Here is a 144,179-nt window from a genome sequence, read left to right as displayed (position 1 = left end):
TTACACTTGCTAAGAACTTTGAACACAGTAAAGCTGTGTTGAAGAAATAAAGAAGAATTACATCACACTAAAAGAAGAAACGGCACAAACTGTTTCTGTGCACAAAAAGAACTAGAATAGCTTTACTTCACGTCTGCTGCAGAAAGACTTTAGCAATGCTCCACGTCTGCTGCAGAAAGACTTTGACAATGCTTCACAATCTAACTCTGGAAATGTTATAGGTGTGGTGATGTTGGACATTATGCAAATTTTAAGGGTTGTGTAAGTTGGAAAACCACATGTAAGAAATGTGGGCAGAAAGGTCATATTTCAAGTTGTTGCAGAAGTACTAATACTTCTGATACAAAAAAAAGAATTCAGGAAGTAACTTGTGAATTTGCTGATGATTCTTCAGAAGAAGAAATCATCATGCATTTCAAGATGGCACAGGAGGTCCCTGGGAATCAGTTCAAATTGATGGCGCCCCTGTTTCCATGTTATTTGATTCTGGTGCAAAGATAACTTTGATTCCCAGGGTTTTCTTTGAAAAAAACTTAGCATGTAAAGTTAAGTTGTTAAAACCTTACATTTCTCCCAAAGACTACGGTGGTCAACCCATCAAACTTGTGGGGTATTTTAATGGGTCGATTCACTTCAAAGAAAGATTTACTGCAGGAAAAATGTATGTTTCTGTAAGGGGAGACTCCCTCATTAGTTGGATCCACCAGAAAGCATTAGGTGTATTTCTAGATCCCAATGAGACTCCCTTAGTCAAATTGAGGCAAACCCTACAAGTGAATAGTGTAGATTCCATTAAGCCCAATTTTGAGGATGAGTTTACTGGAGTGTTTAAAAAACAACTTGGCTGTATTAAGAAATATGAACACAAAATAAGAATCAAAGAGGATGCCAAACCAGTTGTGAGCAAGGTTAGAGGTGTGCCCTTACTTGTCAAAGAAAAGATGGAAGTTGAATTGGACAAGTTAAAGGACTATGGCATCATAGAAGAAGTGAACGCTACCCAATGGTTGGCTCCAGTAGTTATGGTGAAGAAGGCTAACGGTGAAGTTCACCTATGTGTGGATTTGCGCAAATTAAATTAGAATGTCATTGTAGACCACTATCCCCTTCCAATGAAATTCTTGCCATGTTGAAAGGGGCAAAGTGTCTTACAACTGTGGATCTTGCATCGGCATATCACCAAGTTAGACTTCACCACGAGTCTCAAAACCTAACTTATTTTGTTACTCCGTTTGGCACTTTCAAATTTGTACGCATGCCTTTCGGATTAATATCTGCTGCTGCTGTTTTTCAGCGTTTAATGGAAAAATTGTTGGAAGGTTTATCAGGAATTAAGATATATCAAGATGATGTTCTTATATATGGTGAAGATGCTACTGTGTACAACCAACGGGTATGTGAGGTGTTACAGAGGTTCAAAGAAAATGGTGTTACTTTGAAAGCCGGTAAATGCAAATTCAATTTGGAGGAAATAGATTATCTTGGTCACAAGATAACTCCAGATGGAATTGAACCAAAAAAGGATCTTGTTGAAACCATTGACCATTTAGTCAGTCCGTCATCCAAAGAAGAGGTGATAACATTTTTGGGAATGACCGAGTATTACAATAAGTTCATTCCCAATTTTTCAGAGAAGACTAAAAACTTGACGGCTCTTCTCAAGAAGGGCATTCCCTTTGTTTGGAATGGTGAGAGTGAGTTGGAATTTTGCACAATTAAGAAAATGCTCAGAGGGGTATCCAGTCTTCAGAGCTTTGAGCTGGGGCATGGGTCCATAGTCATGTCCGATGCCAGTTAAAGGGCCTTGGGGCAGAATTGTTACAAAGACACAATGGCTTAGAAAGGACTATTTTGTTTACCTCCAGAAGCCTTAGATGGGCAGAACTGAATTATTCAGTTATAGAGAAAGAGGCTCTAGCTGTTTCCTGGGTGGTGCAAAAACTCAGAAAGTTTGCGCGGGGTAGCAAGTTTACAGTGAAAACTGACCATAAGCCACTTAAAGAGATCTTTGAAACAAAAGGTTTAGATGCAGTCTCTGCTAGGATCAGGCGCTGGGTAATTGGGTTACAAGAATTTCACTTTGATGTGGAATATGTCCCTGGTGCCAAGAATTGAGTTGCCGACTGTTGTTCCCGTTTGGTCAACTTAACTGATGCTAGTGAGAATTTTTCTGATGAAGATGAGAACTTAGATGTTTGTGTCATTAGAGAAAGTATAATTAGAGAGGACGAGTGGTTGGCTGAAGTTGCTAAAGAATATAGACTAAAGTTTTCCTTGGTAACTAAACACACCAATATACACCATAACACTTATTCCACAAGATAAAGGTCTAAAGCATATAAAACCGACAATAAAAGAGTTAAAAGAAAAAAGAAAAAAGCCAATACTAAAAAGGAAAATATCAAAGGTAGAAGTTGATGCACAAAATATATATTTATTAAAAAGTCATATTCATTCAATTAAAAAGGTATATTTTCATAAAAGCCAAAATATAAAAACATAATACAGCAAATCAATATTGTAACACTTACAATCAAGAGGCAAGTTTATGCACAGTTGCGCCCCTGTTAAGTCCTTGAAAGCAAAAACACAATTCTAATCATAGCCCTCCGAGAGAAAAACATAAGACAGTACACTTTGTCATAGATTGTGACACATCCGTAGTAAAACATATGTTGTTGACTGGAGGCCGATACACACTTGTCTTGACGTATCTGTTGAACTACTATCGAATTGTGTCATAGGTTGCGTTGACGCGTTTCGATGGTACTCATCTAATCACACCATCTTTATCAAGACAATCATTTGGTCTCTCGATGTAGCTTGCACAAAATATTACATAGATTAAAACCTTATAAAGAATGAGGGATATTATAACCAATCTGCTGTCCCGGGCTTATACGATTGGTAAGTAATAATTCACCTGGAAGGGGCTTTATACCTCCACCTCCTCTATTTACGAACCCTCATAAGGTCGCAGGTACTGCTCAGGAAGGTAGTCTCAAATAAAATAGCACATTTAATGTATGTGTCAAAGAAGTATGCTTGTTATTCTTGTGGTTAAGATACCCAGCTTCTTGCTGTTGCCCGCAAAACGATGGGCCGAATAACAATGTTGTCTTGTTTCACACGTTGAGCTTATTTAAAAAGGGGCAGACCTTGGTGACTTGGGCCTCAAAGATACAACTTCTGCCTCTACCCTCCTGGCATACGATGCTTCTCTTGCCGTCATTTAGCCATGTTCTCCACAGTTATCTCTTGGAACATCACAGGGTATAACCAAAAAAAGACTAACTCTGACTGGCTATCCTTGCTAATGGGCTATGACATCTTGTGCCTTCAGGAGACTTGGGAAATTAATCAGGTTCATTGAAACGTTTACCGCTCATTTCACACACCCGCTATTCCCTCAACTGCCCCTAAATGTAAAAACATTCCTAAGTACGTCAACATATTATCATATTATTCTTTTTGAGCTTCACAAAGATAGAACTTGGATTTTTGTACATTTTTACAATAATGATTTTGGTGGCAACCAAGCAGTGATCTTGGACCCTTTGGAAAAAGACATTGCTAATATGGAGAAAGTATATCATGAAACTTGTGATATAATCTGGATGGGCAACTTTAACGCCCACCCTTGCAATAGGGTTAATTCACCAGCATGTGGGCTAGTAGATGAAGACGGGGATCCCCTTCCCCATTTTAGCCATAATGATTATGGCAATACCCTTAATAGGCTATTAATAGTGAACACCTTGTAATGTTAAATACTGTTGATGCTGCATTGGGGCAGTTAAACTTCACATTTTCTACTCGCTCCTACTTCTCAAGCCATGACTAAATTTTAGTCTCAGATCCAATAAGGAAGTTTTTTACCAAAATCACGAACAATTTTTATTCTTTTAGTGATCAGGCTGTAATCATGTTTCTTATTCCATCTTTACAAAAAAGGAACCTTGTGTTAACCTACCTATCAAACCGGTGATTGCAAGGGAAAATGGGGTTGTTTTAAAGTGGGAAAAAGTGGATACTGTGAGGTTTGTTGGGAATATAGTCTCCAAACTGGCAGCAGAGATAATGATCTGTTTAGATAAAATGATTGATAATGGAATAACACCAGCTTCTGAGTGAATTTTACTAGAAAATAAAAATAATCTACTATGCTCTATATCTAATGGGCATCGAAAGGGTCCCGCTTGGTTTGATGATGAGTGTGCGAAAACACTCAAAAAGCTTCGCATGGCCTTGAAGACAAAACCTAGAGGCCATAATTTGGTGAAGTTTTCACGGCGGCTATATAAAAAAGCAGGGCCAACACGGCTAAAGTTTCTAAAGAAGGAGTTGTGGGAAAGATTGCCAAAGGGCTGCTGTACTAAAAAGCTCACAGGATTTTTGGTCATTAATCAATGCCCCTTTTCTGAGAGATGAAAAAATGATGACAACAGATACCCATGTGGACCAAGAGGCGTGGGTTACACATTTTGAAGGCCTGTTTGGTAGCACACATGAGGTAACTGTCCACCCCTCCTTTGTTATTACCTAGTTTAGGAGATAGGGTACACTTTACTCTCGAAGATACAAGACACGCTCTTAACCAGTGCAAAAGAGCAAAACACCTGAACCTGATGGCGTTCTGATTAACTTATTTTTAGATAATCAAGATCTTTGGGTGCCACTCCTTGCAAACGTCTTCAATACAATTGTTCGAACAGGTGCGCCATCTTCCTGGAAAATGACCGTAATTGTACCTATTTACAAAAAGGGGGACAAGGCAGTTCCAAAAAATTATAGGCCCATATCCTTATTGGACTAAACTGCGAAACTAATGGTCTGGTTACTTTTAAACAGGCTTGAGGAATGGGTTCAGGAAAAGAATACAATAATCCCATGCCAATATGGCTTTAGAAAAGGAAAGGGAACAGTGGATCAGTGTTTGAATTGAAATTTTATAATAGCCAAATACACAGCGGCCAAGAATGGTCATTTATACCTTGCCTTCATGGATCTGTTGCAGCCTTTGATTGTGGGACACAATCTAAGCTGTGGCAGATCATGGAGGCAATGGGATTCGAGATCCAGAACATTAATGTAATCCGTGATCTGTATGCCGAAGCCACGGCCTGTGTTCGATTTGGGAAGAGAGGAGTTTGCACGAGACACTTTAGAATTACTAGGGGCGTGAGGCAGGGGTACGTGCTTGCCCCCTTCTTGTTTGCCTTATATACTAAGCCATAGAATCTGCATTGCTAGGGTCTACCACAGATGTTCCCTTTATTAATTTTCTTCCTGTCCCAATACTCCTCTATGCTGATGACGCGAAGACCCTCGCGCACACAGGCAACGCGCTGCGTCGACTCATAGAGGAGTATACAAAATTTATGAACAATTTGGATTTGAAAATTAATTACACCAAGTCCTTTGTTCTTGTGGAAGTTCCAAAGCAGCAGAAACAGCCTTGAAAGTAAATTGAAGGGGTTAAGCTAGATGTTGTAGATTATTTCAGCTACTTAGGGATCGTTTTAGATGGAGATAATAGCTGGAGAAATATGGTCTCTAACAGGGGATTATTGATGGAAAAAAATATTGAGGCCCTTTTTAAATTTGTGAAAAAAACTCAGGACTAAACCAATTGAAGTGATAAAAAAGGTTTACGAGGCGAAAACACTACCTGCAGCCTCTTATTGCGCAGCTGTTTGGGGCATCTCTGATGCCTCTAAACTGCAGCGCATAGAGGATGAAAAACCTGGTTTCTTCTTCCCCAGCCTTGCTCTAATTTTAACTGTCACTTGGAGTTGAGAGTTCCTTGTATTATTGGTAAGATTTATGTTGCACCAATTCTGATGTGGCATTCCATTTGGTGTAAAGAAACCCTTTCACTGACTAGAGATATTATAAATGATGTCCTGAAATTAGATGGTGTAAGTAAAATAACATGGCTAAGATATGTCGAATCTGCAGGTGGTTGGCTTACATAACCTATCTAAGGATCCGAAGTTGTGCCAGTAATATCTAAGAAGGAGCTGAAAACTCCCTTATTGAACCATCTTCAGGCGAGGAGGCATGACTCTAATCTTAAACTTTCCACAGTCAGACTATATTACGCTGCTCCAAGCATAATTAATATGAACTCCTCCTATTTATCGTTTGTTACGAATCTCCAACATAGATTTATTTAATGAGATTTTATCTACATTATATCCCCCTTATGGTAGGCCACCCACCCAAAGCCAATGCGATTACTGCACTCCCATTTTGCCCTTGTGATAAGCGATCAACACAATATGACCTTCATTTTGTATTCTTTTTTAAATTCTATAGTGATGAAAGAAAAAGATTCATTGTCCCCCTTATCCGGAAAATACATTTTAAATAATGCCGTGTAGCCCTATATTATCTTCAGTCACTGTCTGATCCTTTTACAAGTTTTTCTTTGGCCTTGTTCTTTTGATCTGTTTTAAGCAAAAGGAGATCACTTTTTAGCTTATGATTATTTTAAAACAAATGTTTGTCTCTTACTCATAAATTATGTTTTAATATATGTTATTCTAAATTTTAATGATAGTTTTTATCTATTGATGTATATGTGTTTGTACAATACTTTTTATGCCGATATTGTATCGGCAAAATAAAGTTATTTCTGACTGACTGACTGACTGACAGTAAAAACATTTTTCAACTAGAACGTTATTGCAAAAGCAAAAACAAAACTAGCCTTTATGATTTTTAGCAGCAAGAATAACTGCTCGGATAGACTACTCTCCACCACAAAGAAGCTTCTTACACTTTAAGCAATGTTGCTCTAAACCTGAAAATTCAGGTACGAGAAAGGTTGTGTCATCAGTTCAAGTAGAAGTTGCAGATGTTCTAGGTCCTGGAACTTCAGCATCCTGAGATTGCTCTTCTAGTTGTCTCCCATGCTGCTCTCTGATGAGACGGTTAGGGTGTATTGTCTGTAGATGTTTCATCATTGATGAAGTTCCACAGAAGTACTTTTTCTCAGAGCCCCGAGATAAAACCTTATCACACAAAGTGCATTTACTTTTTTTCCCCAGGTGGAATTGAAAAAAAAATCCAGACAATGCTATCTTTTCTTTTCTTGACAGGCTCCTCCTCGTCCTCCACATCTTGTACTTCATCTGTGGGTGGATTTCCAGATGACATTTGTAGTGTTCAGTTCTAACATTCAAAAAAGAAATTGAAGACTAAGAGAGAACACAAGAGGTGTTTATTCTCAAGAAGCTCTAGAAAGAAACAACAAATTAGGTGGAGCCCTCCAAATAGTAGGATAGAAAGATTCTTAACCAATGAAATTGTTTCTTTTAAAGTCAAATGGGATTCACGCACCGGACGTGAATCCCATAAATATATGAGAAAACAATATTGTAAATCTATTTCAGTTACAAATATAGTAGATTTACAAATATGAAGGCAAATCTGTTGGTATAAAGTATGATATAAAATTATACATATATGTTTATTAGAAGTACATAATTTCCGCTGGAGTCACAAACCTATCACGAACCTGGAAATACGTGCTGGATGGGTAAGGGGGAGTGACGTGACTTCCGTAACTTCATCAGAAGAAGTCAAATATTCAAAATATTTATAATAAAGTCACTTTTATAACACTTTTTTATAAAATATATATGTTTGATTTCAAAATTGTATATTATGTATCATGTATTTAAATTCTACGATTGAAAAATGTGGGAACCACGCCATCCTACGCGCACTTTACGCGCACTCTATGCAAACATAATAATGGTCTCCTGAGCTTTGTTTCTTTTAAGCCCCCAGGTAGGCAGGTTCCAGGGGGATTTTCTTAATAATATGTGGGGAGGGACATGCAACCCCCCTGCAGCCCTGGGAACTGGCACCTCTCCAGGGCTTTTTATCAAAAATGTGTAGGGGCTCCTGTCTCCCCACGGTGCCCTGGGAACCACCAGCTTCCCAGGGCATTCCTTTATTATGGGGTGGAGGGCCTCACAGGCCCCCCAAACCTCTGGACCACCACCTTCCTGGGGCTTCAATTTTTAAAAAGAAGTGTGGTGGGGGCTTCTGCCCCCCCACACTGTCCCAGGGACCACCACCTCCCTGGGGATACATAAATTAAGGCTGGGGGTCCATTGCGGACCCCCGGCTCTGGAGACCACCACCTTCCCGGGGCTTTAAACTTGATGGTGGAGGGACATGTGGACCCCCTTCTGGAGCTGTTCTTGGCCCTGGGGACCGCCATCCCCCATGGTCGGTGCCAGCAATGTCTCGGAGTACCCACCCTCGGGACATTGCAGTTTGCTATTGCAAGGCGGGAGCACTGCTCTTGCCCTGCCATAGCAAACTTCTCCTCGCTCCCCTGAAACAAAGCAGATTTGTTTTTGCGTAAAGGGTGCTGCATATCAGCAGCTGCCTTTGCCCAAAAGCAATGGCGGCTCCTTCAGGAGACGGGGAGCCTGCAGGGACCGCGGGGGCATTTGGATCCCCATGTTCTCCACTAGGAGGCAAAGCCCCCGGGAATGGGGTCCCCAGGGCCCAAAATGGCCAGGGTAGGAGGGCCGCTCTGGCCCCCCTATTTTTTTTTTAATGGCTTGGCCCTGGGGGATAGGGTCCCCGGGGCAGATATTGGGCAACGTAACTAGGTGGTTTCATTATTATTCTTTTTTTTGTGATAGGAGTGGCGACCCCATCATGGCTCTCAGCACGGCCCCGTGTAACGTTGCAGTGGATTCGTGGCTCCACCTTAAATAAATAAATTATTAGTATATAATTCAGAAGGTAGTGTTGGATTTATGTAGTGTTTTATAGAGCTAGTGAGATTGAAGTTAATAATCACATCACATTTGATAGGGTTAGAGATAATGTGTTAAAAAAATTAAAGTTAAAAGTTACATTTCAAAAGTGTATTGTGTTGTTGTACATTGAATTTGTGCTTTTTCTTTTTTGAAGTCACTACGGGTTTGCGAATCCGGAAGATATTTAAGAAGAGTATGTATATTAAAAAATATATTACGTTTCACTTTTGGGTTATAGGTTGGCTCTAAAAAGAGACGTTTTTTTTCTAATGACCACATGTAAGCGCGGATGCACAGCTTGAGGTTGTTGAGAAAAACTCTGTTTCCTTTATCTGTGAAATGAACTTCATCACTTCTCTAGATGTAATGCATATCAAAACGTGGATTGTTGTTATAGATGAAGCCCATCCTATGATTTCTGAAGTAAGCAGAAACAGCATTCTTGACATTCTTCATAGCTTTCTCAATCTGTGGACAGAATTGATTTGACCACTTCCATTTTTGTCTTTGGCATATATTAGAATATACAAAGACAGTTTGAGGCAAAAGCAACATCCGTTGTGCCAAGGTATCATTCATTAGCATTTCTAGCCCAACCCCAGTCAATGTGCCTAGGTCATTGCCACAACAGTGCACAATTATCAGGTCAGGGGGTTGGACATGCAAAAAGGTTTTAACCAAAGGCATCAATTGTTGCCACTTTAGCCCTCTCTCTGCAAACAATTTATTATCCACATTTTGCAAAGCTAGGTCTTTGTCAATACATCTGTGTTCAGCATACCTTTTGCACCAGAAAATATAGATGTGTCCTACAATCCATACTGTAAGCATCTTGAAGGGATGTCTGGAAGGAATGAAAAGATGTCTGTAGCTCAGGTAGTCAGTTGGTAGAATGAGAGGTATATAAAATGGTGGAGAAGATGCAGTTTTTGAGAAAGCAGATAAGTGATTGGCTGTTTATTAACATTGTGCACTCAAAAATAGGATGCATGTTATTTTAATCAAGAAGCATGTTTCTGATTGGTCATAGAAAAATGTTTGAAAGGTACGGTATATAGGGTAATATGGTGCAAAAATCAACCACACCTGCTATTTGCTTTAGTAAGCTAGTGTGCTGAGTTTGAAAGTATAGTGAACCTGCGATCTTCTGGTACAGTTCAATGTTGCAAAAAGTGTTACTATGGAAACTAGGATTAAGCAGAATGGGGGAAGGGTTGAAACTTAACTGTGGTTTTATAATATGAAATGCTAACTTGTATATAAGTGATATGATGCTACAGTACGTTTTCCCAAATAAGTACTATGTTTAGAACTGGTGTGGTGTTAAACAAATAATACTAGAATTATTGGAAATAGGTTTTTGAACTCCCATAAGGGTTCGTGGCTCCATCGAGATGCTACACTCCACCGTAACATTTGGAAAGGCTTAATTTGTCTAACCAATAGAAATGTGTTTCACAATTTGAAATAATGTAGGAAGCAATCTGATTTTTTATTTGCATTTATTTAAGTGGAGAAAGAGAGGGAAAGTTTGCCATTACTGGTTTTACCTTGTTGAGAGTGCTGCATTACATTTATTGTGTGAGAAAGAAAATCTTTTATGAGTTTTTGATATTTCATATTCTGCAATACTATTACAGAGGTGAATTACACATATGTAAGGTGTGTTATGTAGTAGTGCTTCATTCTTTGTAGTAATATTTTTAGATTTGTAAAGCATTATTTTCAAAGTTTTGAAATTATCAGTGTGATGTTTGGGGGGCGTGGCTTGGCAGCCAACAAATGCGGACGCATGAGCGAGTCGCTCTGCTCTGAATGGCCAATTATCTGGAGGAAAAGCTGTTTCCTGCCATTGGCCATGCTTATTAGCATGACCCAAGGGTTCCTGGCATCCCACTGCTTCTGGAGAGACGTTCTGGCATCTGCAAAGCCGGGCCTTGGTGGTGTTCCCAGTACCTGCGCAGCTGCGAGATTGGGCCCAAGAAGAAGGCACTAAGCCGACCCGGCGGCCGGGCAGAGTCTGGGCCTCTGTGTCCACGGGACCTACACCTGTGAGTGGACGTGCCATACCAAATCAGAGGGGTTCAGCATGGAGGCAGATCCTGTCGCGCATACTGCGCATCGGCGAAGACAAGGTGATACCAGAGGCGGTGCGGGCAGTCGTTGAAGAAGTGTTTGGAGCTGCAAGTGGCTTGGCCCCCCCGGGGACAAATCACCCGCTAGCGGTTGAGCAGACCTGTGTGACGGTGTGCTTGGGGAACAGTGTGGGGCTCCCTCGGCGTCCTGCTCACAGTATGTGGCTGCCTACAGCATAGACGCTTGCACCTTTCTACCCTCTGCGTCCCTCTGTTGCCGCGGTTGGTGCTCGTGGATGGCGGGGGGTTGCGTGAGGTGCGCTGGGCCTAGTTGGGCCTTCCTCCCCCTGGATTGGAACTGATTTGCTGCATTTAAGGGAGATTGTGGGCTGCAAAGAGGCTGGTGCACCCTGGCACCAAGAAGTGTGTGCAGACGTGTGGCTGGACTCAGCCTGAGATACGTGGGCTCAGTGTTATCGGCGGCCTCTGGCCAAGACCCCTATTGATGTACTTTGCCCAGCTGTGGAAAGCCGGTTTCTTGCGGAGCAGAGTTGAGCCGGGCTGTGCCCTGGGGGGCCTGGAGCTGATGTCTGGGGCCCGCTGCATAGCCCCCCTCTGACCTTGTGTGCCCAGTGCAGCTGGGGACCGACGGAGGATACCTGCGAACCCTCAGACGACAGTGAGGGGATAACTGCTGCATTGTGTGTGCCTGTTTCACGGTGCTGAGGGACCTCCGGAGATGCAGTAGATCATGAAGGGGGCACCTCTTCTCACCCTCTCTCACTCCCCCTCCCCCCTTCTTGCTGGGGAGTGGTGACTTGAGCCATGGCCAACCCCCAGGAGGGGTTCAACTATCTAGAAGTGAGATCCACGCGTGGTCACAATACTGTAACCTGCTGAGACCTGGGGCTGCCTGTCCAGAGACCCTGCCTACTGTCTCTGTAGTGCCTGGCTCTGTGGTGACTGGGTTGATAAGCACTTTGGGCTGCATTAGGGCGTCGACAGCCTTGTGGGGCAGACATGGGTAAACCCAAAGTGAAACTACTGGAGTCTACCCCGGAGCAGGGGGAGGACAAAAGGGGGCCGGCTCGAAGCACCCCATAGATGCAGGGACCGGAAGACCCCATACAACAGCAGCTCGCAATGATCCCGGAGGCAATCTCGGACACAAAGGATACACTACACCAAGATATCAGTACTGTGCCCGTGGGACTGGACCTCCTACGTGTTGAACACCAGAAGCTCAGTGACCGCCGAGTAAAGGTGGTAGAGTCCTCGCTTGAGGAACTGTCCCCGGCACACCGGGCAACGCTTAAGCAAGTGACGGACCTAACCGACAGGCAGAGGATAATGAGGGGCGTACCCGGAGGAATAACATTTGTATCCTGGGTCTCCCAGAGGGAATTGAAAACGGAGATATGATGTCCTACCTGGAGCCCTGGTTATGCACAGTTGTGGCTAATGCAATTCTATACTCTGGAGAAAGCACATTGGGTCCCAGCGAGGCCACCAGCGCCGGGCTGTCCCCCGAGACCGGTGGTGGCTAAATTACTACATAACAGGGACAGGGACATCTTGCTCCAGAGAGCTCGCTCTGATGGTCCGTCCGAGGTGACCAACAGCAGGGTCTCAATATTCCTGGACAATACCCTTGAGGTGCAATGGAACAATGTCTCCTTCTTGGAGGTCAAGAAGGCATTGAGGGCGGATGGTCTCCAGTACTCCCTTATCTTCCCCGCCCGGCTATGTATTATTGAGGATGGCAAGACACACTTTTTTGACACTGCCTCTGCGGCTTGGGATTGGTTGGAGGAGTATAAGACTAGGGCCCCCCCAGAGGGCACAGGAGCAGGCGTCGCTTCGCCAGGCCCGGCGAACTGGAAAATGGTCCAGGAGAAGACCGTAGAGGAGTGCCCCAAATAAGCCAAGCCCCTCACAAACAGAGCATGAATGAGCTGCGGCACTGCAGGCGGTGGCAGAGATGATGCAGGACGACAAACAACAGTCAGAGGTGGGCTCACGTTCTCCAAGGGGCATGGAGGGATCAGACTCAGACTCCGCCAATGCAGACTGTTTAATCTTGCCAAAGATCACCCTAAAGTCAGCGGATGTGATCATATAGAGGGGGCTGCCAGGTGGAGTGGCCTTGCTTGTGGCATTTGGGCTTCCGGAGGTGGCGGGGCCGCACAGGAAAAACAAGGTAATATGGTCCAGGTTTGATTAATGGGAAGGTTGGTGCTTGGCACGATCCCCCGGCATACTATCTACGAACTTAAGACTTTTGCCTAGGTCACGACCCCCCCTGTAGGACCATACCATAGGTGGTTTGGACCTCGATTGACTATACATTATATGAAGGGTTTGGGTGGGTGGTCTTTGCCATACTGCTCTGGGGATTGGGAAGTTGGTCCATGTTGGGATCTGTTATTCCTTTTTGTCCTTTAATTGCTTTGTTTTGGTTCTTTTTTTGCGGAAGACCTGTATTGTCTATGGCGTGGGTACTGCATTGTATACGTGGCCTGGGGGGTTGGTGGGGGGCCGGGGGCAGGGGGTAAGGGACACTTCACTAACAATGTCTACACAACACCAGACGCAGAAATTCCTTACGTGGAATATTAAGGGGCTGGGATCCATGTCTAAGCTCCATAGCATCTGAAAGTATCCTGAAGCACACCCATGTTTGTTTTTTAATTCTCTTTACTCTTTATGTTCCTCAAATTTGGCATGCATGCACTCTTATGTGCCACGTCCCAGGTGCACATGTGTAAATACTCATAAAAGATGTGACTCGCAATGTGCGAGTCACCTAAGAGTTGCACAGCCTTATGCACAATTGTGATCCACATTATACATGTGCTCAGAAGTATTCAAAAAAGTTTAATCTGTTTCTTTCTACTCATTTTTCAATGTTTGTCCGTTACATCAAAGGTACAAGGTTCCATAATTTCATCCATTTTATTTGCTCAGGAATTGCCCATTCCGGCCTAATCGCAGGCATATTAAGAATCTCGAATCCTCCATTTACATTTGAATTCACCCAATGCATTTCGGTCATGTTTGACCTTCATCAGGGGTATCTATAATCGTTAATAAATATATGTCAGCCAAACAAAATGGTTGTTGTGCAGCAACAGTAAATTAACAATAAATTAACAAACATTCCTTTTTCAACCCCGTCCCCCTAAACGAAAAATTCAGTGCTACTGGAACTAATATTTAATACCAATCACCCACTGCCCTCCATTAATTACCAACCACAACCCACTAAGCAGTGCTCCATAACCTTAATTGCAAACATAGCTATCATGTACAGCTTGCGATGATTCCGCTTGTAAAACTAAATATGAAACTGAATATAAACCTCTAATGCCACCAATAAGAATCCTCCCCGATTTACAGCTGACCGAGTCTGCTATCTAAAACCTTTCAGTCCCCAGTTCTCACCTGCGGTAATCCTGCCACGTTACAAACAGCGTGCCTTCCTTATCTATGCTCGAACATAGTCAAATTTGAATCACCCCGCGCAACTGCTTATAAAACCACACGTAACATTCCCCAGCTGTAAACAGTCCGTGTCACCTGATCACCCTCCAGGATTCTCCTACAACCCAACTACAATAACCACAATCCATCTTACGTGAAATGCGCATTGTCATGCACCCCGTATGTGTCAAAGTCTTCCAAAAAAACAAAAACTCCTGATAAACCCTATATGGCCTCCCCCATTGATGAACAAAATTCATGGTGCTCTCCCCTAATACAGTACAAAAAATTTGATAATAAAACCAATGTATGTCTCCCCCACCTATAAACAAACATTCATTCACCCTCCCTCACGCATCTAAGTGCACTGCTAAACAACCAAAATTCTAAAATTTAAATACATTTCCCATTCTCCCAATTAGTATCAGTCCGTAAATCAACCAAAAATAAAATATGTCCGTAAAAATCCAACTTTTAAATACTGCCAGTGATAATTTGCTGATGTGAATACTCCTTATTCTTAATGTGCTTCCCGCCGGTGACATGTTTCAACGGCCTTTGACGTGAAAAATGTTGCTTTTAGAGATCCATAATTTGTTTTTCCAATCGGGGTGCTTGACAGGGTTTGAAGGTAATCAAATGATCTGAAAGTATTCTGAAGCACACCTATGTTTGTTTTTTAATTCTCTTTACTCTTTATGATCCTCAAATTTCGCGTGCATGCACTCTTATGTGCCACGTCCCAGGTGCACATGTGTAAATACTCAGAAAAGATGTGACACACGATGTGCGAGTCACCTAAGAGTTGCACATCCTTATGGCTGCGCACTCTTAGGTGACTCGCACATCGCGCGTCACATCTTACACATCTTACACATGTGCACCTGGGACGTGGCACATAAGAGTGCATGCACGCCAAATTTGAGGAACATAAACAGGAAAGAGAATTAAAAAGCAAACATGGGTGTGCTTCAGGATACTTTCAGATGATTTGATTACCTTCGAGTTTCTTAACATGCCTGCGATTAGGCCCGGATGGGCAATTCCTGAGCAAATAAAATGCATGAGATTATGGAACCTCGTACCTTTGATGTGACGGACAAACATTGAAAAATGAGTAGAAATAAACAGATTGAACTTTTTTGAATACTTCTGAGTACCTGTATAATGTGGATCACAAATGTGCATAAGGCTGTTCAACTCTTAGGTGACTCGCACATCACGCGTCACATCTTTTCTAAGCTCCATAGCATTCATATTTACCTTAAGAGGTGGGGGTTGCAGGTAGCTCTCCTGCAGGAAACTCATCTGCTTCAAAAGGAGGTGGAGAGGCTGCGTAGATGGTGAAGGGGGTAGGTGTATGCCACGTCTTTTTCAGCATATGCCCGGGGGGCATTGATTTGGATTCAAGCAGGGGTACCTTTTGAATAACTACGGTCTGTTATAGATAAAGAGGGCAGGCATGTCTTTCTTTCAAGGAGGTTGTATGGGTGGGAAGTTACTTTGGGCTGTGTGAATGTCCCCAATCAGGATCAATTGGCCTATATGGCTGATATCTCGACTCATATGGCAGACATGATGGTAGGCCCAGTACTCAAAGGTGGAGAGTTTAATGGAGTGATAGATGTGGACCTGGACTGATCGCATCCCTCTCTGGATGGAGCCCAGACCCGCTGAGTGGCGGCTGGACTGCGCGATTGGATGTCCCACTGGGGGTCGAACGATGTCTGGAGGATACGGGGACGTGCGAGAATACTATCTTTACTCCCCCATGCACCAGCTCGATTAGATGCCTTTTGGTGTTCCCCTATCCTAGGTGCCTCCATCACACATACAGAATATTTGGGCCACACCTTGTCTGATCATAGCCTACTGTTATTGAAGTTCTGGCCAAATAGGGATAGACCCCCAATACCAACATGGCGCCTCACTCCAATGTCCCTGGAAGATGCTCCCTTTGCTGATGCTCTGCAATCCCTGGTATGCGACTACTTTGCTGATAATGAGCATTCTGCCTCATCTGCTTTGGTAGAATGGGAAGCGTTTAAGGTGGTGATGCGAGGTCATTGCATGGGGTAAACTGTGGGAGTGCGTAGGGAATTACACCGTGAGTTGCTGGCTAAGGAGGGGGAAATACAGGAGTTGGATAATCTCCTGGGACGAGACACACAAGCCCACACACACCTTCTGGACAACCGTGAGCAATACGCTGCTTAGGTCCCATGATAATAAGTCCTATATGGATGGCGTACAGGGAGAGGAAGGACGGGCTGGTCATCTCCTGTCCTGGTTGATCTGGCCCGAAACGCATGGATCCCCGATTACGCGCCTATAGAAGACTAATGGTGTGACCCTGCATGACATTAATACTTTGTTTAAGGATTATTATAAAGCCCTTCACGCTGCCCCCTCAGGACTTTCTGGTGCAGCTGTTGAGGCTTTTTTGGAGCCGCTCAGTCTTTGTACATTGGATGAGGAAATGAGCGCGGAATTATGTGGACCGGTGACCCTAGCAGAGGTACAGGGTGCTATTGCCCCTATGGCTGCTAGGAAAACTCCTGGCCCCAATGGCTTGCCAGGGGAATCCTACAATAAATATCGGAGTGAGTTAGCACCAAGGCTGGTGACACTATATGCGGAATCTCTTCAAATGGGTTGCCTGCCAGACACTATGCATGATGGGTTGGTGGTCCCGCTCCCCAAGACGGCATCCTAGGGTGCTGAGGTGAAAGATTTTAGGCCCCTCTCCATGCTCAATACTGACTTTAAGATGCTCAGTAAAGTGCTGGTGCTCCAGCTGCTTCCGGGTGGGTCCTGGTTCACCCAGACCAAAATGGGTTTATTCCCTCCCGTAACACCTCGTATAACGTCCATCGGTTGTACTCGGTGCTTTATCACCCAGGAGCACACGCCCTTCAGTGGGCTGCTATTTTATAGATTGACCTGGAAAAGGCTTTTGATATTGTAGGGTGGGATTACCTGTTGCCAGTTATGGAACATCTGGGTATGGGAAATGATTGGGTGGCTTGGGTACGATTGCTATATACTTTCCCCACAGCCTGGTATGGGAGTGGCAAAAACCATCTCTTCCCAATATCGTGTAGCACGAGGCACACGTCAGGGCTGCCCCCTGTCACCACTCCTATTTGCCTTGGCGATTGAGTCTCTGTCTGAGTTGCTTCGGCAGGGGAGAGAGGGCATGAGGTTAACATTAGGGGGAAGGACGCACATCATCTCCTTATACACAGATGATCTATTAGTGTATCTCTGCGATGCTGCTCGGGGCGGACACTGTGCTCTGTGACATTTAGAGACGTTTGGGGAACTGTAAGAACTATGAGTCAATATCTCTTCCCGTTGGCTGGACCTTTGTGTGCCCACCGGAGGTGCCTGCGGACTTTAACTGGGCGTCGGAAACTTTCCGATACCTGGGTGTCCAGATCTTCCATTCCTTGGAGGACCTAAGAGAAGGGAATTTGGGTAAAGCGTTGCGATCCCTTAGATCTAGTGTCCAGTTTTGGGGTACGCTACGTCTCCCCATCGTGGCCAGGATATCCTTGGTAAAAATGGTTATGCTCCCCCGGGTGTTTTTACTTTGCCAACATGCCAGTGCTACTGCCTGCGGCTTGGTTTCGCAACTTGGACTCCCTGGTGAGAGACCTAGTCTGGGGAGACGGCAGGTGTAGAGTGTCACTTACGATATTGAAACACCCTATAGATGAGGGAGGTTTGGGAGTCCCTAACTTCGAGTTGTATCAGCTTGAGGCTCAGATGCAATGGCTGGCACAATGGCTGGAGGGTGTGAATGTAGACAGGACCTTTGTGATGGAACCTGGTCAGAGCCCCAGTCTCTTGTTGGCGAAACTCCTTTTTTTTTCTTTTTTTTAATTTTTTTGGCGAAACTCCTGATGCGCACAACAAAAGTTCCCTACACTACTATATTGCAGACCACAGCACTGCAATGTTGGAGGCTTAGCATTAAGAGAATACCTGACACTCCGAAATACTCCCAGAGCTGCCTCTGGTGGGACTGCCCCATGGCGTGCCTCAACAGGTTATGACCATGGAGCAGTTGGCTCCTTGGGTGGCGGTGGGCCTCGAAACTGCAGGGGACTCTACCCTTTGCAGAATTGGTGGAGAGGTGTGGCTTGCCCACGGGCCAGCTACTAATGTACGAGGCGCTGCAGAGGGAATTCGCTAAGCTATTGGGCCAGAATAGAGAGGAGCTGGAGACGCATGCAGTGCTGCATTCATTGATTACCCTGGGTACAGCGAGACACCAAATTAAATGGTTTTACACGTCCTTGCGCGGGGCCTCACTGACCCTCTTGGTCCGACTGCGTGAGGAGTGGGGAAGTATTTTGGAGAGTGACCTTACGAATGCAGAATGGGGCAGGGTCATGGAATCCCCTATGAAAGTAGCATGGAGCACAAGGTTGAAGTATGTACAATTTAATTATATGCACATGATGTATTTAACTCCACACAGGATTTTTGTAATTTTTGGGGGAGAGCTATGGCGCTGCCCGAGATGTAATTGGGAAGATGCATATTTCTTTCACATGACCTGGGCATGCAGGGTCACACAAACATTTTGGCACATAGTACTCCCGACGCTCAATACTGCACTAGGCCGTATGCTTCCTTGCACTGTGGAGGTCTGTCTGTTGGGACTCTATTCCACCTAAACGTAAAGCGGGAAATAAGTTCATAGATCTGGCCCTGGCATTGGCTAGACAGTGTATAGCAATCACGTGGAAAGCACCTGTGGGACCGCAGGCGTCTGTGTGGTGGAGGGAGGTAGCGACGTGGGCCAGGGCAGAGGAGAGAGCGCTGTGTAGGGAGTAGCTGAGTGGGCTATGACTGCATCAAATAGCAGAACAAAGGAAGGACATATTACATGCCTGGGAATATTCGGGCTCCCCAGGTACCACGATTGTGAAAGTGACACCCTCTAAGTCCGGAGTGAGTGACTGAGCGAGATGGGTTTACCCCCCCCCCCACTTCGAGAGAGCTGGGCTTGATCCACCAGATTGGCTGTGCGAGCGGGTCCCTCCCTTGCCCCCCTCCCCCCAGGCACTGACCGAGACTTATGACACCCTGTGTATGTATGGTCCTTTACTGGACACTGACAGGCAGCTAGTAACCCTGTTCTTAATTCCCTGTTTGACATGTTTTATGAATATATGATCCCAGAATGGTGGAGACGCAGAATACCCAGACATAAACACCTTGCATACCTCCGAGAATGTACATTTTTATGGGGCGACGTGGGCAAGGAAGCAGGAATTTTAAACCAAGGTCCTGTAACGATAGAACAGGGTAATTCTAGTCGCTTGTAGACATGCCTACTGGACTCTCCCCCCTTGCTGATATGACACTGAACTCTGTAATATTTTGTCTCCATGATTGATTGCTTGATACATGTTTTGGAAACTGTACTATGGAGCGCATAACAACAATGTATGTGGATTAATGTATGCTAAAATGTCAATAAAAACATGTTTGAAAGAAAAAAAAGGTGTGACGTTTGAAATATATTACGAAATGTACTGATTTGTATTGTAGTTTGTTTTATTTTACTGAAATGATGATGGATAGTTTGTGCATTGTAATCTGTGTACATTGGTCGATGGAGTACTGATTATGGTAGTTTCTATCAGTTTGTGGAAAGCTACAACACTCTGAGGGGTCACTGAATAGTGATGCTTCAAGAGAAAAGTGGGGTATAAGACATGCGGGTAGAGCAATTAGTAATTAGGCTACTTTGTATGAGTCTGTGGAAAAGTACACTTCAAGTACGCCATATAAATGGAGATATCTGCTTGAAATGGGAAGTGCAGTCTGTCAAGCTGAAAGATTTGCACGGAGTTGTTGAAGTATTCCGGGGTTCCCAAGGCCTACACGCTCCAGAGATTACCCCCATACACAAAAGAACTGTTGGCACGGAAGCTGTAAAAGGCAAAGAACAAGTTTATTAAGACCCCATGGGGTGGTGGTACACTCAAACAGCACCCTTCGGTATTGCAAGAGGTATCACACCGAACACCGGTGTGACCCCGTTTATATACAATTTTGGGGCAATAAAAGATAGGCGGCACAAGTTTAGGACGCAGTTTTAGAGACATACATGGTCATGTTTTGGAATACTGCCAGCTCATTGGAGGGTTTCAAACCCGCTGGTCAGTTAGCGGCACATTCCTGAAGGTATACGGGTCAGTGAGAACTGCGCATGTGTGGCTTGACCAGTACTAAAAATATCCTGTTGCTGGGCAGATGTGAGTGGTCAGTGGAATGGACAAAGGACTAAAGGGCACGTCGGCCACGATGCCGCTCATGATCTAAGATGGCCGCCACAGTATTCAAAATGGCGTTTATCATATACAGCCAAGTTAAGGAGGACAACGTGTAGGTTCAGCTAATCGCTAACACGGACGGGCCAATTACGACAGACGACCCTTTTAGCGTTTAGCTGAATCTACCTCATAATGAACATAGTCTGGATGTTCGTCCTCGATGTCAATTAACATAATTTGTGTCACCTCCTTATGCAGCATCATTTTATCGTGAACAAGAGCTCGTCTCGATGGCAAACAGGCCGATAGGCACATTGAACATAATGCAGGACCACATTGGATACACAAGCAGATAAAAAACATTGCTCCCACAAGTATACAGAAAATTGTCAACAGTTTCCAGCCCCAAGTTGCAATCATGGACCAGAACCATCCAGAAAGTGTCCAAGTTCCATTGTCCGGTTGTATTTCGGCAGCTATTTTATGCAGCTTTGAAATCGCATCATACACAGATGGAGAATTATCAGGCACGTAAACGCAACAGCTGCTTCCAATGATCCTACATGCCCCCCCACGGTCAGCCAAAACAACATCCAGCACCATCCGGTTTTGGAGGGTGACAATTCTGGAAATCTGCAGTTCTTCGGTAATATTCCCCAGGGCAATAGCAGTGTCATTTGCAACAGCCTCAACAACACGTGTCAGGCGTCTGATCTTCCGACTGTTCAGTGCGGCCCCCACAAAGGAGAATAGTCCCAGATTGAAATCCACATATTGTTGCAACGCAGTGTCCGTTTGATCAATGTCCTCTAGTGCAACAGTTCGCTTAACCCTGTTCAAAACAAAGTCATGGTACAGAGTATAGTCATTGTGATACATCGGTGGGGCAATGAATACAGGAGGTAGCACAAACGATACATAACATGTGCCCAACCACCCCACTGGAAGCTGATGGTACCCCTTCGTTCCACAGATGAAGTAGGTGTTTCTGGATGCAACAAATGAAATACCATTCGGGCTATCGAACGTGAGAGTAACATTACATTCACTTCTCCCCACTGCAATCGTGCCCTTATTTCGGATACATAAATCAGCTTTTGTAGCAATGACATTTATAACATGAGCACTTGATACATTCACATTTCTCTGATTGCTGTATATTCGTGGAGCAGACACATTGTCGGGCTTATACTCTTCCCATTCAAAACGTGTACCCTCAGCCCGTGGAAACCCATCCTTGTCATGGGGACATTCTTTATTTAGGCGGAAAAGCACCCCCCCTTTGGTTGGCCATCTCAAGGTAAAGAGGAGGGTGTACCAGGCATTGCAAGACCCATTATGCGAAAACGGGAGTGGAATAAGTGGGGTGCCCCCTCTCTTCTGGTGCCCAGGCAACATTCCACACACCCAGCAATTAGAGGTATTGGTCATATTATGTGTGTGGTGAAGAATCTGAATGAAGCTGTTATTTAAATACGTTTGACGGTGGCGTTCTTCATGAAAAGGCAAGGTAAAGTGAAAATGTTCGGGCGGTGCCGGGGTAGTCGGCAGCAAATGTTCACGTACAGGCACCACAAGTTCGACTACCCAGGCAATAACAGCTATCACCACAATCGTAAAAACAAAAAGAAAGGTACCCAGTATTTTCTTATCTCGCGATGCCATCGATGCCATAGTTCAAAAAAGTTTTGTACAAAGTCTCAAAGAAAACAAATCGTTCACAGTTTCTCACAAATAGTCTCTGATACACGTACGTGTATACCTGAAAAAAAGAGAAAAATGCGGTGCTGAACTCCGAGGTAGCCGTTGTTTTCTTCTCCGGGCCAAGACGGGTGTCGCTACTCTGGCAGAACTGATCCCCCCCCCTTGGAATTCCCGGTTTCCGTTTCACAAACCTGGAGCGGTTACCAACCAGTTCAAAAAGGGAAAAATCTTCTTTATCGCGGTCGTAGATTGTAGCGCTCTCTCCCAGCAGCAGCTTGGTCCGGGAAGGCCCCCTCTACTTCGGCCGACGTCACAGCTGGGCTCTTTTCTTTCTCCAAGATCTCTTTATAATCAGTAAGCACAGCAGGAGTCACCAGATCCGGAGAGACTCGGCGACAGTGAGTCGAATGCACCCACCGCTTCCTGTTGGTCACTCGTACTGCGGTGCGGGTTGCCAGAAGGACCTGCTCGGGGCCCTTCCACCTGGGCTCCAGACTGCTTGCTCTTTCAAACGAACGGATCATCACACGATCCCCAGGACGAAGATCGTGTCCCTCTCCAGTAGAGTTATCAGGGAGCGCTTCTCGAACCTGTTGGTGAATGGAGAGCAAATCATTTGTTAATCGTGCCAAATAATCATTCATCATAACACAAGGCACATCATGTATTAATCGCGGCTTGGGCACTCCCCAAATATTCATGGGGCGGCCAAACACCACCTCATAAGGTGTAAGGCCAGTTCGTGAATGGGGCACTGATCTAAGAGACAGTAGTGCTAGCGGCAACGCATCTGGCCATTTCAATGATGTAGACGCCACAATTTTGGCCAGCTTAAGCTTCAACGTTGCATTATACCGCTCGACCAAACCTGCTGACTGAGGGTGGAATACAGCGTGGAACTTTTGCTGAATCCCCAACCCCTTCAGTACATACTCCACAATCTTTCCGACAAAATGGGGCCCATTATCGCTCCACAAAAATTTGCAAACTCCAAAGCGAGGAAAGAATTCCTTAAGCAACACCTTAGCTGTTGTCAAAGCCGTATTGTCTTTCGTGGGGTAGGCCTCAACCCATTTGCTAAAGGCACACACCACCACTAAAACGTACTTCAGGTTATTGCAGCGCTCGAGTTGGATATAATCCATTTGAAGGACTTCAAACGGTGCAGAAGGTGGAACGAACCCTCCTTTCGGAGTATAGGCCCCCTTTCCAGGATTGTGTTGCAAACATACCAGGCAGGTCTGCACTACTCTCTTTGCAGTGTTCGCAATCTCGGGATGTTCCCAAACTCGTGTTAAAAGCTGAGTTATTGCAAGAGCTCCGACATGCGCCAGTCCATGCGTCATCTGGACCATCGCCTGTAAGTAAGCCGCAGGCAATTTCCACTTCTCCATGTCTTTGCTTCTCCAACATCCCTCATCATCTAGCACCCCATCTACTGCCCAAGCCGCAAGCTCAGATTCTGTAGCTGAATTTTGTATATCCCGTATCTCTACTCTAGCATCACTCCATCGTTCAGCCTGCGATTGTACCACGTACATGGGGGAGCTAGTTTGGGACATAGCCGTTTGCCTTGCTATGCTGTCTGCAAAGGCATTTCCTTGGCCCACCTTATCCGTAATTTTCTTATGGGCACTGCACTTCACTATCGCTACTTTTTTAGGGCCAAGCAGCGCATTTAGGAGATCACGCACTAACTCTCCGTGCATAATGTGCTCCCCATGTGACGTCAGAAACCCGCGTTCCCTCCAAAGAAGCCCGAAGTCATGGGCCACTCCAAAGGCGTACCGGCTGTCTGTGTATATGTTCACACATAGGCCAGCACTCAATTCGCAGGCTCTTGTTAAAGCTATCAGCTCTGCTGCCTGAGCCGATTTTTGTGGTATTCTAGCTGTTTCTACCACCGTCTTAAGAGTCGTGATCGCATATGCTGCGGAAGTCGTGCCATCTGGCAGCCTCAAACACGATCCATCAACCCACAGTTCCCCATCCACATCTGGAAGTGGCACATCCTGTAAGTCAACCCGACCCTTTGTCTGTTCCTCAGTCAGGAAAACACAATCATGATGTTTTTCTTCCTGACCCTCTTCGCCCGGATAGGGCAATAAAGTCGCAGGGTTCAAAGTAGCGCATCTCTTCAATGTTATGTGCGGCGCTAAAAGTGTCAGCTCATATCCTGTAAGTCGTGCACTCGTGAGGTATTGGGTCTTTGTTTGATTTAACAGGGCGTCTACTGCGTGAGGAACCAACACCAGCAATTTGTGTGATAACACTATGCCCTCACTCTGTCGTATGGCTACTGCTGTTGCCGCTACTGCTCGAAAACACCCAGGCAGCCCTCGTGCTACAGGATCCAAAATGGCAGAGAAGTATGCACATGGTCTCTGCTTATCCCCGTGTAACTGCACTAACACTGACAACGCGCACCCATCATTCTCGTGCACGTACAATGTGAAAAGTTTCGTGTAGTCTGGTGTTCCTAACACGGGTGCAGAACAAAGGGCCTGTCTCAACTGTTCAAAGGCTTTCTGACATTCGTCTGTCCATTCAAGAGGCATTGGTGTAGTTTTGGACAATAATGCTAGCAGAGGTTTTATGATATGTGAGAAACCCATGATCCATTGTCTACAAAAAGATGTCAACCCTATAAAGGCACGCACATCTCTCTGCGTGCGGGGGACTGGTGTATCTAAAATCGCCTGAATTCGATCAGATGTTAATGCCCTCCCCTCCTTAGACAACAGATGACCGAGGTAGGTCACCTGGGGTCTACAGTATTGAAGCTTTTTCTTGGAGACCTTGTGATTGTTTTGTGCCAAAAAGGACAGCAACGCAAGCGTGCTCTGTTCACATTGTGTATAGGAGTCAGCAGCAAGCAAAAGGTCATCCACATACTGGATGAGCGCAACGCCAGACTGCAATTCGAAGGAATCTAGTTGTCGTTTCAAAGCCTGGCTGTAGATGCTAGGGCTCTCAGTATAACCTTGGGGAACACGACAAAATCTATACGATTTATTATTGAGCGTAAAACCAAACAGATATCTGCTATCTGGGTGAACAGGGATAGAAAAGAACGCATTCTTTAGATCGATAACGCTAAAAGTGGTGGCTGTCGGTGGAACCAAAGTAAGCAACGTCGTGATATCAGACACCACTGGGTATTGGGGAATGACAATTTTATTTATTTCACGCAAATCAATAATAAATCGATAGATCTTGCCATCTGAATCTCTCTTAAGAATTGGTAGAATAGGGCTGTTACAGACATTATAAGGGACCTCCTCCACTACCCCCGCAGAAATCAAATCCTGAACAATATGTGTTAGTGCAATTTCACCTTCCTTCGAGATCTTATACTGTGGCACTCGTGGTAGAGGGGCCCCCTCCTTAACAGTGATATGTATTGGTGGGATACGCATCTCTCCCACATCCGTATCTGATGTCGCCCACAACGTGTGCGGCAGAGAGGCCAAAGCGGGAATATCTAAAATGACACAAAATCTGTCACGTGTAGGGCAGTCATCAGGATCAGGGTAGTTGTCATTCAGAATAACCTGCACTCCTTCTGGAGCGCAGCGTATTGTTGCTCGAAAATATTTGAGTAAATCAATACCCAAGATATTATCTGGGGTATGGGGCGATAACAAAAATTGGCCAAAACTAAAGTACTTGTCAATGCATAGTGCAAGGGGCTTGGACAATGGGCTGGGGGAGGGTGTGCCATCAAACCCTACACACGTAACCATTTCGCCAGACAGGGGAGCCCTCGGAACCAAGTTTTTCGACAGAGCGCTACGAGTAGCTCCTGTGTCGACTAGAAACTGATCAGTAGAACCCAAAATACCCGCTGTTACATATGGACCTTGCTGATCTACTGGCACTTCAACTGATTCCTTACCCCATCCTACGCGATCCTATGCATGCACATAATCCTGATGTTCCACATTCTCTCCTTCCAAAATCTGATATTGATTCCGTCTATCAAACGTATTTCGTTCGTCCTGACCACGGCCCCTCTCCTCAACCTGTCTACGATCACCTCCGCCACCTCTCGCTCCAGTATAACCTCCTCTTGACCTTCCACTGCCTCGACCACGCTGACTACGCTGTTCACGAAGTACCGGACAATCATCGGCCCAATGCCCAAACTCCTTACAATAAGCACACTGATCCTCCGCAATGTCCGTACGACCATACGACGCATTTCCTCCACCTCGTCTACCTCTATCATTCCCTCTACTCTGTGTTCCCCGAACCTGTGCCAACATCACCTTCGTTTTCAATTCCTTCGTCTTTTTCTCTACATTTTCTTTAGCCTCCACTTCCTGCCGCTCATAGTACTGAGCCATAGTTAATAAGGACGCAGGGGTCGCCGTGGCCCAGGAGCTCTCACTCGACTTCAATCGCTTTGCAATCTCTGGTAGGAGATTAGCCACATACTTATCTACAAACAAATGCCGACCCGTATCGTCAGTTAAAGATTGACCACTGTAATCATGAAATGCCTCCTCAAAGCGAGTAAAGAAATCTGAGACTGTTTCATCTGGTTTCTGCTTGCACGACGTTAACATGGTCCAATCTATCTTTTTGGCAGGAACAAGCGTTTTCAATTTATGCAAAATAGCTGCCGGAAGATCTAGAATTAGCTGACAAGGCTTACATGCTGGTTCTCTATCTAAATCTGCAGCATTTATCTCTTTCCAGGTTCCACCCAAAATCGTTTCATCATTAGTTTTACGAATTTGCCTCCACATATCAGGTGGTAAAATTAACCCGAAAAACAAATCTATATCTACAAGAGTCATCACACAAGACGATATAGCCCCCTCTACCCCCTCATAGAATGCCGCTGGGTTCTTTCGGAGATCAGGTAAAGAGTTTTTAAGTGCCATGACATCTGCTCTATTCCATGGTGTATATACCCAATTATACACAAAATATCCCTTCGCATCCTTTGACAATTTATCATCATCCGTACCTTCCCCTTTTGGTGGAACATACAAAGGCGCGGCTTCACGCATAGGCATAACATGCAACGCAGAGCTCTTATCTGAACCACGAAGAGAACACTCCTTAACCGCCCCGTCGTTTCCCGGCTCGGATTCCTTTTTCCTCCGTTTCAGTTCCTGGCGCAAACACGTCGTCTCATCCCGCAGCGCGATCAAATGTTTGAACAGGTCATCCACATCTGTAAGATCAAAATCACCTTTAGCTAAATTCTCACGATATACCGACAAAGCTTTAGGTTCTAACGTTTCAGAAACTTCACGATATGCATTTACAACTTCATCCGCTAAAATGGACAAGAAATACATTAATTCAAGATCCGACCACCCCTGTTTCTCCGCTACCACCTGTTCCTGAGTAACACAATGCTTATTCACTTTACGAGCCCAACCGCGCAAATGAGCGGACCTCTCCGCAGTAAACCTGAGAGCCGATACCCCTTTCTGGCTCACTTGAATCTGCCCCTCATCCTCGGAGTCCGCAGCCGGAGCCGTCGGTGAAACGTACGGAGGCGGTGACCGATCTAACAAAGAAAAATCATCAATTTCATTATTAAGGACAGGATAAAGCGGTCGGCGAATAGGAAACTGCCCAATCGTTTGCAATTTACGTTCCCGTTCCTCCCTCTCTTTCTTCTCCTGCACCTCCTTCTCCTCAAGCTGTAAAGCCTTATCCCGAGCAGCCTTACGCTGCTCTTTATCCGCCAAGGCAACCTCACGCTTCATTCGTTCACGCGCCGCTTTCTCCCACATTCGTACACAATCAAACATATTTTGTCTAGACCTACGTTGAAACATACATTGCTCGACAAATTGGATTTTACTCAAATCGTATGACCCGTGTAGGGGCCATTGCAATTCGGAATCGGCCTTAGTGTACTTATGCCATAATTTACTATACATAATAGGTGGAAGGCCGTGCTTGATATACATGTCCCTATTTGGTGTTCCCTCTGGGGGAGCCGGCTGTGATTCCGCTAACCTAATTGATGCATCATCTCCTAAGCAACACATTCCCCGGAGCTTGCTGAAAACAGGCATGTTCGAAAAGTATCACAAAAGCGTGACACCAGACCAAATGGCACTTACAGTTCTTCACACGATTGTGCCGCTCAAATGAAAAAACAAGGTTAGAGAAACATCTCTACATGCCTGCCTATGTGAAGTGCACTACACATATAAGTTCAAAGATCACAAATTCAAAATGTTAGCTAACTCAGATCAAAGTTCACAAAATTCGGCGAGCGTCCGAAGACTGCCTCACCGATCACAAATCTCAAGACTTCAGTAAGCGTCCGAAGACTACCTTACCGAACACAAATCTCAGGACATCAGTAAGCGTCCGAAGACTACCTTACCGAACACAAAGCTTACCAATTCTCAAAAGTCCAGATTCCAACTGCCAAGGTCTTGTAAGCCAAATCAGCCAAACGGCACTTTCTCAGTGAAGCGGACACTCGAAAACTCAGTCGGAGACCGGCGCCACCTGGAAGGTCAGATCGGAAGGAAAGGAAAAAACACCTTGGCAGCCAAGACTCGGGTCACTCGTGGCAGTGCGCGTCCATGGCGAGTTTCCAAGCCTTCGTCACGACCTCTCCTTCGGGCATCCGAGTCGCCGATGAGTCCCTTCGTGGTCGCCAATTGAAGTATTCCGGGGTTCCCAAGGCCTACACGCTCCAGAGATTACCCCCATACACAAAAGAACTGTTGGCACGGAAGCTGTAAAAGGCAAAGAACAAGTTTATTAAGACCCCATGGGGTGGTGGTACACTCAAACAGCACCCTTCGGTATTGCAAGAGGTATCACACCGAACACCGGTGTGACCCCGTTTATATACAATTTTGGGGCAATAAAAGATAGGCGGCACAAGTTTAGGACGCAGTTTTAGAGACATACATGGTCATGTTTTGGAATACTGCCAGCTCATTGGAGGGTTTCAAACCCGCTGGTCAGTTAGCGGCACATTCCTGAAGGTATACGGGTCAGTGAGAACTGCGCATGTGTGGCTTGACCAGTACTAAAAATATCCTGTTGCTGGGCAGATGTGAGTGGTCAGTGGAATGGACAAAGGACTAAAGGGCACGTCGGCCACGATGCCGCTCATGATCTAAGATGGCCGCCACAGTATTCAAAATGGCGTTTATCATATACAGCCAAGTTAAGGAGGACAACGTGTAGGTTCAGCTAATCGCTAACACGGACGGGCCAATTACGACATTGTGACTGAGGTATGTCTGTACTTACACATTCTTACATATTGAGCAATTAGAACAGTTACCTTTTTTCGTAGGAGAGACTGATTCAGCTGTGTGATTAATACATGGGGTTATTTCACTGCCCATCTCACCTTTTCAGTTCACGCTCTGCATGAAATACTACGCAATTGGTAGATATAAACCCCATGGTAATAATTATATTCATGAACTATGGTCGCTAATGTTCACCTATAGATGTCAGCGCACGGAAAAGGAAGTTTTTCTTATAGGAGAGGACTGCGATTGTACCATAGGACATTCCCTAGTAAGCAAACAAGTTAAGTTGCACGGGACTTATAACGTTTCGGATCCAAATCTGGCTTGTTTTTTAAAAGGTATTCCAGTCCCAGCTATTATTCCTGTGTTTACTTTGCTTTGTAATGGCAGTTATCTTATTTTGAATAACCACGACTGCTGTGACTTACGGGCTGGTGTCCTGTATATAGTAACTGTTTGTCAATGAGTTACATGTTGCAGCACCGTCCTGTTTCCGCCCCCACATGGGATTGTAGCTAGTTCCATGTGGCCTTCAATTTCAACTTTGAAAACAGATTTCAACAAACTAGACAGACTCAAAGCGCTATTGTTTCAACAAGAAGTCTCTCTCAGATCGGCTCGAGAGACCTTCGAATTGCAGGGGGGGAGAACCGCAAGTGAGATAAACTCACTGCTGAACAAGAATATCCCACTCCATTTTCGAGAATTAATACATCAAATATCAATTATTTTTCCAACACCTTCGGAGGATTCCCCTGTTGCTCCTGTTGAATTGCGGTGTGCTGGTTATTATGCTGTTGCTTTGCAATGGCTGCTCGATTTGTGGAACTGCCAGTCCCGGTCCACTTGCAGCTGGACCATGATCGGATGTGGCAGCTTTTTGGTTCTATGAAAGTGATGTCCTTTGCCATGGACTATTGGCTGACCTTCTGCGATGCCTACTTCACCTGCATGCAACCTGTGTTTCACTGCCTGCGGTGCCTCTTTCAATGGTCCCTGGATGTCCTCCTCTTCAATACCACACGAGTCACCATGGATTACGAAATGCTAATGGGTCCCTTAAAGGCCCATGACCAGGAATGTGCCATGGGTAGGCGCCTGCTGTGCGATCCTTTGCTTGAACCAACGGCAGACTTGAGTACCTGCGCCCGTGCGCAGCACCTCATTACTCATCGAAGTTGATGCTGGTTGCCCTGAAATGCTCCTCAGAGCCTCTGGATATGTGGAACATGTGTGTTCGTTAGATCTCATCAACTGGATGGCAAACTTTTTCACAATGGAAGGGACAGACAACATTCTGGAGTTCATGGCATTCCGCTTTTCCTGCAACGTTTTGGTCACTGACGATGACATGTAAATGGATGGCTCTTTGAGCACCTAATCGGCAAAATGCTGTTTTTTCAAACAATATACTCTTGAAATTACATATTTTTTGGGGCCTTTTTTGCCAATCTCTCAATTGGACTCCGAAAAAGACGTTTTACCTCTGTTTAGCTCTGATTTCTGATTCCACATATGGGTAATGCCCTGGCCAAGGGTAGGTTGTCACGTGGCCTATGGGGATATTGTCATTTTTCACTAAGTTAGCATGAGCACTTCGGAGCTTGCCTACTGCTTTTGCACACGTTACTACACATCTTTATTTTTGCAACATTTCAATGACTGCTTTCACATGGGAACTCATGGCTGTGTTCGCTCTCTGTAAGTTCCTGGGATTTTGATTGAACATTATGTGCAAGTTCCAATAACAATGCCCCTTATTATCTTGTTCTGGCCAGACCTTAGCCGTTTGAGAAAACATTCTGATGCAGCTTTTGTCTGGACAGCGTACTTGGGTTTTTTAGTCCGGTACCTGAAGAGGTGAGACACACTTTGAGAGGGCCCTTTCCAGGGAGAAGACCTATGACGTAGATATACCATGTATAAGCTAAAGTATGGGGTTTGGGGAACTTGTAATATAGGGGAAGGAGGTTAGGCCCCATAGTGTTTTTCTCCATTGTCTTTTTATGATGACATCTCCCTTCATGATGTATGGACTCGCTGCTATGCTGACTATATTTGTATTATGCATTTTCCTTCTTGTTGTGGCACGTATACCGCATGTTAGGGCACATTAGTTATAATTAGGCTATTTTGGTTTTAGGTTTAAACCTATAATAACTGATAAAACCCCACTGAAAGAAAAATACCCATCACTGGTGTAATCATATAAACACTGAAAAAACACCTTTGCAACCACAAACTAAGTGCCATACAAAGGAAGGAAAAGATGAGTGAGTCATTTTTATTTTGTCCTTAAGGGGCCAGTACAATGTAACTTTGTTATACAAGGTAGTATCAAGAGAGACTGGGCTAACATTATTCTGCTTGAGTTTTGTTGTTTAGGGATGTCACTGAAACATTGTCTCTTCTTTCTTCTGGTCTAAAGATGCAGTGTTTATATGCATTTGTAGGTGTTATTTAGTTTTTAAAAACTGTAGAGAATAGGGAAATATCCAAATCATATATGAAATTTTGGCTACATTTGACTTCACTGATAGGTAAAATGGCTGGTTTAATTAGAATCGTTCCTAATATGTAGCATCACATTTACCCACAGACAGAGAATGGGTGAAATCCTTTGATACATCTGTCCCCCTTTCTAGTGAGTCAGCATTGATTGTAAGTGAATTGCCAAACACCCCAGTTTTCAAACATTCAATGCAAGATGTAGTGACAGGTATGTGTGAAAAGAATGTTGTCACCAAGCATCTGAGATAGTGGTGAAAACATAACACCAGGCATTTGGTAAACATGGAACACAGTGTCACTTGGAATGCTGCTGAAAAAAGTTCCTACCAAGTTCAATTAAGATTGGAGTGATATTATTTGTATTTGCTGTAATTCAGCTATGTATATGAACATGTTATATGATGGCCTGTCAAAATCGATACCTGAGCTGAAGCGCTTCCCTGTAAGAGATCCTTGTCACTTGCTAGATGGTATGCTGAAAGCATCTTTACAATCTTCAGAGTTAATGAAGAATGCTATTGACTTAGTAGTCCATTCTGGTGCAGTAAAAATGTATTTGGTCCTCATATACCCTGTGCACACACTACCTATACACATGCACTATCAGTGCAGAAAGCAAGCAATAATTACAATTAAATTAAAATTCCATAAACACCGGAAAAACACTGTTTCTGTTGTTTTTAATGGCGCAAATAAGTGTAACCACTGATAACCACTGTTTTTTAAGGTATTGAAAAAACTGAATGAACCCCACCAGAATTTACCAAAAATAGAAACTGAAAACAGGAAAGCCTAGTTATAATAAATATTTTAAACTGTTTCGTGTCTCTGTCAGATCTTATTTTGGACAAGTAGAAGAGTGTGAGTGAAAGGGTGTGCCTTGTTACCACTATTCCTGAGAGATCTGGGAGTGTTGTGTTCTGGGGTGTCTAATGATTTGTTTCTCTGGGAATTGTGTAGGAGAGCAAGTGAGACACTATAGTTAGTCGGTCCTGGGTTTGTGGGTACTAAGGTGGTAGGAAGACCCAAGGTCCCATACTTCCCTGCAACAATGCTAGACCTATCAAACACAGGTATACATCTATTTGTATGTTTCTTTTATATATGATGGCACTAGCAAAAGGCACAGACACATGTCTGGATAGTTTCAGGAATATCGTGAGAGTTACAACAGAGGCATGCTAAAGGTTGCTGCTTTATATTTGGGTATTCCCAGCACTTTAAGTAGTCGCTGAACAGTGAAGATGCAAGAACAAAAAGTGAGGTTGTCTAGTGCGTAATCTGAATTGAGGCGGGCCTTGGTGGTGTTCCCAGTACCTGCGCAGCTGCGAGATTGGGCCCAAGAAGAAGGCACTAAGCCAACCGGCGGCCGGGCAGAGTCTGGGCCTCTGTGTCCACGGGACCTACACCTGTGAGTGGACGTGCCATACCAAATCAGAGGGGTTCAGCATGGAGGCAGATCCTGTCGCGCATACTGCGCATCGGCGAAGACCAGGTGAGACCAGAGGCGGTGCGGGCAGTCGTTGAAGAAGTGTTTGGAGCTGCAAGTGGCTTGGCCCCCCCGGGGACAAATCACCCGCTAGCGGTTGAGCAGACCTGTGTGACGGTGTGCTTGGGGAACAGTGTGGGGCTCCCTCGGCGTCCTGCTCACAGTATGTGGCTGCCTACAGCATAGACGCTTGCACCTTTCTACCCTCTGCGTCCCTCTGTTGCCGCGGTTGGTGCTCGTGGATGGCGGGGGGTTGCGTGAGGTGCGCTGGGCCTAGTTGGGCCTTCCTCCCCCTGGATTGGAACTGATTTGCTGCATTTAAGGGAGATTGTGGGCTGCAAAGAGGCTGGTGCACCCTGGCACCAAGAAGTGTGTGCAGACGTGTGGCTGGACTCAGCCTGAGATACGTGGGCTCAGTGTTATCGGCGGCCTCTGGCCAAGACCCCTATTGATGTACTTTGCCCAGCTGTGGAAAGCCGGTTTCTTGCGGAGCAGAGTTGAGCCGGGCTGTGCCCTGGGGGGCCTGGAGCTGATGTCTGGGGCCGCTGCATAGCCCCCCTCTGACCTTGTGTGCCCAGTGCAGCTGGGAACCGACGGAGGATACCTGCGAACCCTCAGACGACAGTGAGGGGATAACTGCTGCATTGTGTGTGCCTGTTTCACGGTGCTGAGGGACCTCCGGAGATGCAGTAGATTATGAAGGGGGCACCTCTTCTCACCCTCTCTCACTCCCCCTCCCCCCTTCTTGCTGGGGAGTGGTGACTTGAGCCATGGCCGACCCCCAGGAGGGGTTCAACTATCTAGAAGTGAGATCCACGCGTGGTCACAATACTGTAACCTGCTGAGACCTGGGGCTGCCTGTCCAGAGACCCTGCCTACTGTCTCTGTAGTGCCTGGCTCTGTGGTGACTGGGTTGATAAGCACTTTGGGCTGCATTAGGGTGTCGACAGCCTTGTGGGGCAGACATGGGTAAACCCAAAGTGAAACTACTGGAGTCTACCCCGGAGCAGGGGGAGGACAAAAGGGGGCCGGCTCGAAGCACCCCATAGATGCAGGGCCCGGAAGACCCCATACAACAGCAGCTCGCAATGATCCCGGAGGCAATCTCGGACACAAAGGATACATTACACCAAGATATCAGTACAGTGCCCGTGGGACTGGACCTCCTACGTGTTGAACACCAGAAGCTCAGTGACCGCCGAGTAAAGGTGGTAGAGTCCTCGCTTGAGGAACTGTCCCCGGCACACCGGGCAACGCTTAAGCAAGTGACGGACCTAACCGACAGGCAGAGGATAATGAGGGGCGTACCCGGAGGAATAACATTTATATCCTGGGTCTCCCAGAGGGAATTGAAAACGGAGATATGATGTCCTACCTGGAGCCCTGGTTATGCACAGGTGTGGCTAACGCAATTCTATACTCTGGAGAAAGCACATTGGGTCCCAGCGAGGCCACCAGCGCCGGGCCGTCCCCCGAGACCGGTGGTGGCTAAATTACTACATAACAGGGACAGGGACATCTTGCTCCAGAGAGCTCGCTCTGATGGTCCGTCCGAGGTGACCAACAGCAGGGTCTCAATATTCCTGGATAATACCCTTGAGGTGCAATGGAACAATGTCTCCTTCTTGGAGGTCAAGAAGGCATTGAGGGCGGATGGTCTCCAGTACTCCCTTATCTTCCCCGCCCGGCTACGTATTATTGAGGATGGCAAGACACACTTTTTTGACACTGCCTCTGCGGCTTGGCATTGGTTGGAGGAGTATAAGACTAGGGCCCCCCCAGAGGGCACAGGAGCAGGCGTCGCTTCGCCAGGCCCGGCGAACTGGAAAATGGTCCAGGAGAAGACCGTAGAGGAGTGCCCCAAATAAGCCGAGCCCCTCACAAACAGAGCATGAACGAGCTGCGGCACTGCAGGCGGTGGCAGAGATGATGCAGGACGACAAACAACAGTCAGAGGTGGGCTCACGTTCTCCAAGGGGCATGGAGGGATCAGACTCAGACTCCGCCAATGCAGACTGTTTAATCTTGCCAAAGATCACCCTAAAGTCAGCGGATGTGATCATATAGAGGGGGCTGCCAGGTGGAGTGGACTTGCTTGTGGCGTTTGGGCTTCCGGAGGTGGCGGGTCCGCACAGGAAAAACAAGGTAATATGGTCCAGGTTTGATTAATGGGAAGGTTGGTGCTTGGCACGATCCCCCGGCATACTATCTACGAACTTAAGACTTTTGCCTAGGTCACGACCCCCCCTGTAGGACCATACCATAGGTGGTTTGGACCTCGATTGACTATACATTATACGAAGGGTTTGGGTGGGTGGCCTTTGCCATACTGCTCTGGGGATTGGGAAGTTGGTCCATGTTGGGATCTGTTATTCCTTTTTGTCCTTTAATTGCTTTGTTTTGGTTCTTTTTTTGCGGAAGACCTGTATTGTCTATGGCGTGGGTACTGCATTGTATACGTGGCCTGGGGGGTTGGTGGGGGGCCGGGGGCAGAGGGTAAGGGACACTTCACTAACAATGTCTACACAACACCAGACGCAGAAATTCCTTACGTGGAATATTAAGGGGCTGGGATCCATGTCTAAGCTCCATAGCATCTGAAAGTATCCTGAAGCACACCCATGTTTGTTTTTTAATTCTCTTTACTCTTTATGTTCCTCAAATTTGGCATGCATGCACTCTTATGTGCCACGTCCCAGGTGCACATGTGTAAATACTCATAAAAGATGTGACTCGCAATGTGCGAGTCACCTAAGAGTTGCACAGCCTTATGCACAATTGTGATCCACATTATACATGTGCTCAGAAGTATTCAAAAAAGTTTAATCTGTTTCTTTCTACTCATTTTTCAATGTTTGTCCGTTACATCAAAGGTACAAGGTTCCATAATTTCATCCATTTTATTTGCTCAGGAATTGCCCATTCCGGCCTAATCGCAGGCATGTTAAGAATCTCGAATCCTCCATTTACATTTGAATTCACCCAATGCATTTCGGTCATGTTTGACCTTCATCAGGGGTATCTATAATCGTTAATAAATATATGTCAGCCAAACGAAATGGTTGTTGTGCAGCAACAGTAAATTAACAATAAATTAACAAACATTCCTTTTTCAACCCCTTCCCCCTAAACGAAAAATTAAGTGCTACTGGAACTAATATTTAATACCAATCACCCACTGCCCTCCATTAATTACCAACCACAACCCACTAAGCAGTGCTCCATAACCTTAATTGCAAACATAGCTATCATGTACAGCTTGCGATGATTCCGCTTGTAAAACTAAATATGAAACCGAATATAAACCTCTAATGCCACCAATAAGAATCCTCCCCGATTTACAGCTGACCGAGTCTGCTATCTAAAACCTTTCAGTCCCCAGTTCTCACCTGCGGTAATCCTGCCACGTTACAAACAGCGTGCCTTCCTTATCTATGCTCGAACATAGTCAAATTTGAATCACCCCGCGCAACTGCTTATAAAACCACACGTAACATTCCCCAGCTGTAAACAGTCCGTGTCACCTGATCATGTGCTCCACCCTCCAGGATTCTCCTACAACGCAACTACAATAACCACAATCCATTTTACGTGAAATGCGCATTGTCATGCACCCCGTATGTGTCAAAGTCTTCCAAAAAAACAAAAACTCCTGATAAACCCTATATGGCCTCCCCCATTGATGAACAAAATTCATGGTGCTCTCCCCTAATACGGTACAAAAATGTTTGATAATAAAACCAATGTATGTCTCCCCCACCTATAAACAAACATTCATTCACCCTCCCTCACGCATCTAAGTGCACTGCTAAACAACCAAAATTCTAAAATTTAAATACATTTCCCATTCTCCCAATTAGTATAAGTCCGTAAATCAACCAAAAATAAAATATGTCCGTAAAAATCCAACTTTTAAATACTGCCAGTGATAATTTGCTGACGTGAATACTCCTAATTCTTAATGTGCTTCCCCTTGGTGACATTTTTCAACGGCCTTTGACGTGAAAAATGTTGCTTTTAGAGATCCATAATTTGTTTTTCCAATCGGGGTGCTTGACAGGGTTTGAAGGTAATCAAATGATCTGAAAGTATTCTGAAGCACACCTATGTTTGTTTTTTAATTCTCTTTACTCTTTATGATCCTCAAATTTCGCGTGCATGCACTCTTATGTGCCATGTCCCAGGTGCACATGTGTAAATACTCAGAAAAGATGTGACACACGATGTGCGAGTCACCTAAGAGTTGCACATCCTTATGGCTGCGCACTCTTAGGTGACTCGCACATCGTGCGTCACATCTTACACATCTTACACATGTGCACCTGGGACGTGGCACATAAGAGTGCATGCACGCCAAATTTGAGGAACATAAACAGGAAAGAGAATTAAAAAGCAAACATGGGTGTGCTTCAGGATACTTTCAGATGATTTGATTACCTTCGAGTTTCTTAACATGCCTGCGATTAGGCCCGGATGGGCAATTCCTGAGCAAATAAAATGCATGAGATTATGGAACCTCGTACCTTTGATGTGACGGACAAACATTGAAAAATGAGTAGAAATAAACAGATTGAACTTTTTTGAATACTTCTGAGTACCTGTATAATGTGGATCACAAATGTGCATAAGGCTGTTCAACTCTTAGGTGACTCGCACATCACGCGTCACATCTTTTCTAAGCTCCATAGCATTCATATTTACCTTAAGAGGTGGGGGTTGCAGGTAGCTCTCCTGCAGGAAACTCATCTGCTTCAAAAGGAGGTGGAGAGGCTGCGTAGATGGTGAAGGGGGTAGGTGTATGCCACGTCTTTTTCAGCATATGCCCGGGGGGCATTGATTTGGATTCAAGCAGGGGTACCTTTTGAATAACTACGGTCTGTTATAGATAAAGAGGGCAGGCATGTCTTCCTCTTGGGGAGGTTGTATGGGTGGGAAGTTACTTTGGGCTGTGTGAATGTCCCCAATCAGGATCAATTGGCCTATATGGCTGATATCTCGACTCATATGGCAGACATGATGGTAGGCCCAGTACTCATAGGTGGAGAGTTTAATGGAGTGATAGATGTGGACCTGGACTGATCGCATCCCTCTCTGGATGGAGCCCAGACCCGCTGAGTGGCGGCTGGACTGCGCGATTGGATGTCCCACTGGGGGTCGAACGATGTCTGGAGCATACGGGGACGTGCGAGAATACTATCTTTACTCCCCCATGCACCAGCTCGGTTAGATGCCTTTTGGTGTTCCCCTATCCTAGGTGCCTCCATCACACATACAGAATATTTGGGGCACACCTTGTCTGATCATAGCCTACTGTTATTGAAGTTCTGGCCAAATAGGGATAGACCCCCAATACCAACATGGCGCCTCACTCCAATGTCCCTGGAAGATGCTCCCTTTGCTGATGCGCTGCAATCCCTGGTATGCGACTACTTTGCTGATAATGAGCATTCTGCCTCATCTGCTTTGGTAGAATGGGAAGCGTTTAAGGTGGTGATGCGAGGTCATTGCATGGGGTAAACTGTGGGAGTGCGTAGGGAATTACACCGTGAGTTGCTGGCTAAGGAGGGGGAAATACAGGAGTTGGATAATCTCCTGGGACGAGACACACAAGCCCACACACACCTTCTGGACAACCGCAATACGCTGCTTAGGTCCCATGATTATAAGTCCTATATGGATGGCGTACAAGGAGAGGAAGGACGGGCTGGTCATCTCCTGTCCTGGTTGATCTGGCCCGAAACGCATGGATCCCCGATTACGCCCCTATAGAAGACTAATGGTGTGACCCTGCATGACCCAAGTGATATCAATACTTTGTTTAAGGATTATTATAAAGCCCTTCACGCCGCCCCCCCAGGACTTTCTGGTGCAGCTGTTGAGGCTTTTTTGGAGCCGCTCAGTCTTTGTACATTGGATGAGGAAATGAGCGCGGAATTATGTGGACCGGTGACCCTAGCAGAGGTACAGGGTGCTATTGCCGCTATGGCTAATAGGAAAACTCCTGGCCCCAATGGCTTGCCAGGGGAATCCTACAATAAATATGGGAGTGAGTTAGCACCAAGGCTGGTGACACTATATGCGGAATCTCTTCAAATGGGTTGCCTGCCGGACACTATGCATGATGGGTTGGTGGTCCCGCTCCCCAAGACGGCATCCTAGGGTGCTGAGGTGAAAGATTTTAGGCCCCTCTCCATGCTCAATACTGACTTTAAGACGCTCAGTAAAGTGCTGGTGCTCCAGCTGCTTCCGGGTGGGTCCTGGTTCACCCAGACCAAAATGGGTTTATTCCCTCCCGTAACACCTCGTATAACGTTCATCGGTTGTACTCGGTGCTTTATCACCCAGGAGCACACGCCCTTCAGTGGGCTGCTATTTTATAGATTGACCTGGAAAAGGCTTTTGATATTGTAGAGTGGGATTACCTGTTGCCAGTTATGGAACATCTGTGTATGGGAAATGATTGGGTGGCTTGGGTACGATTGCTATATACTTTCCCCACAGCCTGGGATGGGAGTGGCAAAAACCATCTCTTCCCAATATCGTGTAGCACGAGGCACACGTCAGGGCTGCCCCCTGTCACCACTCCTATTTGCCTTGGCGATTGAGTCTCTGGCTGAGTTGCTTCGGCAGGGGAGAGAGGGCATGAGGTTAACATTAGGGGGAAGGACGCACATCATCTCCTTATACACAGATGATCTATTAGTGTATCTCTGCGATGCTGCTCGGGGGCGGACACTGTGCTCTGTGACATTTAGAGACGTTTGGGGAACTGTAAGAACTATGAGTCAATATCTCTTCCCGGTGGCTGGACCTTTGTGTGCCCACCGGAGGTGCCTGCGGACTTTAACTGGGAGTCGGAAACTTTCCGATACCTGGGTGTCCAGATCTTCCATTCCTTGGAGGACCTAAGAGAAGGGAATTTGAGTAAAGCGTTGCGATCCCTTAGATCTAGTATCCAGTTTTGGGGTACGCTACGTCTCCCCATCGTGGCCAGGATATCCTTGGTAAAAATGGTTATGCTCCCCCGGGTGTTTTTACTTTGCCAACATGCCAGTGCTACTGCCTGCGACTTGGTTTCGCAACTTGGACTCCCTGGTGAGAGACCTAGTCTGGGGAGACGGCAGGTGTAGAGTGTCACTTACGATATTGAAACACCCTATAGATGAGGGAGGTTTGGGAGTCCCTAACTTCGAGTTGTATCAGCTTGAGGCTCAGATGCAATGGCTGGCACAATGGCTGGAGGGTGTGAATGTAGACAGGACCTTTGTGATGGAACCTGGTCAGAGCCCCAGACTCTTGTTGGCAAAACTCCTTTTTTTTTCTTTTTTTTAATTTTTTTGGCGAAACTCCTGATGCGCACAACAAAAGTTCCCTACACTACTATATTGCAGACCACAGCGCTGCAATGTTGGAGGCTTAGCATTAAGAGAATACCTGACACTCCGAAATACTCCCAGAGCTGCCTCTGGTGGGACTGCCCCATGGCGTGCCTCAACAGGTTATGACCGTGGAGCAGTTGGCTCCTTGGGTGGCAGTGGGCCTCGAAACTGCAGGGGACTCTACCCTTTGCAGAATTGGTGGAGAGGTGTGGCTTGCCCACGGGCCAGCTACTAATGTACGAGGCGCTGCAGAGGGAATTCGCTAAGCTATTGGGCCAGAATAGAGAGGAGCTGGAGACGCATGCAGTGCTGCATTCATTGATTACCCTGGGTACAGCGAGGCACCAAATTAAATGGTTTTACACGTCCTTGCGCGGGGCCTCGCTGACCCTCTTGGTCCGACTGCGTAAGGAGTGGGGAAGTATTTTGGAGAGTGACCTTACGAATGCAGAATGGGGCAGGGTCATGGAATCCCCTATGAAAGTAGCATGGAGCACAAGGTTGAAGTATGTACAATTTAATTATATGCACATGATGTATTTAACTCCACACAGGATTTTTGTAATTTTTGGGGGAGAGCTATGGCTCTGCCCGAGATGTAATTGGGAAGATGCATATTTCTTTCACATGACCTGGGCATGCAGGGTCACACAAACATTTTGGCACATAGTACTCCCGACGCTCAATACTGCACTAGGCCGTATGCTTCCTTGCACTGTGGAGGTCTGTCTGTTGGGACTCTATTCCACCTAAACGTAAAGCGGGAAATAAGTTCATAGATCTGGCCCTGGCATTGGCTAGACAGTGTATAGCAATCACGTGGAAAGCACCTGTGGGACCGCAGGCGTCTGTGTGGTGGAGGGAGGTAGCGACGTGGGCCAGGGCAGAGGAGAGAGCGCTGTGTAGGGAGTAGCTGAGTGGGCTATGACTGCATCAAATAGCGGAACAAAGGAAGGACATATTACATGCCTGGGAATACTCGGGCTCCCCAGGTACCACGATCAATCAATCAATCAATCATAGGCATTTATATAGCGCACTACTTACCCGGAGGGTCTCAAGGCGCTCGGGGGGGGGGGAGTGCTGCTACTGCTCGAATAGCCAGGTCTTGAGCTTCTTCCTGAAGGAGAGGTGGTCTTGGGTCAGGCGCAAGTCGGTCGGTAGGGAGTTCCAGGTCTTGGCGGCCAGGTAGGAGAAGGATCTTCCTCCCGTTTTCGTTCTTCGGATGCAGGGGACGGCGGCGAGGGCGTGGCTGGCTGATCGGAGATGTCGTTTGGGAGCGTAGAAGTTGATGCGGTTGTTGAGGTAGCTGGGGCCTTAATCGTGTAGGGCTTTGTGTGCGTGGGTGAGGAGGCGGAAGGTGATTCTTTTGTTGACGGGAAGCCAATGTAGGTCTCTCAGATGTCCGGAGATGTGGCTATGTCGTGGGATGTCGAGGATGAGTCTGGCTGAGCCGTTCTGGATCTGCTGGAGTCTCTTCTGGAGCTTGGCGGTGGTTCCGGCGTTGCCGTAGTCCAGTCGGCTGGTGACGAGGGCCTGGGTGACCGTCTTCCTGGTCTCGGTGGGGATCCACCGGAAGATCTTCCGTAGCATGCGCAGGATGTTGAAGCATGACGAGGAGACGGCGTTGACTTGTCTGGTCATGGTGAGGGAGGAGTCCAAGATGAAGCCCAGGTTGCGTGCGTGGTCTGTCGGTTTGGGTGCGCAGCCCAGGGCGGGGGGCCACCAGGAGTCATCCCAACCGGAGGGTGAGGAGCCCAGGATGAGGACCTCCGTCTTGTCTGAGTTCAGTTTCAGGCGGCTGGTCGTCATCCACTCGGCTACGTCTTTCATTCCTTCGTGAAGGTTGGCTCTGGCTGCGGCGGGGTCGTTGGTCAGGGAGAGGATCAGCTGGGTGTCGTCAGCGTAGGAGATGATGTTCAGGTTGTGTTGGCGTGCGATGGCCGCGAGGGGGCTCATGTAGACGTTGAAGAGGGTGGGGCTCAGCGAGGATCCTTGAGGGACGCCGCAGATGACTTCGGTGGCCTCTGACTTGTACGGTGGTAGGCGGACTCTCTGTGTTCTTCCATTGAGGAAGGAGCTGATCCAATCCAGTGCCTTCTCCTGGATTCCGACGTTGTTGAGGCGTTGCACAAGGGTGCGGTGGCAGACAGTGTCGAATGCCGCGGAGAGGTCTAGGAGGATGAGGGCCGCTGTTTCTCCGTTGTCCATCAGGGCTCGGATGTCATCGGTCGCAGCGATGAGTGCGGTCTCGGTGCTGTGGTTGGCTCGGAAGCCCGACTGTGAGGGGTCGAGGGATCCATTCGTCTCGAGGAAGGCGGCCAGCTGCTTGTTGACGGTCTTCTCGATGACTTTGGCTGGGAACGGGAGGAGCGAGATGGGGCGGTAATTCTTGAGTTCGGTGGGGTCCGCTGTAGGTTTCTTGAGTAGAGCGCTGAGTTCGGCGTGCTTCCAGCTCTCCGGGAAGGTGGCGGTGTCGAAGGAGGTGTTGATGATGTTCCGCAGGTGGGGTGCGATGACAGCGTCGGCCTTGTTGAAGACGTGGTGAGGGAGATCCGGAGTGGATGGAGTTCATCATGCGGACGGTGTCTTCTGTGCTGATCGGAGTCCAGGCGCTGAGGGTGGTGGTGGGGGGCGGTGGTTCGGTCGTGGCGGGCATCGGTTGTGTGCTGAAGCTGTTGTGTATGTCCGCGATCTTGTTGTGGAAGTAGGAGGCGAGGGAGTTGCAGAGGTCTTGCGATGGGGTGATGTCGTTGTTTCCGGCGTTGGGGTTGGAGAGCTCTTTGACGATGTTGAAGAGTTCCTTGCAGTTGTGTGCGTTGTTGTCCAGCCGGTCCTTGAATGCAGTTTTCTTAGTGGCGCGGATCAGTTGGTGGTGCTTCCGGGTGGCAAGCTTGAGGGCGGTAATGTTGTCTGGTGTTGGTTCCCTTCTCCAGGCTTTCTCGAGGGCTCGGCAGTTCTTCTTGGAGCTCTTGAGTTCGTCGGTGAACCAAGGGGCCTTCTTGCTGCCGGGTCTGCTAGGCGGTGTCCTCAGAGGGGCGAGTTCGTCCGCGAAGTTGCTGATCCACTTCGTGAGGTTGTCGGCGGCCTGGCTGGGGTTTGCTGAGCTGGCGGGAGGGTGCTGGCTCAGGGAAGCGGCGAGTTGGTCAGCTGTGATCTTGTTCCAGCTTCTTCGGGCAACCGGTTGCTGGTGGTGGTGGATCGTCGTTCTTCTGAAGTTGAAGTGGATGCAGCTGTGGTCCGTCCAGTGGAGTCTAGTGGCGTGGCTGAAGGCGATGTCTTTGCTGCACGAGAAGACGGCGTCGAGTGTGTGTCCGGCGAGGTGGGTGGGGGTGGACACCAGCTGCTTGAGTCCGAGGTTGGCGAGGTTGTCGAGCAGGGTGATGGTGTTGCGGTCGTTGTTGTTCTCCAGGTGGAAGTTGATGTCCCCCAGGAGGATGTAGTCAGCGGAGGGGAGGGCATGCGGGCTGACGAAGTCGGCGATGTCCTCGCTGAATTGTGTGCGTGGTCCCGGGGGTCGGTAGATCAGGGTGCCTCTGAGGGTGGTCTTCGGGTCGGTACGGATCTGGAAGTGTAGGTGTTCGGCGGTTGTCAGGGTGTCGTCGATGTTGGTCGTGATGTGGATGGTGTCCCTGTGGATGATGGCGATGCCTCCTCCCAACTGGTTGGCGGAGCGGTCCCTCCGGGTGATCTTGTAGCCCTCTGGGATGGCGATGGCGATGTCGGGCGCTGAAGAGGCGTTCATCCAGGTTTCCGTGAGGAAGGCGACGTCAGGAGATGTGGTGTCGAGGAGGTTCCAAAGTTCGACGGCGTGCCTGTGGACGGAGCGGGTGTTGAGCAGGATGCACTTGAGGTGGTTGCTGCTGGTGTTCGGCTTGGTGGTTGCAGGTGTGGGGCAGGTCCGGATGCAGATGAACTTGCAGGCGTGGCAGCTGAAGGGACCGTGGGTGCGCCTCGGGGTGGCACGGTAGCATCCAGGGATCCCGCCGGTGTTGAGAGCGATGAGTTCGGTGGCGTTGTAGGACAGTCGGGACGTCTTCCGTCGGTGGGGGCCAGGGGTCCTGGTGCTGGGCGCGGTCCAGTCGCGGACGGGCGCAGACGGGCTTACCTTGCCTTCGGTGCACAATCAGCGCGCCCGCTGCGCGTGACCGCTGCGCGTTCGCACGGTTGCCATATAAGGGGAAGTGCGAGGGAGGGCGGAGCAGCTGGGAGGCGGGAGCGGGGAGGTTACAGAAGAAAAAGGGGCGTGGTTAGCGGCAGTGGCGGGAAGCGGGCAGGGAGGACAACGAGAGACAGGGGGACCGGCGAACAACGAATACAGAACAAATTAACAAAGTAAATACCACAATTGCACACAGAGAAACTCAGCAGTCAGGGGGCACACAACAGGAGACCAAGGTGCAGGAGCACAGCGCTATCGCGTAGGAGACCACGCCGCTCGGTGGCAGGGGGCGTGGTCACACGGCGGTAGCAGGGGCAGCGAGGAGGCACACGCAGCAGCTGGTGGCCGTGCGGCGCGGGGGTGTCCTAGATTAGGTCACACTCACCTGCGTCGCACGGTCGCCATATATGGCCAAGTGCGAGGGAGGGCGGAGCAGCTGGGAGGCGGGAGCGGGGAGGTTACAGAAGAAAAAGGGGCGTGGTTAGCGGCGGTGGCGGGAAGCGGGCAGGGAGGACAACGAGAGACAGGGGGACCGGCGAACAACGAATACAGAACAAATTAACAAAGTAAATACCACAATTGCACACAGAGAAACTCAGCAGTCAGGGGGCACACAACAGGAGACCAAGGTGCAGGAGCACAGCGCTATCGCGTAGGAGACCACGCCGCTCGGTGGCAGGGGGCGTGGTCACACGGCGGTAGCAGGGGCAGCGAGGAGGCACACGCAGCAGCTGGTGGCCGTGCGGCGCGGGAGTGTCCTAGATTGTGAAAGTGACACCCCTCTAAGTCCGGAGTGAGTGACTGAGCGAGATGGGTTTACCCCCCCCCCCACTTCGAGAGAGCTGGGCTTGATCCACCAGATTGGCTGTGCGAGCGGGTCCCTCCCTTGCCCCCCTCCCCCCAGGCACTGACCGAGACTTATGACACCCTATGTATGTATGGTCCTTTACTGGACACTGACAGGCAGCTAGTAACCCTGTTCTTAATTCCCTGTTTGACATGTTTTATAAATATATGATCCCAGAATGGTGGAGACGCAGAATACCCAGACATAAACACCTTGCATACCTCCGAGAATGTAAATTTTTATGGGGCGACGTGGGCAAGGAAGCAGGAATTTTAAACCAAGGTCCTGTAACGATAGAACAGGGTAATTCTAGTCGCTTGTAGACATGCCTACTGGACTCTCCCCCCTTGCTGATATGACACTGAACTCTGTAATATTTTGTCTCCATGATTGATTGCTTGATACATGTTTTGGAAACTGTCCTATGGAGCGCATAACAACAATGTATGTGGATTAATGTATGCTAAAAATTTCAATAAAAACATGTTTGAAAGAAAAAAAGGTTTGACGTTTGAAATATATTACGAAATGTACTGATTTGTATTGTAGTTTGTTTTATTTTACTGAAATGATGTTGGAAATAGTTTGTGCATTGTAATCTGTGTACATTGGTCGATGGATTACTGATTATGGTAGTTTCTATCAGTTTGTGGAAAGCTACAACACTCTGAGGGGTCACTGAATAGTGATGCTTCAAGAGAAAAGTGGGGTATAAGACATGCGGGTAGAGCAATTAGTAATTAGGCTACTTTGTATGAGTCTGTGGAAAGGTACACTTCAAGTACGCCATATAAATGGAGGTATCTGCTTGAAATGGGAAGTGCAGTCTATCAAGCTGAAAGATTTGCACGGAGTTGTGACTGAGGTATGTCTGTACTTACACATTCTTACATATTGAGCAATTAGAACAGTTACCTTTTTTCGTAGGAGAGACTGATTCAGCTGTGTGATTAATACATGGGGTTATTTCACTGCCCATCTCACCTTTTCAGTTCACGCTCTGCATGAAATACTACGCAATTGGTAGATATAAACCCCATGGTAATAATTATATTCATGAACTATGGTCGCTAATGTTCACCTATAGATGTCAGCGCACGGAAAAGGAAGTTTTTCTTACAGGAGAGGACTGCGATTGTACCATAGGACATTCCCTAGTATGCAAACAAGTTAAGTTGCACAGGACTTATAACGTTTCGGATCCGAATCTGGCTTGTTTTTTAAAAGGTATTCCAGTCCCAGCTATTATTGCTGTGTTTACTTTGCTTTGTAATGGCAGTTATGTTATGTTATGTTATGTTATAGGGTTCTTATAAAGCGCCTATCACCATCGGTCTCTAAGCGCTAGACAGAAGACCAAAACATAATGACGCCTCAACAACCATCTGCCTGCTCCAATTAGACCGAAGATGTTACCTTTCCGAACAGATATGTCTTCAATTTTTTCCTGAAGGAGAGTAGGTGAAAGTCTTCCTTCAGACTAGATGGAAGATCATTCCAGAGTTGGGGAATGAGTACTGAGAAAGCACAACCTCCTTTGGTTTTTAGATTGAATCTGGGTTGAGCCAGATTTGATACAGACCCAGAGCGTAAGGGTCTAACGGGAACATACTTCCTCAGGCGCTGTTTGACATATTCAGGGGCATTGCCAAAGAGCGCCTTGTGGGCCATGCAGAGGCCATTGAATTGAACCCTAAGCTTCACCGGAAGCCAGTGCAATTTACGAAGAAGAATAGTTGCATGCGAGCTTCTAGGAAGAGAGAAGACCAGTCTGGCTGCGTCGTTTTGCACAACCTGCAGTTTCCTCATCAGCTTCTGTGATAAGCCCAGGTACAGAGCATTACCATAATCTAGCCTCGAGATGACAGTCGTTGAGATGATGGTTTGCAGCGTGGAGGCTGAGAGAATGGTAGTAAGCTTGCGTAACTGCCGCATCACGGCTGTGCAGGAACCCACCACAGCCGACACTTGAGGGGCCATGTTAAGATCCGCATCGATCTTTAGGCCAAGACTCTTCACTACTGTGCCAGGTATAGGAGTTTTGCCGGATTCTGGGGGCCAGTACAAATCATCCCAGGGGTTGGCTTTGTTTGTTAGTACCAGCACCTCCGTTTTTTCTGCATTAACTTTGAGTAAGTTGTTGGTCATCCAATTGACCGTGAATCTAAGAAGATTCCTAACTGATTCTTGGGCCTCTGGTGTTTGTCCCAGCCGCACCAGTAACTGCGTGTCGTCTGCGTAGTTAAATACCTCACAGTTCCTGCGCGTGAGTTCTTCCATCAGGGGTTGCAGATAGATGTTGAACAATAAGGGGGAGAGTGCGGACCCTTGAGGCACCCCCCATGTCACATCCTTAATCCCAGATAGCTGGTCCCCCATCTGAACCCTCTGAGTGCGGCCTGATAGGAAGGACTCTAACCACTTGAATGCCTGGCCAGCAATCCCCAGCTTCGCGATACGGTTCAGCAAGATGGAATGGCTGACCGTATCGAAGGCTGCCGATAGGTCGAGCAGAATCAGAGCGAAAGGTTGTTTATTGTCTGCTCTGATTCTTAACTCGTCGGTGACCGTGGCCATAACCAGTTCTGTACTGTGTTGTGGCCGGAAGCCCGCCTTCCTGGCATGCAGAAGATGGTGTTCCTCAAGATAACTGGCTACTGCGTTCAGAACATGTTTTTCCAAGATCTTACTTAGAAAAGGCAGTTGAGAAATAGGCCTGTAGTTTTTTAAAGCCTTGGGGTCTGTGCCCACTTTCTTCAGAAGTGGGGAGACTCTGGCTTCCTTCAGAGATGCTGGGAGGTAGCCCGCTTCCAGAGAAGCATTCAGTAAATGCAGTAGCTGGGGTTGAATGCCTGGCAGAGCCAGTTTGAAGATTTTCGGAGGGCAGGGATCACTGGAGGATCCTGATTTGATGTAACTAACCAGTTCTGTCAGGTGCTCCCCGTCGATATCCGGGAAGTTAAGCAAAGCCCCAGCAGACTGCAAGCTGTCTGAACAAGGTTGCGATGGTAAGCTATCTGAGAGCGTGGTAATATCCATCAGGATATCCTGCACCTTCTGGAGGAAAAATCCTTGAAAGGTGTCACAGTCAGGCTGGCCCAGGCCGCCGCTTTTATCATTCAACTGCGTGAGTTCTCTTAGAATAATAAAGGTTTCCCTTTGTTTATTCGTAGCCTCCCTGATCCGGCCCTCATAAAAGGCGGATTTCCTGGCCAGGATGGCCCGTTTGTAGCTGGCTAAGAGAGCTTTGTACGTTAATGACTCTGCAAGCCCATAATCCAGTCTCCATCTTCGCTCCACCTTCCTGAGAGCTTGCTTCTTTTCCCTGAGGGATGCGTCAAACCAGGGAGCTCCTTTCCCTTTTTTCCGAGTGAGCTCTAATCGTTCTGGGACAAGTTTATCTAAAGCAGAACGAATCCAGGCTGTAATGGTCGTGGTCTCTACATCCAGGTTCTCCTGCTTCATCTTTGGAGGGGGGAAGGAGAGTAGAGTTGAGACTAAAGAATCTATTTTATTTTGAATAACCACGACTGCTGTGACTTACGGGCTGGTGTCCTGTATATAGTAACTGTTTGTCAATGAGTTACATGTTGCAGCACCGTCCTGTTTCCGCCCCCACATGGGATTGTAGCTAGTTTCATGTGGCCTTCAATTTCAACTTTGAAAACAGATTTCAACAAACTAGACAGACTCAAAGCGCTATTGTTTCAACAAGAAGTCTCTCTCAGATCGGCTCGAGAGACCTTCGAATTGCAGGGGGGGAGAACTGCAAGTGAGATAAACTCACTGCTAAACAAGAATATCCCACTCCATTTTCGAGAATTAATACATCAAATATCAATTATTTTTCCAACACCTTCGGAGGATTCCCCTGTTGCTCCTGTTGAATTGCGGTGTGCTGGTTATTATGCTGTTGCTTCGCAATGGCTGCTCGATTTGTGGAACTGCCAGTCCCGGTCCACTTGCAGCTGGACCATGATCGGATGTGGCAGCTTTTTGGTTCTATGAAAGTGATGTCCTTTGCCATGGACTATTGGCTGACCTTCTGCAATGCCTACTTCACCTGCATGCAACCTGTGTTCCACTGCCTGCGGTGCCTCTTTCAATGGTCCCTGGATGTCCTCCTCTTCAATACCACACGAGTCACCATGGATTACGAAATGCTAATGGGTCCCTTAAAGGCCCATGACCAGGAATGTGCCATGGGTAGGCGCCTGCTGTGCGATCCTTTGCTTGAACCAACGGCAGACTTGAGTACCTGCGCCCGTGCGCAGCACCTCATTACTCATCGAAGTTGATGCTGGTTGCCCTGAAATGCTCCTCAGAGCCTCTGGATATGTGGAACATGTGTGTTCGTTAGATCTCATCAACTGGATGGAAACTTTTTCACAATGGAAGGGACAGACAACATTCTGGAGTTCATGGCATTCCGCTTTTCCTGCAACGTTTTGGTCACTGACAATGACATGTAAATGGATGGCTCTTTGAGCACCTAATCGGCAAAATGCTGTTTTTCAAACAATATACTCTTGAAATTACATATTTTTTGGGGCCTTTTTTGCCAATCTCTCAATTGGACTCCGAAAAAGACGTTTTTCCTCTGTTTAGCTCTGATTTCTGATTCCACATATGGCTAATGCCCTAGCCAAGGGTAGGTTGTCACGTGGCCTATGGGGATATTGTCATTTTTCACTAAGTTAGCATGAGCACTTCGGAGCTTGCCTACTGCTTTTGCACACGTTACTACACATCTTTATTTTTGCAACATTTCAATGACTGCTTTCACATGGGAACTCATGGCTGTGTTCGCTCTCTGTAAGTTCCTGGGATTTTGATTGAACATTATGTGCAAGTTCCAATAACAATGCCCCTTATTATCTTGTTCTGGCCAGACCTTAGCCGTTTGAGAAAACATTCTGATGCAGCTTTTGTCTGGACAGCGTACTTGGGTTTTTTAGTCCGGTACTTAAAGAGGTGAGACACACTTTGAGAGGGCCCTTTCCAGGGAGAAGACCTATGACGTAGATATACCATGTATAAGCTAAAGTATGGGGTTTGGGGAACTTGTAATATAGGGGAAGGAGGTTAGGCCCCATAGTGTTTTTCTCCATTGTCTTTTTATGATGACATCTCCCTTCATGATGTATGGACTCGCTGCTATGCTGACTATATTTGTATTATGCATTTTCCTTCTTGTTGTGGCACGTATACCGCATGTTAGGGCACATTAGTTATAATTAGGCTATTTTGGTTTTAGGTTTAAACCTATAATAACTGATAAAACCCCACTGAAAGAAAAATACCCATCACTGGTGTAATCATATAAACACTGAAAAAACACCTTTGCAACCACAAACTAAGTGCCATTCAAAGGAAGGAAAAGATGAGTGAAAGAGTCATTTTTATTTCGTCCTTAAGGGGCCAGTACAATGTAACTTTGTTATACAAGGTAGTATCAAGAGAGACTGGGCTAACATTATTCTGCTTGAGTTTTGTTGTTTAGGGATGTCACTGAAACATTGTCTCTTCTTCCTTCTGGTCTAAAGATGCAGTGTTTAGATGCATTTGTAGGTGTTATTTAGTTATTTTATAAACTGTAGAGAATAGGGAAATATCCAAATCATATATGAAATTTTGGCTACATTTGACTTCACTGATAGGTAAAATGGCTGGTTTAATTAGAATCGTTCCTAATATGTAGCATCACATTTACCCACAGACAGAGAATGGGTGAAATCCTTTGATACATCTGTCCCCCTTTCTAGTGAGTCAGCATTGATTGTAAGTGAATTGCCAAACACCCCAGTTTTCAAACATTCAATGCAAGATGTAGTGACAGGTATGTGTGAAAAGAATGTTGTCACCAAGCATCTGAGATAGTGGTGAAAACATAACACCAGGCATTTGGTAAACATGGAACAGAGTGTCACTTGGAATGCTGCTGAAAAAAGTTCCTACCAAGTTCAATTAAGATTGGAGTGATATTATTTGTATTTGCTGTGTAATTCAGCTATGTATATGAACATGTTATATGATGGCCTGTCAAAATCAATACCTGAGCTGAAGCGCTTCCCTGTAAGAGATCCTTGTCACTTGCTAGATGGTATGCTGAAAGCATCTTTACAATCTTCAGAGTTAATGAAGAATGCTATTGACTTAGTAGTCCATTCTGGTGCAGTAAAAATGTATTTGTTCCTCATATACCCTGTGCACACACTACCTATACACAGCAAGCAATAATTACAATTAAATTAAAATTCCATAAACACCGGAAAAACACTGTTTCTGTTGTTTTTAATGGCGCAAATAAGTGTAACCACTGATAACCACTGTTTTTTAAGGTATTGAAAAAACTGAATAAACCCCACCAGAATTTACCAAAAATAGAAACTGAAAACAGGAAAGCCTAGTTATAATAAATATTTTAAACTGTTTCGTGTCTCTGTCAGATCTTATTTTGGACAAGTAGAAGAGTGTGAGTGAAAGGGTGTGCCTTGTTGCCACTATTCCTGAGAGATCTGGGAGTGTTGTGTTCTGGGGTGTCTAATGATTTGTTTCTCTGGGAATTGTGTAGGAGAGCAAGTGAGACACTATAGTTAGTCGGTCCTGGGTTTGTGGGTACTAAGGTGGTAGGAAGACCCAAGGTCCCATACTTCCCTGCAACAATGCTAGACCTATCAAACACAGGTATACATCTATTTGTATGTTTCTTTTATATATGATGGCACTAGCAAAAGGCACAGACACATGTCTGGATAGTTTCAGGAATATCGTGAGAGTTACAACAGAGGCATGCTAAAGGTTGCTGCTTTATATTTGGGTATTCCCAGCACTTTAAGTAGTCGCTGAACAGTGAAGATGCAAGAACAAAAAGGGAGGTTGTCTAGTGCGTAATTTGAATTGAGGCGCATCCAGGTGTTTATAGCGTGGCACAATTGGGTTATAGTTGAAGACAGTGTGAGTTTCTCTTAGTTGTGGTGTATGGTGTTCAGTGGGGGAGAGTATGTGGCACTATGATGAGAGCTGCCGAATTTGGAACTGGGGAACCAAGTTCAGCCTTCATGACCAGTGCCTCAGACCTCTCTTCTGAGCGAGCACATTCCCATGCTAGACCTTAGAAGGACCCACAAGACCTTAGAAGCCCTGGTGTCTTAGCACAAGCAGGTAGACACTAGCAGTGGCAAGTGTGAGTTAACCTTGAAGACCTGTTCATCAAAATCCATACTGAAGTTCACCTCCAGTGTTGTGGGCAGCATACGAAGCAGCACACCCTAGAGCACGAGGTCACAGGATCCTTAAGACTAGTCGGCTCAAGGGTAGTGCAACTGGTGTGACCACACCGGGTGCTGAGTTTGGGTGGGGGCGTCAGCAACAATAAAAATGTCATGATAACTCAGGTGATTGATGTTCTTAGAGAGAGAGATTAGAGTTTTGTCTAGTGGAAGTTTTGACTCATAGAAAGGTAGCGCAGAGGGTTAATAGGCCTGCTGTAAAGAACATGTACCATGAAGATTACAAGTGTACATAATGTAAATAGGTGAGTAGGTTACTGCTTTTGTCAGAGAGATTGTTTTGTTACTTGCAGTTTATAAGTTAAAAGCCGAACATAGAACAGTTGTTAGCTATTAACTGTCATATAAGAGTTTCATGCAAACTGCAAGGTATGAATTAGAGTGTTATGTTTTTTTCCCCCCAGTCTTTGATTATGCTAATGTTGCAAAACGTGTTCATTTGGAAATAAATCAATTCTGATTATTAAATAGAACCCTCCAACCATGGTATTATGTTTTAAATGTTGAGTTAGTGTTTCTCAAGATCAATGACTATTAAACTATATTGCTACTAGTATGGTTGTCGTGTGACTCCTACACCTTGTAGTCCTTAGTCATATGTAGGGTTTCCTATGCAGTGATTTACACATGTATAATTCATTGTCTCTGTGTAATGTGTCTGATGTAAAGTGCTCTGACAGCCTACACTAATATGAGTAGGGCTACAAATCAAATTAAAAGCATGTGAGAGAGAGTGGTAATGGAGACTTGAAGGGCAATGTTAAAGGGTGGTAGTGAAGGAATCCATGCCGGAGGTGGTCATAGGGGAGCACCAACAAATATTATTGCACAGGGAGCCACCAGTGCTAAAGCCAGCCCTGCCCTTGAGGCCAGTCCGCCTCACCTATATATTACCTCCATTGGCCTTGTTTCAGAAGGAGTAGCTGCAGCTCACCATGGAATGGCAATGCAGGATTTGCATGCACGCCAAACTAAGTTAGCAAACTTCACAGTCTGTGCTTCATGCACCAGCACTTTTAATATGTGCTGCCTGCTTTGGGGCCACTTGAATTATACAGCAAAGGAGGACAAAATTATGCAGCAGCGTTGACTAAATTATGCAGCAAAAAAATGCTGCAGCGTAATGTAGGATATTTTGTGAAACTTTACTATCTTGACATTTTTACACATGCTAGCAGTCTCTGGAAAGATTTTGCATTATTAGTACCAGTGTAACATACAAATGAAGCAGTGAGAAAGGTGATTAGTCAACCTTTGCAAAGGGCCATCCGCTTCACAGCAACACAATTCCCATTTTTTACTAACTTTGGATCTGTTTGAGCTACAAACTATTTATTAGTTGAAATTATCAGATAATGCAGTAGATTATGTATTATGTGGCAAAAATGGCAGAGCCATAATTATATAGAAAACATTTGCAAACTTGGATATGTTGCTATTCATGTTTGAACTGACCTTGTGGAAAAAGGGTGGAGAAGTGCCAACAGAAACTCCAAGGCTCGGAGCAAATGGCTTGTGCTTTTACTTTTAAGAATATTTGGGACATTCTGTGATTGGAAACATATCCTATTTTGTGAATGTATTTTAATGTCAGTAACTCACATTATAGCTTAAATAATCATGTGTATCCATCGGTTGAATTAAATAACATAAAAAACTGTTAACTGGTCAGTGAAATGCCAAACAAATACGTAAAATTCGAATATTTTGTGCATTCTTGCCACACCTCTGACTCGGCCCACTAATCTTATCCTCAGGTTGTTCCCGCCCTCTGATTCTCCACTGACAGTTCCCCTACTTTTTTTCCCCACTACGACCACTGGATGAGACTTACAACAGAGACATGCGAAGGGTTGCTGCTTTATATTTGGCTAGGCCCAACACTCAGAGTAGTCGCTGAATAGTGAAGCTGCGAGATAAAAGTCAGGTTTAAGACGTGGTGGCAGAGGGATTAGTCATTAGGCTATTTTGTATGAGTCCTTAGAAAGGTATCATTGGAGTATGCCGTATAAACTTAAGGTGGTTGCTTGGAATAGGAAGTGCAGTTTGTCATGGTCTGCATGGTCTTGTGACTGAGGTATGTGTCTACTTGCAAACGTATTTTGGTATGTGTTATGCATCTGAACATGCTATACGTTTGTAGTACAGGTATACTACTATTTGTATGATGCGTCCACTAAAAGGTAGAGACGCTTACATGCATGTTTTCAAGAATATGGTGAGATTTACAAGAGTAACAAAGATTGCTATTTTGAATTTATGGAGTTCTCTTGCTTCTTTCTGCACTTCTCTGGATTCTTTCTGCATCCTTCTTGTCTGTTTCTGCACCTCTCTAAGTACTTTATGCACTTCTTTTGTTTCTTTTGGCACCTCTTTTGCTTCTTTGTGCAGCTCTCTTTTCCCTCTGCAGCTGTTTTGCCTCTTTCTACACCTCTGTTATGTGTTTGGGTACTTGTCTTCCATCTTTATGCACCTCACTTTCCTTTCTGTGCATCTCTTTTTTCTTTATGCACTTCTCTTGCTTCTTTGTGTACCTCTGTTGCTTCTTTCTGCACTTGGCTTCTCGTTCTGCACCTTTCTTGGTTCTTTTGACACTCATCTTGTCTCTTTTTGCATGCATGTTGTCTGTTTCTGCATCCCTCTTCTCTCTTTCTGCACTTCTCTTGCCTCTTTGAGTATCTCTTTCCTCTTTGTGCAGCTGTCTTCCTTCTTTTTGAACCCCTCTTGTCTTTTTGTGTATCCGTGTTCCCTGTTTTGCACATTTCTTGCCTGTTTCTGCATCTCTCTTGTCTTTTGTGCATCCGTTACTGTCTCTTTGTGCACCTGTGTTGCCTCTTTTTGTATTTCTCACATTTTTTTGTACCTGTGTTCCTCTTTGAGTATTTCTTCTTGGCATTTCTAAACATTTTTTTCTTTCCCTCCCTTACTTTCTCAATAGCACCTTTTTTCCTCTTTCTTCAGTTCTCCTGCTTGTTTCTATAGTTTTTTTTATTTGTAATAAAGAGGATAGCAATGTAATTGTAAGTAATTGTTTACTAGTTAATATGATAATTGATGTGTTATTAATTTTAAATTGTTAATTCATGTAACAAATTATTAAAACTGTTCTTTGTTTTTTAGAAAAATCACAAATTGAAGATGGCAAGACTACATGAAAAGAGAAGACAACAAAAAAAAACAAATCTACTTAAACAAAAGTAAGAAGAGTGGATTAGAAAAAGACAAACATTTTACCAAGGATAAAGTCTGTTCTGGTAAGAGCACTAAACAGTTTTTTAACACAGTTACATAGAAATTAAAGCAAGAGAATAAAAATGAAAGAAAAAAGGAAAGTTTTACAAGAAAGCTGAAGGAGAACAACCTATATTATGGTAAGAAAACAACACATGCTTCAACAAGAGAAAAGCAATTTAAAGAGATACGCACACAAATGTTTTGAGGTAGTGTAATTAAAAATGTATTAAAACTTTGTAAGAAGTATAAAAAAAAGATCAGCAAGACATTGAAAGTGTAGTAGATACTGCTTTTAAATTGAAACATAAATTATTTATATTAATGTTGAAGAGAATGAGAACATTGTCTAAAACAATGGTGTTTATGAAGTAGAAAAGCAAAAGAAAAACTCTTCCACAACTGAGCCTTTCTTTAATGAAGAAAGCTATTTTCAACAGAACACATTAGTGCATGCAGTTGATACTAGTGGTCGATGCTATGAGATATAGATGGGTGTGCCATTCCTAAAGAAAAAATGGATGTTAGGTGTGTGGAAGAAGTAATAGCTCAAGAAGTTCAATGAAAGCGTATGCAAGGTCCTGTATATAAGTGGGATTGTAGCAGTATTTGCAGTATTCGACAGGAATCTATTGACATATTGCAAACCTTTTTACGAGAGTATGCAAAAAAGTCTTAAACAGAAGATTAAGATGTTACAAGGACTAGATCCATGTAAGTAAAGAAAATATAGTATGTTGCAGGGTCAATCTCTGGCTTGTCTTCCAAGAAAAGTGTTTAAAAGTACTTTTTATCATTTAAGAATGTTAGTAGTACACCACTCAGAAATGCGGTAGGTAGTAAGGAGAATTTACTATGTAAAAACTCCTGCATTATGTTTAACTGGAATGAACACAGCTCTGCATGGTTAAGCTTCAGATGTACAAAAAGTTTGTGATGATAAACAGTTTTGTTTTTTTGTTTCACAAGAGGAGTGTGGAGAAAGTGAGAGTTTGATAAGTGTAGATGTTGAACAACATGCAAAAGACATTAGTATTTATGAGTTTGCTGCAGAAATTACAAAGTTTAAGACAGATACATGTGAAAAACCAAACTATGTTTTTTTTTGTCGACGTACTTATTATAGAAGTCAAACTAAGAATGTAGATTTATATTTAAAAAGTGAAAAGGAAAACAATAATAAGTGGCAGCAACCTGGTGCTTATTTGTTGGTAGATGGTCAGTTTGAGTTGGCTACTGATCAAGTTATTTGTAAATACTGTTACAAGAAATTAGAAAAAAACAAACTGCCTACTAGAGCAGTACATTACAAGTTAGAGTTGGTAGCTCTTCCTCCAGAACTGGCAGATTTGAATGTATATGAGTCCATTCTTATTCAATCTGTGCACCCATGTCAGGCTATAGTTCGTATGGAGCCTAAAACATGTAAGCTGCCTCCAACAGATTTTCAAAGAGGTCTGAAAGGAAGAGTTGTGTACTTACCTTTGGATTTTAAGACAAATATTGAAACTGTTGGTGTAGACAAAGATGAAAATGAGCCAGTAGTTATTCTAGTTAATTGTGTACAAACAAAGAGTCGAAAAATATGGCAAGAGTGTGTAGATGTTAATAAACTTCAAAAGGCTACATTATATCTGGTACAGAATAATATTTATTATAAGAATGTAAATGTTGATGAAGAGGTAATATGCTTAGAAGATAAAACAGAAATTTCAAGTGGCAAAATAGAAAAAGTGGACAAGTCTAGGAGTGAAGAGATTTATGAACGTGCTATACATCCTCTACATTCAAAAGAAGTGACAGGGAACAGTATTGAATTATTTCAAAGGAAGGAAGCAAAGGGGAACTCCCATGAGTGTATGGGAAAAAAGTTTAGAAGCTTGTTGTTGTCCACAGCTGTTCCTCACTGGAGAAGGTGGACGATTTGATGAGCGAGCTATACGGATTCCAGTTTCAGAATACCACTCAAGATTGTACTTTGAAGATCCAAGATTTCGACATTGCATTCTATATATATATTTCATCTTCTGTTTGAAAGTGATTTGTCTGCACTTTCATATGCAGTGAACCACATATTAAAAACAGGAGCTCATCTTCAACATGTTTCTGCAAAAGAATTCATGGACAAAGTTCAACGAATAGATGAAAATTTAGAATCGCAGTTAATTAATTTGATGGCTTGTCAATGTGGTACCAAAGAATATTGGTTTGGTCGCCACGCTGAACTTAAATGCATGTTAAGAAACTTAGGTACATCTTCATAGCTTGTAACACTTAGTTGTGCTGAATATGCGGGGGAATATTTACTTGAATTTCTACGATAAGCAAATTTAAATTTAAAAAATATTGAATTGAAGACACCTGGAGAGCTATGTTTCTTGGATCCTGTAAATGCCTGCAGGTATTTTAACCATAGGTTTCAAAGTATGATGTCATTTTTCCGCATTAAAAATATTCCTCCACGTGGAGAAGTTACTGATTTCTTTTGCTGAAAAGAGTACCAAGCTAGAGGTGCTCCTCACATGCACATGCTATTATGGATAAAGAATGCTCCAAAATTTGGAAGTGATACTGATGAAAGTGTTTGTCTTTACACGAACAATAGAAAAGGTGTAGAAAAAAGCTTGAGATAACAAGTTTTACGGTTTCAAAGTCATCGATGTGGAAAATACTGTTGACGAAAACACAATTACAAAGGGAAATTTTATACAAAATATAATTTTGGATTCTCTCGTCCAATAATTTCTAAAGGAAGAGTAATCGGGGAACAAAACTGGTACTACATCCTTTATATGAATCCCGGGGTATCCATGATAGCCTCAATTGGGGCTTAATATTGAAAATACTATCAACTATTCCGGATTTAGCATGTATTAAAACATCTGATCCACTGTCGGTCCAGTTTAAACAAATACAACCATTCACTTGTGAGTCCACTATTACAACTTGGACCACTAATGAAATTGTGAATACATTTTGATTATCCACGAATCTAGAGACATTGGCACCTAAGGTAGAAAAGGAGGGAATAAAGGTGGAAAGTAATAAGCCAAATCCAGTACTTAGAAGAGCGACAATTCCATCAGCTACCCAGACTTGCAGTACAAGCTTGCAGATTACCAATTTGCAATCAGGGAGCCAAATCTGTGAGTGGTGGCCAAAAAATTATGTGCCAATAGAAGATTGGTCCTGGTTAACAGCTACCCTTGCGAATGTGCATAGAGGAGATGGAAATTGAAAGCTTTTAGCTACAGATGATAATGTTGTGCAATTACGAATATGTTCTTGGATCGTCCATGGGTTGTCTCATTTATTGTCTGACCCTGAAACAATATTATTTTTAAATACTTTTACAATTTTACTACTACAAGAAACATGGAGTGAACAAATGACCCCCTTGCTTGGATTTAATGAGTGTAGTGTCCAGGCAGTACGATCAAATAAAATGGGCCTTGCAAAGTGTTTGCTCTCATGCTACATAGTGAGCGATTTAAACTTAATAGTGGAAGTGGTTGATCTTGAACTGGCTACTGCGTCTGGTGTCATACAACACCAAATTTAGTCTAATCATACTAAATATATATTTAATTGCTAAGAAAAATAAAACCATGCAGCTGTATGTTCTACAAGATATGCTAGGCTCATTGATAATCAAGCACGCTGAAGATGGCCTTTTAGTTTCTAGTAGTTTTAATCTTCATCTGATTTCACTTCATTTAGTAAAAGGTAAGATTAAGGGAACTGCAAAATAATGCTATGATATAATGTCCCAGGCGGGCTTTAGTTTGTTAAAAGAAAAATCTGGGCTGACCCCGTCATTCAAAAATTCGAACCAAGGATCAATAATTGATTATACGTTTATTTCAGACAATTTAAAAACAAAAGTTTCTGAATATGCAGTGATACCCGGGCTCGAAAGTGATCATAATCCTCAGAAAGTGGCTTTTTAATTCATTAGTGAAGTGGAATCCCAGATGTTAAGAACCTCCCAAAGTGGTCCACTCCTCATACAATCTGAAGAGGTTAGTTTGGCACATGGATAAAGTAGAAGAAATTATAAAAGCCGTTAAAAAATGAATAAAAGAAGAAGATCAGTGTGATCCAGGGATGTCAATATGATTGATTGCAATGATGCCCACTTGGATTTCAAACCTAGATTGCCTTATGCCTTATTGCCTTGAAGCCAAAGTTTTGAATACATCATTCGGCCTATTGGGAAAATGTGAACAGGAAGTAGACAGCACTGTAAACAATTAGTGTTTCTAATTATTGTTTGGAATATTATTTGCGCTAATTGATATTGCACTTGGAAAATTGTGGTTAAAAGGAAATAGTTTATATATTTGTTGTGTATATTGTACCAGATGTAAATGAGAGTCTGCATTTTGGCAAATGTATTTGACGTAAATAATAGAGTTAATGTAGATGAAGGAAGTAATTAACAAAGAGTACATAGAAAAAACACATAGCTACACATATTGAAAATGATGATCTATGCTGACGTGTTTTCTTTCTACGATCAATTTGATTTTTTTTTCTCGCTGTTCAATGATGATACTACTTTGAGATCACTGTGTATGGTGAAGTTAAGTGGAATCTGAGAACAGCAGAAAAGGGAACCTAAAAATGTTATACAATTGTAAATTTATGTTCTTAAAACAGTTTTTATGCTGTTTAGGACAATACTACTCTGAAATACGTTTACTGAGTAATATATGTAAATTACTTAAAAGGTAAGAATACATAAAATATTATGGTGATAACTTGAAAAAAATGTTTAAAGTTTGTTTATATGTTATTTGTTTCTAAAATAAATAATAATGATCCTTTCCACTATTTGTAAACTATCATCATGTTGCCGATGTAATCCTTCACGCGAACACGACCTGTGCTCTCACCTATTCTCTGTAGTATAACTCTTGCACTAATAGGATAACCCAGGCATTATCCTTACATTCTTCCTTTCATACAGGCCAATCCATGCACTCATCCAATCACCCAGGTACTAGCCTGTACTCATACAATCACTCAGACACTACTGTTGCATTCAACCATTCTCTCAGGTACTACATATGCACTCATGTAATCAGCCAGGCAGTACTTTTGCATTGAAACATTCACTCAGGCACTACCCATGCACTCATCCATTGTCTCAGGCCCTACCCATGCACTTATCCAATGACCCAGCAATTACTCTTACAGTCATGCTTTTACTCACGCACTACCCATGCACTCATACAGTTAAGGAGAAACTACCTATACATACATGCAATCAATCAAGCATTACCTACGCAATCCTACAGTCACCCAGGCACTAGTCTTGCACTCAACCATTCACGCAGGCACTACCCTTGCACTCAGCCATTCCCTCAAGGACTATCCATGCACTCATCCAATGACTCAGGCATTACTCTTGCAGTCTTTGTTTTACTGAGGCACCACCTATGCACTGACTGATCTAAGCACACTGTCATTACCTTTCCACTCTTAAATTCACTCAGGCACTACCCATGCACTCATCCAGTCACCCAGGCAGCACCCCTGCAGTTATGCAGTCACCGAGGCACTGCACGTTCAGTCAAGCAATCACACAGGCACTCTTGCTGCACTCAAGCATTCATGCAGGCACTACCCTTGCACTCATCCATTCACTCATGCACTACCTATGCACTCATCCAATGACTGAGGCATTACTCTTGCACTGATACTTTCACTCAGGTACTTTTCATACGCTCATCCAATCACCCAGGCATATCCCTGCACTTATGCAATCAACTCTAACATTGATCATACACACATTCATACAAGCAATCAGTTTCACTACATACAATTTTTCTATTTTGAACCAGTTTAGATGGTTCCATTAAAACCTTTTTTTATTTTTTGGGAACAATTTTTGTTTTGTATTTTCTTATTTTTTTGTATTTTATTGGGGTGTTTTTCATTTTTTATAAACAAAAAATAAAAGTTAGAGTCCAACTCTGCTGTTTCTTTTCAAAGAAGAAACACGAGTACAATAAAAATGTTACTTTGGTGAGCTCCAAGGAGAGTTTTGATAGCGTCTATGGAGAGCTCTCCAACACACAGAGGCATCAAACAATTTCTCCAGTGGATGCCAGCATCTGCCAACTCCGGAACAATGTGGTGTATTTAAAACAACCCCTGCAGATGTTGATGGTTGTGTTCCATCATCATTGGCTGCTTCTTCCCAACTTCGGCACTCCACCTCTCGTGCAAGACGAACAGGGTGTATCAAGATGGTTTTTCATGGAAGAAGTACCACATGAGTATATCTTTTCAGATCCTCACAACAGGACTTTGTGGCAAATTGTACATATCACCTTAGGTGAGTTCACTTTCTTTTCCTCTTCAGGTACAGTGAAGAAAGCCCACACAATGCTTTCCCTCCTCTTCTTCACTGGCTACTCCACTTCTTCCATCTCTTCCTTCTGCTCTTCAGGGAATGCTTATGCCATTTTTTGGGGGGAAAATTGAAAAACACCCCAAAAAATACAAAATTAATAGAGAGTACAAAACAGGTAGTCTTCAAGCCAGACATACCCAAAATGAAAGGACTGTAAGAGGTCTTGGCTCCACCCATCAGCAAAATGAAAACCTCTTTAATCAATAAGAATCTTTCTTTATATGTGACATGACGTTGCGTAGGGGTCGCACATCCATCGCGGGTACGTTGCGCACCTGTCACGCATATGTTGCACACCCATACAATGTACTAAATGTAATATAAAACTGAAAACTACTATTAGGATATTGTGTTTCAAAGTATTTGAATGAAAAGTGTTTATGCAAAACAGATGTTTACACTTGAAACATTCATATTTCATACTTTTGTATATTTCGCCAGAGTCGTGTGCCCTACGCGATCCGGGAGATATGTGACGGCAGAATTCGCGACCCCTACATGTCCGCTGCACGATGGTGCCATGTACATAAAACTGTGCTTCAAACATCTTAAATATATTGCACAGGAACACTAATACTCATTTTTAGGATTGATTAATAAACCTCTTAGTTAAAAAAAAATATTATTTCATTGTAATTATGTATTTTAGGGTTAGGGGTTATATTTGTGTAACGGATTTGCACACGCAACACATAGATCTGTGTCCGCTAAGCGATATCGTCACGTCCACAAAAATCAAATTGATAACTTCTTTATTGCAATTTTATGTACTCAGTAATAAAACTCTACGTGAAAAAATATAAATTAATTCATTCTAAGTATGTTTTTTAGAGTGATATTCGTATAACGCATCCATGCACCTGCCGTGTAGGGTAGCGTATGGTATGCGACAATTTTTTTAAATTACAAAAAAATAATATATATATATATATAATATATGTATATAGAGAAGATAGTTATTATAAGAAAAGAAAAAACAAGTTTCATACTATTAAAAGCAATCATACAAAATTACATTTAGCAAAAAAAACTTTAACTAATGTGCTAAACATTTTTTTTTAAATTCTTTTTGAATTCAAAATTCTGGTATATAATATCACACTGTCGAAAATTACGCACAAGAAAACAATGTTAATTCAAATAAATAACATTATGACTCTTTGATCAGCTATGTTATACATATTTTTTAAACTTATTATTATCTTAAAATGTTATAGAAATACTTTAAAAAGATAGACAAGAAATAAAAAACTTACAAACATATTTTCATTAATAAAATGATCTAAAAAACCTTAGATATTCATTAAAAAAAATGGGTTTCAGGATCGTTATAGTTAGGAATTAGCATTTAAAAAACCTTAGAAATTCATTGAAAAAACCATAGGCTTCAGGGACGTTATAGTTAGGTTGACATTTCACCCGTACAAACCCAGAGAAATTCAGCCGCTATACTTAGCTGAGCTAACTATAACTCACAGCCCCGCAATGCACTGCTGATGACATCACATATTACATTACTCATGACATGGTCAGTGACATCACTGATGACATCTCAAATGACATCACTAATGACATCATCCACCTAATATCTGATGCACCTCTTCACACCCTAATATAACTTTTGATACACCCACTCTAAAATACAGACTATCATTTGTGAAACCATAGACACACCAATACCAGTTAGTGCATACCCACTCATTGATTCATGGGTGTACACACATCCACTCACTCACCCATACAGTCACTCATTCACGCAGCCACTCATCTATACAGCCACTGATATATGCACTCATACACCCATACAGACACTCACACACTGCCACACACCCATAGAGTTACTCACACCTAGTCAGTCATCCAAAGAATCAATCACACTGCCATTTACTCACCTATACAGTTATACACACACCACCTCACTTATTCATACAGATAGTAACACATACTCACTCTCTTCTACAATCACTGACACAAGCACACACTCATCCATACAGCCTCTCTCAGAATCACTAACTCTCACATATAGTCTCTTATATACTTTCACATATATAGTTACTCACACATATACCACTGAGACATACATTCACTCACCAACATAGCCAAACGCACACTTACTCATTCATACAGCCTCTCAGAGATGCACAAATGAACCCATAAGCCCAGTGAATCACCCACTCACACATCCATGCAGGGAGCAAAATGCCCCCTCCACCCACCCACACAGATACTCAGGCACCCATACAGGTGCTCAGACAACTAATCATTAACCCAAATAGACACTCGTGTAGCTGCTCACCAACCCATGCAGCCACTTATATATCAACTGACAGACTGATACAGACATTTACACAGATTAGTCAATCATCCTTGCATTCACTTAGACACATTTAATCACTCACTTATACAGTCAGTCACACACCCACTAAATCATCCATCCCAACACTCATACACCCACTCATTCTTCAATACACCTTTGCGTGTATATATATATAACATTCCTAAACTTTTTAGAAACACTCAGTCACTGGATGATGTCATTAGTGATTTCATTTGAGATGTCATCAGTGATGTCACTGACCATGTCATGAGTGATGTAATATGTGATCAGCAGTGCATTGCGGGGGCGCGAGTCATAGTTAGCTCAGCTAACTATAACAGCCACATTTCTATGGCTTTGTGTGAGTGAAATATCAACCTAACTATTACATCCCTGTCACCTATGGTTTTTCAATGAATGTCTAAGGTTTTTTGAATGCTAATTCCTAACTATAACGTCCCAGAAACCAATGGTTTTTCAATGAATACACACATATATATATATATATTTTCACTAAAAAAACAAAAGTTATGGGGATGTTATAGTTTGATTCAGATTTTACACACACAAAAACATAGAAATTCAGCAAATATGATTATCTGAGCTACTGATAACTTACGTCCACCTCAATGCACTACATATGACCTCACATACTACATCACTCATGACATGGTCAGTGACATCACCAATGATATCACCAGTGACATCTCCAATGACATTACTGTTGGACCCCCTCCCGGAGCCTTGTTAGACCCTGGGAACCCATCCCCCATTGCCACTAATTTCAACAAAGTGGGTCGTACAGTTTTTATCGGTCCTGAAGACCCTATCCCCTGGAGCCCTCACCACTTAAAGGTGGGTGACCTGGTGCCCACCCACAGCACCCACCATGCTCTCATTAGGAGTTGCTGGGGGAGCCCCATGGCACCTATGTCACCATCTGGCTCCTCGCATGCAGCTGGGGCTGGTATTGGTCCCGCCCACAGGGAACATCTACTAAAGCTGCTGCCAAAATCACTGCATGCAGGGAAACAGATCAAAAGTCTGCTCCTAGTGTTCAGGAGCATTTTCAAAGCTCCCGCCCACTGGAAGAAGACTTTGTGTTTGCTCCCGCTTGACCAGAGTTTTGAAAATATTCCTGCCAAGCGAGAGCAAACACAGGTTTACCTGCCCGGGCTGGTACAGGCAAGGGAACTGCTATGTCCAGGTGGTGGGTCCAGAGACATTAATGGCATCAGGGAGGGAGACACAAGTCCCCCATTGCCTGAAAGTAATTGGCTTCTGGAGTGGGCTCCTCGTTCCTTTAGTGGCATGGAGAGAGGGGCAGCACAGCCCCCTCCTATTTTTGTAAAATGTTGGCCCTTGGTTGGGCTCTCAGGGGACTTTGGAGACTTAGGGAGCAGGGCTACATGCCCCCTCTCTATATTAATGAATTTCAGCCCCAAGGTGGGCTCCTTGTGGCCTCTGGAGGTTAGGGGAGGGGGACCATTCAGCCCCCTCCCCTTTATGAATACAGCCCCTTGGGGTGAGTTTCTCAGGACATAATGTGAGTGAATGCGGCCCGGTGCAGATTTCTTTGGGTCTCACAGGATCATGGCATTTTTTGCCCATTTTTGACCCCCTGGGAGGTTTCTCTGGGTCCTCTCCCCAAGGGGCCTATGAGACCAGGGTATCCCTACTATGCCCCCTTACACTATGTTTCTTTTTTCATTTCAGGACAGGGGCCTAAAGCCTGATTACGAGTCTGGCGGTCTTCCAAACGCCAGACTCGCCGTGGTGCAGGAGTGGCGATCCACTGTATTGCCACGGTGGAGCAACTGCTGCACCAGGAAACAGTCATTCCCTGGCAGTGGCGCAGGAGCACCACAATGCAATATGCTGAGCAGGGACTGGAGCAGTGCTGCTGAGCATATTTTGAGTTCTGGCACCATTAGCCTTTTCATGGCAGAGCCCCGTCATGAAAAAGCTGGCGGTGCAAGAACAAAGGGGGGCCCTACAGGCCCCCCTTCCCCCACACCATGGGGATGGGCATAACATGTCCCAGTTCCAGCCTGGCATGGACTTCACTGTCCATGCCGTGCTGGAGCTTTTTAGCCATTCCCATTGCGGGATCTGTTTTCAAGGCATCTCAATGGGAAAGGCCAAAGAACAACCGACCATATTACGAGTTGCACATTTGCAACTTGTTATACGGTTGGCAGTGCTTGCGCGGCTTTGGTGCAGCGGAGGTGGCATTGCACCATCATAGCTGCGCCAAAGTTGTAATCAGGCCCTAAGTCCCCGTGTCCTGTACTGTTTGCTAGCAAAATTGTTCTCATATTGCTGGCAGACATTCAGAGCACTGACTCTTGCGGGAGTCTGACTTCTGCAGGAGCGAGATGACCCAAGGTAAATAAAGCTACTTGGGCCAATCATAAACCTCCATTGTTAAATTGACCCAACTGTCCAGATATACAAGTTTTGTTACTGTTAATTTCTCAAAAACTACTCAATGGATTTACACCAAATCACCAAAAGCACAATCTGCAGGCCAAGATCTAGCTTTCCGTCCAGTGGTTTTGCTATAGCCCGTCTTAAAGAAGTCTATGGAAAATGCATGGGGATTTTGTGTTTTAAGACCTCCTTTTTTCTCGACCCTCGCTTGATGGATCACCTTGAAACTTTGCATGCACAAACTAGTCACATTTCAAGTTAAAAAAAACTTTATTTGACCTTTAGATAAAGATCATAAAAGAACAACCATGTACAGACATTTCAGCAAAATTCAGAGTAAAGTTTGTTTTAAAATTTACATATATAAAAAAAACAAGAGAATAATACACATACATCTCATATGTAAAATACATTCCAGAATTAAAAATTGATTAAAAGCAATCTAAAACCGATAGTAGATAAACTCAGTGCAGAATATACTATTGATAAAATGCAATTATACACTACTGAGCTGCATTTTCATTTTTTTTGCCTCTATTGTTTTCTGCTAAGAAAAGACATTTTAGGGAAGTAACAGACCCTGAAACAAATATGATAAGTACATAACCTCTGGAGGTACATTAGAGCCTTTCTGCACTTCTTGAAAGTGAAATCACAACGTGTTTAAGGCAACATGGAAAAAATGTATGATCAAATGAAAATAAAATATATAAAGTGCAACAAGGATTGCTCTGCCACCTTATCACAAGAGCAAGGAAGCGGATTACTATCTCAGGCCTTCCCTCCCACTGAGAGGCACATTAGGCGCCACACAGTGCCTGACCTAACTAGTCAAAAAAGTAACACCTTTTTGGAAAGTTTCCCAGAAATGTATCAAACGGTTTACAAAAAATGCTTCTCCTATGGAACAGCTGACCTAACTATAACTATTTTGTGACTCCAGCCAATATGTGTGTGTGTGTTTGTGTCTGTCTATATATATCTATAAATATCTTTACCATCTACCCAAGATCCATAAGGACAATCAACAACCACCGGGACAACCTATGGTTTCTGCCCAAGGGAGCCTTATGGATCACCTATGTATTTACATAGATTATTTCCTTTCTGAATTTGTGTGGGCAAATTAACATTGTACATCAGAGATACTAAGGACTTTTTGCAACATATTGAAAATGTAAAAATGGAAACAGGTTTACAGATGATAGTTATGGACATTTCTAGTCTATACACCTGTAGTGCACACCAGAATTGTCTTGTAGCCGTACAATCCTTTCTAAAGAGTTGCCCACTAAAATTTGCAGAACATAGCATCATGCTGTTAGAACTTATAGAGTTCTGCTTGAATAATAACATCTTCCTTTATCAAGTACAATATTACAGAGAGGTTTCTGGCACGGCCATGAGCACCTGCTTTGCCCCCAGCTACGCAAACTTGTTCGTTGGCTGGTAGGAGAAGCAGGTGGCATGGTCAGATGCCAACAGCACCTGGATGGCGAGGGTGGTAGCTTGGCATAGGTACATTGACGATCTCTTACTCGTATGGAGGGGTCTTGCTAAGCAGCACAGGCATACTTAGAGGTCTTGAATACCAACAAAGTGAATCTGAAATTCACTGGTGATGTGAGTTCCACTTTGGTGAATTTTCTGGATCTAGTAGTCTTTGTATCTGAGGGCAAGTTATGTACCAGACTCTATAGAAAGACCACTGCTGGCAACTCCATCCTACACGCCTCAAGCAGCCACCCGCGTAGACTCATCAGCAGTAACCCTAATGGTGGATTGCTGAGAATCAAAAGGAACAGTACCAGAGAATGTGATTTCCAAGAAGTGGCCCAGGATAGTTTGACTAGATTCAGAGCATGCAGGAATGATAAACAGACACTTGAGCATGCACTATACAAAGTGAATTCCTTGTCGAGAGTAGAACTGGTGCGGAACAAACCCATTGACACAAAAGATGCAGGGAAGTTTAGAATGGTCACCACTTTTTCAAAAAATGACAGAAAATTAAGAAATATCTTACGTAAGAATTGGCGTACACTGAAAACAGATCCGATCATAGGCAAAGATATACCACCAAGACCTATGTCAACTTTCAAGAAAGCGAGATCATTAAAAGATAATTTGGTGAGTAGTCATTTTGCCAGTATGAAATCAACAACCATTCAGAATGAATTAAATGGTTTCTTTCCCTTTAGCAGATGCAAGGCTTGTTCCAATAGTAAGAAAATCCAGTCCTACAATGTGCCAGGGCTGAAGAAGTCAAAATTGATCAAGAAGTTCTTTTTAAAGATTTATTTTGGCAGTTCCCGTAAGTGCCTCAGTTTTTAATTTAAAGATAGCAGGAAGACCTACTAGTACCATGCACGGTTCAGTTATTTTTTTTCCAAAAAACACTATTAATAAATAAAAATAAACAAAACTAACCCAATGAATGAACTTTCATTGTATTAAATGTAGACACAAAATAATCACAGCAAATCACATAATAACATCCATAATATGGAAACAGTATCTCTGTGCTTAGTTCTGCATAACATTAATCACTCTTAATGATGCAAAAAACATTCCATGGACAGTCTTAGATGTTACAGAAACATAGTTGTTTAACTCTTCGTCCGTATTTCACGTGCGGCCCAATGCATTTCGGGACAAAAGAGTCCCTTCCTGAGGGGCAAACCTATAACAAATATTCTGAAATTACTCATGATGTCAGTTTACAAGCGGTGGACTCTGTTTACTCAACAGAACGAGGCAGAAAGGCAAAGGTCATACAAGGAATGTGCACAACACTTAAAATGTACTTCAAAGAGAGATATAGGTCAGAAAATCACCGAAGAAGTGCTCACATTAAAGAAAATAATCAAATGGAAAAAATCATGTGAATGAAAAAGCTTGAACAAAATTACTCCAGGTGATAAAGGAAGGCTCAATATACTCATCACGGGAAAAAGACCCATCGAGTGAAAATGGTGCTGAGTAAAAAGCAACAACTCACCATGGCACGAACTACAGACACGTGTAGTGAAAGAAGCATACAGGAATTGCACATGTCACTGTAAAAACATGGACTATATTAAGGAATATCTTACGTAAGAATTGACGCACACTGAAAACAGATCCGATCATAGGGAAAGATAAGAAAGCGAGATCATTAAAAGATAATTTGGTGAGTAGCCATTTTGCCAGTACGAAATCGACAGCCATTCGGAATGAATTAAATGGTTTCTTTCCCTGTGGCAGATGCAAGGCTTGTTCTAATAGTAAGAAAATTCAGTCCTACAATGTGCCAGGGCTGAAGAAGTCAAAATTGATCAAGAAGTTCTTTTTAAGATTTATATTGGCAGTTATCGTAAGTGCCTCAGTTTTTAATTGCCATAGCGAGTTAGGTGTTCCATACATTTTAGATTTAATTAAGGCACAACCTGCGCTGCTTTGGCATAGAATCTGGACCTCCGCGAGTACAGGGCTAAATAAGGAAATTCTAACCGATGCAATGAGATTAGACCATGCAAACAAGATCATCTGGTTAAGATACGTGAAACACTTTATGCAAGATATAGGGCACCCAGAGTATTTTCTCCGACCAGAAACGATGAATTCAATACACTGGAAGAAGTTAAGAAAAGTTTGCATGGCTGTCTTGGAAGATAACAGGTTAGCTCTGGAAATGAACAAACCCACGGTGGCGCAGCATCAAATAATTACTATAACGTATAACATCCAACCGTATCTACTATGTTGTATGGGGGGATATGATAGATACGTGTTAACACGTTTCAGATTTGGGTCATTCCATCGTTTGATCAGTTACCCAGACATGAACAACTGGTCAAGGGATCTTGGCCTGTGTCCTTGTGACAACATCTCTTCACAAATAACCATTCATGTAATCCTATTCTGTAAATTCTATGCAAACGAAAGACGTAGATGGATTAAACCCTTATTAAAACAGGGGGGCTGGAGACAATGTTGTCCAGCTCTATTGTATTTACAGATGTTGGATAGCTACTATTGCATTGCAACTATGGTGGGTTTCCTGAAAAGCGCATTGAGAGCAAGGAAAATTATAAATGCCCAGAAGACTGAGGGGACACATATGAGAAGTTTTAACACTGTGATGCATTATTTCGGCACAGAGGCTATATCTGTCTAAACAATAGGAAAAACTGTAGCAAACCGAACTGTTTTTATGAACTTGTATATATTTATGTAGATCATTGTATTTTTAGAACTGAGATGAGATGTCTGTATTGATTGCTTTTATGATTTTATATGCCTAAAATCGAATCAAGCTTGTTTTGACTTTGACTTTGATCAAGAAGTTCATGACCTGCAGTACACTGTATACCGTTTACTGTCTAGTTTGTCCAATTGGGCTGAAATACATTGGGAGCACCATACACCCCACGAAAGTGCACATTTTTGAACACACAAGAGCAATCAAGAATAAAGATGCAACCTACCCGGTGGCCAGACACTTTAGTGCCAAACATGACAGCAACAGGGACCTTCTCTTGTTTTTCTGCTTGGATCATGTAATTGCAAACTCTAGGGGAGTTGACAGGTTCTAAGTCTAAGGAGGCTTGAGTCACTGTATATCATTGACCTCCAAACAAAGGCCCCCAGAGGGATGAACAGTAATGAGGAACTAGGAGTCCATCTCAGGGAAGGCTAATGTATAGACTGTTTATACCTAAAGCCATGGAACATGTTCTATTGCTCCTTCCTTCTTTCCTTTCATTTCTCTTTTGTACCCTTCATGATTCCCTCTTTTTCCTTTCCTTTTCTTTTCCTTTTCTCCCTTAATTTGATTTGTTTAACCTTCATCATCTAAATGTGTTGATTTTTTTATGTTTTATCATGACAACTCTGTATCTATGCTGCAACAAGTGGGGACATGAGACAGGCCAGGATACTTTCATGCGGTAATAGATACCAGTAACAGCAGAATCAACAGACACAGCCCATTCAGGGCACAATCTACTGAAAAGGGATGCAAGGCTTGCAAGCCCATACAGGGCAAAGTCTAGTCTTGAATTCATGTAATTGTGATACATAATACAGTTTGAGAACTGTTTTGATTTTGACACTGGTTTATTCAAATAAGGCAATGTCGAATAAGAGTACAAGCCATGATTGATTGTTTGCACACCATTCCAATATGGTGGTGTTGTTTACTCATGTTAAGTCCTTTAATCATGTCTATGCCCATGAATTACGGATCAGTGATGTAAGGCTTGAAAGCCCATACAGCAAAAAATCTAATCTTCAATTTATATAATTGTGATACATAATACAGTTTAAGAATTGTTTTGATTTTGATACTGGTGTATTCAAATGAGGCATTGTTGAATAAGAGAACAAACCATTATTGATTGTTTTCACACCATTCCAATATGGTGGTGTTGTTTTCTCATGTTAAGTCCTTTAATTATGTCTATGCCCATGTCGGGATTGGCTTAAATGATGTCAGTTTCCGGCACGCCTGGTTACACCGACAAAGGCGGCAGCCGAAATGTGTCTGTTTTAGCAGGAGTTCTTTAAATAAATTAATTGAACTCACCCCTACGAGTGCTTTATTTCATGTGCATCAGGCACGGAACGTTGGAGCTTTAATTTAACACACGGGTACACCCCCGCAAAAGAAGTACCCACCAGGGAGTGCATGGGAGGTGGTGACTGAGGAGCGTTGATATATATACATATATATATTCACTGAAAAAACCATGGGTTTCACACACGTTATAGTTAGGAATTAGCATTTAAAAAACCTTGCAAATTCACTGAAAAAACCATGGGTTTCACACACGTTATAGTTAGGAATTAGCATTTAAAAAACCTTAGAAATTCAGTGAAAAAACCATAGGTTTCACACACGTTATAGTTAGGAATTAGCATTTAAAAAACCTTAGAAATTCAGTGAAAAAACCATAGGTTTCACACATGTTATAGTTAGCTGGACATTTTACTCGTAAAAAACCAATGAAATTCCCCCGTTATAGTTAGTTCAGCTAACTATAACTCGCGCGCCCGCAATGCACTGCTGATGACGTCACATATTACATCACTCATGACATGGTCAGTGACATCACTCATGACATCACTGATGACATCTCAAATGACATCACTGATGACCTCACTGATGACATCATCCAGTGAATGTGTGTTTTTCTGAAAATTAAATATGTTTTATATATGTATATCTCAAGGTCGATGGAAGAATAAATGGGTATATTACTGTCTAAATGGATGATTTCTTTTTGAAAAATTGATTGTGTAACTGACTGATTAAGTGTATCATAGTGAATACATGGCTTAGTGAGTAATGTTTAAATATATAAATATCTGTATCAGTCTCTCACTCTGTGTATAAGTGGCTGCATGGGTTGGAGAGTAGCTACATGGGTGTCTATATAGGTTATTAGTTGGTTTTTTGAGTATCAGTATGAGTGTCTGCATGGTTCGGTGGGGGGTATGACGTAGTGCATAGGTGCATGAATGAGTGACTCACTGTTTGTATGTGTTGAACAGAGCATGTGTGCAGGACTGCATGGGTGGATGAGTGTGTGTATGGGTGTGTTAGTGAGTGAATGACTGTCTCAATAGTGTCTTTATGAGTAACTACATATGTTTAAAACTAGTATATGTGACTATTGGTTTATATATGTGAGTATATGTGAGAGTGAGAGATTGAAAGAGTTCCTGTATGAATAAGTATGTATTTCTATAAGTAATTGTTTAAAAGACTAAGTATGTGTAAGTTTCCGTAGAAGTAAGTGTGGTGGTGTGTGTATAACTGTATATGCAAGTAAATGTATGTTTGATTCTTTATTAGCATGAGTGACTATGTGTGTGAGTAGCTCTATGGATGAGTGGCATTGTGTAACAGGATGTATAGGTGTATGAGTACATATGATAAGTGAGTACATGTATGAGTGACTGTATTGGACTGTTGGTGAATGAGTGGATGTGTATGTGGATCTTAGAATTACTGAAGAGGTTGTTGTAACTGTTATTGGTATGTCCATTGTTTTGTAAATTTTAGTCTCTATTTTTGAATGTGTGTATCAAAGGTTTTATTAGGGGAAGAGGAGGTCTGCCACTCTATCACAAGGATGATGTCATCAGTGAGGTCATCAGTGATGTCATTTGAGATGTCATCAGTGATGTCATGAGTGATGTCACTGACCATGTCATGAGTGATGTAATATGTGACGTCATCAGCAGTGCATTGCGGGCGCGCGAGTTATAGTTAGCTGAACTAACTATAACGAGGGAATTTCATTGGTTTTTTACGAGTAAAATGTCCAGCTAACTATAACATGTGTGAAACCTATGGTTTTTCACTGAATTTCTAAGGTTTTTTAAATGCTAATTCCTAACTATAACGTGTGTGAAACCTATGGTTTTTTCACTGAATTTCTAAGGTTTTTTAAATGCTAATTCCTAACTATAACGTGTGTGAAACCCATGGTTTTTTCAGTGAATTTGCAAGGTTTTTTAAATGCTAATTCCTAACTATAACGTGTGTGAAACCCATGGTTTTTTCAGTGAATTTGCAAGGTTTTTTAAATGCTAATTTTTTTTTTTTCTTCTATTTTTTCTAACATATTTTTATTTTAATTTTCTTACCTTTTATAAAGACTATGATTAAATTTTTAAAATTCTTTAATATGTTTTTTTGTATATATTTTTTAAAATAAACATGTAAAATTTATTTGCAGTACTTTTTTTCTATTTTTTTAAAAAAAAATTTAGTACGCGTACCGTAAGCTCACGGTAAGCGTACGGTTTACGCAACGTCCGTAATTTTCCTACGCTGCTTGCGTATAGTTACGCAATTTGCGTAGCCGCGCGTACTCCGCGTGGGACGCGTACGCGTGTACGCTACACGCGCACGTTACGCGAAAGTGCCGGGAGTGACTGTTATGCGCATGCGCGCAAGCGCGTGTCTTTTTTACGCGCATGCGCACTTTTGCCGTAAGCGTACCGTAAGCGTACCGTAAGCGTACGGTAGGTCATGTGATCATGAAACACAACTTTTGATTGGTTGAAACTACTTTCAGTTCTAGAACTCTCCTACACCACACCCATTCCCCTCATTTCTGCTTGTGATCCCTTGGGAGAAGGAGCTGGTTTGTCTTTGGGATACGATGGCAGAACAGCAGAGCTCTTCTGAGAGTGAGGCTAGCACTAGCAGCACTGTCTTGAGGCAGAGATCGAGGAAACGAAAGCCCTCTTATGTATGGGATTATTTTACTTTTCCTGAAGGCCAGCAAAAGGTAAATGCACCCTTAGTGACTTGTAAGCTGTGTAAGCGTGTACTTTCTAGAGGTAATCCTAACAGGAAGTATTCCTTTGGGAATCACACCATGAAGAGACACCTCCAGGATGTACACAGAAGGACACATGGTCATCTTTTTGGAGGTAACTCTTCAGAAAGACAAGCCAGTACATCCACAGCAGCTCAGCCTGGACCATCATCTGCAGGGCTGACTCCTTCTTCTGCAGGTCAGGTGAGCCCTTCATCTGTGGGGGGAGAATCTCCTTTTGCTGGCCCTCTGGAAATTAACCCTCGGTTTGCGAGGGTTGAAGTACGGTGCGCACTTGTCACGATCTAATTACTTATAGGGAGACCAGTGTTTCCCTAGTGAACAGTAAAATAGATCAGCACACTTGTCGTACCGTCTAATATTCCCAATCTTTCTTTCCTCTGTCCCTCCATGAACACAACGGCTCTTTTAAGAGCCAACCTTACCTTTCATCTATTTTTTATATATGTTTTGAAAAACTTTTTTTTTTTTTTTTTTACCGTACGCGTACGGTACGCGTAATTTTTTTTTTTTTTTTTTTTAAAACACTAAAAATCAATTATCACATTACAAGGTCCTTGAGAGACTACAATTATTATTATTGACTTACCATACTCACTCAAAAAAATATTTATTCATTTGTTTTTTTTAAAAATAGCTTTAAAAATGCTTCTAGTTTTCGAAAATTTTCTATATGAATCTGAAAAAAAAGAAAAAAGTATTAATATTTTTAAAACATTTTATAATACAGTACACATATTTACATTTTTTTCCAAAAAATATTTTTGCCTTATTTTTGCTGTTTTCAGAATATATTGCATTTCACTATAAATTGTGAAAGCAATTGCATTCATCATTTTACAGCGGGCAAAAAAAAAGAACAATCACAAAGATTGTAATAAAAAAGCCCAGAATCTCTTTTTACTTAAACTTAACATTATAGAAATGCATAATATTCTAAAAAAATATCATCTAATACCAATACTTATTTCTTTAAAATACCGTCTGATATGTTTGTTTCAGAAGTATAATCACAATATTATATCTCAAATAACTCCAAAATACATCTGATTTCATTTCCTTTAGACCAAATAGTAATTTAAAAAAATTTTTGGGAATAAATTTCCAACGGTAATCCAATAAAATTCTAAAGTTTAATTTGTCCAGATCTCACCGATTCTCTGTAACATTTTGGTTCACGAAAATTTTTTGAATAATTTATTAAGTCCACAATAGAATTGGTTACTTTTCCGCATGGCCAAATAGTAATTTTTTAAATCATTTTTGAAAAAATTTCCAATGGCAGTCCAATAACATTCCAAAATTTAAAATGTGCAGAAGTTACCGATAATCTCTAAATTATTGGTTTTTCAAAGTTTCATTAAAAATTTAAAAAGTCCACATTACAATTGGTTATCTTTCCATTAGGCCAAATGATAATTTAAAAAATCTTTTTTCTACAAAATTGTAATGGTAATCCAGTAAAATGGTAAAATTATTTTGTCGAGATCTTGCCAAATCTGTCTAAAATTTAGGTTTCAGGAAGATTAGATAGGAATTTGCTAAATCAAAAGGCAAACGTTGTTTGAAAATCAATTGGGAATCATTACACAGTGTCCAGCCTTTTTCACATTTAAGATAAACTGTGTAATGTCCAGAAGTAACAGTAGGTCCATCATGGAAAATTATTGCAACAGTTACAAAAGTTTTTCCTGAAATTGATAATTGCTGTCCTGTAAACTTCTTTATTAAAGTATCCAATTTTGAACCATCAGCTCTACATCGTTGCATCATTAAAATTACATACTGTCCGTATTCCTTTAAAATTAATGTTGAAAACATGTCAGAATTACACTCACTACATTTCATGCTATGATTAGCATCTTTAACTAATTTTGCAAAAGTGACTGGTTTACTCTCTGGCAATGTCAAATAAATAAATCTTTCATTATCAACAATAGAGCCACATATATTATAACAATTATCACAACTATGTTCCCATTTATAAGAGAGACCAAAAAAAATGTCAATGGGAACTCCTTCTTCTTCCACTACCTGAAGAAAATACATCAAAAATTCATGTGCATCTTGCTGTTCATTTTGAGAAAACTGTGTTCGTCCTGAACATACATCTAAAAGTTTTCTAATTTCAGTAGCACTTTCTATTTGAGTTTTATCTTTACTCAGCTTTTGAAAAAGGAGACTCAGCTCTGAACAGAATCTTTTTCCCTGATTTACTATTATCTGCTCTTGCAAACTTTTCAGATAAAATGCAACATTCAGCACTACATTTGCGTAGCAGTTGACACCAGAGCTATTTTCAAAATGACATCCTACAACCTGTTCTTCATTTTCCTTTTTCTTTTTGCTTGCAATTACATCACTCCTCTTTTTTTTCCTCTTCTCTACATCTTCATTACAGATATTCTCATTTTTTCTTTTACGAGAAACTACACGTTTCTCCAACACAGGATACTGACCTAAATGAGGAGCATAGCTTCTTCTTAATCTATTATACTCCTTTACACAGTTTGTATCAGCACTAACTTTTGAGTCATCAAAGTCTATCATGAATAAACCTGATAATGTTTTCACTCGTGACAAAGCTACATATGCCATACCTTCTTTGAACACAGTTGAACCAATGTTCACAAATGCACAATCTACAGTCAATCCTTGAGACTTGTGAATAGTTACAGCATATGCTAGAGAAAACGGAAACTGCTTCCTACGTACATATAAGTCTTTCACAAGCATAAAACGTACTGTACAACGACAAATATCTTTAACTTCTTCTATCTGATCAAATTTTATTTTTAAACATTCAACTCCTTCTTTTTTCTGGTAATTAATAAAACCCACAACTCTTCCCATCACTCCATTAACTAAACCTTTTTCAACATCCAAATTTCTCCTTAAAAATACTCTACAGTTCATGCAAACATATAGATTTTTTTCTAATCCAGCTGTTTTGGAGATGTTCTTCTCTAGTGAGTCCAATTTATTTTTCAGTTTGCCTGTTACTGTGACACTAATTCTTCCATCCTCAATTTTGTCCACTGCTTCCAATTTCCTGATCTCTTCCTTTTCCAATTTCAAAAGCTCCTCATTGAATATTGAGCATTCACGTAGAGTTGGCATTAAGCAGATGACACTTTTGTTTTCTGCAATGTTCTTGTATATCTTCTCTGCAACTATTTCTTCCTTTGGAAATAAATTATGTAGCAGCCGACTCTGTAATGTTTTTTTGCCAACTTCTGTGAGTAGTCCAATCCTGATATCTTTCAGAATACTTCCATATTCTTCATCGTTTGCTTGCCTCATATTAGTAGCAAGTTCCTTGTACTCAAAGAAGGACCAAATATTTGTATTTCCGATGCTTCCCAATGACTTCTTCGTGTCTTCATGTGTGACAGTATTAAACACTGGTTGTCCTTTAACTGGAGTAAGTTGCAAAAGATCTCCAAAAACTATGACGTGTTTTCCACCAAATAACATGTCATAGTCTGTCTTCAAAATTTGCTGCATTCTTAAATGCACAAAGGCAAGCATTAAGTTTGATACCATGCTCACCTCATCAATAATGAGAACTTGCATCTTCTTCAATACTCTTGAAACTTCCAAGGATGCTTCTCCAGTTAGCTTGTTGAATTGTATTTTGTTCTCATGCTCCACTGGTAACATTAGCAAACGATGTAAAGTGATTCCTTTTATGTTATATGCTGCTAACCCAGTTGGAGCAGTAACCACACAAGACAAAGTAGAATCCGTTTTTTGCTTTAGGTAGCTTCTGATAACTTTTATTAGGAAACTTTTTCCAGTTCCAGCTTGTCCGCTTACATACATCCTGATTGGATGAAATGATGTGCATGAGCACTCTTTTTTTTCATGTAGAAATCCGTGATCAATTTTGTTTTTGATCTCTTCATAAATTTGTTGCTGCTCTTGATTCAGTTGTCTTTCCAAATTTTCTAAGTCTATAAATTCTTCTTGAGCTTGATTCATAGCCGTTTCCACTTCATTCATGGCTATTGATGCTTCATTTTCAATGATTGGTTGTCCTAGGGGATCTTGACTGAGTGTTCCTGAACTTTGGCTGTCCTGAGAACTATCTCTAGCGATTTCTGCTGCAATTGTAGTTTCCTGATCAATTTCTTCATTTAACATTTGCAGATAAGTTGAGAATGTACTGCATTGTATGCTGTCTTTGCAAGCATTAAAAGAATCTTCATAGCTCTGGAATTCTCCCAGTAGTTCATCCTCTGTACGCCATGGTTTAAACAACTGTAAAAGAGCCAAGTAGTAAAATTCCTTCTTGTCAGTAGTGTCGCAACTCAGCTTCCGGTGATTTATCAAACTTCCTTTTGTTTGCTTCACCAAACATCCTTCTTCACCAACGACTTTATATTTTCCATTATTGATGTCTTCTGTGGCTTTCCGTGAATAAATGTAGTTCTGCAGCACTTCATAGAGACACATGTTCTCCAGATGTTGACTTCTCTTGGGATAATATGTGTCCAACATGTTTGTTTTCAAAATATCTGTACTTTCTGGGTCATTCTTGGCCAAATATTCAATTTCTCCTACAGATTTCAGTACCCGATTTCTCATTGCTGCAAGGCCTAAACTTGCCCAAATTATTCTTCTTGACTTCGAGTAGAGACTTGCAGAAGATAACCTATCTGAACATTCGTAGGATCCAATTTCTCGATGCGATAACATCTTCAAACTGAAACTGTACAGCTTCTTACTGACAGTCTTCTCGTGAGAAATCTCTTCCCACATTTCCTTCAATTCTGTTTTTTCTGATTTCGTAATGTAAGACGTTACATATCGAGCAACAGCAATGGAATTGTCAGCTACATACTGTATATCCATGTTAGCGTTCCACATGGATAAAATGACTGGGTTGTAGTCATTTATATTTTTTGATTCTTCTTTTCTTTTTAGGTTGTAGGTATTCTTAGGTGATTTTCTTGTGATAGTATGTCTCACAGCTGACATAAAACTGTTGACTCTTCCATTTGAAAGAACAGGTCTAGGAAATCCAAATCGACATTTAGTGTAGTATTTTTCTTTGCTCTTGTATTTCCGTCGACAGTATTTTCCACACCGATGACTTTGGAAACGTAAAACTTGCTCCTTTAACTTGTTCTCTTCTGTGCTTTTTGGTATAGCACATGTTGCATATTCTTCAATGTAAGATAACACTGCTTCATCAGCATCTGTTCCAAACTTTGGGGCATCCTTGATCCACAACAGCATATGAATATGAGGAGCACCTCTTGCCTGGTACTCTTTTCTCCAAAAGAAATCCACTACTTCTCCAAGGGGTGGATTTTTTTTATTGCAGATGAAGGACATCATAGCCTCAAATCTATGATTGAAATATCTGCAAACATTAACCGGATCCAATGAGCACAGTTCTCCTGCTGTCTTGTATTCGATGTTTTTAATGTTTGAATTGGCCTCTCGTAGAAAATCCAGTAAATCATCCCAAGCGTACTCGGCACAGCTTAGGGTAAGGAACCATGTTGGTGTTCCTAAATTCCGTAACATGCATTTTAGTTCACCATGGCGTCGGTACCAATATTCATTTGTCCCACGCTGACAAGCCATCAGATTGATCAGTTGTGTTTCCAAATGATCATCTCGGTGCTGCACTTTCTCCATAAAATCCTTAGCAGACACATTTTGTAAATGTACTCCACTTTTTAAAATGTGATTTACTGCATAAGACAGTGCAGACAAGTCGCTTTCAAATAAAAGATGGAACAAATAAGGAATACTTTGTCGAAATCTGGGATCTTCAGCATATAGTCTTGTAGTCCGATACTCAGAAGCTGGAATCTGTTCTGGACGTTCATCGTATCGTCCTCCTTTTCCTTTAGGAAACAGCTGGGGAAAACATCGAGCTTCCAAGCTCTCCTCCCATACACTCACGGGAGTTCCTTTTGCTTTCTTCATCTGAAAGAGATCAATATTGTCTCCCATAACTTCTTTCGAATGAAGAGGATGTATGCTAAAATGTTCATAAATTTCTTCTTCCTTTGACTTGTCCACTTTTTCAATTTGTCCAGTTGGTATTTCTGTGTCTTCTTGTAAATCTTCTTCTTCTTCTTCTTCTTCTTCTATATAAATTGATTCATACCATTTGTTATTTTTTTTCAAATACAAATTTGCTCTTTGTACTTTCCGCACATCTACCAGCTCCTGCCAAATCTTCTTATTCTTTGTAGGTACACCATTAACCAAATAATTAATGGTTCAGTTTCCAAAGTATCCGCATCAATAGTTTCCATATTTTTTTTCAAATCCAAGGGCAAATACACCACTCTACCTTTTAAACCTCTCAGTAAATCTGAAGGAGGTAATTTACCAGTTTTGGGCTCCATACGTACTATGGTCTGGAACGGATGAACACATTGAATGAGTATAGACTCATATGTATTTAATTCAGAAAGTTCAGCAGGAATAGCATCCAATTCTAAATTATTATGTACAGCTCTGGTCGGCATTCTATTTTCCTCTAACTTGTTGTAACAGTATTTACAAATACGCTGATCTTCACCCAATTCAAAACAATTTTCTAGAAATATATATGTGGCAAAATCCTTCCACTTATAATTATCTTCATTTTCACTCTTTCTGTAGAGATCAACATTCCTAGTTTGTTTTCTATAATGAGTTCTGCGGCAACAAATACAAGTAAAATTTGGTCTTTCATTAGAGACTATTGCAAATTTTGTTATGTGATCATTAAATGTGTTACTTACAGAGGGTTCTACATTCTCTTCCACTTCTTCCTCATTTACTGTGTCCTTCTCTGCACTGTTTTGTTCAGGACCAAAGTAACAAAACTGAATTTCATCAACAACCTTCTCTACATCTGATACTGTTCCTCGGAACAGAGCCCTATTCAATTCATTTAACTTTATTGCTGGACTTTTGGCAAAATACAACCGTCTCACAAACTTTCTCATTTCAGTATGATGAACAGCCAGCATCCTAAAATGATGGAAAACACTATTGCACACTTTTCTAGATAGACAAGCCAGAGAATGACCCTGCAAACCAGTATTCTCTCTCACTCTGCATGGATCCAGACTTTGAAGCACCTTAATTTTCTGTTTTACACTTTTTTTACTATATTCTCTTAGAAACTCTCGAAATTTGTCAATAGATTCCTGACGCACAGTGCAAATACTACTACAATTCCAAGTGTACACTGGGGCTTTAGGACGTCTCCCCATTGCCTCATCTGCCATCACTTGTACCTCATCTCTTGGAACCATTATCTCCTTCTCCATTATGCAACCATTTGTTACTTCGTATGAACGACCTCTGGTGTCAACTGCATGCAGCAAACTATTACTTTGAAAATAGCTCTCTTCATTAAAAAAAGGTTCACTACTTGAACTATGCATCCACTTTCCTAAAAACACTTTACAAAAGTTTGTTCTGTTCACTACTCTTTTCCTTTTGCTATGTGATTTCAGTACATTAACCATTTTGTCTAATGTACGCATCCTATTCAAAATTAATATGAATAGTTTCCTTTTTAATTCTAATGCCTTTGCTGCAATGGCTTCAATTTCTTTTTTTCTCTTGTAATATTTTGCCTTTTGCTTATATTTCTTCACATCCTTTATCAAATTGGACATAACTCTTCTCTGAAACATTTTTCTACGTATCTCTTTAAACGCTGTTTTTCTGTTTATGTAAATCTTTTCAGTTGCAGAAGGTATATTTGCATTAACTAAATTCTCAATTTTTTCCTGTTCTGTTCGTTTCGTAACATTCTTTCCAGTACAGACATTTTGTACATTTTTCCTTGTTTTGAATATATTTTTAAGAAATTGTTTTTTCTGCTTACCAGAAGATTTTTTCTTTTTCCCAACATGAGCATCTTCTACTAACTTTGGTCCTCCAGTTGTCTTCAAATATAGTTTTTTTTTTAACGTTTTTTGAACTCTGGATTTTGTAGGCATCTTAAATTTTGTTCACTGCTCTTCAGCAATACCTGAAAAAAACTAAAAAAAAATTCCTTTATTGTATTTAAATATATTACTACATTTCTTTTCACAATAGTCACAAAACGAAATTTCTATGCCAATTTGAATGCACACTAACTGCTCTTTTTTTTGGGCAAGTGAAAATCACTTTTACAAACTGTCACATTATGAAACCACTTTTCAGATTTTTTAAAAAGCCCATGTCCAGACTGCTACACTACAGCAAGGGCAACCAGCCTTAGTGATGCTGAATGTATTTGCATTACAGACTGAAACCTGAAAACCCCACTCGCTTGTAAATACTGTGCATGATTATACATGGCAAGCACATGGGTGTGTGCTAAGAGTCTGCTTCTTCCCCCAAAAATTCGCTCCCCCTTTCCATCTAATGCAACTGTGAAATCACCAGAGCAATACGCAATAAATCTCTGCCTATAATTCCTCTCTGCACACAGAGTCATGTTTTCACATTAGTCCCAAAACGAAATTTCTTTGCCAATTTGAAAGCATACTTACTGCTCTTTTTTTTTCGGGGCAAGTGAAAATCACTTTTACAGACTGACACATTATGAAACCACTTTTTTTGATTTATTTAAATGCACATGTCCAAACTGTTTTTTCAGACCACCACCATGTGTATTCTCGGTGACTGCCTACACTCCCGCAAGGGCAACCAGCCTTAGTGATGCTGAATGTATTTGCATTACAGACTGTAACCTGAAAACCCCACTCGCTTGTAAATACTGTGCATGATTATACATGGCAAGCACATGGGTGTGTGCTAAGAGTCTGCTTCTTCCCCCCAAAATTCGCTCCCCCTTTCCATCTAATGCAACTGTGAAATCACCAGAGCAATACGCAATAAATCTCTGCCTATAATTCCTCTCTGCACACAGAGTCATGTTTTCACATTAGTCCCAAAACGAAATTTCTTTGCCAATTTGAAAGCACACTTACTGCTCTTTTTTTTTTCGGGGCAAGTGAAAATCACTTTTACAGACTGACACATTATGAAACCACTTTTTTTGATTTATTTAAATGCACATGTCCAAACTGTTTTTTCAGACCACCACCATGTGTATTCTCGGTGACTGCCTACACTCCAGCAAGGGCAACCAGCCTTAGTGATGCTGAATGTATTTGCATTACAGACTGAAACCTGAAAACCCCACTCGCTTGTAAATACTGTGCATGATTATACATGGCAAGCACATGGGTGTGTGCTAAGAGTCTGCTTCTTCCCCCAAAAATTCGCTCCCCCTTTCCATCTAATGCAACTGTGAAATCACCAGAGCAATACGCAATAAATCTCTGCCTATAATTCCTCTCTGCACACAGAGTCATGTTTTCACATTAGTCCCAAAACGAAATTTCTTTGCCAATTTGAAAGCACACTTACTGCTCTTTTTTTTTTCGGGGCAAGTGAAAATCACTTTTACAGACTGACACATTATGAAACCACTTTTTTTGATTTATTTAAATGCACATGTCCAAACTGTTTTTTCAGACCACCACCATGTGTATTCTCGGTGACTGCCTACACTCCAGCAAGGGCAACCAGCCTTAGTGATGCTGAATGTATTTGCATTACAGACTGAAACCTGAAAACCCCACTCGCTTGTAAATACTGTGCATGATTATACATGGCAAGCACATGGGTGTGTGCTAAGAGTCTGCCTCTTCCCCAAAAAATTCGCTCCCCCTTTCCATCTAATGCAACTGTGAAATCACCAGAGCAATACGCAATAAATCTCTGCGCACATGGGTGTGTGCTAAGAGTCTGCTTCTTCCCCCAAAAATTCGCTCCCCCTTTCCATCTAATGCAACTGTGAAATCACCAGAGCAATACGCAATAAATCTCTGTTTTTTCAGACCACCACCATGTGTATTCTCGGTGACTGCCTACACTCCAGCAAGGGCAACCAGCCTTAGTGATGCTGAATGTATTTGCATTACAGACTGAAACCTGAAAACCCCACTCGCTTGTAAATACTGTGCATGATTATACATGGCAAGCACATGGGTGTGTGCTAAGAGTCTGCTTCTTCCCCCAAAAATTCGCTCCCCCTTTCCATCTAATGCAACTGTGAAATCACCAGAGCAATACGCAATAAATCTCTGCCTATAATTCCTCTCTGCACACAGAGTCATGTTTTCACATTAGTCCCAAAACGAAATTTCTTTGCCAATTTGAAAGCACACTTACTGCTCTTTTTTTTTTCGGGGCAAGTGAAAATCACTTTTACAGACTGACACATTATGAAACCACTTTTTTTGATTTATTTAAATGCACATGTCCAAACTGTTTTTTCAGACCACCACCATGTGTATTCTCGGTGACTGCCTACACTCCAGCAAGGGCAACCAGCCTTAGTGATGCTGAATGTATTTGCATTACAGACTGAAACCTGAAAACCCCACTCGCTTGTAAATACTGTGCATGATTATACATGGCAAGCACATGGGTGTGTGCTAAGAGTCTGCTTCTTCCCCCAAAAATTCGCTCCCCCTTTCCATCTAATGCAACTGTGAAATCACCAGAGCAATACGCAATAAATCTCTGCCTATAATTCCTCTCTGCACACAGAGTCATGTTTTCACATTAGTCCCAAAACGAAATTTCTTTGCCAATTTGAAAGCACACTTACTGCTCTTTTTTTTTTCGGGGCAAGTGAAAATCACTTTTACAGACTGACACATTATGAAACCACTTTTTTTGATTTATTTAAATGCACATGTCCAAACTGTTTTTTCAGACCACCACCATGTGTATTCTCGGTGACTGCCTACACTCCAGCAAGGGCAACCAGCCTTAGTGATGCTGAATGTATTTGCATTACAGACTGAAACCTGAAAACCCCACTCGCTTGTAAATACTGTGCATGATTATACATGGCAAGCACATGGGTGTGTGCTAAGAGTCTGCTTCTTCCCCCAAAAATTCGCTCCCCCTTTCCATCTAATGCAACTGTGAAATCACCAGAGCAATACGCAATAAATCTCTGCCTATAAATCCTCTCTGCACACAGAGTCATGTTTTCACATTAGTCCCAAAACGAAATTTCTTTGCCAATTTGAAAGCACACTTACTGCTCTTTTTTTTTTCGGGGCAAGTGAAAATCACTTTTACAGACTGACACATTATGAAACCACTTTTTTTGATTTATTTAAATGCACATGTCCAAACTGTTTTTTCAGACCACCACCATGTGTATTCTCGGTGACTGCCTACACTCCAGCAAGGGCAGCCAGCCTTAGTGATGCTGAATGTATTTGCATTACAGACTGAAACCTGAAAACCCCACTCGCTTGTAAATACTGTGCATGATTATACATGGCAAGCACATGGGTGTGTGCTAAGAGTCTGCTTCTTCCCCCAAAAATTTGCTCCCCCTTTCCATCTAATGCAACTGTGAAATCACCAGAGCAATACGCAATAAATCTCTGCCTATAATTCCTCTCTGCACACAGAGTCATGTTTTCACATTAGTCCCAAAACGAAATTTCTTTGCCAATTTGAAAGCACACTTACTGCTCTTTTTTTTTCGGGGCAAGTGAAAATCACTTTTACAGACTGACACATTATGAAACCACTTTTTTTGATTTATTTAAATGCACATGTCCAAACTGTTTTTTCAGACCACCACCATGTGTATTCTCGGTGACTGCCTACACTCCAGCAAGGGCAACCAGCCTTAGTGATGCTGAATGTATTTGCATTACTGAGTCCAACCTCAAACCCTTAAACTATTCTTTTTTTTTCCAGTACACCTTAATTTATTGTGAAAACACACTCCATATTATTTTACATGTTCCTCACATTTAAATTTCTCCCAAAACAGAAAATGATAAACGCAACTACAACAAAAACAATTTCCATTTCTATTATTCATTTCTTAAGTTACCACATACATCCCCTCTCAAACTGTAAACTCACCTTTAAAATTAGTTAGTTGTGAAAGAAATGTGACACTCAAACAGCAGATTATCAGAGCCAGGATCTCTGTTGTGTTCACCTCTCTCCTCTCAGCAGAACCAGATAATGGCAAACTTTCCCTCTATTTTTCCACACATATACATGTAAGTTTCAAATCTCAGTGCTTCCCCCTTTTTTTCAAATGTAATCACACATTTCTATTGGTTGAAAACCAACCCTTTTCCAAAAGTACCCTTCCCCCAACTTGACTTCTGCCTAGTACCCTTCCCCCAACTTGACTTCTGCCTGCTACCATAGCAACAGCTCATGGAACACTGCTGTGTTGAGTTAGGTCAGAAGTTCGCCAAACAATGTTTCAATTCCACAGAGCAAGAGTGCTTGACTTTTCAAACCTAACAGCAAATCCATAGTACTGTTCTTTGGTTACACATTTTTTTGTACCAATACAAAACATGCTTCTATTAATTTACACATACAGCCTAGTTTTTATTCTAGAATGGTATGAAACAGCCAATCAGTTCTTTTTGTTTTGAAAAAAATATGTATGCCTCCATTTCCAAACTGTCTTTCTTTTCATATTGCCATTCTACTGAAAGACACCTCCTGAGTGCATCCAGATCTCCTTTGAAGATGTTCACAGTGTGGATTGTAGGGCACAGCTATGTCTTCTGGAGTGAAAAGTTTGCAGAGAAAACAGATATGGTGAGAGACCTTGCTTTGCCAAATGTAGACATTAAATGGATTGGTCAGAGAGGGTTAAAGTGGCACCAATTGATGCCATTGGTGAAATCCTTCATGCAAATCCAACACCCTGACCTCATAATAGTGCACTGTGGTGGCAATGACCTAGGCACTTTGACTGGGGTAGGTCTGGAAATGCTTATGAAGGACACCTTTGCACAACTGTTTTCACTTTTCCCTAAAACTGCCTTTGTGTTTTCCAACATATGCCAAAGGCAAAAATGGAACTGGTCCAATCATTTCTGTCCACAGATTGACAAAGCAAGAAAGCACGTCAACAAATCTGTTTCTGCTTTCCTCCGTGACTATGGTATGGGTGCCATTTACCACAACAACTTGCGTTATGACATGCAAGACATTTATAGAGGAGATGGTGTGCACTTCAATGATGAAGGGAACAGAGTCTTCCTTTTGAACCTTAGACTCTGCATCGGTACTTACTTGTAGGTACCACTAAAAAAATGACTTCATAAACACAACAGCTCTTTTTAGAGCTCCCTAATATCTAAACTCTTAAATCTGCTTTTCATTTATTTATTTTTATTTTTTTTACAGTACGCTTACCGTAAGCTTACCGTACGCGTACCCCGTGATTTTTTTAAAAATCAATAAATGTTTTTTTTGTACTTTTCTGTCCTTCTTTGACCCCCTTACAAATGTTAGGGGGTCTGTAACTCTCCTCATTGCCCCCTTTTCTTGTTTTCACTCTTTTTTTTCAGAGTGAAATACACAAAATGGCGGCCGCCGCTTCCTGGTTTCGGCCGATTCGAATGTTTACTAAGATCTAAGAGCCAATCAGAATCGCGCTCGCGCACGCCACCGTACGCTTACGGTAAGCGTACGGTAAGCGTACCGTAAGCGGGCTCAGATATATATATTGATTTAAAGGCTATTTTCTCAGAATCTACTGAACAGATTTACACCAAACCTACAAAAGGCACTTCCTTGACCTAGGGACTACCTCTCTGCCAAATTTCGAGTAATTCTGTTCAGCCGTTCGGGCTGTAGCTCGTTCTAAAGGTCCTATGGAAAAATGCATGGGAAAAACGCGTTTTGGGACCCCCCTTTTATCTCAGCCCCCGCTTGACGGATCCCCCCGAGACTTTCAGGGTAGGAGCGGAGCGTAGCGCCCCACCTATTTTGAGAAATTCGCGAGGATTCATCGACCGGCGCCAAAGTTATTCAAAATAGAATGTTGCGGATTTCCTATGGAAAAGGGGTCCTAACTATAACTACCTACTGGCGACCGCCAGTAGGTAATATATATATATATATATATATATATATATATATATATATATATATATATATATATATATATATATATATATATATATATATATATATATATATATACATATATATATATATATATATATATATATATATTCACTGAAAAAACCATAGGTTTCGGGGGTGTTATAGTTAGCTGGACTTTTCACTTGTACAAAACCATTGAAATTCCTCCGTTATAGTTAGTTCAGCTAACTATAACTCGCGCGCCCGCAATGCACTGCTGATGACGTCACATATTACATCACTCATGACATGGTCAGTGACATCACTCATGACATCACTGATGACATCTCAAATGACATCACTGATGACATCATCCAGTGAATGTGTGTTTTTCTGAAAATTAAATATGTTTTATATATGTATATCTCAAGGTCGATGGAAGAATAAATGGGTATATAAGTGTCTAAATGGATGATTTGTTTTTGAAAAATTGATTGTGTAACTGACTGATTAAGTGTATCATAGTGAATACATGGCTTAGTGAGTAATGTTTAAATATGTAAATATCTGTATCAGTCTCTCACTTTGTGTATAAGTGGCTGCATGGGTTGGTGAGTAGCTACATGGGTGTCTATATAGGTTATTAGTTGGTTTTTTGAGTATCAGTCTGAGTGTCTGCATGGTTCGGTGGGGGGTATTACGTAGTGCATAGGTGCATGAATGAGTGACTCACTGTTTGTATGTGTTGAACACAGCATGTGTGCAGGACTGTATGGGTGGATGAGTGTGTGTATGGGTGTGTTAGTGAGTGAATGACTGTCTCAATAGTGTCTTTATGAGTAACTACATATGTTTTAAACTAGTATATGTGACTATTGGTGTATATATGTGAGTATATGTGAGAGTGAGAGATTGAAAGAGTTCCTGTATGAATAAGTATGTGTTTCTATAAGTGATTGTTTAAAAGACTAAGTATGTGTAAGTTTCCGTAGAATTAAGTATGGTGGTGTGTGTATAACTGTATATGCAAGTAAATGTATGTTTGATTCTTTATTAGCATGAGTGACTATGTGTGTGAGTAACTCTATGGATGAGTGGCATTGTGTAACAGGATGTATAGGTGTATGAGTACATATGATGAGTGAGTACATGTATGAGTGACTGTATAGGACTGTTGGTGAATGAATGGATGTGTATGTGGATCTTAGAATTACTGAAGAGGTTGTTGTAACTGGTATTGGTATGTCCATTGTTTTGAAAATTTTAGTCTCTATTTTTGAATGTGTGTATCAAAGGTTATATTAGGGTGAGAGGAGGTCTGCCACTCTATCACAAGGATGATGTCATCAGTGATGTCATCAGTGATGTCATTTGAGATGTCATCAGTGATGTCATGAGTGATGTCACTGACCATGTCATGAGTGATGTAATATGTGACGTCATCAGCAGTGCATTGCGGGCGCGCGAGTTATAGTTAGCTGAACTAACTATAACGGAGGAATTTCAATGGTTTTGTACAAGTGAAAAGTCCAGCTAACTATAACACCCCTGAAACCTATGGTTTTTTCAGTGAATTTCTGAGGTTTTTTAAATGCTAATTCCTAACTATAACGTGCCTGAAACCTATGGTTTTTTCTGTGAATTTCAAAGGTTTTTTAAATGCTAATTTCTAACTATGCCTACAGAGATAGGACATGTGAAGAAAGAAGAAAAAATGCACAGAAAGAAACAAAAGAAGTGCAGAAAGAAGCAACAGAAGTCCTCAAATACGAAGATAAGTGCAGGAAGAAGGATAACGTGCAGAAAGAACAAAAAGAAGAGCAGAAAGAAGCCTTGTTGCAAAATCATCCTGTACCCTCAACTTTTTCAGACGGATACTGGTGGTAACTGAGTCTGACTAACCAGTCCTAGAGCCAGTGCTATGTTAAAAGACACTTAGAATACAGTGAAAACACCTACATACACTAGGGAACATTATGCGTTGGGGTCCCCCTGTGATTAGCATGACCTCCTCTGTAAGCCCCTAGTGTATAATAGGGCATGGGGATTAAAACTACCTCTTAAAACAGGCCACTGGGCGTTTTTGCACACGTTAACTCAGGCCCCGTCCCCTCCCTTCACCACTGTGTAAACACGCCCTGTGTCCATTTTTAGTTGGGAGATTAAGTTCATTTGAATCCTGAGGGTCCCTAGGGTCCAACTAGCCCACTAGGTACCTCCAGTAAGTGCCACAGAGCTGCGTTGCAGAGAGGTGTAAAAAGTGGCACGGCCTGGACCACCTCTCTGCAATGCAGCTCAGTGGCGCTTACTGGAAGCACTTGGTGGGCTAGTTAGCCCCCAGGGGCCCTCAGTATTGAAGGGAAATTATATCCCCAATTTAAAACGTGCCATAGTGCGTGTTTGCACACGTCACCTCATGCCCCGTCCCCTCCCTTCACCACTGTGTAAACGCGCCCTGTGGCTGTTCTAAGTTGAGAGATTAAGTCCCCCTGAATCCTAAGGGTCCCTAGGGTCAAACTAGACCACTAGGTACCTCCAGTAAGCGCCACAGAGCTGCGTTGCAGAGAGGTGTAAAAAGGGGCTTGGCCTCAGAACACCTGGCTGCAGCGCAGCTCCCTGGCGCATACTGGAGATGCCTGTTGGGGGCGCATTTGCAGAGTGCTGCACGGAGGGGGCATGGCCTCCGGCATGATGCCAGTCTTTTATTTATTTTAGTTTTTTAAGAAGGGGGGCTGTTTGGTTCCCCTTCTTATTCTAATTTATTGGCCCTGATGACCCCATCCCCCAGGGCCAGTCTCCTAATTATATTTTTTTGACCCCAATCCCCACTGTTTTTTATTATTTTTAAAAAATATATATTTATAGACACACCTAGGACATGCTGGACAAACCGTACGTACCTATCACCATGACGATTTGCGTGATATTCATTAAAAGGCGACTATGCATGCAATTAATCCACGTGGAATGTATTTACACCACTAGTGAAGCTCTGACATGTCTGATGCCCTACCGTGCCTAATCCTGGTAGACACCCTTGTCATTTATTTATACAAACATGGGTAGCTATTGACGGGCACATTTAATACACATGCACACCAAGCCATTCAAAGGGGATTCGACAAAAATTCGACCAAAACTATGCAAGAAACCCCCCTCACGGTTAATAAAACACACATCCACTGCCGGATGTGTAATACTTTTTATTTTACTCTCTGGAAAGGGGACGAACATCACTTGAGAGTCACAGCGTGCTCCTGACAGAGCCCAATGCTGTGTTACACCCACCATTGCCTGCCGAGTGCCACACACCTCTGTGTTGTATTCCACTAGCTAGTGCATATGCTATGACACTCTCTAGCCCATGTGCACTGTAACACCACCCCGTGAATATGTCATGCCACACTTGTCTTCGCACGGGTTATATTGCCCCATCTAACGTGCCTTTCTCGATGCCTATGTTATAACGCACAGTGCTATGCCATACATATTACAATCTGGGATCCATATCTTTGTCACAGTGCATATGCAACATTACACTCCCCAGCACATATTTTATATTACAACTTTAGAGACTAGTTAGGTTACACAACACTGCCCTGTGCATATTACACTCCAAGGCGCATATCGCATAGCACGCGCTAGTGCCTGTGCTATCTCGCGCTCTCCAATGAATCTGTCATTGCGCACAATGTATTGCATATTATTTTTCACGCCCGGTTCATCTTATATCACACTTTTTGGTGCATAGTTTATACCATACACTATATCTAGTTTTCATTTTCAATCGTGCTCTCAGGACTATGTTCTATATAACACTGTGTTCACCTACCCTTTTCACGGGCATTACATTTTGCGATAGGGGGTGGAGGGTCAGGGGGTGTTTCTGCCAAGTGAGCCCGGAGTCACAGTCACAAACGTCCTCTTCTTCCTGAATAAAAGTGAGATTATGCTGCATACTTGTTCATATTTTAAGTAGTTCGCACAGACACAATGTTTTAAAAACAATAAAGTTCCTAATACCCGCCTTCTCTGAACAGTTAGCTTGCTGCCCCATCCCCTTCCTCCCTATCCTCTGTTGTGTGAATCCATGGACTAGCCTCCTCCCTCCTGCCATGCATGGTCTGATGTGCTGCCACTGCCCTCAATTTAGTATGATGTACCAGTCCACTCCTCCTGCCCTCCATTGCCCAATTCTATGCCCCATCATTGACCTCCTGCTTAAACTCTGTGCTTAGCTTGCTGCCCCTATTCTCCTTCCCCCTGCCCTCCGATGTCTTTGTGCATGCCCCTGCTCCATCCTTTTTGCCCACCATGTCCCATGGACCTGCCACTCCTATCTACTCTGAGTGTTCTGTTGAGCTGCCACTCCCCTCCCACCTGCCTAGCATTGTCAGATGACTGTAACCTGTCCCTGCCACCTCCACCCTGCCTGTCCACATGCCATGCCCCTATCCTCTTCCTCCTGTCCTACATGGTCCATTGTACTGCCACACACTTCTGCCCTCCCTGGTCTGTTGTGCTGCAACTGCTCCTCCTGCCTGCCCCGTGTGGTCTGTTGTGAGGTCCCTTCCCCTGAACTTTCTTGTCTGTGCACAGGTCCTGACCCTTCCTTCTATCCTTCATCGTCCTTTGTGCATGCCCCTCCACCCTCCTTCTTGCCCATCATAGCCATTGTGCTGCCACTAACCCTCCCACTTGCCATGCATGGTCTTCTGTGCTGCCATGGCCCCTCCCACCTTCCCTGTGTGGTCAGTTAGCTGCCCCTGACCCCCTCCCACCTTCCCTCCATGGTCTGTGTGTATGCCATCACAGTCTCACTGTTGCTCTTCATGGTGTGTCTTGCTTCTAGTGCCCATCCTGCCTGACCTCCATGGCTATCTTGCTGCTCCTGCCCTGCCCCCTTGCCCCCAGCCCTACTCCCTCCCTCCTGGCTTGTCTGTTCCATTGTAATGCCCCTGATCCGTCCCTCCTGCCCTTTATGGTCTGTTATACTGCAGCTTTCTCTCCTGTCTGTCCATTATGGTCAGCTAGCTACCATTGCCTCTTGCCCCTCTGTTCTCTGTTGTCCATGTGCATGGTCCTGTCCCCTCCCTCTTGCTTTCTATGGATTGTTGTGCTGCACTCCCGTCCTGCATGCCCTGTGTGGTGTATTGTGCTGCTGCAAACCCTGATGCCTGCCCTGCAGGGTCAGTTTGGTGCACCTCTCCATGTCCCTCCTGTCCTCTATTATCCAAGTCCATGACCCTATCCCATTTCCTTCCATGATCCAATGTACCATACTTGCGAAGATTTTGAACTTGGTAAGAGGGAGATTTTGAAAAAAAACTGGGGTATTGATTTTCCCCTTTGAGTTACATTGAAAAAGAGGATATTGTAGACAGGAGACAGATCAAATAAAGCCCATTTGAGCTTAAAAACATTGGACGTTTCCTGGCTGAATCGGGTCTGTTGGCATGTATGGTTGTACTACCATTGCCTCTTCCTTCTGCCCACAATGGTCTATTACATTGCCACAGCCTTGAAGGAGGGTAGATTTTGTATCACAGGGGCCCCCTGGCCCGTTCTGTCCACACCTGAAGTATGAGACCCTTGTCCTTGCCCTGCCAGCTGCATTTGTAGGCCGTATTAAATTGACCAGCGGGTCCTGTGTTGCTATATAATTATCCTGAGACATCCTTACCACTCAGCCAGCATAAAACCCCTGTGTAGGCCCTTCTGTTCAATATGTAGGCCTCTTTGTTAAATTGACCATAGCTCTGCAATTTTAGTGTATAGCAGTCTGAAGGCAGGTCTGCGAGGCCTTCTGATCCAAACTAGTAGCCCCCACCCTACCCGAGTGCTCGGTATCAAAGTTCAACATCCCCCTGAAGCTGTCGACATACAGTAGGCTGCATCTTGGACTGGTACTTGCTTCCTGGGCAGGTTTCCCGCTTTTAAGGAAGTGGCAACCGCAGAGCGTCAAGTTAGGAGAACTGAGGAGATTTTATACATGAATATATTGAATTCCCGTACAATACCCATTATTTTCTGCTTGCTCTATGGAACTTACGATAAGCGATTGGCCTGAGAGACTGACCTTTTCACCCAGTCCATTGTCAGCATTAAGTGGGTAAATGATGAAATGTCTGGTAAAATCTGCAGACGAAGCTTTTGGGTAGCATACGTAGGTAGATGTAGCGTGCAAAGGAGCCCACAAAATGATATAAAAAGGGAGCACCCACAGATATCGACGGACTACCTCGCCGTCTGTATGTAGGTTAACAGGCAGTGCAGGTTTTCCCCAAGAGCTGGGAGCTCTTGTCTTCCTTTGCTTAAAATGTCTTGCTCTGCTTTGCTTGAAGTATCTTATTCTATTTTACCTATGTGAAATGTCATGTTATGTTTAACCATTGTTCTCTTTACTTTTGCATTTAAAAGATTTTGTATTGTAATTGCAGGAATGCTTGCTCTAAGAGTAAACGTGAGTGTTCCTAGGTAACATTTTCCTTGGTGTAACTTGTTTCTCATGATGCATTTATAGATGTGTTTTCTCTCTCTCTCTGTCAGTACATTAATTGAGATACAGAGAATATTATGACAGCTGTATGATTATCTGGATTCTGTATTTTGTACTTTATGTCTCTATTCTGCGGTTTCTTTGAAGTTGCATCTTCTCATTAAACTGCCATTGTATTCTGCCTCCAATTCCATGTCTCATATGTCTGTTTTCTTCATTTTTGGAGCAAGCGTTCCTAGGCACCCCGGCTCAAATTAAGGTGCCCCTTTTGTCCCTGACTCACTCTCCTGCTCAGTTCTGTGGTGGCTCCCGGGGATCTGGGGACCGCCCCTAGCTTCCTTGACCCGTAATAGATCTTCCCTCCAACAGCCTCTCTTGCAAGTCCTGTATTGTTGGTTTGTTGCCCCTGCCCCCCTTTCCACTGCCCTCCATAGTCTGTTGTGCTTCCACGGCCCTTCCTGCCTGCTCAGTGTGGTTAAATTGTTGCCTTTGCACCCTCCTACCTGCCTTCAATTTTCAGAGTCCGTGCCCCTGGCCTCTGCCTCTCAACAGTATCCTAATGAACAACTAGATTGCTAACATTCTATATTTATTACAAAAGTGTGGAACGCCTGACATCATCTTGATGTAATCAAAACTGTAATACCTAGAGCATTTCCTTTAGAAATTACATATATGAGAGGGTCTTATTGGCATCAAAATTATGGTTAGTGCTCTAAAAGACTAAAATAAGGACATATTTTCTGAGTTTTCAAATAGCGACAAAGCACTTTTAAATTATTTGTTATCTTTATGTTTTTTTATCCAGTTGACCACTTGATTAAACGTTGCACTTAGGGGAGAGGATGTGGTGTTACTTCCAGAACTGCAGACTTTGCAACTGGGGAACCAGGTTGAAGTTTCTGCTTCAGCTCGACATTCTGTGATTCTGGTCAAATCACTTAGTCTCCCCATGTCTACAACCAAAATGAATTTGTTCTTGTGTGATGTAACCAATGCTCATGTAAAGCACTCCAATACCTGACAAGTCTGCACTATATAACACTGCAAAAACACAAAATAATAAGTGTTTTGCACACTTCTGTCATTGGGCTATATTTGGGCTACATCTGGGTGATTTTGGGCTACATTTGGGCTCTTTTGTCTCCGGTGGCCATCTTGGGAGATTTATTTGTTATGAAGTTTCCTAATTTCCTCATGTACTGCAGTCTCCTCAGTAGGAAATGCTTTCAGTTTTTTACTTTGATTCCATCATGAAGGTATTCAGATATGTCACACATTTGCCATAAATTCTGAATGTTAGCACTCTAGTTGCTCATTAGATCACTGTAGTAAAACTACTGCACCATGGAAGTCTGCTCCTGGTATTAAAAGTGCATGTTTCAGTCTGCATGTCAGAATTTTTTAATGAAATAGAAGAGGATTTGAGAAGTCACTCAAAATGTGCCCTCATTTTCTTTCTTCAGCATTAATCATAATTTCTATGGCAAAATGAACCTCCTCATTGTGTTCCTTTTTAAATTAAATGTTTTAAGTGTTACCAGTTTATTCCAATCAAGATGGCTTCAGGTGTGCCTTACTTTTGTCATAATGAAGACAGTAAGCGCTCTAGTTGTTTTTAAGAACATTCTGGGACATTCTGTCATTGGGCTATACTTGGGCTACATCTGGGTGATATTTGGGCTACATTTGGGCTCTTTTGTCTCTGGTGGCCATCTTGGGAGACTTATTTGTTATGAAGTTTCCTAATTTCCTCATTTACTGCAGTCTCCTCAGTAGGAAATACTTTCAGTTTTTTACTTTGATTCCATCAAGAAGGCATTCAGATGTGTCACACATTTGCCCTAAATTCAGAATGTTAGCACTCTTTTTGCTCATTAGATCACTGTAGTAAAGCTACTGCTCACCAGGGAAAACTGCTGCTGGTATTGAAAGTGCATGTTTCAGTCTGCATGTCAGAATTTTTTAATGAAATAGAAGAGGATTTGAGAAGTCACTCAAAATGTGCCCTAATTTTTCTTTCTGCAGCACTAATCATACTTTTTATGGAAAAATGAACCCCCTCATTTTGTTCCTTTTTAAATTAACTGTTTTAAGAGTTACCACTTTAATCCAAGCAAGATGGCTTCAGGTGTGCCATACGTTTATCATAAGTAGGACTGTTAGCGCTCTAGTAGTTCTTTGGAACACTCTGGGAAGCTGCAGTAGAACACAAAGGAATCAACTGACAGTCTCTGCCCTTGTTGGATGTACATGTTTTACTGAGAATGTCAGACTTCATTCTCACATGACTGAGAAAGATAATGTGAATTTACAGAAAATAAGCTCTCAGTTTAGCCTATAGATCACCTTCCAAACCTCTGTGGTAAAAGCATGAGAAAATATTTTTCTCTCAATCATGATATCCCAGCAGAAGGCTTTTTCACATGGTGAAATCACCTTAGAACATACCACAATTCCTAAAATGAGTATGGTACCATCAACAAATGATTTATAATGTAACTAAAGTCTTAAAACCTTCTATTAACTGCAATGCTTTTTAATGAGGTGCTATCATGTATATTGGTCCCAAGATGGCTGCCAACACTTCTTGGATGAAGTGCTGACAGCCAATCAGATCTCAGGATGAGATGTGTGGTTAGGCTCCGCCCACATATATATATGCTTTTAAATGCTATTTTCTCAGGAAATACTGAACAGATTTACACCAGACCTGCAAAAGGCACTTCCTTGACCTTATGGCTACCTCTCTGCCAAATTTCAAGTAATTCTGTTCAGCCGTTCGGGCTGTAGCTGTGTCTAAAGGTCCTATGGAAAAATGCATGGGAAAACGCGTTTTGGGACCCCCCTTTTTTCTCGGCCCCTGCTTGACGAATCCCCCCGAGACTTTCAGGGTAGGAGCGGAGCGTAGCGCCCCACCTATTTTGAAAATTTCGCGAGGATTCGTCGACCGGCGCCAAAGTTATTCCAAATAGAATGTTGCGGATTTCCTATGGAAACAGGGTCCTAACTATAACTACCTACTGGCGACCGCCAGTAGGTAATATATATATATACATATTTAAGACAGGGATTCTCAGACCCTGAGATGGCACCGCGTTTTAAGTGTCCCGGTAATGTCTGAGAATGTGGCCTGATATATATATATATATATATATATATATATATATATATATATATATATATATATATATATATATATATATCTACTGGCGGTCGCCAGTAGATAGTTATAGTTAGGACCGTGTTTCCATAGGAAATCCGCAACATTCTATTTGGAATAACTTTGGCACCGGTTGACGAATCCTCGCGAAATTTTCAAAATAGGTGGGGCGCTCCACTCCGCTCCTACCCTGAAAGTCTCGGGGGGATTCGTCAAGCGGGGGCTGAGAAAAAAGGGGGGTCCCAAAACGCGTTTTCCCCATGCAATTTTCCATAGGGACCTTTAGTCCAAGGTACAGCCCGAACGGCTGAACCGAATTACTTGAAATTTGGCAGAGAGGTAGTCCTCAGCTCAGGGATGTGCCTTTTGCATATATGGAGTCAATCTGTTCAGTAGTTCCTGAGAAAATTGCAGTTAAAAGCACATACATATCTATAGCCGCGCACCGTGCGCGCACCGTACACGCACCGTGCGTGCACCGTGCGAGCACCCTAACGTGCGCGAGCGTAATTCTGATTGGTGTTTACATGTTAGTCAACATTCGAATCGGTCGAAATCAGGAAGTGTCGGCCGCCATTTTGTTTGTTTTCAGTGCGAGAGTGAAAAAGGAAGGTGGCGAACGTGAAAAGAGGGCAGGGTAGAGAGTTCCTGACCCCCTAGCCTTTGTCAGGGGGTCCCTGAAGGACCCCGAAGGCAGAAAAAAACATTTTAATTTTTTTTTTTTTAAATCGCGGTGGTGCGCGCACGGTGAAAAACCAAAAAAATAATAATACATACATAACTTAGCATTTAAAAAACCGTACAAATTCACTGAAAAAACCATAGGTTTCACACACGTTATAGTTAGGAATTAGCATTTAAAAATCTTGCAAATTCACTTAAAAAACCAGAGGTTTCACACATGTTATAGTTAGGTGGATATTTCACTCGTAAAAAAACCAATGAAATTCCCCCGTTATAGTTAGTTCAGATAACTATAACTCGCGCGGCCGCCACTCTATCACAAGGATGATGCCATCAGTGATGTCATGAGTGATGCCACTGACCATGTCATGAGTGATATAATATGTGACGTCATCAGCAGTGGATTGCGGGCGCGTGAGTTATAGTTATCTGAACTAACTATAACGGGGGAATTTCATTGGTTTTTTACGAGTGAAATATCCACCTAACTATAACATGTGTGAAACCTATGGTTTTTTAAGTGAATTTGTATATATATATATATATATATTTTCCAAAACTCCGCTGCTCCTCCTCTTTGCAAAGAAAACGGAACAGACCACAGAGATATGCCTCATTTTTCATAATTTATTTAGGGTGCAAATCTAAGCTCCTGTATCAAGGGTTTGGGGTGATTCGACAAGCATGGGCTGAGAAAAAAGGGGGGACCCAAAACGCTTTGCCGCCCATGTAATTTCCATAGGAAACTTTAGACAAAGCTAACAGCCCGAACTGCCGAACGGAATTACACCAAATTTGGCAAAATGGTAGGTCTTGGTTCAGAAAGAGCCCTTTTTGTTAAATGGTGTTAATCCATTCAGTAGTTCGTGAGAAATTCAAAAAAGAAAAAATAGCAATATCTGAGCACCGAGGAGGATTCGTGACCCCTCCCGAGCACGAGCTCAATTCTGATTGGCTGCCAACATTCCAAACCAGGAAGTGTTGGCAGCCATCTTGTGACTTGGTAACCGAGTCACAAGAAATCAGTAAACAAAAACATGAAAAAGAAGAAAAGGGAGCAGGGTAGAAACACCCTGACCCCCTAGGCCTGCTCAGGGGACTCCCAGGGCCAAAAAAAGCTTTTTTTTTTAAACGGCAGTATTCGCGTTGGGGTAGTGAATCCTGCCGTTAAAATAAAAATAAAAACGAAGCACGTGCTCCCACGCTTCATTTTAATGAGGCCCCTGGGTGGGCCAAGTCCCGGGGGCTATATCAAAACAGATAGCAGAGGCCCACAGGGCCCCCACAGCCCCGGGGACTGCCACCTCCCTGGGGCTATGGTAATTATGTGTGGGGGCACGCACCCCCCGCAGCCCCGGGGACCGCCACCTCCCGGGGCTTCTTTTTAAATGAATGATTGTCGCCTTCATCCCTCTCGGCCTTTGAAGTGTTAATGGACCTGGAGAGGTGCCACTTCACACCTCGGCCCTAAGGATAAAGTTGGGGGCACGCTGGCCCCTTGCAGCATTCCCCAACCCACTAGAAGACAAGGACTTTTCTCAGACGTCCCAGCTCCGGCCCTATGACTAGCTCCTGCCTCTAGACTGCGAGCTCCAGCCGCAGATGAGCTACCCTGACTCCAGGGAGCCTCTCCCTGGCATCCTCCACCAACTCCTACAGCCTTTCGCCACCATACCTCCAGTTTACCTTACCTATGGAGGTCTACGGAGGTTTCTGCGAGCCAGTGCCAGACATGCCAAGGCGTGGGCCTTGACAACCTCAGCTGGTCAGAGACAGGAAAGGCAAGAGCAGCAAGGTGGCCGGCAGCCAGAGATAAAGCAAAAGCGAGAGGGAGAAGATGAGAATGAGAAATCTGTCAAAGGCCCCACAGGGCCTCAGAAGATACCTGCTCCCCTCGGTGGCCCCGGCGGGGAAGATCCTCACCAAAATCGAAACCCTGCAGCTGACCATCAGCTACATCTCGCATCTGTCCGAGCTGCTGGGGCTCAGCGAGGAGGCCCTGGTGAAGAGGAAGGAGGCCCAGGTGAGGAGGTGCAACCTGTGCCCAGAGGGCCTGGGGTACAGCCAGGTGAGGGCGCACCCAGCCTGTCTGTGTTCAGAGTCCAGCGCCGAAGGCAGACTCCCTTCTCAATACTGGGCCTTGCAAGCCACTGCTCTATGGCCATGAAAGGCCTGGCCAGACAGACTCCTGGTTCAACTCTTCCTGCTACTCATAAAGAAGTGCAGACTCACAGCAGCACCAGACACAAGCCTTGGCCCCTGGGCCGCAGCTCTCACCTCTGCACTATGGCGGTAAAACGAACACTCTATCTGTTATGCGCCACCATCCATACCTCGCATCTCCAGGCTGTGGTGAAATGTGGACCCTCCCTGTCACAAGCATGCAGAGCCCCCTCTCATCTCCTGACTATGGCAAAATGAGGACCATTTCTGGCGCATGTGTGCAGAGTCGCCGCTCTTCTCCTGGCTGTGGTGAAATGAGGATGCCTCCGCTCCAGAGTGCAGCCCAGCTCCCACTCCCCCATCAGTAACTACCTTACCCACGCCTCCCTGGGGTTGAACTGAGAGGCCCCTCAGATCTGCAGAAAGAGCAGCCCCTGGACTCTGACATGCTGCTCTTCTTCCCCAGAGACTTCAGCACTCCATGTACCCCGGAAGAGCTGGAGCTGAACCTCGAAGACGCCCCCTCGCCTGCGTCCACAAACCTAGGCTTCTGTCAGGCACGTCAGGTACGGTACCTTAAACACGTCCAAAACGTTTTTTTAATAAGGTTAAGAGTGTATCAGTGCCAACTAGGTGCTTATTCCGGAAGGGAGCAAATCGGATTGCACTAGCATGTTTATCTGTTTTTTGCATTAAAATATGAAATGCATTGCAAGAATAGTAATGGTGACGTTTACATAGCGCATCACGAGACTGCAATGTCTGTAGGCACTGACTGCAGGCTTTATCACCCTATCGAGAGGCACTTTCACATGCATTGCACCAGGCACTAATGTGTTCAGGAACTCAACCAGGGCAGTTATCAACACCAGGTTGTGCAGTCAGCATAACAATGGCCAGACCATTAATCTTCTGGATTATGACATTTGTGTTGATGTTAGGGAACAATGCGAGGGAAGAGATGGCAATGCCATGTATGAAGGTGGGGGGAGGGGGCACTGTGTGTTTCTAGGCAATGATGACCAATACTCGTGTGTATTCTCTGCCGGCCAGAGGGCGCGTTTGCAGAGTGGTGGAGAAAGGTGGAGTGGCCTGTGTCCACCTCTCTGCAATCCAGCTCTGTGGCTCTTACTGGAGGTACCTGGCGGGCAAGTTGGCCCCCAGGGACCCTCAGTATTCAAGGAGAATTAATCCCCCAAATTAGAACGCGCCAGGGGGTGCGTTTGCAGAGTGGTGGAGAAAGGGGGCGTGGCCTAATCTGAGAAGTTAGCAATCCTGCTGTGTTGGAATTACTGAAGGTAATAGGAGGAGTAGTTGGCCCCCAAGGTTGACGTTGGGGGCTAACTACCCCCTTGTTACCTCCAGTAAATCTCACACAGTGGCATTGCTTAGAGGTGTTCGGAGGCCACACTCACCTTTCTTCACTGCTCTGCAAACGTGACTGCTATGTTATAGTTAGTAATTAGCATTTTAAAAACCTTAGAAATTCACTGAAAAAAACACAGGTTTCAGGGACGTTATAGTTAGTTGGACATTTCACTTGTACAAAACCAGAGAAATTTGTCCATTATAGTTAGTGGAGATAACTGTAAGTCGCGCCCCCGGAATGCACTGCTGATGACGTCACATATTACATCAATCATGACATCTCAAATGACATCATTGATGACATCACTGATGACATTATCCATGTGATAATCTGATGCACCTCCTCACACCCTAATACAACCTTTTATACACCCACTCTAACATACAGACTACCAATATTGAAACCATAGACAGACCAATAGCAGTTAGTACATACCCCCTCAGTGATCCCTAGGTCTACCCACACACATCCACTCATTCACCCAAGCAGTAACTCATACATGCAGTCACTCATCAATACAGCAATATCATATGCACTCATACACCTGTACATACACTTACACACCACCACTCATTCATAGACTTACTCACACACCTACTCAGTCATGCAAATAATCAATCACACCCATTTACTGACCTATATACTTATACACAGACCACCTCACTTATTTATACAAATACTAGCACATAATTACTCTCTTATAAATCACTGATACAAGCACACACTCATCCATACAGCCACTCTCACAATCACTCACTCTCACGTATAGTCATTTATATACTCCAATATTCACATATACCGCCTTTCACATATGTAGTTACTCACACATATACCACTGTCACATCCATTCACACACCAACACACCATTACACACACTCACCCATCCATACAGCCCTTCACAGATGCACTCTTGAACCCATACACCCAGTGAATCACCCACTTACACATCTATGCACAGTCACCCTCCTCCCACTCACTTACACAGACACTCAGGCACCCACAGAGATACTCAGACAACCAACCAATAACCCATATAGACATTTGTGTAGCTACTCACCAACCCATGCAGCCACTTTAACACCAACTGACAGGCTGATACAGACATTTATACAGTTTACTCACTAACCCATGCATTCAGTAAGATACGCTTAATCAGTAACTTATACAATCAGTCATGTACCTACTAAATCATCCATTCAGACACTTATAGACCCACTCATTCTTCAATACACCTTGGCATATATATATATGTATATATATATATACAACATATTTAAGCTTTAAAGAAACACACATTCACTGGATGATGTCATGAGTGATGTTATCAGTGATGTCATTTGAGATGTCATGAGTGATGTCATCAGTGATGTCACTGACCATGTCATGAGTGATGTAATATGTGACGTCATTAGCAGTGCATTGCGGGGGCACGAGTTGTAGTTATCTCTACTAACTATAATGGACACATTTCTCTGGTTTTGTATGAGTGAAATGTCCAACTAACTATAACGTCCCTGAAACCTGTGGCTTTCTCAGTGAATTTCAGTGAAGATATATATCTAATATATTACCTACTGGCGGTCGCCAGTAGGTAGTTATAGTTAGGACCCCTTTTCCATAGGAAATCCGCAACATTCTATTTTGAATAACTTTGGCGCCGGTCGACGAATCCTCGCGAATTTCTCAAAATAGGTGGGGCGCTACGCTCCGCTCCTACCCTGAAAGTCTCGGGGGGATTCGTCAAGCGGGGGCTGAGATAAAAGGGGGGTCCCAAAACGCGTTTTTCCCATGCATTTTTCCATAGGACCTTTAGACAAGGCTACAGCCCGAACGGCTGAACAGAATTACTAGAAATTTGGCAGAGAGGTAGTCCTCAGGTCAAGGAAGTGCCTTTTGTAGGTTTGGTGTAAATCTGTTCAGTAGATTCTGAGAAAATAGCCTTTAAATCAATATATATATCTGAGCCAGCTTACGGTACGCTTACCGTAAGCTTACCGTACGTGTACGGTGGCGTGCGCGAGCGCGATTCTGATTGGCTGTTACATCTAAGTAAACATTCGAATCGGTCGAAACCAGGAAGCGGCGGCCGCCATTTTCTCTCTCGCACTCTGAGGGGGGGGCTGTAAATAAAGGCAAAAAACATATAAAGGGGCTGTTTAGACAGCGCCCATGCACATAGCCATGTTAGTTGAGTCCTCAAAGGCCAAAAACGGTAAATTTTTATTTTTTGAAAATTTCGCCGATTACGCTTACCGTACGCGTACGGTGCGCTTACGCTAAAAATTTTAATAAAAAAAAAAACCACTCTCTGTGCATGGCATATTATTGTCATCACTTACAAATTAAATTTAACAGATTACCTATCACAAGGAAGCGCATAATATGTCCTCCATGTGCGCACGGTGCGTAACGTAACTGCGTAAAGTGGGCGCGCGGTGCGCACCGCGTGCTCACCGTGCGCGCACGGAACGAACTGCGTTAAGTGGGCGTGCACGCCACGAATGGCGTAAAGTAACTTAGCATTTAAAAAACCGTACAAATTCACTGAAAAAACCATAGGTTTCACACACGTTATAGTTAGGAATTAGCATTTAAAAAACCTTGCAAATTCACTGAAAAAACCATAGGTTTCAGACATGTTATAGTTAGCGGAAATTTTACTGATAAAAAACCAATGAAATTCCCCCGTTATAGTTAGTGCAGGCAACTATAACTCACGCGACCGCAATCTTCTGCTGATGACATATGTGTCTTTATGAAAAAAAAATATTTCTAATATATGTATAGCTAAAAATGTATGGAAGAAGACATGGGCAAATAAGTGTCTAACTACAGTATTAGCATCAGCAGAGGATTGCGGTCGCGTGAGTTATAGTTGCCTGCACTAACTATAACGGGGGAATTTCATTGGTTTTTTATCAGTAAAATTTCCGCTAACTATAACATGTCTGAAACCTATGGTTTTTTCAGTGAATATATATATATATACATATTACCTACTGGCAGTCGCAACATTCTATTTAGAATAACGTTGGCGCCGATTGACGAATCTTTGTGAAATTTTCCAAACTTTTGGCCAGCTCCGGTCCGCTCCTATCCTGAAAATTTCACGGTGATTTGTCAAGCGGGGGCCGAGAAAAAAGGGGGTCCCAAAACGTGTTTTCCCCATGCATTTTCCCATAGGACCTGTTGATGCAGCTACAGCCCGAACTGCTGAACGGAATTACACCAAATTTGGCAAAGAGGTAGTCCTCAGTTCAGACTCGTGCCTTTTGCTTAAATGGTGTAAATCCGTTTAGTAGTTCCTGAGAAAATTAGAGTTAAAAAGATAGATATATCTGAGCGGAGCCTAACCACACATCTCATCGTGAGATCTGATTGGCTGTCAGTACTTCATCCAAGAAGTGTTGGCAGCCATCTTGGGACCAATATACATGATAGCACCTCATTAAAAATCATTGCAGTTAATAGAAGGTTTTAAGACTTTAGTTACATTATAAATCATTTGTTGATGGTACCATACTCATTTTAGGAATTGTGGTGTGTTCTAAGGTGATTTTACCATGTGAAAAAGCCTTCTGCTGTGATATCATGAATCATGTTTGAGGGAAAACTATTTTCTCATGCTTTTCCCACAGAGGTTTGGAAGGTGATCTATAAGCTAAACTGAGAACATATTTTCAGTAAATTAACACTATCTTTCTCAGTCATGTGAGAATGAAGTCTGACATTCTCAGTAAAACATGTACATCCAACAAGAGCAGAGACTGTCAGTTGATTCCTTTGTGTTCTACTGCAGCTTCCCAGAGTGTTCCAAAAAACAACTAGAGCGCTAACAGTCCTACTTATGATAAACGTATGGCACACCTGAAGCCATCTTGATTGGAATAAAGTGGTAACTCTTAAAACATTTAATTTAAAAAGGAACAAAATGAGGGGGTTAATTTTGCCATAGAAAGTATGATTAGTGCTGCAGAAAGAAAAATTAGGGCACGTTTTGAGTGACTTCTCAAATCCTCTTCTATTTCATTAAAAACTTCTGACATGCAGACTGAAACATGCACTTTGAATACCAGCAGCAGACTTCCCTGGTGAGCAGTAGCTTTACCACAGTGATCTAATGAGCAACTAGAGTGCTAACATTCAGAATTTATGGCAGATGTGTGATATATCTGAATACCTTCTTGATGGAATCAAAGTAAAAAACAAAGCATTTCCTACTGAGGAGACTGCAGTAAATTAGGAAATTAGTAAACTTCATAACAAATAAATCTCCCAAGATGGCCACCAGAGACAAAAGAGCCCAAAATGCAGCACAAATATCACCCAGATGTAGCCCACATGCAGCCCAATGACAGAAGTGTGCAAAACACTTATTTTTTGTGTATTTGCAGTTTTATATAGTACAGACTTGTCAGGTATTGGAGTGCTTTACATGAGCATTGGTTACATCACACAAGATCAAATTCATTTTGGTTGTAGACAAGGGGAGATTAAGTGATTTGACCAGAATCACAGAATGTTGAGCTGAAGCAGAAACTCCAACTTGGTTCCCCAGTTGCAAAGTCTGCAGCTCTGGAAGTAACACCACATCCTCTCCCCTAAGTGCAACATTTAATCAAGTGGTCAACTGGATAAAAAAACAAAGATTACAAATAATTTAAAAGTTCTTTGTCGCTATTTGAAAATATATCCTCATTTTAGTTTTTTAGAGCACTAACCATAATTTTGATGCAAATAAGACCCTCTCATATATGTAATTTCTAAAGGAAATGCTCTAAGTATTACAGTTTTGATTACATCAAGATGCCGTCAGGTGTTCCACACTTTTGTAGTAAATATAGAATGTTAGCAATCTAGTTGTTCATTGGGATACTGTTGGGAGGCAGAGGCCAGGGGCACAGACTCTGAAAATTGAAGGCAGGTAGGAGAGTGCAGAGGCAATAATTTGACCACACTGGGCAGGCAGGAAGGGCAGTGGCAGCACAACAGACTATGGAGGGCAGTGGAAAGGGGGGCAGGGGCAACACACCAACAATACAGGACTGGCAAGAGAGACTGTGGCAATATAATAGACCATTGTGGGCAGAAGGAAGAGGCAGTGGTAGTACAACCATACATGCCAAAAGACCCGTTTCAGCCAGGAAACGTCCAATGTTTTTAAGCTCAAATGGGCTTTATTTGATCTGTCTCCTGTCTACAATCTCCTCAAAGGGGAAAATCAATACCCCAGTTGTTTTTCAAAATCTCCCTCTTACCAAGTTCAAAAATGTTCGCAAGTATGGTACATTGGATCATGGTAGGCAGGAGGAATTGGGATAGGGACATGGACTTGGATAACAGAGGACAGGAGGGACATGGAGAGGTGCACCAAACTGACCCTACAGGGCAGGCATCAGGGTATGCAGCAGCACAATACACCTCACAGGGCATGCGGGACAGGATTGTAGCACAACAATACATAGAAAGCAATAGGGAGGGGACAGGACCATGCACATAGACAACAGAGAACAGAGGGGAAAGAGGCAATGGTAGCTAGCTGACCATAATGGACAGAAAGGAGAGAAAGCTGCAGGATAACAGACCATAAAGGGCAGGAGGGACGGATCAGGGGCATTACAATGGAACAGACAAGCCAGGAGGGAGGGAATAGGGGTCAGCACATGGAAACAGAGGGCTGGGGGCAAGGAGGCAGGGCAGGAGCAGCAAGATGACCATGGTGGTCAGACAGGATGGGCACTAGAAACAAGACACACCGTGGAGAGCAACAGTGAGACTATGATGGCATACACACAGACCCTGGAGGGCAGGTGGGAGGGGGTCAGGGGCAGCTAGCTGACCACACAGGGAAGGTGGGAAGAGCCATGGCAGCACAAAAGACCATGCATGGCAAGCGGGAGGGTTAGTGGCAGCACAATGGCTATGATGGGCAAGAAGGAGGGTGCAGGGGCATGCACAAAGGACCATGGAGGATAGAAGGGAGGGTCAGGACCTGGGCACAGACAAGAGAGTTCAGGGGAAGGGGTCTCACAACAGACCGCGCGGGGCAGGCAGGAGGAGCAGTTGCAGCACAACAGACCAGGGAGGGCAGAAGAGTGTGGCAGTAAAAGGGACCATGGAGGACAGGAGGAAGGGGATAGGGGCATGGCATGTGGACAGGCAGGGTGGAGATGGCAGGTACAGGTTACAGGCATCTGACAATGCTAGGCAGGTGGGAGGGGAGTGGCAGCTCAACAGAACACTCAGAGTAGATAGGAGTGGCAGGTCCATGGAACATGGTGGGCAAAAAGGATGGAGCAGGGGAATACACAAAGACATCGGAGGGCAGGGGGAAGGAGAATAGGGGCAGCAAGCTAAGCACAGAGGCTAAGCAGGAGGTCAATGATGGGCCATAGAATTGGGCAATGGAGGGCAGGAGGAGTGGACTGGTACATCATGCTAAATGGAGGGCAGTGGCAGCACATTAGACCATGCATGGCAGGAGGGAGGAGGCTAGTCCATGGATTCAGACAACAGACGATAGGGAGGAGGTGGATGGGGCAGCAAGCTAACTGTTCAGAGAAGGTGAGTATTAGGAACTTTATTGTTTTTAAAATGTGTGTCTCTGCGAACTACTTAAAATATGAACAAGTATGCAGCATAATCTCACTTTTATTCAGGAAGAAGAGGACGTTTGTGACTGTGACTCCGGGCTCACTTGGCAGAAACACCCCCTGACCCTCCACCCCCCATCGCAAAATGTAATGCCCGTGAAAAGGGTAGATGGACGCAGTGTTATATAGAACATAGTCCTGAGAGCACGAATACCTGAGGATTACTATCGAGGACCCGAAGGATGCGGAATCGGGCACTCTAAAGATTCGGGATCCTACCTTATCATCGGTTTCTAACTTAATTGGACACTTGATTCTTAAAAAGAAGGGACGCGCATTTGCTACCCATCGACATCAGACTACTATCCTATTAGACGTACTCATTATTCATTGACTCTGAAAGATATTCCTGAATTCTCAAGATTGAATCACATAAACAGATGTATTATCTTTTACGCCCTGAAGAAGTCCCAAGTGGACGAAACGCGTCGGCTGCTCTGGCTGTTCTTAAATGTCATTTTAATATATGAAAAATAAAGAAGATCATTTTGGAAAAGAAAATTTGGATGTACATGGACTGATTTTGACTTAATTTGAGGTTGTGGTGCGCCTTTTGCTGTTTATGTTCCTAGTCCTGAGAGCACGATTGAAAATGAAAACTAGATATAGTATATGGTATAAACTATGCACCAAAAAGTGTGATATAAGATGAACCGGGGCGTGAAATATAATATGCAATACATTGTGCGCAATGACAGATTCATTGGAGAGCACGAGATAGCACAGGCACTAGTGCGTGCTATGCGATATGCGCCTTGGAGTGTAATATGCACAGGGCAGTGTTGTGTAACATAACTAGTCTCTAAAGTTGTAATATAAAATATGTGCTGGGGAGTGTAACGTTGCATATGCACTGTGACAAAGATATGGATCCCAGATTGTAATATGTATGGCATAGCACTGGGCGTTATAACATAGGCATCGAGGAAGGCACGTTAGATAGGGCAATATAACAAGTGTGGCATGACATTCACGGGGTGGTGTTACAGTGCACATGGGCTAGAGAGTGTCATAGCATACGCACTAGCTGGTGGAATACAACACAGAGGTGTGTGGCACTCGGCGGGCACTGGTGGGTGTAACACAGCATTGGGCTCAGCCAGGAGCACGCTGTGACTCTCAAGTGAGGTTCTTCTCCTTTCCAGAGAGTAAAATAAAAAGTATTACACATCCAGCGGTGGATGTGTGTTTTATTAACCGTGAGGGGGTTTTCTTGCATAGTTTGGTTGAATTTTTGTCGAATCCCCTTTGAATGGCTTGGTGTGCGTGTGTATTAAATGTGCCCGTCAATAGCTACCCATGTTTGTATAAATAAACGACAAGGGTGTCTTCTTGGAGAGTGCCCACCGGCGGGGGCGCCGGGATTAGGCACAGTAGGGCGTCAGAAACGTCAGAGCTTCACTAGCGGTGTAAATACATTCCACGTGGATTCATTGTATGAATAGTCGCCTTTTAATGAATATCACGCAAATCGTCATGGTGATAGGTACATACGGTTTGTCCAGCATGTTCTAGATGTTTCTATAAATATATATTTTTTAAAAATAATAAAAAATAAAGGCCAGCCCCGGGGAAGGGGGTCCCCGCGGCCATAAGTGGCCTGAGGAGGGGGGCAACGCAGCCCCCCTTCTAAAGAATAAAAAAAAAAAGGTCATGACACGGGGGTTGGGCCTTGGGACAGGGGCCACGTGGCCCCCTACCAAATTTATTTTTTTCAACAAAAAAAATTAGGGTGCAGGCCCTGGGGGATGGGGTCCCCAGGGCCAATGAATTAGAAAAAGAAGGGGGGCCACAAAGCCCTCCTTCTTAAAAAAATAAAATAAATAAAAGACCGGCATTGCGCCGGAGGCCACGCCCCCTCCTTGCAGCACTCTGCAAATGCACCCCCTGGCCAGTTGTAAGTTGGGGAATTAATTCCCCTTCAATACTGAGGGTCCCTGAGGGCCAACTAGCCCAACAGGTATCTCTAGTATGCGCCAGGGAGCTGCGTTGCAGACAGGTGTTCTGAGGCCACGCCCCCTTTTACACCTCTATGCAACGCAGCTCTGTGGCGCCTACTGGAGGTACCTAGTGGGCTAGTTTGACCCTAGGGACCCTTAGGATTCAAGGGGACTTAATCGCTCAACTTAGAACGGCCACAGGGTGTGTTTACACAGTGGTGAAGGGAGGGGACGGGGCCTGAGGTGACGTTTGCAAACACGCCCTGTGGCGCTTTTTAAGTTGGGGAAATAATTCCCTTTCAATCCTGAGGGACCCTGGGGGCCAACTAGCCCACCAGGTGCTTCCAGTAAGCGCCACTACTCTGCGTTTCAGAGAGGTGGCGCATACCGTGCCCCTTTTTACACCTTTCTGCAATGGCGCTTACTGGACGTACCTAGTGGGCTATTTTGCCCCTAGGGATCCTCAGGATTCAAGGGGACATAATCTCTCAACTTAAAACGGCCACAGGGCGTGTTTACACAGTGGGGAAGGGAGGGGACGGGGCCTGAGGTGACGTGTGCAAACACGCCCTATGGCACGTTTTAAGTTGGGGAAATAATTCCCATTCAATCCTGAGGGCCCCTGGGGGCTAACTAGCCCACCAGGTGCTTCCAGTAAGCACCACTGAGCTGTGTTGCAGAGAGGTGGTCCAGGCCGTGCCACTTTTTACACCTCTCTGCAATGCAGCTCTGTGGCGCTTACTGGAGGTACCTAGTGGGCTAGTTGGACCCTAGGGACCCTCAGGATTCAATGGGACTTAATCTCCTAATTTAAAACGGCCACAGGGTGTGTTTACACAGTGGGGAAGGGAGGGGACGGGGCCTGAGGTGACGTGTGCAAACACGCCCTGTGGCGATTTTAAGAGGTAGTTTTAATCCCCTGCCCTATTATATACTAGGGGCTTACAGAGGAGGTCATGCTAATCACAGGGGGACCCCAACGCATAGTGTTCCCTAGTATATGTAGGTGTTTTCACTGTATTCTGAGTGTCTTTTAACATAGCACTGGCTCTAGGACTGGTTAGTCAGACTCAGTTACCACCAGTATCCATCTAAAAAAGTTGAGGGTACAGGATGATTTTGCAACAAGGCTTCTTTCTGCTATTCTGTTTGTTCTTTCTTCACATTATCCTTCTTCCTGCACTTTTCTTCGTCTTTGAGGACTTCTGTTGCTTCTTTCTGCATTTCTTTTTTTTCTTTCTGTGCGTTTTTTCTTCTTTCTTCACATGTCCTATCTCTGTAGGCATAGTTAGAAATTAGCATTTAAAAAACCTTTGAAATTCACTGAAAAAACCATAGGTTTCAGGGGCTTTATAGTTAGCTGGACTTTTCACTCGTACAAAACCATTGAAATTCCCCCGTTATAGTTAGTTCAGCTAACTATAACTCGCGCGCCCGCAATGCACTGCTGATGACGTCACATATTACATCACTTATGACATGGTCAGTGACATCACTAATGACATCACTGATGACATCATCCTTGTGATAGAGTGGCAGACCTCCTCTCCCCCTAATATAACCTTTGATACACACATTCAAAAATAGAAGCTAAAATTTTCAAAACAATGGACATACCAATACCAGTTACAACAACCTATTCAGTAATTCTAAGATCCACATACACATCCACTCATTCACCAACAGTCCTATACAGTCACTCATACATGTACTCACTCATAATATGTACTCATACACCTATACATCCTGTTACACAACGCCACTCATACATAGAGTTACTCACACACATAGTCACTCATGCTAATAAAGAATCAAACATCTATTTACTTGCATATACAGTTATACACACACCACCACACTTACTTCTACAGAAACTTACACATACTTAGTCTTTTAAACAATCACTTATAGAAACACATACTTATTCATACAGGAACTCTTACAATCTCTCACTCTCACATATACTCACTTATATACACCAATAGTCACATATACTAGTTTACACACATATGCAGTTTCTCATAAAGACACTATTGAGACAGTCATTCACTCACTAACACACCCATGCACACACTCATCCACCCATACAGTCCTGCACACATGCTGTCTTCAACACATACAAACAGTGAGTCACTCATTCATGCACCTATGCACTATACTCAAAAAACCAACTAATAACCTATATAGACACTCATGTAGCTACTCACCAACCTATACAGCCACTTATACACAAAGTGAGAGACTGATACAGATATTTACATATTTAAACATTACTCACTAAGCCATGTATTCACTAAGATACACTTAATCAGTCAGTTATACAATCAATTTTTCAAAAACAAATCATCCATTTAGACACTTATATACCCATTTATTCTTCCATCGACCTTGAGATATACATATATAAAACATACGTAATTTTCAGAAAAACACATATTCACTGATTGATGTCATCAGTGATGTCATCAGTGATGTCATTTGAGATGTCATGGAGTGATGTCATCAGTGATGTCACTGACCATGTCATGAGTGATGTAATATGTGACGTCATCAGCAGTGCATTGCGGGCGCGCAAGTTATAGTTAGCTGAACTAATTATAACGGGGGAATTTCAATGGTTTTGTACGAGTGAAAAGTCCAGCTAACTATAACACCCCTGAAACCTATGGTTTCTTCAGTGAATATATATATATATATATAGCGCTTTTCTCCTCACGCAGCCTCTTTTGCTACTGCCCAGGAGCGCGGACCACAGAATTGGTGCAGCTTAGATTTTATTCTGCTCCGCAGATAACTCCAACAGCATGACGCGCTTGCATGGAAGGAGGTACCTTTAAGTGTCATTTTTTAAAATTTTCTTAAAGTGACGTACAACCAGTATTGTTTTGCAAAGACATAGGCAAAATACTTAACAAAGAATTGCCATTATATTCAATGAATGTCTACATCCTATAATAGGAATAAATATCATACATCCATTAGGTTAATCTTATAAATTAGGCAATTTAAAATTAAATACCGAAAACGTAGAACTGTAAGCAAACAAATTATGAAAATCTGTTTTCTTAAAATCAGTTTTGTTTAAAAATCTCATCATAATAAATAAGATTAAAACAATAAATATTACTGATTTTTTGACAAAGTCCAGGTTTAAATACCTTTGGCCTGTTTGGTCTCCACAGGGGAACAAAGTGCTAGTGCTTCCACAGTACTAAGAAAATGTATTAGGCTATTATGTAAAGAATTCAACTGGTTATGTGATGTTAGTGCAAAATGCAAAATGGATAAAGTGCTCAGTGCTAGAAATACTTCTAATGTGTAACCCTAAAAAAACGCTACCTAAAACCATATGTGCATATAAAATAGGAAATATGTAATGGACACGGCAATACAAAGAAGGATTTCTGGAACATAGTGTTTATCAGTGTATTGTTATCTTTCTTTTATGATAATGATAGTATATTCCTGCATAAACTTATCTTAGCATCTGACTGTTGATGAACTGTCTATTTTGATTCTAGAGACAGGTATATAAATCTTCTGTTTGGTTTAAACCACCCGGATGCATGGTATCAAGATTTAAAATGTATTTTGTTTCCAGTTGTCTAAGGGCTTTAGCTTGATCTCTTCCCCTCTTTTAGATCGGAATGCTGTTAATTATGAAGTACTTCAGTAGGGGGGGATCTGACTTATGTCTTTCTTCAAAATGTTTTGCGACTGGATATGCCTGATCAAGGTTCTTGATTGCTCTTATGTGCTGGAGTACCCTCTTGTGTCCCTGTAGTATAGTGCTACCCACATATCTGAGTCCACAGGGGCACTCCAGCACATATATGGCATGATCCAGTTTGCATGACAAGGACTTAGTGATCGGGATTTCTATTGGATTAAAAGGTGTCTTGAAAGTGGTAGTGTTAATGCCATGTTGGCATGCCTTACAAGACATGCATTTGTAGAATCCCTTGCGTTGACTAAGCCATGTACCTTTGGTTGAACTCTCTAAGTCATTTTGCATCAAAGAATCCCTCATGGAGGGCGTCCTGCTGAATGTGATGGCAGCTTTTTTGGGGAGGAGATGACGAATTATCGGATCTCCCAGTACTATCGGCCAATTTCTGTTAATCAGGTTTTTGATAATTCTCCCCTGCTTGCTGCACCCAAAGATGAACCTGAATGTATCATCCTCTTCAGTTCGTTTTGGTTTTACTTTGATATTAAAAAGGGTTTCTCTGCTCAGTTCATTTCTTTTTCCAATCGCAATGTCAATGCAGTTTGGTGAGTAGCCCCGTGCCAAGAATCTATTTTTGGTGGCTATCTGAGCTTGTATCAAATCATCTTGGTTACTGCATATGCGTTTCAGCCGCAGCATCTCCCCAAAAGGTATACTTTGTTTGCATGAGCGCTGTTTGCGTGCAGTACCGAATTCCCAGCTGTAGGTTTCCTATGTAATGTAGTGTGGACCTGCCCTTCCTTTATCTATATCTGTACATCCAAAACGTTTACTGATGTTGAACTGATGTCTGCTGTGAAATGAAGATTTAGGTTATTGAGGTTCAATTTTTGTATAAACGGTTCAGCCTCATTTTTGGCCCCTCTCCAGACCACAAAGAGGTCGTCTATATATCTGACCCATTTTATAACATTGTTGGTCATTTGTACATTGTGTTCTTTGTTGAGGACCAACTCCTCCCACCAGCCCATAAGCATGCATGTATAACTGGGGGAGAAGCTGGCCCCCATCGCAACACCACGTTGATGTTGGTACAGAGAATTTTCAAATAGAAATACATTGGTATTTAGGTAGAATTCAACCATATTGACCAGCATGGCACTGTGTTGTTCAAAGTCTGGTCCCCTGCGTGCTAAGTAGTGTCTCAAAGCCTTTAGTCCGTCCTGATGTTTGATGGAGGTGTATAGGGATGTTAGATCTAGCGTAATTAGCAGGTAGTCCCTTTGCCAAACAATGTCTTGAATTATAGAGAGAAAGTCCCCTGTATCTCGGATATATGAGGGCAGTTCTTGCTCTTGACTGTGAAGGAAGAAATCCACATATCGTGAAGTCTTCTCTAAAAGGCTATTGCGGGCTGATATGATTGGCCTGCCTGGGGGCTTCAAAGGATTCTTTTGCACTTTAGGTATGAAGTACATTATGGGTGTCATGGGATTGTCGTTCCGCATATATTTGTATTCATCCTGGGTTAGAAGCCCCGCGTTTTTCCAGGCTATAAGCTTCATTCCGTAGTTGTTATACATATTTTTCAGAGTTTGACGATCACAACGTAAATAGCACTCCCTGTCCCTTAATTGTGACATAGCCTCCTCAATATAGTCTTTTCTATTCCATAGTACAATATTGCCCCCTTTTTCGAAATTCCGAATAATGATGTCTTTATTTTTGTTTAGTTTACTCATCAATTGGTGATATTGCAATGTGTTTTTGTCAACCTTCGCTTTGGTTCTGTTGTTCACAGCATAGTTCAGTTTTTTAATACTGTTTGTGACTTGCTCATTAAAGATGTCAATCGAGTCCCTAAGGGTAATTGGATTAAATGGTGAATGAGGTCTGAAAGGAGTACAGATTTTCTTGTGCACAGATTCAATATTGGTGCCGATTACGATCCGGTAAAAACCGCGTACGAACCGTCGGTCGGAGCGAATTCCCCGTCCGACTCGTACCCGGTCGTAAAACTTCACAAACATGGAATTACGATTCGCACGGAAACACCATTTCCGTACGAATCGTAAAAAACACCGACCGACGAAAATATACATACGAATGTGATCCGGGAATGCTGCGACGTGACGTCGGGACGCTTTCAGGCAGCGTTTCACGAACCAGGAATTACGATTCGAACCGACAGCAGTCCGGACGGCAATATTTTCACGGCACCCAAAAAGTGCCGCAAAAGCGAAGTACGGCGCGAATCGACCAGAGTAGGTGGCCCGGTACGCGCCGACCCCCCCAGCCCCCGTAGGTACGCGCCGCCCCCCCCCGCCCCCGTAGGTACGCGCCGACCCCCCCCAGCCCCCGTAGGTACGCGCCGACCCCCCCCAGCCCCCGTAGGTACGCGCCGACCCCCCCCTGCCCCCGTAGGTACGCGCCGACCCCCCCCAGCCCCCGTAGGTACGCGCCGACCCCCCTCCCGCCCCCATAGGTACGCGCCGACCCCCCCCTAGCCCCCGTAGGTATGCGCCGACCCCCCCCCGCCCCCGTAGGTACGCGCCGACCCCCCCCCCGCCCCCGTAGGTACGTGCCGACCCCCCCCTAGCCCCCGTAGGTACGCGCCGACCCCCCCCCAGCCCCCGTAGGTACGCGCCGACCCCCCCTGTGTGTACACCCATGTACGGTGCATACCCCCCCCGTGTACGTTCGAGTCGAACCCCCACCCGTGTATGTACGGTGCGTACCCCCCCGTGTACGTTCGAGTCGAACTCCCCCGTGTACGTTCGAGTCGCTGGGGGTACGCACCGTACATACACGGGTGGGGGTACGACTCGAACGTACACGGGGGGTTCGACTCGAACGTACACGGGGGGGTTCGACTCGAACGTACACGGGGGGGTTCGACTCGAACGTACACGGGGGGGTTCGACTCGAACGTACACGGGGGGGTTCGACTCGAACGTACACGGGGGGGGGTTCGACTCGAACGTACACGGGGGGGTTCGACTCGAACGTACACGGGGGGGTTCGATTCGAACGTACACGGGGGGGTTCGACTCGAACGTACACGGGGGGTTCGACTCGAACGTACACGGGGGGGTACGCACCGTACATACACGGGTGGGGGTTCGACTCGAACGTACACGGGGGGTATGCACCGTACACGGGTGTACACACAGGGGGGGTCGGCGCGTACCTACGGGGGCTGGGGGGTGGTCGGCGCGTACCTACGGGGGCTGGGGGGGGTCGGCGCGTACCTACGGGGGCTGGGGGGGGGTCGGCACGTACCTACGGGGGCTGGGGGGGGTACGGCACGTACCGGGCACCTGTTTGGACGTCTCCATGGTTGTTATGGGAGTTCGGTGCGGACGGTCTTTTCACCATACGGTTGTACATTCGGACGCCCGGGATGGATCGTGATTCCCCGGTCGGACTTCACCTTTCACGTTTGTACGGTGAATCGTACGAGGACGTGTCGGACACATTTTCCGACCCGAGGACGTGTGGGGAAATATTCCCAGTGCGGTTCGTATGGACTTTTTACCATGCGAATCGTGATTGCCAGTTCGTACGGCACTTGTACGATTCGTACGGTAAAAAGACCCGATACGAGTCGTACGGGGACATTTTTTACCGGATCGTGATCGGCACCAGTGTCTTGTGACAGGGTATCATTTTCATTGGCTAGGTCATGCAATGTTTGCAGCGTTGACATATCTGTAGGTGTTAAGTCAGAAGATGGGTAGCATATAGATTGTGTAACTAAAGCCTGTTTATTGTTGTTGTTCTGCTCCATCTGAAGAAAATGTTTTTTGAGTTTTAACTTGCGGATGCTTTTAAATAGATCCATCCTTGTGATCGCGTAGTTAAAAGAACTCTCAGGGCAATATGATAGGCCAAGAGCTAGAAGTTGTTTCTCCGCCTCGTTGAGGGTGACATCAGACAAGTTGATGATGGTTTGGCTATTAGACATTTGTGTTTCCTTTATCGTCTCCAGTTGCACCTTGGTTGTCTCCTTTGTGGCTGTTTTTGCTGCTGTGCGTCGCAGTTTGGCTTGCCTTCTCTCCCTTCATTTAGTTGTTGAGTTCCTGCTTGTTTGTTCCTGTTTCTTGGGCGCAGGGTGTCCCTGCCCTCGAGGCATAAAAAATCTACCTCATCTGCCAGAGAAATGCTGGCTGGTACTTGTAACATTGCCTGTGATCGGGCCTCCAACTCAGTGTCACTTTCCCGACCCAAACTGATGCTTGGGATGGATACTGCCTCTGTTAATCTTTCAGGTTCTACTTGGCCGGTCGAATGCCCCTGTGATGTACCGCCATATTTGGATATTTTCAATTTGTCATACTTTTTGGCAAATGTGAATACACGACCGCATTCGTAATCCATGCGGTCACAGTGAAATTTATATGCCTTCCTTTCCCTGATTTTTTCTTCATCTTTTTTTAAATGTTTCAACATATCTTCTTTTAGTTTTTTGAGTTCGTCTTGCTGCCCCATTGAACTTAATTCTGCATTCAGATCATCTATTTCGGTTTGGATTTTGGCACAGTCCGTTTCTGCATATTTTACAAGAATGACCATCAGTCTCCTGGAAGATTCTAAATTGGTTTCTGCCCATTCTTTCATCATTAGTTTCTCAGGTTTTTCATAACTAGGGGCCAGTAGGATGCGTAGTCCTCGTGGGACCCTCTTAACATCAAGATACCGCTGAAGGGATTTCCCCTCCCACCATTTGCTTTGTTCGCTCCTCATCAGTCTCTCTAAATGTCTTACTTTGTCTCGGAGGCTGATGTTGCGCAAATTTGGTGGTGCATTATGGGTATTGGAGTCCTGTATCGGCGTTTTGCTATCATTAAACATGTCTGCCGCCGGTTCCTCTCTTTCTCTTAGCGCGTCCGCTGACATTGTGTTATTAGCGGGCTTTGTTGTGAATATATCTGGTATGAAAAGCAGTGTCGGGCATGCGGTGTGAAAAGTTTCCCCGCTTCCTTCTTGCTCTTTGCACACCTCCGTACCCAGCTCTTTAGCAATTAATCCCACACTCCCACCAGGTAATAGCGCCCCGCGGGTCCTTCGACTCGCGTTCGCTTACCTTTCCAGTGGTTGCAGGTTGTTTGTTGCTTGCTTGCTGGGGGGTCTGCCGCCGAAAATCCTCCCGGATTGTTTTCATTGTGACTTGAGCCCAAGTCCTGGAACCTTTGATGGCGGCCTCTGCCCAATGTCGGAGGGGTCCGCATATAACCGGAGGATCCCAAACCGGTTACTTGTATAGCGCTTTTCTCCTCACGCAGCCTCTTTTGCTACTGCCCAGATAAGGAGCGCGGACCACAGAATTGGTGCAGCTTAGATTTTATTCAGCTCCGCACATAACTCCAACAGCATGACGTGTATCGATCTTCAAGGGATCTTGCTCACATGACGCGCTTGCACTGAAGGAGGTACCTTTAAATGTAATTTTTTTGAATTTTCTTAAAGTGATGTACAACCAGTATTGTTTTGCAAAGACATAGACAAAATAGTTAACAAAGAATTGCCATAATGCTCAATGAATCTCTACATCCTATAATAGGATACATGTCAGAATAAATATCATACATCCATTAGGTTGATATTAAAAATTAGGCAATTTAAAATTAAATACCGAAAACGTAGTACTGTAAGCAAACAAATTATGAAAATCTGTTTTCTTAAAATCAGTTTTGTTTAAAAATCTCATCATAATAAATAAGATTAAAACAATAAATATTACTGATTTTTTGACAAAGTCCAGGTATATATATGTATATATCTTCACTGAAAAAACCATAGGTTTTGCAGAAAGTTATAGTTAGCTGGACATTGCACTCGTACAAAACCCGTGAAATTCCCCCCGTTATAAGCTAACTATAACTCGCGCCCCCGCAATGCACTGCTGATGACGTCACATATTACATCACTCATGACATGGTCAGTGACATCACTCATGACATCACTAATGACATCTCAAATGACTTCACTGATGACATCACTGATGACATCATCCAGTGACTGTTTGTTTCACTAAAGTTTAAATACGTTTTAATATATATAGGGAAAGGCGTGTTGAAGAATGAGTGGGTGTATAAGTGTCTGAATGGATTTACTAGGTGTGTGACTGACTCTATAAGTGAGTGATTAAACATAACTTACTGAATGCATGGGTTAGTGACTAAACTGTGTGAATGTCTGTATTTGTCTGTCTGTTGGTGTGTAAGCAGCTGCATGGGTTTGCGAATAGCTGCATGAGTGTCGATATGGGTTATTGATTGGTTGTCTGAGTATCTGTATGGGTGTCCGAGTGTTTGTGTGGGTGGGTTGTGTATGACTCTGTGCATAGATGTGTGAGTGGGTGATTCACTGGGTGCATGCTTTTAAGAGTACATCTGTGATGGACTGTATGGGTGGGTGAGTGTATGTATGGGTGTGTTAGTGATTGAATATATATCTCAGTGGTACATGTGTGAGTAACTACATATGTGAAAGGCAGTATATATGTGTGTTAGAGTATATAAATGGCTATATGTGTGAGTGTGTGATTGTGAGAGTGGCTGTATGGATGAGTGTGTGCTTGTATCAGTGATTGTATAAGAGCGTAAGAATGTGGTAGTATTTTTATGAGTAAGTGAGCTGGTGTGTGTATAACTGTATAGGTGAGTAAATGGGAGTGTGATTCATTATTTGCATGACTGACTAGGTGTGTGAGTACCTCTATGGATGTGTGGCGGTGTGTGAGTTTCTATATAGGTGTATGAGTGCATATGATAGTCCTGTACTGAGTGACTGTAAGTATGGGTGACTGTACGGGTGAGTTAGTGGATGTGTGTGTAGACCTAAGAATCAATGAGTGGTTATGTAGTTATTGGTATTGGAGTATCTATGGTTTTGAGAATGGCCGTCTGTAATTTTGAGTGGGTGTATCAAAGGTTATATTAAGGTGTGAGAAGATGCATCAATTTATCACATATATGATGTCATCAGTGATGTCATCAGTGATGTCACTGACCATTTCTTGAGTGATGTAATATGTGACGTCATTAGCAGTGCATTGCAGGGGCACGAGTTATAGTTAGCTGAACTAACTATAAGAGGGGTAATATCATGGGTTTTGTACGAGTGAAATGTCCAGCTAACTATTACTTTCTCTGAAACCTATGGTTTTTTCAGTGAATTTCTAAGGTTTTTTAAATGCTAATTTCCAAATAAAATGTGCCTAAAACCTATGGTTTTTTCAGTGAATTTCAAAGGTTTTTTAAATGCTAGTTTCTAACTATGTCTACAGAGGTAGGACATGTGATGAAAGAAGAAACAATGCACAGAAAGAAAAAATATTAGGGTGTGAGGAGATGCATCAATTTATCACATATATGATGTCATCAGTGATGTCATCAGTGATGTCACTGACCATTTCATGAGTGATGTAATATGTGACATCATCAGCAGTGCATTGCAGGGGCACGAGTTATAGTTAGTTGAACTAACTGTAACGGGGGAATATCATGGGTTTTGTACAAGTGAAATGTCCAGCTAACTATTACTTTCTCTGAAACCTATGTTTTTTTCAGTGAATTTCTAAGGTTTTTTAAATGCTAAGTTCTAAATATAATGTGCCTAAAACCTATGGTTTTTTCAGTGAATTTCAAAGGTTTTTTAAATGCTAGTTTCTAACTATGCCTACAGAGGTAGGACATGTGATGAAAGAAGAAACAATGCACAGGAAGAAAAAAAAGAAATGCAGAAAGAAGCAACAGAAGTCCACAAAGATGAAGAAAGCTGCAGGAAGAAGAAGAGATGTGCAGAAAGAACCAACAGAGGAGCAGAAAGTCCTCCTGTGCCCACAACTTTTTCAGACGGGTACTGGTGGTAACTGAATCTTACTAACCAGGCCTAGAGCCAGTGCTATGCTAAAAGACACTTAGAATACAGTGAAAACACCTACATACACTAGGGAACACTATGCATTGGAGTACCCCTGTGATTACCATGACCTCCTCTGTAAGACCCTAGTACATAATAGGGCAGGGGGATTAAAACTACCTCTTAAAACGCGCCACAGGACGCGTTTGCACACTGGTGAAGGGAAGGGGGTGCCTGAGGTGACATGTGTGCAAACGCCCTGTGGCCGTTTTAATTTGGGGGATAAAGTCCCCTTGAATCCTGAGTGTTCCTTGGGTCCAACTAGCGCACCAGGTATCTCCAGTAAGCACCACAGAGCTGCGTTGCAGAGAGGTGTAGAAAGGTGCACGGCCTGGACCACCTCTCTGCAACATAGCGCAGTGGCGCTTACTGGAAGCACCTGGTGGGCTAGTTAGCCCCCAGGGGCCCTTGGGATTGAAGGGGAATTATTTCCCCAACTTAAAACATGCCACAGACTGTGTTTGCACACGTCACCTCAGGCCCCGCCCCCTCCCTTCACCACCGTGTAAACACGCCCTGTGGCCGTTTTAAATTGGGAGATTAACTCTCCTTGAATCCTGAGGGTCCCTAGGGTCCAATTAGCCCTCTAGGTACCTCCAGTAAGCGCCACAGAGCTGCGTTGCAGAGAGGTGTAAAAAGGGGCCCGGACTGGACAACCTCTCTGCAACGCAGCGCAGTGGTGCTCACTGGAAGCACCTGATGGGCTAGTTGGCGCCCAGGGGATCTCAGGATTGAAGGAGAATTATTTCCCCAACTGAAAACGCGCCACAGGACGTGTTTGCACATGTCACCTCAGGCCCCGTCCCCTCCCTTCACCACTGTGTAAACACGCCCTGTGGCCGTTTTAAGTTCGAAGATTAAGTCCCCTTAAATCTTGAGAGTCCCTAGGGTTGAACTAGCCCACTAGGTACCTCCAGTAAGCGCCACAGAGCTGCGTTGCAGAGAGGAATAAAAGGGGCATGGCCTGGACCACCTCTCTGCAACGCAGCGCAGTGGCGCTTACTGGAAGCCTCTGGTGTGCTAGTTGGCCCCCAGGGGCCCTCAGGATTGAAGGGGAATTATTTCCCCAACTGAAAACGCGCAACCGGACGTGTTTGAACACTTCACCTCAGGCCCCGTCCCCTCCCTTCACCACTGTGTAAACACGCCCTGTGGCCATTTTAAGTTGGGAGATTAAGACCCCTTGAATCTTGAGGGTCCCTAGGGTCCAACTAGCCCACTAGGTACCTCCAGTAAGCGCCACAGAGCTATGTTACAGAGTGTTGTAAAAAGGGGCATGGCCTGGGCCAGCTCTCTGCAACGCAGCGCAGTGGCGCTTACTGGAGGTAAGTGGTGGGCTAGTTGGCCCCCAGGGACCCTCAGGATTGAAGAGGAATTAATTCCCCAACTTTAAATGTGCCACAGGGTGTGTTTCCTCCTCAGGCCAATTATGGCCCCGGGGACCTCATCCCCCGGGGCCGGCCTTTCTTTTAAAAATCTTTTTTTAATGACTTTTTTGAGGAGGGGGTCCGCATGGCCCCCCTCCCGGGCCACTTTTGGCCACTTCTGGCCCCGGGGAACCCATCCCCTGGGGCCGGCCCTATCCGTGGGGGACTGTGAGGGGGTCCCCAATCCCCCCACAGTCCCGCCGGCTCCCCGCGTCCTGTGGGAGCCGGTATTGCTTTTCCACATGGGGAGCTGCTAAGATGCAGCTCCCCATGTGGAAAAGCAATCGGCTTTGGTTTTTGGAAGAGAGAGCAGGTTTCCTGCTCTCTCTTCCAAAAACTAAAGCAGAGTTTGCTATGGCAGGGCAGGAGCCGCGAGGCTCCTGCCCTGCCATAGCAAACAGCAGTGTCCCAGAGGTGGGCACCCCGGGACACTGCAGGAGCCAGCCCTGGGGTGTGGTGGTCCCCAGGGCCATCAAGGGCTCCAGGAGGGGGGCCGCACGGCCCCCCTCCCACCATTTACAAAGCCCCGGGGAGGTGGTTGTCCCCGGGGCTGGGGTTGCATAACGGACCCCCCAATTTGCATACTTAGTGCCCCGGGGAGGTGGCGGTCCCCAGGGCATGTGGGGGCTCGAGCCCCCCACACAGGTTTGTTTATTTTTTTTTAAAACAGGCCCCGGGGGAGGCAGTCCCTGGGGCTGCGGGGGGCCATGTGCCCCCCGCAAGTATGTTAGAAAAGCCCAGGGGGTGGCGGTCCCTGGGGCTTGGGGGTCCTTTGACCCCCCCACCCATTTAATTCACAAGCCCCGGGGGGTGGCGGTCCTGCGGGGGCGTGAGCCCCTCCGCAAATATTTTTGAAAAGCCCCAGGTGTGGAGGACCCCGGGGCTGGGGGGCCCCTTTGGGCCCCCATTACAATATAAAGATTGCCCCCGGGACTTGGCCCACCCGGGGGCTAAATAATAACAAAGTGCGGAGCCCACGCTTCATTTTTTTTTTGTGGTTGGATCCGCGGATCCTCCGCGCATCCCGTGATTTTGAAAAAAATAATAATTCGGGGGGCCCTCTGGGTCCTTGTGTGACCCCCTGAGCAGGCATAGGGGGTCAGGGTGTTTCTACCCTGCCCCCTTTTCGTGTTTTGTGGGTTTGTTTTTCTCTTTTCTTATGCCTCGGTTCTACCGAGGCACAAGATGACTACCAACACTTCCTGGTTTGGAGTGTTGACAGCCAATTAGCATGAAGCGTGTGATCGGGAGGGTGCGCGGATCCTTCGTGCCTCTAGAGATCACGATCTTTATTTCTTAATTTCTCAAAAACTACTGAACAGATTTACACCATTTTTAAAAAGCTCCCTTTCTGAGCCAAGCAGTACCTTTTTGCCAATTTTGGTGTAATTCCGTTCATCAGTTTTTGCTATAACCGTGTCTAAAGTTTCCTTTGGGAAAATGATTTTTTTACCACTATTTTTTGAATTTCTCAGGAACTACTGAACGGATTTACACCATTTAAAAAATTGGGCACTTTCTGAACCAAGGAATACATTTTTGCAAAATTTGGTGTAATGCCGTTCAGCAGTTCAGGCTGTAGCCGTGTCTAAAATTTCCTATGGGAAATAACATGGGGAAAACGCATTTTGGGACCCCCCTTTTTTCTTGGCCCCTGCATGATGAATCACCCCCAATCTTTCAGGATAGGAGCTGACCGGAACGGGACATTATTTTTGAAAATTTCGCGAAGATTCGTCAACCGGCGCCAAAGTTATTGGGAATAGAATGCTACGATTTTCCTATGGATAATAGGTCCTAACTATAACAACCTACTGGCAATGCCAGTAGGTAATATATTACCTACTGGCAGTCGCAAGTAGGTAGTTATAGTTAGGACCAAGTTTCCATAGGAAGAGCATTTTTTGTTTTGCTTATAACTTTGGCATCGTTTGATGAATCTTCATGACATTTTCCAAACTAATTCGTTGTTCATATCAGCTCCTATGTTGAAAGTTTGAGGGTCATTCATCAAGGGGGTGCCGAGAAAAAAGGGGGGTCCCAAAACATGTTTTCTCCATGTTAATTTTCATAGGAAACTTTAGACCAGGCTACAGGTCGAACGGGTCAACGGAATTACCCCAAATTTGGCAGGGAGAAGGGGCTTGGTCTAGAAAGCACACTTTTGTTTATTTGGTGTAAATCCATTCCGTAGTTTTGGAGAAATATCACAATTTACAGATATCGATATTTGGGAATTCTGCCATCTGATTAGCTGAGGCATTACGAGCACGAGCTTGCTGCTTATTGGCTGCTAGCGGTGCGAGCAGTTACAACTAGGAAGTGTTGGCAGCCATTTTGTGATTCTGTTGAAGCGAGTAAGGGGAAAAAAGGAGAAAAAAAGGAGGAAAGAGGAGGGTAGGAGCACTGTAACCTCTGTGAAGTGTTTAGGGTGTGCTATACAAACTACTCATCCCTACCGGGCTGAAAGTGCTGGGCTACAGAAATTAAGTGAGGTATTGCCTAGAGTCTGATGCTGCTAAGGTGAGCTGCTGCGGGACTCTGGGATTAAAGCGTGAGCCCAAACTGTGTGTCTTATGTTGTGAAGTCAGGTGCCCTCTCTGTTGCACCACACCTGTGGAAGTAGTGTCAGCATGTGTTTATACCTACTAGGACGAACTACTGACCCCTACTGGTCTGAAAGTGCTGGGGTATGGAAAATATGTGAGGGATTGTCTAGAGTCTCATGCTGCTAAGCTGAGCTGCTGCCGGGGATGAAAGCATTGAGTCCAAACTGTGTGTCATATGCTGTGAAGTCATGTGCTCTGGCCGCTGTGCCACATCTGTGCAAGTAGTGTCAGCATGTAGTTATACCTACTCGGAGGAACTTTTGTTTCGAACATTGTAACTTGTGTAGGGTGCTTAGGGGGTGTTATACAGGGAGTGCGAATGTAAATTCGTGCGTATCAAATCAATTTGGTATTTGTAAAGTGCAAACTACTCACCCGTACGGGTCTGATGGTGCTGGGGGCGTAAGCTGAGCTGCTGCCGGACTCAGGGATAAAGCTGCTGAACTACTGACTCATACCGTTCAGAAAGTGCGGGGTACAGAAATTAAGTGAGGTATTGCCTAGAGTGTCATGCTGCTAAATTGAGCTGCTGGTGGACTCTGGGATGAAACCGTGAGCCCAAACTGTGTGTCCTTTGCTGTGAAGTTATGTGCTCTGGGTGCTGTGCCACACCTGTGCAAGTAGTGTCAGTTATATTTTTTACGTAGTAGGAGGAAGTTTTGTTTGGAACATGGTAATTTGTATATGGTGATTAGGTGGTGTTATACAGGGAGTGCGAAGGTAAATCAATACGGTATTTGTAAAGCGCAAACCACTCACCGCTAAGGGTCTGAAGGTCCTGGAGGGTGGCGTGGAAATTATGTGAGTTTTTAAGTGAGCTATTGCCCAGAGTAACATGGTGCTGAGCTGAGCTGCTGCCGGAGCAAGGGAATAAACCGTGTGCCCTGTGCTCTGAACTCTTGTTTTCTGACCGCTGCGGCACACCTGTCCAAGTAGTGTCAACATGTATGCGTACGTACTAGGAGGAAGTTTTGTTTTAAACAGTGTGACGTCTGTAGGGTCATTGGGTGGTGCTACAGAGGGAGTGTGAAGTTCAATTCTGCTGTTTCCAATCAATCCGGTATTTGCAAAGTGCAAACTACTCACTCGTACGGGTCTGCAGGCTCTGGGGTCCGGCGTGGAAGTTAAGTGAGCTATTGCTCAGAGTCACATGGTGCTATCCTGAGCTGTCGCTAAAGTCGGTGATCAAAGCGAGAGCTCTGTGCTCCAAAGTCAGACTGTCTGGCCGCTGTGTGGAGAATACATTTTGGCAAGGGTGCAGGAGTTGCCGTTACCTGGCCCTAAAATAGCGGGCCTAAGTTGTCAGTTATAAGGCGGCTCTAAAAAGAGCCCTTGTGTTTATTAGTTGGAGCTACATATAAGTGCGGATGCACAGCTTCAGATTATTCAGAAAAACTCGATTTCCCTGATCTGTGAAGTGTACTCCATCACTTCTGTAGATATCAGCCATATCAAAATGTATGTGGTTGTTGTACATCTACCCCATTCCATGGTCTTTGAGGTATGCAGACACAGCTTTGTTGACATTCTTCCTAGATTTTCAATCTGAGGACAAAATTGGTTTGACCATTTCCACTACTGTCTTTGGCATATATTAGAATATACAAAGACAGTTTGAGGCAAAAGCAACATCAATTGTCGAAAGGTGTCCTTCATTAGCATTTCCAAATCTACCCCAGTCATTGTGCCTAGGTCGTTTCCACCACAATGCACAATCATGAGGTGAGGGTGTTGGAGATGCAAACAGGTTTTAACCAAAGGTAACAATTGGTGCCACTTCAATCCTCTCTGTGCAAACCATTTAATGTCCACATTTTGTAAACCTAGTTCTAAGTCAATACGTCTCTGTTCTGCATACCTATTGCACCAGAAAACATAGCTATGTCCTACGATCCACACTAGCATTTTGAAGGTATGGCTGGGAGGTATGGAAAGATGTCTGTAGCTCATGCAGTTCCTTCGTAGAGTAAGAGATATGTTTAAAGATGGGGAAAAATCTTTTTTTTGCACAGAAAATGAGAATTGATTGGAAGATAAGAAGCATTGGGTACTAAAAACTAGGGTGCATATTAGTTGCGTGAAAAAGCATGTTTGTCATCGGTTAATAAAGAGCAGTCTAAACGTGGAGTCCATACGATAGGATGAAATGTGCTCAGCTCAACCAGACGTGCTACTTGCATTTGGAAGGTACATTTGGAATTTAAAAGAATGGTGAACTTTTAACCCGCAGGTGCTGTTAAATGTTCGAGAATATGCTGGGAAAAAAAAACATTACGTTTAAAAAAAACATGAACTTTTAACCTGCAGGTGTCGTAGAATGTTCCAGAAAGTGTGGTGATAAAATAGATTGAACTTCTGACCTGTATGTGGCGCGGAATATTAAGTAGCTTTTCATATGTAAAATTCAAAAATAACCAATGGAGATAAGTTTTGGAATGTCGATGAAGGAATTAAGTATTCTGATTTGTTCTTTACATGTCTTTATATGTAGAGCGACAGAGAAATTGTGCATTACATGTACTGTGTGACAAAGAAAGAATTGCATGCGTGTGTGATATTTAAAATCTGCATACCAACTACAAAGGTGACGTAGAAATGAACAAGGTGTGTTATGTGTTCTGTAGTAGTGATCAAGTATTTGAGGTGATATTTTTAAGTTTGAAAGTATTTTTTATTTCAAAATAATATACTGTTAGTAAAGTGTGGTGTTTTATATAGGTTATAAAATATGCATAAAGTTTGACCTGTTGTTAAATAAGTACTTTATATATGTTTAGGATTTTTTCACAAAGAAGAAGTGTAGTTTGTCATCGTTAAAGGACTGTATGGTTTTGAAAATGAGGTACAGCGTTAATTTGGGTTTGCTAATGTATTCAGGCGAGATAAAAAAAAGTTGCACGTTTGCAAATTTAACTTTTTGTGGAAATAGTGGGGAAGGGGGGGTAGGAGATGTATGTGTTATTAAGTTAAAAGCGATAAAACCAAACCCAGAAATGTTATGTGGACAGGTTGTGGTCTCAAAAGTCAAAGACAAAAATTGCTTTATTCGGTTAAAATTTAAAACCATCAAAGCACATAACAATAATTCATGGTACGGGTAAATACAAAAAAAAAAAAAAAGTTCACAAAAATACAGTACATTGGCACTAAACACAATAAAAGTATGTCATTTTAAAAAATTTCTATATTATCCATAAAACCATTTCTACTTCAACATTCCATCTTTAATAATTAAAAAACACAATAGTCCTGAGACCTGTGGAGAATTACTAATAAAGTTGAAATTGTGCCCTATTTCTACACCTAATAGCCCCTGTAATGAAGCTAGCTACCCCAAAACATACCAACGGAGTCTCAAGCATTTGCAGATAGACCAGTGCAGGCCTCACTTGCTCAAAGTTATGTTTCTTGAGGATAGGCAAAATATATTTTTTACGCTGTAAAGAGTAAAATTTACAAAAGAAAACCACGTGCAACATATTTTGTTCAGAAGTATTATCGCAAGGGCAAGGCCCCAGGGTTCCCTCTTTGAAAAAAACCCTTAGGGTAAGCCAATAGCCAGGGAAGCATGCCATGCTTAAACCTTATTAACAAAAACAGATGGAACGGTTTGTTTATATAGGTCAGGTATGACTGAATCTCCCTACCTGTACTTAGCATAGCAAACCTCCTAACTGCCGGCTTTCCCAATTCTTCTTCTTCCCTCAATAGCATCGCTTTACTTAAAAATTGGCTCTTAAAGGCCTTTATTTTCATTTTACTCAGTGCACATGGACTATCGAACAATTCAGGACAGCCGAATGACTCCAGGTTACTTTTAATATATCGAAACCATGGGATAGACATAGCTCCATCAAGGGACAAACAATCTTGAATAATAAGTTGGCTTAAATTTGGAAGTTGTTGTGCCCACACTCTAAGCCAGCCTAATAGCGGCGCCACAGCAATTTGATCAACAAGATAACCCACCCCCAGATCTTCGTGTATATTAAAAATTGGTGCAGAAAGGGGAAGTGACAACAATTTGCGAAAAAAGGTATTTTCTACTAGTTGAATTTCGGGCGAGGCCTTATAACCCCATACGTCGCTACCATATAGGGCCATAGGTACACACTTAGCTCTATAAATTTTCATAAGAGCGGGTAGGGGTTTACACCCCAAACATTTTGCAAAGCCCAACAGCGCTCCTGTAGCTCTAGCAAGAATGATCTTTTTCTGTGCGCGTTGCATGACCCAAGATCTTCTATCATCAAATAAGATCCCCAAATATGGGAAGGACTGCACTTTTGTGAGCTCCTGCCCGTTACAGTAGAATTTAACCCTTTTCGCCCTCCCAGCACCTATTGACATGGAATGTGATTTTTTAAAATGTATTAATAAATCTAAAGAAACCATAAAATCATTAAATCCATTTAAAAGAGCTTGTAACCCTCTCGCGGTTCTCGCCAATAAAACAGTGTCGTCGGCGTATAATAACGCGGGAATCAATTTTGAGCCGGCTTTAGGAATATCTTTGCTAGTCAAACTTAAAACCTCACCCAAATTATTAATATAAAGCGAGAAAAGCAGGGGGGCAAGAATACACCCCTGTCTAACCCCACGCTTTACCTGCCAAGCATCTGACAGACTCCCGTCTTCACTATAGCGGACGACAGCGGTAGTGTCCTCATGGATAACAGCCAGAAAGGATATCAATACTGGGTCAAGCCCCAAAACACCTAATAAAGCCCATAATTTTTGACGGTTAACAAGGTCGAAAGCAGTGGTCAAATCCAGAAATGCTAAATGAAGGTCCCCTTGCTTAGCAACCGTGTATTTCCCGATTATAAGATGCAGATTAAGGCATTGACTCACTGTACCCTTTCCCAGTCTAAACCCGTATTGTAGGTCAGAAATTATAGATTTATCTTCCAACCAATTTGTTAGTCGAGCTAGGACAACTTTACCCATTATTTTCATAGTGGAATCCAAGAGAGAAATGGGCCGATAACATGCCGGATCTTCTCTTAGCCCTTTTTTAAATAATGGGACAATAACGGCTTTGCCCCATGACTTAGGAGCACCGGCCTTAGAAGCCGCATTAAAAACAGCTGTTAAAAGTTTTGCCCAGAACCCTGGATCTGCCCTGTAAAGGTCCGCGGGCACACCATCCGGACCAGGGGCTTTACCTTTTGCCGTTGTCATGATGGCCTCCAGGACTTCTTCTTCCTTAAAAAGGATTTTTGAGGCTAAATTACTGTCCGCATAGTTCACTGGATTAGGATCTTGAATCTCCGAATAAAGGCCACTAAAATGGGCCACCCAACTATCTGGTGGGATGAGACAATCCTTATTAGTGTTCTCCAGCTCATTGAAAAGTGGACTATTAATCACCTTCCAGAACTGGGTACTATTTGTCAAAACACTAGTGTCTGACAGTTCGTCCCATGCCTTATTTCTTAACTGAGTTTTCCTATCCTTAATAGCTTTTTTATAGGACCTTCTTGCCTCTGCAATCTTCTTGGAATCTTTGTCTCTTTCTTTCAGAGCCAACATAAGTACAGAGTGAGCACTAGAACAAGCATGGTCAAACCAATTTTTGAATTTCTTGGGCCTTGGTTTCCCACGAATGGTGAGATTGCCCACTACTTGTTTAGTTATCCTATCGAAGGCACTGAGAATTTCCAATGGTAGCGCCACAGACGACAAACATAGACTAAGATCCTCGTTATTATCATTATATAGATTCTCAAGGAAGTCAGCCGGGGTGATAACATCCCATCTCAGGCGTCTACCTTGACTAGTAGAAACTAAGTTTGTATTAGAAATCAAAGGCAGTGAGATATCCTTCGATAAGGCCCTCACTTTGATTTCCATCATGAGAGGATTATGATCGCTTAAGGCATTTTGAATAACACAGAAGGAACCTATTAAATCCCTCAAAAGGCGAGATACGAAGATATAATCAATCGTACTATAATGACCTTGACCAGTGAAAGTAGGAACACAAAAGAAAGAATCTTGAGCAGGGGAATATAAATGAAGGGCAGAAACAATACTCTCCAGATATGTCCCACCCTTGGAGTGTTCAAAATGGATAGCCTCTTGCCGGCAAAGATCATGATTATTAAAACCATAACAATTAAGATGACATACGTGAATGTTAAAATCGCCAAAAAGTAAAAGAAAATATGGTGTGACATTTTTTGCATCATACTCGCCCAGGAATATGAACAATGCTTTTAGGTGTTCTAATTCATCACACCTGGTAAATGAATTATAAAAATTTACCACTAAAATTGAAGACAGATTAGGACCTTCAAGTTTAACTGCCGAAATGTGTGGGGAATTAGTCACTATCAGTTCTGCACTATGTAGTAACTTTAAGCTAAATAATAACAAGAGGCCCCCTCGAGCTCTTCCCATAGCGGAAGGCACAGCATATTTAATAAAAGACTGATACCCATCCAAATAAAAGGGGTCATTCGCCTCCCATGTTTCTTGTAGGGCAGTTATGTGGTTGGTAGTAAGGAAGTCCCTCCAGTTTTTATTGTCTCTTTTAGAACGCAAACCAGCTATGTTCCATGATAGTGTCATAATTTTATCCATTACTGGGATACCCCCCACCCGCCCTAACTCTTGTGTTACGGTGTTCTCCAAGTTAAGTGGAAGGGATTGAAAATCAGCTACCACACTAGAAACGGGAAATACAACATTCAAATTACCAGTAAAGTTAGTAGGAACTAAACCACTCCCAGCCTGCGGAACATCCTCAGTGTTCATCTGAATAATTCCTTTCTCATATGCTGACTGTAGGGGTTGAATAATATCTATTAAGTCACTACAATTAGCCCTATGTTCCATAACAAACTCCCTGGAGGATTAAGGCCCAGGGTGATTAGAAGGGACTACACTAGTTGCATAATTATGGGTGTGAACACTATCCACACTGAGTCAGTCATTTGCATCTAAAGTGCTAAGGGCCTCATATCTATTACTTAATGTCAATGATTTGCTAGCAGGGACGAACTGAGGAATATGCTCTCCAGTTCTTACAGGCCCTTGATTGTGAGGTGGGTAAAAGAAACCCAGGAGAAGGACATTAACATACTCCTGATGTATTCTAATCGACCCTGCCTGCCTCAAAATATGGTCTACTATATCGGGGGAACTAAAATTGACTACGACACTATCACCCTTAAACGACTTGTTTGACTTCCCCACCCATGGAACCCTTCTTACCATTTTAAAACAATCATAAAGATGGCTCCCCAAAACTGTCTTACCCGCCAAATAGTGAAGGGCTTTGTTTTTTAATGAGGACCAATGCTCTTCCCTGCCATCACAAATTTTCGGAACATTAGCTAAAATAACAGTGTATGGACAAGCCTCCGGCGGCAAATGCAAAGGATATTCCTTTCGTGTGTTCTCCCCAGGAGGACTTGATTTTCCGATCTGCCCCTTCATCCCCACATTAATACCACAATTTGTTCCCGAAACCAATGGGGGACGGTTTATATGACCAACAACAGGGACCGTCATGGACTCGACCAACTCCGAAACTCTAGAAGTAACTACACTTAAAGGACAAAGTTCGGATATATTTTGCCTCAACGACGGTGCGTTCTGACCCGCTATGTGACGTTCAATCAGAACAAGTCTATCATCTATCTTGTTGAGTCTATCCATGACTGGCGATATAATCGCTCTGAATCGCTCTTCCATAAGCTTAATCAAATCAGCCGATTTATACCCCATGATAACAGCTTCCTCTTGGTCAATACACTCAGTACAGCCAATGCTCTTATCCACCACTGGTAAGTTTTGAGGAGGGACACTAGGGCTCTCAGCGCTCCGCAGTTAAGTAGCGCCTCTGGGCGCTGGTGGTGATGTCAGCGGCGCGCCGGTAGCTGTTGGGGCACCTGGGGGATGTGGTCCGTGGCTGCTGCGGCGTTTCTATGCCTCGCGCCACTGCCCCAAATCGCCGTTTCGTCCCCGCTCCAGGGGTGCCAGGAAAACAACAAACTCTGCGCCAGGAAGGTAAGTTTTGAGGAGGGACACAAGGGCTCTCGGCGCTCCGCAGTTAAGTAGCGCCTCCGGGCGCTGGTGGTGACGTCAGCGGCGCGCCGGTAGCTGCTGGGGCACCTGGGGGATGTGGTCCGTGGCTGCTGCGGCGTTTCTATGCCTCGCGCCACTGCCCCAAACCGCCGTTTCGTCCCCGCTCCAGGGGTGCCAGGAAAACAACAAACTCTGCGACAGGAAGGTAAGTTTTGAGGAGGGACACAAGGGCTCTCGGCGCTCCGCAGTTAAGTAGCGCCTCTGGGCGCTGGTGGTGACATCAGCGGCGCGCCGGTAGCTGCTGGGGCACCTGGGGGATGTGGTCCGTGGCTGCTGCGGCGTTTCTATGCCTCGCGCCACTGCCCCAAACCGCCGTTTCGTCCCCGCTTCAGGGGTGCAAGGAGAACAACAAACTCTGCACCAGGAAGGTAAGTTTTGAGGAGGGACAACACAATGCAGAATCATGAGGTGAGGGTGTTGGAGATGCAAACAGGTTTTAACCAAAGGTAACAATTGGTGCCACTACAATCCTCTCTGTGCAAACCATTTAATGTCCACATTTTGTAAACCTAGTTCTAAGTCAATATGTCCTTGTTCTGCATACCTATTGCACCAGAAAACATAGCTATGTCCTACGATCCACACTAGCATTTTGAAGGTATGGCTGGGAGGTATGGAAAGATGTCTGTAGCTCATGCAGTTCCTTCGTAGAGTAAGAGATATGTTTAAAGATGGGGAAAAATCTTTTTTTTGCACAGAAAATGAGAATTGATTGGAAGATAAGAAGCATTGGGTACTAAAAACTAGGGTGCATATTAGTTGCGTGAAAAAGCATGTTTGTCATCGCTTAATAAAGAGCAGTCTAAACGTGGAGTCCATACGATAGGATGAAATGTGCTCAGCTCAACCAGACGTTCTACTTGCATTTGGAAGGTACATATGGAACTTAAAAGAATGGTGAACTTTTAACCCGCAGGTGCTGTTAAATGTTCGAGAATATGCTGGAAAAAAAAACATTACGTTTAAAAAAAACATGAACTTTTAACCTGCAGGTGTCGTAGAATGTTCCAGAAAGTGTGGTGATAAAATAGATTGAACTTCTGACCTGTATGTGGCACGGAATATTAAGTAGCTTTTCATATGGAAAATTCAAAAATAACCAATGGAGATAAGTTTTAGAATGTCGATGAAGGAATTAAGTATTCTGATTTGTTCTTTACATCTATTTATATGTAGAGCGACAGAGAAATTGTGCATTACATGTACTGTGTGGCAAAGAAAGAATTGCATGCGTGTGTGATATTTGAAATCTGCATACCAACTACAAAGGTGACGTAGAAATGAACAAGGTGTGTTATGTGTTCTGTAGTAGTGATCAAGTATTTGAGGTGATATTTTTAAGTTTGAAAGTATTTTTTATTTCAAAATAATATACTGTTAGTAAAGTGTGGTGTTTTATATTGGTTATAAAATATGCATAAAGTTTGACCTGTTGTTAAATAAGTACTTTATATATGTTTAGGATTTTTTCACAAAGAAGAAGTGTAGTTTGTCATCGTTAAAGGACTGTATGGTTTTGAAAATGAGGTACAGCTTTAATCTGGGTTTGCTAATGCATTCAGGCGAGATAAAAAAAAGTTGCACGTTTGCAAATTAAACTTTTTGTGGAAATAGTGGGGAAGGGGGGGGGGGTAGGAGATGTATGTGTTATTAAGTTAAAAGCGATAAAACCAAACCCAGAAATGTTATGTGGACAGGTTGTGGTCTCATTTTTGACACTGAGAGGTAGATTTGAATATAAGTCTAGGTAGGTTGTTGTACTGTGAGGCCGTCTACAGTGTTTGGAGATTACATGGAGAGGAGATGGAGATAGTAAAAGTGATACGTTCCTTTTATATGTACGCATAGTTTGAATACTTTCATAGAGATATAATATGAACTTGGTTTTTGGTTTGCATTTGGGTATAGTTAACAGTTATAGTAGTTTCTGACTAGTGAATAATAAAAAGGTAGATATACTAAAATATATGGTAGTAAACATATTAATGATTGTCTGTTCTTATGAAATAGAAGTGGTTGGGGAGTGTTTCTTTAGAAGAGATGTTTTATAAATGTGTGAGAGATAAAAAAGAAATGAAAATGTTCAGTATATTTTCTGTATGACTTTCTTGACATTAGTAAACTACATGTGATTATAAGTGATACTAATTGTGAGGCTGTGTCCCTGTGCTGAATCTACGTAGGTGTTCCGGGTTTTACCGGTGCTCAGCTTCCCTATCCCTTTTGAGACACTCGTCAATTTTTTCATTCCATTTAATGTCCTTAATATACATACAGTAAAGGGACGGTATATCAAAAGTTTGGGAATTAGAACTTTGTTTACTCTCCCCATCCTCTGCTATACACTCTACAGAGTGTTTAAACGACTTTATTAACATACAGATGTCTAGCTAGTAAAGGTGGTGTAGTGCCGCTGGGCCCATTTATAAAACGTGCTATGGGATGGTTTATGTTTTACCCCCCAATTTGCATGTTTGAATACTTTTGGTGATAAGCGTTCCGGCATACACCTGTTAAAATTAACCCCGTGTATGGGTATAGTGGCGCTACTAGGAATGGTGGGGGTTTCTGTTTGATTTTGTATGGTTAAGCAAGGGTGGGGGTGGGGGTGGGGGAGGTGGGTATGTTGGTGATTAAAACACTGACTTTAGTAACGTACAAATGTCTAGCTACTAAAGGTGATGTAGTACCACTGGGACCATTTATAAAGCGCCATATGGGATGATATATGTTTTACCCGCAGATTTGCATGTTTTAATACGTTTTGCTGATGAGCGTTTTGGGAGACATCTGTTGAAATTAAGCCTCTGTATGGCTATAGGGGCGCTTCCAGGTTTGCTGGGGCTCTTTGTTTTATTGCGTGAAGTTAAGCAAGAGCGGGTGTGGAGGTGGTGTAGTGGTACTGGGACTATTTATAAACCACCTTATGGTATGGTGTATGATTTACTTGAAAAATTGCAGGTATCAATACCTTTTGCTGACGCTTCGTTGTTGGCGCTGGTTCAACGCACCTGATTCCAGCCACAATCTTGCTACAGGACCCGGAGGGGCTGAACGGACACCTGAGGCCCCGCCCCCTGCCACCGGGGAAACCTACAACTGCTGCTCGCGCCTCCCGCTTCGCGGGAGACGCTTCGTTGTTGGCGCTGGTTCAACGCACCTGATTCCAGCCACAATCTTGCTACAGGACCCGGAGGGGCTGAACGGACACCTGAGGCCCCGCCCCCTGCCACCGGGGAAACCTACAACTGCTGCTCGCGCCTCCCGCTTCGCGGGAGACGCTTCGTTGTTGGCGCTGGTTCAACGCACCTGATTCCAGCCACAATCTTGCTACAGGACCCGAAGGGGCTGAACGGACACCTGAGGCCCCGCCCCCTGCCACCGGGGAAACCTACAACTGCTGCTCGCGCCTCCCGCTTCGCGGGAGACGCTTCGTTGTTGGCGCTGGTTCAACGCACCTGATTCCAGCCACAATCTTGCTACAGGACCCGGAGGGGCTGAACGGACACCTGAGGCCCCGCCCCCTGCCACCGGGGAAACCTACAACTGCTGCTCGCGCCTCCCGCTTCGCGGGAGACGCTTCGTTGTTGGCGCTGGTTCAACGCACCTGATTCCAGCCACAATCTTGCTACAGGACCCGGAGGGGCTGAACGGACACCTGAGGCCCCGCCCCCTGCCACCGGGGAAACCTACAACTGCTGCTCGCGCCTCCCGCTTCGCGGGAGACGCTTCGTTGTTGGCGCTGGTTCAACGCACCTGATTCCAGCCACAATCTTGCTACAGGACCCGGAGGGGCTGAACGGACACCTGAGGCCCCGCCCCCTGCCACCGGGGAAACCTACAACTGCTGCTCGCGCCTCCCGCTTCGCGGGAGACGCTTCGTTGTTGGCGCTGGTTCAACGCACCTGATTCCAGCCACAATCTTGCTACAGGACCCGGAGGGGCTGAACGGACACCTGAGGCCCCGCCCCCTGCCACCGGGGAAACCTACAACTGCTGCTCGCGCCTCACGCAACGCGGGACGTGCGCGGGCGGCGCCGGGCTAAGCCCGGGCAAAGGGCGGGCCGTCTGTGGCCGTCCGGGGCAGGAGGAGGCAGGGCTGGGCCACCCCTCGTTCATGCCAGCAGGCCCACCAAGGTACTGTGCCGTTGCGACCTTTCTACCCCCATATAAACATTGTGACTACTACATACCATGCAGCATCACCCATTGTGAGAGCTGGAACTAAGTACTGTCTTAGCACACTGCCCTTTGGCTACACACCCTGCTAGGTTTGAGATATTTTCGCTATTCATTATTTTTCTTGCGATTGTATCATGGCCAAAAGGAAATCTATGGAAGGAGGCGTGGGCAATGCCATAAAAAAGGGAAAGAAAGCTAAAAAATTTAATCATGCAGCAGGCAACTGCATTTTAGATAGGATTGAAGCCATTGTCGACAACTGCCAGGTCATATTAGAGGAATCTAGTTCTGCTTCCCCTACTACAGGGGACCCCGTAAAAGATTTGTCCCCTAGTACCTGCACTCGCAAGATCCCAAGTATGTTCACTAAAACTAGGGAAGCCCCACTTACAACATCCACTCTCCTCACACCCATATCCCACGATCATGAGCCTTGCCAGAAAGACAATCTGATTATTCAGGACCCTATATCCGTTTCTGAATCCCCCTCTCCCATTACCCAGCCCAAGCTCACCTGTTTTAATAGGTTTGCTATTTTGGAAGGCTTAGAGGAGGAAACATCTGCATCCCAAGTGATTGTTCCCTCGCCCTCTAAAGTAGTCCAGACTTCTAGCTCCCAGGGGGTTTCGCTGGAACAGAAAATTGACCAACTATTATCTGAGATAGTATCTTTGAAGAATATAGTTATGGAATTGAGCAAGAGGGCTCCATCAATTCCTATGCAGCCTACAACCCACAGCAGCCCTGGGGTGCCAGCACCTCTTGTACCTCTAATTTCTGTACAGACCGGCCCTTGGCCAATCACATACAGGGCTAACGATCCAGCTTGTGACAAGATTAATCCCATTAGAAATCCTCCTCTGCCCTCTACTAGTCGCAGCATACCATCGTATAGAGATGCTGTGAATAACCAGAGAAGCCACAAAGTTACCACCTTTACTCCACATCTAGCTGTAGGAACTGGATCCTTAAGACCCAGTACTCAGAGGTCTGTGTTTAGTTCTGGAGGCAACACTGTACTAAATCCTACTGCAGATGCTTTGTTGTCGAACCCAACCATAGCTTATATGGTTGGGATACCTAGACTCATTAATAACCAATCCTATGAAAATGAGGATTCCCTCAAAAACAAAGCTATACACTGGGTCAGGCATGTCAGGGGCTGTAGGTCAATTATCCGCGAAGACATTATCAAGGCCAGAAGACTGTCTCATCACATTAGTCAATTTGATTGTATTGAGCTTACATTTTCTAATAGCATCCTGGCCGAGAATCTGGTGCTTCTAGAATATCGTACCTCAGCCCCAGACCACTCCGGTATCCAGATAAGGCGTACCCCGCTTTGGTTCCCAAGCGACCCCGTACCAGAGAGCAGAAAGAGGATTTCTAGCAACGATTCTAACCTGAATAGGGTAGACTGACTGGACCAAAATCGTCCTCCCAAGGCTCGCACTGTGGAGTCGGCTATTAGTGTTCTCAATCATAGTACCACACCCCCCGAAAGTTTATCTCCCCTCCCATTGCCCTCTCTGTCCTGTGAGATGCTCCCTAATATCCAGCCCTCTACTCCACCCGTCAAGTCTATGCCTCTTCTTAATCTTGTGTCATGGAATGTCGCGGGGCTTCCTAAAAAGCTCCTGATCCCGGAATGGCATGATTTTATTGGCGTATTTGACGTATGTGTTTTTCAAGAAACATGGAGTACAATCCCTCTATATAAATCAGGGTATTCCACACACTATCTACCGGCCCTGAGCTCAGGGAAAGGTCGCCCATCGGGGGGATTACATGTGTGGGTAAATATCAAGCACAATTGGCAGGTTCAGTGCCATAATAATGTTTCCCCCGACCTTCTCCATTTGACAATAAAAGGTTCACATAGTGGCCCCACCTTAGACCTTTTTAACATCTATGCTAGAGGTTCGACGGGTGGACAGATGTCTCAGATAGTGTCTGCCTTGGAGCATGAACTGACCCTCATTGATCGGAACTCTACTGTTATCATCTGTGGAGATTTTAACTGTACCTTCGAACCTCTAGCTTCAGAAGATTTATTGGGGTCCAGTGAATCAGATCTCACCTGGGGAATCCCGTCCTTAGAGCTCACTCCGATCAAGAAATGGTCACAAAGGGCTATCCAACTGAACGCACTTACCCACGAATTTAACCTACATGCAGTGAATGGCAGATCTATATCCGACAAGGGCGGTGCCTTCACTTTCAACAGGCTAACTTCACCATCACGCATCGACTATATCCTTGTCGATATCTACTCTTGGGAGCTTATCATAGATATGGTTGTTAAAAATACAATAGACAGCGATCACAACCCACTATGTTTACAAACTAAAGATCTCTGGTTGACAATACCCAATGTGGCCAACGAACCTCCTTTAATGGCAACCAAGGAAGTATCATTGGCAGGGTGTAGTCGATGTCTCAAACGGCATGGGATCTCGCAACATGAGGAGAAGCTCGCTTCAATCAAAGAGCTCTTAATTAGTAAACATACCGAACTTTGTGATGCTAGCACCATAATGGATGATCCCCATCTTATAGCCTCTGTTTACTCTGATACTATTAATAAAATAGGGGATTTCTTTATTCTGGAGGAGAAAACTCGCTCCAAGGTGGACTTCACGAAAAGTGGTAACCCTTGGTATTCTAAAGATTGCAAAAGGGCCAGAGTCTCCCTGTCCAAAGCCCTAAGGAAACAGGATATAAATTTAATTAGCAAGGCTAGACAAGACTATTCGAGATCCCTGAAAGTCGCCAAACGCGACTGGGAAGAAAACCACTGGCAGGAACTTAAGGAGGCGGCCCTAAACCGGAACTCTACAGCTTTCTGGGACCTTTTGAACAGAGCCAAAAGGGCAAAAACAACAAGCATCCCAAACCATATAGCGGAGCTGCAATGGTTCAACCATTTCTCTGCTATATATGCGGGTGAGACTGTCTCTGAAGCCCCGGTGGTGGATGACTTGCCCCCTACTGTTGAGTTCCCAGCGGAGATCAATTTTGGGACCCACAAAGCTATTTTGGCAATCAAAAGTATTGCTCCCGGTAAGGCGGCTGGGCCCGATGGCATACCAGGTGATCTTCTTTTACACGATCCAATCGTTCTGTTGTTATGAACGCCATAGCTAAGGGTTCTACAGTACCTGAGTCCTGGAAGGCCGCGGTGGTGATTCCAATTTTTAAAAAGGGCAATAGGGAGGACCCTGCCAACTATAGACCGATTAGTCTAATTGACGTAATACAGAAAGTGGTTGGCAGGGTTCTCCTGATGAGACTAAGATGCTGGATTGAGAACGGGGATGTTTTATCACACTTTCAAGCAGGTTTTAGACAAAAGGTAGGCACTATGGATCAAGTTTTTAGATTTTTTATGATATATTGGAAAACGGCAGTTTTAGGCAAGGGAACACTATATCTAGCTTTTATTGATTTAAAGTCTGCTTTCGATTTAATTCCTCGACAACGTTTGTGGCAGGTCTTATTTCAACTAGGTGTTCCCCATGAGATTCTTGCCTTTTTGAAGCTTCTGCATGAGAACAACCATGCCAACATTAGATGGGGTGCCCAGGGCGAGCTTACAGGGAGTGTCGCGGTGAACAGGGGGGTACGCCAGGGCTGTGTGCTGGCTCCCACCCTGTTTTCCCTATACATCAACGGGGTGGTGGATTTCCTCAGAGAGGTCCCAGCCGATGCTCCAGTCCTGGCTGGCGAAAAGATCCCCACTCTCCTGTTCGCCGACGACACTCTCCTGATTTCCAAATCTTCGGCTGGCCTACAAAGAATTTTAAATAGATTTGACTCTTTTTGTAAGTCCTATGGGCTTATTATAAACACA

At 43.7% G+C, this 144,179-nt stretch overlaps 1 pseudogene; it reads left to right on the top strand.

Annotated features, from left to right (window-relative positions):
• Positions 1-50,388: 50,388 nt before the first annotated feature.
• Positions 50,389-116,694, top strand: LOC146867084 (uncharacterized; annotated as a pseudogene).
• The last annotated feature ends 27,485 nt before the right edge of the window (positions 116,695-144,179 follow it).

The sequence above is a fragment of the Triturus cristatus genome, chromosome 1_2, assembly GCF_964204655.1.
Source record: "Triturus cristatus chromosome 1_2, aTriCri1.1, whole genome shotgun sequence".
In the NCBI taxonomy this organism is placed as follows: domain Eukaryota; kingdom Metazoa; phylum Chordata; class Amphibia; order Caudata; family Salamandridae; genus Triturus; species Triturus cristatus.
Note: the sequence above shows the minus strand (reverse complement) of the source record. Positions and strands in the feature narration are given on the sequence as shown.